The following is a 144,179-nucleotide window of genomic DNA, read 5'->3' as shown; positions in this document are numbered from 1 at the left end:
CCTCAATGAGGGATTTTTAAGCTCATCAAAAGGCTTTAATGGTTTCCTCATTAGGTTTAAGGCACAATCTGCTTCATTGTAAGGCAAACCTCTGAAGCGTTGAAGTTCTTGCCAGAGAGCCCATATCCTTTTAGAAATGAAATTGGAATGTTTCAAAAGATATTCTTGAAGTTCGTGTGAAGCTTTGTTTTTAAGACAAAAGGCATAATAAAAAAGCAAACTGCCACTTATTATCAAAATATTGGTCAATTTTTTCTTTAATATTATTTGGTTCCTATTTCTAAGTTAAATATTTTTAAAAATGCATGGATTTACTAAAAATATTCTCAGTTTGAGCACCGCTCCCTCTACTTCTTCACTGCCTATGACTGTCTAGAACATTTTTTCTGTGCAATGTCCCAATTCAACAATCCGTGTAAGAAAATAAATCTATGGTAAAGTTTTACTTCAAAAACTGATTGCGAATTGTGATTATCAGTCTTTTCTTGGGACACAAATTATGTTTTTTATATGTTTGTGCGTTATTTATACATTTTAAAGAATTCCAACAGATTGGTGTCCTAATATTGCTTTAGGGAACATACTATACTTTATCAAGTAGTCCTATGTTCAGTTATCATCCAAATATGTATATACCTACGGTTGAATATGACATGATTTAAATGTTAAGATAATGTAGGACTTCTATACATGAGTATACATAGATCGAAGTGTCTGTAACAGTCTGATTTACTTCAGCTGTTATGCTTAAGCCTATGCAAATCTAAAGGAAAATGAAAACAAAAATAACTACTCACTTGTTAAACCTTAAAGAAAAAAAGTTACCTGTCTGTGTTTGAGTGGTGCAAAAAGAAAACTGGGTCAAAAGCAGAGTAGTCTAAAGAAGACAATGACAACTGAGCCCGCCCACCCAGGCGGCTATGAAGAGCATTGTGCACTATCTCAAGCTGAATTTCAAAGTCACAAAAGTTTTCCTGTTCTAAAGCTAAAAGAACTTGATCATAAAGGTCCTCATTATTAAAAAGGTCTGGCTGTGGATCTCTATTGAAATAAACAAATAAAATTATTAAACATTAGCTCTTGTATTTAATATTAGTAGTGCAAAAACTGAAATAGGATCTGTTATTACCTGGCTGTGATAGCACTACTATCTGGAATGCTACCACTAAAAAAAGGGTTACGATCAAATCTCTGCTGACGTGAGTTGAAGAAAGTAGCCTCATTAATTAGATCTGGTAGTTCCTTTATAGGTTTAGTCCAGTCCCAGTATGGTACTGCTATAGATGACCCTTTACTCAAGAGAGACTCCTCTACCTACAAATTACATTTTCAATATTTACTTCGCTTTTCTTTTGACATCTTTTTAGTTAAAGTGTACATTAAAATAGTATTTAATACAATTTAATTGAAGAAAACTGTAAAAAGTTTGAATATGAAATTGTTTAAGAGATTTGTACCTGATGGACATAATATCTGTGCCACGCCAGAAAAGTTGGCATACCATGAACACAACAACCAACTTTACGTCCATCGTACTCACAAAGGCCAGGTTTTCCATGGGAAGAAGCAATTTTTTCATACACTCCATCCTGCTGCATTGATAGGAAAGCTGATCTTAAACTTTCTATTTCAGCTTTATCAAGTTTTAAAAGATCTTTGCGGACATGTGATGTTAATGCAGCTTGATTTTGATACTCTTTGCCATACATTTTACCTGTTAACAAAATCATTATATAAAACCTAAGAAACATAAAGAAAAACAAAAACATAGGCACCTTTTACAGCAAGTTTGAAAAAAAAAACATACAATTTTGTATTTTGCACTTTCAAGAAAAATTAAGAAATATTTTTATTAAAAAATCTGCATACCGGTTCCTATATCACGAATGACAACTGGATTTTGAAAGACATCAGTACTGTAAACAGCACCCGAAAGATCAAGAACTTCATATCTTATGTAATATTTGTCATCATAATGTAGGTTTAACCATTTCAAATGCCTGGTGATTTCATACTTGTATAATCGATCATAAGCCCATTCCATTTCATTTTTATCACCCAAGATGTAAAATTCTCCTCCATGATTACAGTCCATTGCATTTCTAGATGTAAAAAATGTATGTTAATTAAACATGGAACTTCTAAGAGTTTTCAATTCAAGATAAATACTCTATAGTTGAAATACTTTAAATCCGTGAAAAAGACCATCATGAACTATCAAGGTACTAGTCTGACTAATCAAGCTATCGACTTGACAAAATGTACAGGCCTGCATATCAAAGGGTCAGCCTGACTTTTACAGTCAAATTTAGCTGATCACATTTGTAAAGGCCTACTGACTAAATGGCAAGTTAAATAAAAGGAATACTTTAAATTAAGATGAATATGTCATCTTTTACAGTCTTAAAAATAATTATTTCAAATAACCACAGAAAATTCCCTTACAATTACATAATAAAAGTAAATAGTCATAAAAAAAATTATTTGTAAAAAAAGTGAGTAAAAAAATTGAGTCAAAAATGGTCAGATTCAATTAGAAATTAAAAAAAAATGTATCCTTGCATGAAATTCTTATTCCACAAATATTTCACACATCTCATGGTTTTTAAAATGCAAAGAAAAAACTGCAAAGAAAAAAACGTTAAGAAATATAATTTAAGTTTTAAAAAAAAAAACAAATTTACCTGCAGATGTAAAATTTAACAAGAGCAGGCTGTCCTATACCATGTAACATAAAGCCGACAAAAATACGTTCTTTTGATTTAATTACGTCTAATTGCTTAACAAGCTGAGGTATTGAAAGCCCATTGAACTCCAGATTGTCATATTCATAATTTAAATTCTTTCTGTAATCAAATACCTGCAAAGAAATTTATATTAGTTTTCAATACAATTACAACTGTCAGACAAGCAAGGGTATATTAACTTCATCACACAGCTAAAGTTTACCTGTGGCAAAAATAAATGAGTAATAATACTATAAATAGCTAATAATATATAACACTTTTTTAAAAAGTTTATTTTTGTTTATTAAATGAAAATGTTAATACAATTACCTTAAAAGGAACAGAATTTTCTCGTGTAACAGCATCTGGATTTATATCTGAACTTAAACTAAAGGGTGACAAAGGATTGCGCATTTGTCCAATAGCACAGTTAGCTGTCAAGTGAGGCTTGCCACGGTATTTTTGAAGTGCCTAAATAAAGAAACATGTATAAGTCTCAATTAAAATAAGAGAACCACCCTGAATTGAGTTAATCCTTAACAAGGCTTACATTAGGTGGACTTAGCGACATGAGAAAAATCCCATGAAGGAATAATTGTGTTTGAAAAGTCAAGTCCTTTGAAGTTGACAGTTTGATACTAAAACAAAAATAAGCAGTTGTGTAACAAAGTACCGGACATTCTCAGATTACCAAAATAATTGAATTTTTTTTTATCATATCATTCAAGAGTATTTGACTTTCAATGTTGTCAGTGAAGATAACTGCTAAAGTAAAACTTAGCTTTTTCTAGTGAAGTATAAGTGTGTTGTTATTGTTTTGCACAAAAAGTTTAGGGAAACTTGTAATGTTTGCAAAAAGGGTCTTTGGATAATATCATTTGACATGGTAGAATTAGTCAATTTCTGTCTGCAAGTGCTCAGGTGAATGTCACTGCTTCTAAATCCAGTTCAAGTAATGTCCTTTCAGACTATTTATTACTCTAGTAATTCAAACTGTGCTAAACAATTATTCATAAAGACAAATTTTTAAAATTTTACTTCAAGTTAAATATCAAATTGATATACTCTTGCACAGCTAAAGAGGGTTAATACTGACTTTTAAAAAGATCGATCTCATTTTTAGAAATGTCCATTCCAAAACTAAAAACATTACAGATCTATATTTATTTTAATTAAAATGAGCCAAACACATCATGTACTGTTTTTACAAGCTTTTATTTAGTTTGCAATATCTGTTTGATAGTGGGTTTGTGGCAAATCTTGTAACTCAATGTTGACCCACTGCTAATGCAGTGATTTTGTTCAAACTTTCCAGATACGTTCCACTTCGATGACAATACAAGTCTAGTTACTTTTAAAATTTAATTAGATGTTTAATTAGTCATTAAAAATTAATCAAACAGTTTTGATACTTAGGGGAGATACAAAAAATTAAAACACTGATAGGTTACTATATTCAATAACAGAAGGGTAGATAAGTTATACTCGCTAGACCCCATCACCCTAACAGTCTGGTGAGCTGTGGTTCATGAGAATGTTTACAATGGTAGAGCTGGTTGATCTAGTGAAGTTTATCAGGGGCAGATAGTAAAGTTTTAAAATGATTTAAAACTAAGGGGAGGTAACAAAATTTAGAGCTTGCTGTCATCTGTCGGGGCAGACAATCATCTTTTAGATATCGTGAGCTACGGATGGTGTTTTAAAGCAAATATTTTTTGTTGTGTAGATGTCTTAGATTGGGAATCACTAAAATGTAGAAAACAAAGCAAATACAAAAAACTTTTATAGCAACAAGCTGTTAAATGCACTGAAAAGAGGAAAATAAAACTTGTCTGCTTTCTTTAATAAAAGCTTCAGTTGACCATGAGATCATTTTAGCAGCCAAAGCTTTTATGAAAGAAGGCAGATTAGTTTTATTTTCCTATTAACAGTGCATTTAAAAGCTAGTTGCTATAAAAAAAATTATATTTGTTTTATTTAGTGACCACGTTGGGTAAATTCATGTTCGTTAGGTCAGATGGATTAAAAAAAATTACTTACTTATAAATAATGGAATTCACATATTTGTAAATTCAGTAACTGTTTTTATACTATTATTTTAGTAGTGCTCTTTAGTAGACTCATATAGGATAGGTGAAGTAAGTTTGACTAGTAGGCTATAACTAGCTTTTGCATCATCAAAGTGAAATTATGTACATGACAAAACAGGTATCTAATAAGTAATGCTGGTATAGATAAAAATGTAACATAAGACCCTTGCACTTATTCACATTATAAAGAAAAAACGTTAGGGTTTACCTGCCAGATAGCCCATATTCTATCAGTGTTAGAATGGTGGAGGTAGAAAAGTGGATCAAATGCAGTGTACTTTAATGAAGCCATGGAATAATGTTCCTTCCCTCCTACTAAAGCATGGATGTAGTTGTGGGCTATTTCTAACTGAACTTCAAAAGAGCAAAAGTCCTCCTGTTCCAGAGCTAAAAGCACCTGTGAGAAGATTTTTTAAAGTAATAAAGTAATTATGGAGTATTGATCATCTGTTAAAGAAATTTAATATTAAGAACATTATTAATGACACATTAATGTATATTAAATTTTCCATGATAAATATTAGAACAAAACAATACCTGTTCAGCAATATCAGTGTATGATCCTACTAATGCAGGCTGGTAGAGGTCAACTCGCACAGATCTTACAGTATCTTTGTTAGCATCATCAATATGAGCACTGTAAAATTCTACTGTTAATGTCATGCAAGTTTAGAAACAAGATATTTTTACTGAAATTATTTTTTAAAACAGGAGGTAATTAATAAGATTTGTGTTAACTTTTTTAGTCTATAGGTATACATATTTAAGTTGGAGCTATACAATCATTAAAGGTGAGGTTATATGCAGTTGAAAGGTTGTACCTGAAAAAGGGGTTCTTTGTTTCTTGACCATTGTTTGGATCAACATAAGTTGAGCTATTGACAAGAGCTGGTAATGATGTCAAGGGCATGGTCCAATCCCAGTAAGGTAGACCCCCTTTGAAACCATGGCGACGTAAAGCATTTTCAGCTTGGACTGCAAGTAATCTGCAATTTTTGTTTTAAATTAGGAAAAAGAATAATGATAAATCTCATATAAAGGTGCTCTTTGTGTAGGCTAACACTTTGTTGATGACACAGTGTTCACCAACAAAGAAAACAAGTGGTCTGGTAAACATTTAAAAGTAAACTCATTAAAATTAAAAAGAAAACACATGTACCTGTGCCAGTGTGGAAAAGTGGGCATACCATGAAGGCAGCAGGCAACTTTTTTCTCTGCCTCAGGGCTAGGACACCATTTTGGAGTACCATGGAAGCGACCCAAATCCTGGAAACCTCCATGAGACTTGTCATCTTGTAAATTTGATAAAGCTTGACGAAGTTCATACACCTCATGTTCAGTTAAATGATTAACATTTTTACGTACATGAACATCAATTTTTCTCGGAATAACTGGTACTGTGGAAAATTTTAAAGCATTTTTATAAAATAGTTAACATAAAATAACAATCCAATTGTTTTAAATCAAATTCAGACTCATAATCTACCTTCAGGTGGCTTGTAGATCAATTGAATTCTTGGCAAATAACTGGTGTCTATTTTAGTTCCATCCAATTCAGCCATCTCTAAAACAATATCGTAAGGTTGGGCCCAAAATATGCCAAGGTCTTCTAAAGCAGTGGTTATTTCATGTCTGTTTGAATAAGCATTATTATTTTAACAATGATATCAATAAATTCTTTATATGAGTACATATTTTATTAAAAGCATTATAAAATGTTTTATAAAAATTCGCTTTTAATATTGTATTTTGGTACCTGTATAATCTATCAAAATTCCATGGCATTTCAGAAGGCCCACCAAGAATAGCAAACCTGCCTGCTTGATATTTCTCACCATTCATCAATTTAATATAAATTTTCACAAGAGCTACACCGCAGAAAAAGTAGAGAAAAACAATATAGACCTGTGATTAAAAACATTTTTGTGGTAGTTGTGTAATAAAAAGTAATATGTAATATTCGGGATACACATAATATATTTAAAAAGATAGATTAATGTAAAAAACAATTTAATTTTCTAAAGTAGGCCTACTATGATTAAATAAGAAATCAAAGAGACAAATAATCACCTGATTTCTTTATCCCAGAGAGAAGAATACCAACAAAAACTCTGGACTTTCCTTTCACATTAAAATTAATATAGTTATCTAATTCAAGAATGCTCATGCCACCAAAATCTAGATTATCATATTTATATTCAAGCTCATTCTCATAGTCATAGATGTTGGTTGGAACAGAATGCAAATATGTTTTCTTGTTGTTGTTGTAAGGGGAGGAGAATGAAAATGGCTTCAAAGCTTGATACACATATGACTGAGCACAATGAGCCTTGTATGGTTTCCCCCTGAAATAAATCAGTAGATTGGTACAAAGTTGATATTATACTTAAATCTGAAATTTGGTCAACCTAGATGTAATGGTACTCAAGTGATCACAGACATTCAGACAAAATTGTAAAGTCCAGTTTTTCTGACTCGATGATCCATAATAAAATCTAGATTTAGAAAATTTGCCAGATTAAGGATAGACAGTACTGATAAAAATTTTTATTTTATTTAGGTTGTTAACCTATTGACAAAAATAATATATAACCGCCAATAGCAGTACTGGTTGCCATGGAAACCACAAACAGGTGAACTTTGTTCCCATAAGAGATTTTTAAAAGTTTATGAAAGATGTAGATTTCTCAAACCAAAATATAGATTTCTACGTTTATTCATTGCGATAGCTCGTACTCAATTTTTAATACAAAATTTTATGTACATTTATGTGCAAAAATTAGGGGTTGGTGCTACATAAATATCAATATTTCCTAGAGTACTGTCGTAAACCTAATGTAAACGTAGTTTTGTAGATGGTATAATGCTGAATGCTAGTGGAATATTTCAGTCTTGTATGATAAAAGGATTTAAAAACCTTAGCGATTTGAATGTTGAATTTTGAGTAAAAAAAGGCAAGTTGAGAAAACATGAAAAGAAGGGCGTGTGCGTTTCCTCTTATAGAAAACAGAAAAAACAGTCTTGTTATGTGTGGAAGCACGCATTGACTCATGTTGTAAGTTTTAGACAGATTGTTCTATGTAAGCAGAAAATATGTTTACAACAGGTTATGAATTAATGAGTATTAAGTATTACACATCCTATCAATCGAGCGGTATTCTCAGAACAGCTATCATCAAACCAGACTAAGTTTTGTTTGTTAGGCGGTCTTCTCACTTCATTACAATGTCTATCCATACTTAAATTGTAGCTTACACAAGTTTATTGCCTTTTGATAATAGCCTACAACACAATCCTGGGTACAGCGCTTGTGGCTAGACATGCCCCCATCCCACACCTCCCCACCGCTGGATCCAATGAGACATAGATTACTGATGTTTGTTGAACTGTGAATAACACATCCGTGTAGATAGGGTCAAGCACTATGTTTCCGTAAAATGAATGCTTATCAGCTATCCCATCTAGTATTTACATTAGTCGATAGCAAACCCTATACGGAGTGAAGGGCATATGTCGTATACAGTCCGGTGTAAAGCCTGATGAACGCGTTCAAGCCTAACACAGCATGCCATAACAAGATTATAAACCGGCGGTTGGTTGAATGGCGAGAAGGGGACGAGGGGGGTAAAGGGGATGGACAGTACATTCTTCAAACTGATAGACATGTCCATGACGCATTGTTTCAGCTTAGTATAAAGTGTACTAAACAGTGTTTAATAGTGTTCCAATGACAATTAACAGTACACTTCTTTGCAAAGTTTCAATTATTAACCTAAATGTATAATTTTAAAACAACAAATAGAAGAGTATAAGGTAAACAAATGAAGACAGGCAATTGTTTTGTTTATCTAGAAACAAGAAGCTGCCTAGCACACGTGGTTAGTTGCAACCTATTGAGAATTATTTTGATTTACTGTACTATAATATGATTGGTCAAATGTATTAATGAATCTCTTCCCATTCATTATTTTTACGCGGATGCCCGTATATGGAGTTTGACATCAAATTTTATTTAGAAGAAAACCACGTTTTTCCCACTTATATTTAGAACAAAAGAAAAGGTAACTACACCAGTGTGTACACAAGTGCTTGGCCGATAGATTGCAGTAGAGTTTATGGTGCCTCGCGGGTAATAAATGATGTAACACCCGCTTAGACATTGAAATAAAATAACAGTCCACCCAGCTCTGACTCATGTTAGGGAAAGTAAAGTTGGCTTGGTAAACAGGTGAACTCTACTACACCTGTCCTATTGACTATCAGGTCTAAAAGGATATATTTACTTTCTTACTATACTTATAATAAAGGCATGGTATGGTTGTGTGGTATAGTGCTCAAATGCTTATTCAGAAGTCTTGTGTTTGGACCTTGGTCAGTACTTGAGTCTGCAGGACATTTATGAGTCCACAAACCTTGGTGGGTACCTGACTCACATTAGGGAAAGTAAAGGCACGGCCATCTCTTCATATGCCGATGACAAGTAACTTATGAACTCTACTTCATATGCCCTACAGATCATTAGATCTGAAAGGGGAGCTTTACTTACTTTTTATATCTATAATTTAAATCACCTTCTGGATGCAGAAACTATACATGCACATATAATCTCAGAAAAAAAGCAGAGATTTTCAATCTCAGCCAATGAAAGGATAGTGCCCTAAGTTCTATGCCCAGCTGCATTTACTTTTCAAGACTAGAGTCAGGTAGCCATCCATCAGAGCTAAACCAAACTCATGACTTTTGTGTAAGTAGTTTTGCACTTTACAGCGCTATTGCATGGTTTTAGTTGACCCTGCAGTTTATTCAAAGCTGTTCAAAATATATCAAAACAAAAGGTGCCAAGTGCATGTAGACCTTAATTTTTACCTAAGCTGTTGAAGTGCTGTCCAAATAGCCCATATTCTATCAACATTGCTATGATGAAGATAAAAAATTGGATCAAAAGCACTGTAGGACAAAGATGAAAGGCCATAGGTAGAGTTTCCTCCAACAAGAGCATGGATCAAATTGTGGGCCACTTCAAACTGCACCTGATACAATGTTGCAAATATAAATAGATTACACTTTTATGTGTTCTATTATTATACAAATAGAAGCATAAGTATGTAGTAATGTCTTAGTTTTCTGAGCCTGTTAATCAATCTTATATAGGTTAAATATAGGTCTAATTTGTAGAAAATATATGTGAAAAAAAGAATTTTAGATCTATATTCTCAGACAACTTTTCAGAAAAATTATAAAAAATAAACTACCTCAAAATCACAAAAATTATCTTGCTCCAGTGCTAGAAGAAAAGCATCAAATAACTCAGTGTGATCTCCCCACTCTGGGGTTTGAGTTAGATCATCAAGGACATTACGCTGTGTGTAAGTATTATTTCCTAAGAAAGCTATTTCTGCTTTGTAAAAGGGATTATTTACGTTAGAATAGCTGAAAAAAAAAAGAAAAACTTAGTATTTGAAGTCAAACTGTTTTTAGAGAAAATAGCAAGTAATAAAAGTCTTAAAAACATTTCACTTCAAAGCAAGTTTAACTTAAAATGCATGCTTTGATTCATTGCATCATTAAAGGTTATTCTCTATCATTGTAATATTTATTCCTTACTCTAATTTTTATGTTGTGTACAAAATACAAGGAACTATTAATGATAATAATTAGAGTCTGACAGTAAAATGCTTTTAAAAAAGTGTTTTTTGTTAGACTGTTCTTCGAAAAAAAAAAGGTTGAATCTTGTCAAATTCTTACTTAACACACTTACGTAACTGGATGTTGAAAAGTCATTTCATTTGCTAGATCCGGAACTTTAGTATTTGGTTTAATCCAATCCCAGTATGGCATTCCTATAACTGAGCCTCTTTTACGAAGAGCATCTTCGACCTGTAAGATAATTTTAGCAAAATAAAACTTGAAAAAGTAGGTATACTCTTGCGTTTTCTTACTCTTCTAAATATTCAATTATCAGTGATGTACTGCCACCTAAAAAAGAAATTTTTCCAGGTTTTTAAAACATTTCGCAGTTGTTTTTTTAACAATAACGAAAATTAAAAAACAATCTGATCCTGATACATTGCTTTAATCAAATTACAATTAAAGCCAACTGTCTTATCCTTTTTAAAAATCTTATAGTGCATTAATCAATCATCTCTTTCACTTTTGTCACATAAAATTTTAAATTTATAAAATTTTTGACAAAACAGAAAAAAGAGATTGGATTGGCATCAAAATTTTCCAGCTTTTTTTCATAAAATGTAATCGGCAGTGAAATATCAAGAGATTTTTTCTCAAATAAAAAAGCTTCCATAAAAAAGCAGGTAAGTTAAATCTCTGAATTATACAAAGGTTTTAACTATAAACAAAACAGTTCAATTTGCTGCGATTCATTATTCCACCCTATTTAATGAATGTTCTTAGTGATTCTAGATCAATTTAGAATTCCAGGATTTTTGTTTTATCTTTATTATTTTTATGAATATATTAGCCATCAGCTCAGAACAAAATCTGAATGTACAAGGTGCTGCACCTTGCAACTTTTAGGGCAGTAAAGGTTAATCTGTAGTAATAACTTAAGTAGCTTTTCTGAGTTGTAAATTAATACTTTCCAGTAGCTTGGGAAGGGTAACCCTTGAACCTATAAAAACAAATTGGCATGTTAATTTACAGCCATGGGAGATAATGCTCTTGTGTTGCTTCATATCTTTCATATCTACAGTTTCTTAAAATTTTCATTTAATTTCTACCTGCACAACAAGCAGCCTATGCCAATGAGGGAAGGTTGGCATTCCATGTATACAACAAGCCATTCGATTCTTGGCAATTGGGAAAGGGCATTTTCCCGGGTCTCCGTGGAATTCTGCAATAGCTTGGTATCCATCAACACTTTGATCTTTCTAATGAAAAAAGAGAAGTTTTTGAAAAATTGAATTGTTATTTTTCAAGAATTAAATGCTATTTATAAAATCAATATGATTGTAGTGAAAAACATTTGAAACAATGCCAGCAAAATGGTCGACAATTCCTGTTTTTTATTTAAATAAATATTCAATAAAAGCAGCAGTATCTTACAAATTCTAATCTAATAATAATAATGACTATTAATTTATTTATTAATTTTCATACTTATTCATAATAGTAATACTTAGTCTAGAGTCTAGACTAGGTCTTTTATTCTCTAGCTACTTAGCTACTCTAGCTAGATCCTAGTGGCTGGCCTAACTAACTTACTAAAAGTATTAGAACTAATTTACTAAGCTAACTTAGTAACTTTAGCTAGATCTAGTAATCTAGTCACTAGCTAGGTAAAAGATTACTCTTTCTAATCCAATAAAAAAATCCATAGTTAAGTTAGTAGTCCAGAGGATATATTCTGGGATTCTACATCTAGAGTCTAGAATAGTCTAGATTTAACTTATAAATGAAAAATATATTGGTAATCTATCGTTTTAGGTACGTAAAATGAAAAACAGGTGACTCATTTTTAATAATTATTTCACATTTTGTTTCCTTGTTTCATTTATGTACCTGTTTTTAAACAATTAAATGGTAATCTATCGTTTTAGGTACTTAAAATTGCCCGCGGCTAGTAATGTACAAAAAAGTTACCTCATTGTCAAGGCTTTAATAGAAGTATAGTGTGGTATATTTGTGTCAAATATGACAGATGAATGATAAACCTATAATAATACTAGACGCTGGCGATTTTACGTACCTAAAACGATAGATTACCTCCAATATATTTTACTAGGCCCATATTTAAAATTATAATACTTTTTACTAATATTATTTAAATAATCATCTGGACTCCTAGGACCTAGATCATGGGTTCCCAAACTGGGGGGTCGCCAACTGGTATCCTAAATCATAGCAATGAAAAAAAAAATTTTTTTAGAAGAATCTCTGAAATTCGGTTTTATTAACATCAATGGAAATTAAATAGAGAAGAAACAATTATGACAGTGCAACGTTGTTCTCAGTCATGAATCTATCTAACTTACAAAACTAAAATGTCATTTTGAGACGAGTCATTCAAAAAAACACCAAAAAAGATTTGAAGTTCATTCTTCCGCACAAAGCTAGATGCAAATGTCTGATACTTGATCGGAGAGGAAGTATTCACCAAGGAAACAAAGCATTTGTGCAAGCAATATATGAAGTTGCATCAGAAATTGCCTAGCAAAAACACCTCACACAATAGAAGAAAATCTCATCAAACCCTGCATGTTGAAGCTGGTGATACTTTTGATTAGGAATTCCAGTACAGTAAAGATGCAACAAATATCTAAGTCTAATCAGCGACCACTTTTAGACATGGCCGTAAATGTTAACGAACAAATTTTGAGTGAAATCAAACTTTCACCATTGTTTGTGAATCGTGTTTTTGAATAGAAAGATGAAATCAAGCTGTTCTTGGAAGTGCAAAGGAAACAAGACCTTTTAATATACTTCAAGGACAAATAGTGGTAGGACAGAGTATCACACCTAGCAGATATATTTGAACAACATAAGCTTAACCTGAAGCTTCAGGGAAAGTGAACAAATATTATCCCTTTTTGTGATAATCTCAGGGCATTTTTATCAAAACTGAAAAATTGGCAAGAAAAATAAATCTTGGACATAATGCCATGATTGAGAAACTCTGCTTTATGGTAGACTAGGCATACTGCCTAGCTTCGCTTAGGTTTTTAAAAAACATTTGAGAATTTGAATACTTAATTATTTAGCGATGGATTGGGTGTGGAGGGCTTTAATAAGTTGAATTTAAACAGTAATGCTAACTTTAGAAAAAACATGTTTTTGTTCGTAATTTAAATACAGTTCAAAGAGAATTTTTGGAAAGTACGCAATGTATAACTAAAATGGAATTAGAACTACACAGGTTTCATGAACATTATATCTCATAGTTTATATTACATTGCCTTTTGAAATTAATTCATTAATTTATTTAGGATACTTAACTAAATTAACAACTTAATTTTGTACTAAAACAAATGCTATACTTCGTCATTTTCTGTTTCTGTTTAAAATAGTATACAATTATTTGAAAAATAATAATTTTAAAAACGTTACCTCCCTTGAAAACTGAACGTATGACGTATGTCATTGTTTACTTATATTGTTTGCTTATATAAGAAATTATGTTATATGAACATATTTAACGACTATAATGGCTGTTTCCGACGGGAATAAAGTTTTTTTTGTTACCCTCCAGGGTCGGTCTACGACGTCACATAATATGAAGGGGATCGTTCGTCAATTTATTTATATATATATATATCTCATATAATGAGAATTTCACTCAAGACCATCTTTTAGCCCTCGTCGAGGGCTTTGAGTCTGACCAACAGCTTTTCCATACGGCCTAGTCATCTATAGTAGTGTATGCAAAAACTTAGCATGATGTACAGACATTAAGTAACCTAAAAATTGTGTTAAAATTTCCCTGTTTTTCCCATAAAATACAAAGATTATATAGGGAAATACAACTGGTCAGTTTTGACCGCTTTACGAAGTTTTCCCAGATATGCCGTGTTTTTTATGACACCCCTAGGTGTTCTTCTACCACCTCACAAAATATCAAGGGGGGTCGTCGGAGGAAATTATTTTTCCTAATAGAGCTCATATAAAGAGAATTTCACTCGCGGTCACTTTTTAGCCCTCGTCGAGGGCTTTGAGTGTAACCGACAGTTTTCCTTAAAGGTCAAGCCATTAACCCAGGAGCATGCAAAAAATTAGCCAGATATACTGAGCTTAAGTACCCTAAAGTCTGCGTTGAAATGACCCTCTGTTTTTCCCATAAAATACAAAGATTATATAGGGAAATACAACTGGTCAGTTTTGACCGCTTTACGAAGTTTTCCCAGATATGCCGAGTTTTTTGTGACACCCCTAGGTGTTCTTCTACCACCTCACAAAATATCAAGGGGGGTCGTCGGAGGAAATTTTTTTTCGTAATAGAGCTCATATAAAGAGAATTTCACTCGCGGTCACTTTTTAGCCCTCGTCGAGGGCTTTGAGTGTAACCGACAGTTTTCCCTAAAGGTCAAGCCATTGACCTATGAGCATGCAAAAAATTAGCCAGATATACTGAGCTTAAGTACCCTAAAGTCTGCGTTGAAATGACCCTCTGTTTTTCCCATAAAATACAAAGATTATATAGGGAAATACAACTGGTCAGTTTTGACCGCTTTACGAAGTTTTCCCAGATATGCCGAGTTTTTTGTGACACCCCTAGGTGTTCTTCTACCACCTCACAAAATATCAAGGGGGGTCGTCGGAGGAAATTTTTTTTCGTAATAGAGCTCATATAAAGAGAATTTCACTCGCGGTCACTTTTTAGCCCTCGTCGAGGGCTTTGAGTGTAACCGACAGTTTTCCCTAAAGGTCAAGCCATTGACCTATGAGCATGCGAAAAAATTAGCCAGATATACTGAGCTTAAGTACCCTAAAGTCTGCGTTGAAATGACCCTCTGTTTTTCCCATAAAATACAAAGATTATATAGGGAAATACAACTGGTCAGTTTTGACCGCTTTACGAAGTTTTCCCAGATATGCCGAGTTTTTTGTGACACCCCTAGGTGTTCTTCTACCACCTCACAAAATATCAAGGGGGGTCGTCGGAGGAAATTTTTTTTCTTAATAGAGCTCATATAAAGAGAATTTCACTCGCGGTCACGTTTTAGCCCTCGTCGAGGGCTTTGAGTGTAACCGACAGTTTTCCCTAAAGGCCAAGCCATTGACCTAGGAGCATGCAAAAAATTAGCCAGATATACTGAGCTTAAGTACCCTAAAGTCTGCGTTGAAATGACCCTCTTTTTTTCCCATAAAATACAAAGATTATATAGGGAAATACAACTGGTCAGTTTTGACCACTTTACGAAGTTTTCCCAGATATGCCGAGTTTTTTGTGACACCCCTAGGTGTTCTTCTACCACCTCACAAAATATCAAGGGGGGTCGTCGGAGGAAATTTTTTTTCGTAATAGAGCTCATATAAAGAGAATTTCACTCGCGGTCACTTTTTAGCCCTCGTCGAGTGCTTTGAGTGTAACCGACAGTTTTCCCTAAAGGTCAAGCCATTGATCTAGGAGCATGCAAAAAATTAGCCAGATATACTGAGCTTAAGTACCCTAAAGTCTGCGTTGAAATGACCCTCTGTTTTTCCCATAAAATACAAAGATTATATAGGGAAATACAACTGGTCAGTTTTGACCGCTTTACGAAGTTTTCCCAGATATGCCGAGTTTTTTGTGACACCCTTAGGTGTTCTTCTACCACCTCACAAAATATCAAGGGGGGTCGTCGGAGGAAATTATTTTTCCTAATAGAGCTCATATAAAGAGAATTTCACTCGCGGTCACTTTTTAGCCCTCGTCGAGGGCTTTGAGTGTGACCGACAGTTTTCCCTAAAGGCCAAGCCATTGACCTAGGAGCATGCAAAAAATTAGCCAGATATACTGAGCTTAAGTACCCTAAAGTCTGCGTTGAAATGACCCTCTTTTTTTCCCAGAAAATACAAAGATTATATAGGGAAATACAACTGGTCAGTTTTGACCGCTTTACGAAGTTTTCCCAGATATGCCGAGTTTTTTGTGACACCCCTAGGTGTTCTTCTACCACCTCACAAAATATCAAGGGGGGTCGTCGGAGGAAATTTTTTTTCGTAATAGAGCTCATATAAAGAGAATTTCACTCGCGGTCACTTTTTAGCCCTCGTCGAGGGCTTTGAGTGTAACCGACAGTTTTCCCTAAAGGTCAAGCCATTGTTCTAGGAGCATGCAAAAAATTAGCCAGATATACTGAGCTTAAGTACCCTATAGTCTGCGTTGAAATGACCCTCTTTTTTTCCCATAAAATACAAAGATTATATAGGGAAATACAACTGGTCAGTTTTGACCACTTTACGAAGTTTTCCCAGATATGCCGAGTTTTTTGTGACACCCCTAGGTGTTCTTCTACCACCTCACAAAATATCAAGGGGGGTCGTCGGAGGAAATTTTTTTTCGTAATAGAGCTCATATAAAGAGAATTTCACTCGCGGTCACTTTTTAGCCCTCGTCGAGTGCTTTGAGTGTAACCGACAGTTTTCCCTAAAGGTCAAGCCATTTACCTATAAGCATGCCAAAACTGAGCCACATGTAAAGAGAGTAAGTGCCATAAAATCCGTTTTGAAATGACCCTCTGTTTTCCCCATAAAATACAAAGATTATATAGGGAAATACGACTGGTCAGTTTTGACCCATTTCCCGATTTTTCCCGGACATGGCGAGTTTTTTGTGACACCCCAAGGCGTTCTCCTACCACCTCACAAAATATCAAGGGGGGTCGTCGGAGGAAATTTTTTTTCGTAATAGAGCTCATATAAAGAGAATTTCACTCGCGGTCACTTTTTAGCCCTCGTCGAAGGCTTTGAGTAAGACCGACAGGTCTGCCCTACGGTCAAGCCATTTACCTATAAACATGCCAAAAATTAGCCAGATGTAAACAGGGTAAGTGCCCTAAAATCCGTTTTGAAATGACCCTCTGTTTTTCCCATAAAATACAAAGATTATATAGGGAAATACGACTGGTCAGTTTTGACCCATTTCCCGATTTTTCCCGGACATGGCGAGTTTTTTGTGACACCCCAAGGTGTTCTCCTACCACCTCACAAAATTTCAAGGGGGGTCGTCGGAGGAAATTTTTTTTCGTAATATAGCCCATATAAGGCGCCGGTCAGTCGAGGTCAGTTTTGACCCCTTCTCCGTAGACTTTTCGGCCAACCGTCACCGGCCTTCGTGTTCTATTGCCCGAAGGCACCATCGTGCCAAATTTGACGCGCCTGCGGCGCCGGGAAGTGCCCTATCGGGCACTTGACCACTTTGCTTTATATATATAGACTAGGCATACTGCCTAGCTTCGCTTAGGTTTTCAAAAAAGTTGAGAAATTGAATGATTAATTAATAGGCGATTGGCTGTTATATTAAATGTCTAAATTTATACAGTGGGGTACTTTTTTAGTACCCATAAATTGATGGAATATTCGCAACTTATTACTCGCAAGGTTATTAGAACTGAAAGGGCTTTCATAAAAATTATCAATCAAATATTATATTAAATTACTTTTGCAATTAATTTTACAATTACAATACAATACAAAACTTAATTTATAACACAATATCCATTTAAAACAATGCTATACTTTATGATTTTTGTTTTTTCTTAAAAAGAGTATACAAAATATTAAAAAATTGTTACATTAAAAAGTTACCTCCCCTGCTCAAAGACCAATTGACCAAATTTCGTATAATGAGAATTTCACTCGCAGTCATTTTTAGCCCTCTTCGAGGGCTTTAATGCTGACCAACAGGTTTTCCATACGGCCCATCTATCTATAGAGGTGTATGCAAAACATTAGCCAGTTATACAAAGAGTAAGTACCCTAAAATTTGCGTAGAAATTACCCAGTTTTCCCCATAAAATACAAAGATTATATAGGGAAATACAACTGGTCAGTTTTGACCCCTTTACGAAGTTTTCCCAGATATGCCGAGTTTTTTGTGACACCCCTAGGTGTTCTTCTACCACCTCACAAAATATCAAGGGGGGTCGTCGGAGGAAAATTTTTTTCGTAATAGAGCTCATATAAAGAGAATTTCACTCGCGGTCACTTTTTAGCCCTCGTCGAGGGCTTTGAGTGTAACCGACAGTTTTCCCTAAAGGTCAATCCATTGACCTAGGAGCATGCAAAAAATTAGCCAGATATACTGAGCTTAAGTACCCTAAAGTCTGCGTTGAAATGACCCTCTGTTTTTCCCATAAAATACAAAGATTATATAGGGAAATACAACTGGTCAGTTTTGACCCCTTTACGAAGTTTTCCCAGATATGCCGAGTTTTTTGTGACACCCCTAGGTGTTCTTCTACCACCTCACAAAATATCAAGGGGGGTCGTCGGAGGAAATTTTTTTTCGTAATAGAGCTCATATAAAGAGAATTTCACTCGCGGTCACTTTTTAGCCCTCGTCGAGGGCTTTGAGTGTAACCGACAGTTTTCCCTAAAGGTCAATCCATTGACCTAGGAGCATGCAAAAAATTAGCCATATGTACCTAGCTTAAGTACCCTAAAGTCTGCGTTGAAATGACCCTCTGTTTTTCCCATAAAATACAAAGATTATATAGGGAAATACAACTGGTCAGTTTTGACCGCTTTACGAAAATTTCCCAGATATGCCGAGTTTTTTGTGACACCCCTAGGTGTTCTTCTATCACCTCACAAAATATCAAGGGGGGTCGTCGGAGGAAATTTTTTTTCGTAATAGAGCTCATATAAAGAGAATTTCACTCGCGGTCACTTTTTAGCCCTCGTCGAGGGCTTTGAGTGTAACCGACAGTTTTCCCTAAAGATCAATCCATTGACCTAGGAGCATGCAAAAAATTAGCCATATGTACCTAGCTTAAGTACCCTAAAGTCTGCGTTGAAATGACCCTCTGTTTTTCCCATAAAATACAAAGATTATATAGGGAAATACAACTGGTCAGTTTTGACCGCTTTACGAAGTTTTCCCAGATATGCCGAGTTTTTTGTGACACCCCTAGGTGTTCTTCTACCACCTCACAAAATATCAAGGGGGGTCGTCGGAGGAAATTTTTTTTCGTAATAGAGCTCATATAAAGAGAATTTCACTCGCGGTCACTTTTTAGCCCTCGTCGAGGGCTTTGAGTGTAACCGACAGTTTTCCCTAAAGGTCAATCCATTGACCTAGGAGCATGCAAAAAATTAGCCATATGTACCTAGCTTAAGTACCCTAAAGTCTGCGTTGAAATGACCCTATGTTTTTCCCATAAAATACAAAGATTATATAGGGAAATACAACTGGTCAGTTTTGACCGCTTTACGAAGTTTTCCCAGATATGCCGAGTTTTTTGTGACACCCCTAGGTGTTCTTCTACCACCTCACAAAATATCAAGGGGGGTCGTCGGAGGAAATTTTTTTTCGTAATAGAGCTCATATAAAGAGAATTTCACTCGCGGTCACTTTTTAGCCCTCGTCGAGGGCTTTGAGTGTAACCGACAGTTTTCCCTAAAGGTCAATCCATTGACCTAGGAGCATGCAAAAAATTAGCCAGATATACTGAGCTTAAGTACCCTAAAGTCTGCGTTGAAATGACCCTCTGTTTTTCCCATAAAATACAAAGATTATATAGGGAAATACAACTGGTCAGTTTTGACCGCTTTACGAAGTTTTCCCAGATATGCCGAGTTTTTTGTGACACCCCTAGGTGTTCTTCTACCACCTCACAAAAAATCAAGGGGGGTCGTCGGAGGAAATTTTTTTTCGTAATAGAGCTCATATAAAGAGAATTTCACTCGCGGTCACATTTTAGCCCTCGTCGAGGGCTTTGAGTCAAACCGACAGTTTTCCCTAAAGGTCAACCCATTTACCTAAATGTATGCCAAAAATTAGCCAGATATACTGAGTTTAAGTACCCTAAAGTCTGCGTTGAAATGACCCTCTGTTTTTCCCATAAAATACAAAGATTATATAGGGAAATACGACTGGTCAGTTTTGACCCCTTTACGAAGTTTTCCCAGATATGCCGAGTTTTTTGTGACACCCCAAGGCGTTCTCCTACCACCTCACAAAATATCAAGGGGGGTCGTCGGAGGAAATTTTTTTTCGTAATAGAGCTCATATAAAGAGAATTTCACTCGCGGTCACATTTTAGCCCTCGTCGAGGGCTTTGAGTCAAACCGACAGTTTTCCCTTAAGGTCAAGCCATTTACCTAAATGTATGCAAAAAATTAGCCAGATATACTGAGTTTAATTACCCTAAAATCCGCGTTGAAATGACCCTATGTTTTTCCCATAAAATACAAAGATTATATAGGGAAATACGACTGGTCAGTTTTGACCCCTTTACGAAGTTTTCCCAGATATGCCGAGTTTTTTGTGACACCCCAAGGTGTTCTCCTACCACCTCACAAAATTTCAAGGGGGGTCGTCGGAGGAAATTTTTTTTCGTAATAGAGCTCATATAAAGAGAATTTCACTCGCGGTCACTTTTTAGCCCTCGTCGAGGGCTTTGAGTGAGACCGACAGGTCTGCCCTACGGCCAACCCATTTACCTATAAACATGCCAAAAATTAGCCAGATGTAAAGAGGGTAAGTGCCCTAAAATCCGTTTTGAAATGACCCTCTGTTTTTCCCGTAAAATACAAAGATTATATAGGGAAATACGACTGGTCAGTTTTGACCCATTTCCCGATTTTTCCCGGACATGGCGAGTTTTTTGTGACACCCCAAGACGTTCTCCTACCACCTCACAAAATATCAAGGGGGGTCGTCGGAGGAATTTTTTTTTCGTAATATAGCCCATATAAAGAGAATTTCACTCGCGGTCACTTTTTAGCCCTCGTCGAGGGCTTTGAGTGAAACCGACAGTTTTCCCTAAAGGTTAAGCCATTTACCTTAGAGCATGCAAAAAATTAGCCAGATGTAAAGACGGAAAGTGCCCTAAAATCCGTTTTGAAATCACCCTCTGTTTTTCCCATAAAATACAAAGATTATATAGGGAAATACGACTGGTCAGTTTTGACCCATTTAACGAATTTTCCCGGACATGGCGAGTTTTTTGGGACACCCCAAGGCGTTCTCCTACAACCACACAAATTTTCAAGGGGGGTCGTCGGAGGAAATTTTTTTTCGTAATATAGCCCATATAAGGCGCCGGTCAGTCGAGGTCAGTTTTGACCCCCTCTCCGTAGACTTTTCGGCCAACCGTCACCGGCCCTCGTGTTCTATCGCCCGAAGGCACCATCGTGCCAAATTTGACGCGCCTGCGGCGCCGGGAAGTGCCCTATCGGGCACTTGACCACTTTGCTTTATATATATAGATGAATCTGATTGTGATATAAATAAAAATTTGAAAGAGGATTCTAGGCACCTTGAATCTCTTAAAAATGAGCTGCAGCGTTATTTACTTGAGCCGAAAGAAGAAGAATCTTCATTAACAATTTAACACATTAACCTTTCTCTGCTTCCCTCTATTTTGCAAGCATTACCAATTAGATTCTAATTACAAGATAAATTCCTAAATTTGCCTTTCAAGTCTAAGTTCCTTTTTACAAGCTTTTATTTAACTCACTTCCTCTGTCTGTCGTAAGTCGTCAGTCGTCAGTCTAGACGGAAACGCAGGAGTGAAAATTCGGACAGTTCTACTTGACCGATACGATTCACAGTTGGCACGTGGGTCAAGACATGAAGACAATGCAATCTGAATCTAAATTTGACTTAATTGGATGCCTAATTGATTTTTTATGAATTAATTAAAATTTGGACCGAATTAGTAGGCATGTCTAGCCAACCACACCACACGCGTCATCAATAGCTGCGCCATCACGACCACGTAATGGCTGCGTTCAAAAACCATTGCGCGCCTACTGAACGTGATATTCAGTAGGCGCGCAATGGTTTTTAGTCATGTAACTCTATTGAAGATAAAACATGTAAAGTACTGAAAAAAAAATTCATAAAAAACGTTTTAATAACAAGCTTTTATGTAATGATGCACTAAAAAGTAGAAAATAAATTATAGACTACTATTTAAATAACTATAAAGAAAAGCGTGGGTGTCTTCCTTAACATTAGTAAAGGTATCCAATAGATACTAAAGTGACCCACGCTTTTCTTTATAGTTATTTAAATAGTAGTCTATAATTTATTTTCTACTTTTTAGTGCATCATTACATAAAAGCTTGTTATTAAAACGTTTTTTATGAATTTTTTTTTTTCTATAGATCTATATCTTTGAGAGAATATAATTTCAACACTTCTCCAATTGAAAACAAAACAAAAAATAATTTATGCTGAGAATGACATGAATGAGGGTGGCATTAACAAAAACTCAACCACGACTGTTGAGGCTTGTTAAAACAGTTTAGAATAGTTTTATTAAATTAGATCTAGAGAATCTATTTTCTAGATCTAGTCTAGATTTTAGATCTAATCGAGATCTAGATTTTTCTAGTAGATCTAGATTCTAGATCCAGTCAAGATCTAGAGTCTAGATCTAGATCTAGAATCTAGATCTAGATCTAATCTAGATATCTGGAATGTTAATAAAATTAGAATCGAAAATCTATTCTAACTTTTTCGCTCTTCAACTTTCTTGCAATGCCAGATTTTATTGACATTGTGTGCTTAGCCTAATGTTTGGTTAAAATTATACGTCTGCTTTAAAAATATTTAGCACATCTTTTAAAAACAAATTTCTATTCTAACGTATGCCTGGACTGATTGTAGGAAAAAAAAAAGTCACATGAAAAAAAAAAAAGTCACAAATGTGCATTCGCAAGGGATTTGTTAATATTTAAGTTTTAAATATTCAGAAAGTGCAAATTAATTTATCATAAATTAAATGCAAAGTAATGTGCTTATATGACACTTACACGTATTGAGTATGAAGTATGAAGGTTTTAATTCCGTTATTCAAATAAAATTTAATATATTGTTCCAACCTTCTCGGTTTTTATCGTGTTATTTAAATACTAACTTTAAATTTGCGTGAGATATCATAAACTTGCAGTTAACGTGACTTGCTGTCCTCAACTCATCACAACAATAGTTCAAACGCCCGTACTGCCCACATTTATCATTAATTTGTTTTTAAGCGTATTTAACTAAATACATAACACAAGTTGAGGTTGCTGTGTAAATTATGATCTTAAAGTAGTTCTTTTTTTTTTTACTAATTATTGTTATAAAACATAATGCTTTTAAATTTTATAAATGTGCTACAAAAAAAAAAAAAAAAAAAAAAAAAAAAAAAAACAATACCCACTTCAAGAAACACCCAAAATTTTACAATTTTCAACAATTCAATCAAAATATTTTATAAAAGATTTCTGTGACTTTTTTTTGTGTGACTTTTTTCCTAGCAAAACCTGATTTTTTTTGCTTTTTTTTTCTAGTGACTTTTTTCCACTCACCGCCTGGACTATCGAGATTTATTTAATTACAATTATCGCACCCTATAAAAATAATCTTACTGTTCCTCTGGGTCAAAAGAAAAAAGAGCAACGGAGAAAACGCAGAAAAAGAAAGATGGACACAAAAAATGCAAGCACAGAAACTTACACGCAGAAAATTATGCATACGAAAACTGTGCAAGTAGATCTAGATCTGCACCGAAATATATTATTATGTATATTTACATTTAAAATTGCAAACTTAATTAATTACTAGATTATTATGTTGTTATTTGTAAGATGATGTGAGAGTGCAATCTTTCTGCTTGTCTACAGGAGATAAGTTTCACTATTTTTATTTAATGACGAGTTCCACCTACCTGAAATTTGTCCATTGCATCTCGAATTGATGCTATTTCTTCTCTAGTAAGACGATCTATATCCTTTCTTATTGCTTTCTCGTACTTGCTTTTTCCACTATTGTCAATTATGGCTGGATAGTATTTAAATAAAAACTTTAAAATTGTGCCTATTTTAACCTTAAATGTAATAATATTTGAGTATTTAACATCTAATATTATCAAAGCTAGATTAATTTAATATAGACCTTACATTTATCCAGCGGGAGAATTTTTTTGCAGATATATAGGCCTTGCATTTAACAGTTTAAGCTAATAAAAATATCACCTAATTAACTTCTCCAAAACCCCACTTCTCTAACTGGCACCTGGTATGAGTCGACTCACCACATGTCTTTTAGGACCTTTAGATTGTCTAAATGGTTGTCATACTTTGCTAAGCAATTCAGTATTTTTTCAAAGAAACACGCGTTAGGTTTCAAAATAAATAAAAAAATAACTAATAATGATTTCTATGAACACATATCGATTTTAATATAATCCCTCTCTCTCATTCTCATTCTCTCCCTCTCTCTCTCTCACTCTCTCTCTCTATATATACTATATATATATACATATATATATATATATATATATATATATATATATATATATATATATATATATATATATATATACAGGGGCGTATTGAGGGGGGGCGGGGGGTGCGGACCGCACCGGGTGACACCATTTAGGGGGGGGGGGGGTAACACCAGGCAAAAAATAGCAAAATATATAGAGAAAAACTTGAGGGGGGGGTACAAAGCCTCTTGAATGCCGCACCGGGTGACACCCGACCTGGCTACGCCACTGTATATAGGGATCTATAGTATATGTATGTGTGTCTGTATGTCTTTTATGCATCACTACACCTTTCATCCGATCGTCATGAAACATTGGAAGCTGTTGAGTATGCTCCTGGTGAGGTAACTGCACGAAAAAATAAATTAAATTCGCGGGAGTGGCGCCCCGACAGGGCGCGATTTGATTCTTATCTATATACGGTATATAAAAATAAAGTCGATTACGGTTTGACACCATTCATTTGATCGCCATGAAACTTTGAGAACTTGATTAGAACACTCTAGGGGAGGTTTTTGCAAAAAAATTGTTTTAATTTGGCAAGGGCGGCGCCCCGGGAAGGTGCGATTTTTCTCTATATACGGTTTATATAAAAAAAAACTGGATGCGGTTCGATACTATTCAACCTAGTGACATAAAACTTTGGGTAGTTGATGATAATACTCCCGAGCAGGTTTCTGCAGGAAAAACATTCAATTTTGCATGGGCGATAGACTATGGATAAAATGGGGCATTATAGTGGTTCAATGAATTCAATGGAGCGAGTCCGTCGGCGCCCCGGCAGTGTTTTGATTTGGCGCCCTGGGCTATTTCGTGAGAGCTATGGTGCCTACATTCGTTTTAAAAAGTGCGATTGACTATGGATAAAATGCGGTGTTATAGTCGTTCACTAAACTGAATCAAGGGCGTTCGCCGGCGCCCCGACAGGGTGCCAATTTGTGCCCTGTAAGCACTATGGCGCCTACGTTAGTTTTAAGGAGCCTAGGTTCGTACTCTGCACCCCTGCGGTAGTGTAATCGGGGGCTTCCGATAATGCCCCTCTACGTCCATGACAATTGGGTGGTGACCAAAGTGTGTTCTACCTCACTGTTACAGTTAGTGATTAGCATACACTCAAGGTTTTCATGCGGTAGGTAAGGTAAACACGTGCCCCGATAAATATGATCCACGCGCTGGCATTGTTTACATTTAAATAACTTAGTTTTAGGAAACCAGGTCACAGTCTAAGAAAATAGAATTGGTAACACATTGATGAAACCCTTCTTGTATATTTCGTCAGACAATTTTTTGTATCATTGCGGCAACGTGCTGGGACGGGCACGCTATTTTTAAATATAAACAACATTTAAACCCCTATTACCAATACTATTATATATATATATATATATATATATATATATATATATATATATATATATATATATATATATATATATATATATATACATATATATATATATATACATGTATATATATATATATATGTATATATATATATATATGTATATATGTATATATATATGTATATATATATATATATATATATATACATACCATCGATAAGCTAACGATTTGCAGTAGGCTACCGGTGTTTTTGTAAAACAATGACTTGTGACTTACGATCTGCTTTTCCTTTGGCCGGCCTGTATGTTACTGAAGGAGTTGGTATGAGATTAGATGGGAGCTGAGTTCCGTTTACACTGTAGAGTTCAACCTTAGCAAAATAGTTTCCGTCAAGAGCCACACCAAGCTTGTTGACAGTTTTTGTGATTTCAAAAAGATAAGGCCAGGTGAAAGCCCATGGCATCTCTAGTGGGCCACCTAATATGAAGAAATCTCCGGCGAATTCGCAATTCTCATTTGATTGGCGTTTAGCACCAGGGATGCATACCTATATATATATATATATATATATATATATATATATATATATATATATATATATATATATATATATATATATGTGTGTGTGTGTGTGTGTGTGTGTGTGTGTGTGTTTTCGTCAAGTTATTTTAATCTGTAAATAAAAATCATAGGTTTAGATTTTGTATTAGTAAACGCCAGCTCTCCACAATTTATAAGACCCTTTAGAATATTATAAATATATACGTTTCATGAATGACATTATAATATCATAGTACAGATCCAATTGGCCCTAATACTTTTCAAAATATGTGTTGTGTTATGTTATACGACTGTAAAAAATATTACAATGAATATGCTGTTTCAATTGATAGACTCTGTATATGTTATCTTCTTCAGATTAATATTTTGTTTTCTTTGACATTCAACATTTAAAGCGTGCCCAATACAAAATACCCACATCTTACACACAACATACATGTCCCATATGTAAAATATACATCAGCTCTTATACTAAATACATGTACAGTAACATACAACATGAGTGCAAATTACATACACAATATATGCAATGTTATTTTCTCCGGGAAAGGGGGCACTTAAAACTTTAGGGTTGGGGACAAACACTGGATGAAGTCTTAATTTTGTAAATACATTATATATTATTTTCTATTTCCTCCTGGGGGCGGGGGTTGGGCGTGCTCCGATGGAACACCTTACAAGCATCATACCTGGCCCCTACAACATACTTGGCCCCTACATACAACATACCTGCCACCTACATACAACATACCTGCCCCCTACATACAACATACCTGGCCCCTACAACATACCTGGCTCCTACATACAACATACCTGGTCCCCTACATACAACATACCTGGCCCCTACATACAACATACCTGGCCCCTACATACAACATACCTGGTCCCTACATACAACATACCAGGCCCCTACATACAACATACCTGGCCCCTACATACAACATAGCTGGCCCCTACATACAACATACCTGGACTCTACATACAACATACCTGGCCCTACATACACCATAACTGCCCCCTACATACAACATACCTGGCCCCTACATACAACATACCTGGCCCCTACATACAACATACCTGGCCCTACATACACTATAACTGCCCCCTACATACAACATACCTGGCCCCTACAACATACCTGGTCCCTACATACAACATACCTGGCCCCTAAATACAACATACCTGGCCCCTACATACAACATACCAGGCCCCTACATACAACATTCCAGGCCCCTACATACAACATACCTGGCCCCTACATACAACATACCTGGTCCCTACATACAACATACCTGGTCCCCTACATACAACATACCTGCCCCCTACATACAACATACCTGGCCCCTAAATACAATATACCTGGCCCCTACATACAACATACCTGCCCCTACATACAACATACCTGGCCCCTACATACAACATACCTGCACCCTGACATTAGCAGACGTCTGAATGCCTTTTAAACTAAAACTTGCAAACACTCTGTCCACGGTCTGCCGATTCTGAAGAAGTTGGTGAATCTGCTCCACACTGTACCCGTTCAGCTTTAGATCATCGTACCTGAGAATAATGTGGTCATTGTTTTGTAACACACTCTAAGAAACGGATGCATTTTTTGCATTGCTTAGTAATCACACAGAAATAGCTTTAATAAATAAATTGCTTCAGTGCTATTTTACATGTAACCATATTGGGCCATTTCCGTAGCTTGGTAGCTGGACGAATACAGTCTGGTTAAATGAATCGGGTTGGTGCGTCGATTAAAAGGCTCCAGGGGTTTTTGAATTCCTCTGATGTCGCACGTTTCACACTCCCCTTTACAGCCAGGCCCTGCATGACATGAAATAACATGTAAATAGCCCATACAATTATGACAAGTTTGAGCAACAAACAGGCCCTGCATGACATGAAATAACATGTAAATAGCCCATGGAATTATGACAAGTTTGAGCAACAACCAGGCCCTGCATGACATGAAATAACATGTAAATAGCCCATGGAATTATGACAAGTTTGAGCAACAACCAGGCCCTGCATGACATGAAATAACATGTAAATAGCCCATACAATTATGACAAGTTTGAGCAATGAACACCCAGTACATTAGACAAAACACCAGCATGTAGAATCTAAGCTAGATTTGCGTTTCAGTGAAAAACTGACCAACCTGGAGTGTAGCCCCTCAGACGCTGAAGGTTTTCATATACAGCGTATATTCTATCTACGTTAGAGTGGTGTAGGAAAAATATGGGATCATATGCGGTGTATTCAAGGTGGGACATGGAGTATTTGTTACGGCCTCCCACTAGGTAGTGAATGGTGTTGTGAGCCACCTCAAACTGGACCTCAAACTGGCAGTAGTTGTGGTATTCAAGGGCATTTAAAACTTGTTCAAACAGATAAGTGTTCTCTCCTGGCTCTACCTGCAAGCGTCAAAACATTTTCAATTAATATATGACTGTTGTTTTCTATTTTTAGATGTAAGCGTAGATTTGCAAGTAAATTATTAAAATGGAAATCATGCTCAACATTTGACCACATAAATCACTAATGTTCAGTTCTTGTCAAGCTATTATTTGCTTTAATTTCGTTCTGAAGTTTAAAGGTTACTTTACACAGTGTGACAACAACATCCCCAATACTTTCTTACACTACCATTTTGGTATTGAAACATTTAGCTGTTTGAAGTTTACCTGCCTTTCAAGTTTTACTTTTGAAGTAGCAAAGTACATTTAGATAAAAAAAAAACGACATTAAAATAATTGCATAAAAAGAAAATTTTAAGAAGTTGATGGGGGACTTTTCTAGTAAAGATTTTGCAGGGAGCAGCCAAAAGATTTGCTAGTTAAAATACCAATTTTTGCAGGGAGCAGCTAAAAGATTATCTAGTTAAGATACCCACTTTTTGCAGAGATCAGCTAAAAGGTTATCTAGTTAAAAAAAACACTTTTTGCAGAGAGAAGCTAAAAGATTATCTAGTTAAAAAACCAACTTTTTGAAAAAGTCGGCTGTCCACAGCGCGTGCAGTGTGTACCACAGTGCCGTCTATGTTTATACTGCCCTGGTGCCAGGCATTGGCGCGTGCTAACCCGCCCTGGTCGTCGATAAATATCTGGCCTTTGACAAGCTCAGGTAGGTCGTCTAAAGGTTTGGTCCAGTCCCAGAAAGGAACTCCAACACCCAGACCTGCGTACAGAGGTTAATGAATGGTGGTTTACATAGGCTAACTGTGGTTATGTGAGCCTTAATGAATGGTGGTTTACATAGGCTAACTGTGGTTAAGTGAGCCTTAATGAATGGTGGTTTACATAGGCTAACTGTGGTTAAGTGAGCCTTAATGAATGGTGGTTTACATAAGCTAATTGATGGTTTTAATAAGATAAACTGTGGCCAAATAAAGGTTAATGAGTGATGGTTTTAATAATATAAACTGTGGCCAAATAAAGGTTAATGAGTGATTGTTTTAATAAGATAAACTGTGGCCAATTAAAGGTTAATGATTGATGGTTTCATAAGACAACTGCGGTCAGTCGATACTGAAGAAAACGAACAATATGCTCTAAGTTTTAATTTTTTAAAATTAAACATTTAATTTTGTTATAATTGCACAAAATAGAATAACATTGAAAAAGCGACATCAAATACATTTTCTAGACGATGGATAGGCTTGACCCCACCCACCAACCGTCACAGGATCGTGCCCATATTTTATGATACAAAAGGCATAGGTGATGGTTTATCATTCCAATCTATTGGATGGCTTGTTGATATGGAGCAATGTAATATACTACTTCCTTTAAAATTGTCTTTATTTTCTTTTTTGCGAGAACTTAACCCTTGGGTAAATAGATTCACACAGAATTAAACTCTACAACTGGTAGCCTTAAATATGACGATATTATCACAATATAGTTTTCATATAAAATTGGGTTGTAGGTTGTGTATGTGTGTGTTGAGTGAGGATAGGGTAAGGTGTAGAGAAATGTTAGGATATTTGTGAGAAGTCGGTTTATATGTGTTCTATGAGGTGGGGAGTTAAAATTTTGGAAGTGGTGTCCTATTAAATGTTTACACTTTCATTTGGTTGGGGGGCTTTAAAGTGCACGATTTTAGTGTTATACATGATGTCACGATCCTTTGTTTTATTTCATAATCAATGATTTTTTAAGCAAACTAAAACCGAATCGACTAGTTTTGTTTATTTAAGAGCTCAGGTTTATCGTATTCTACTATGTACATCTTACATAAGAAATAGATTGCAGGCATATTGCTGCCACAATGTATTGAGTTTTGAACTAATAAAATAATTGAAATCTATGAATGATTGAGTATGTTTAACGGCACTAAAACTCCGTGTTGACTATTGGTTTAAGCCGTGAAAGTTTTGTTTACCTTTCTCCTTGAGTGCCTGTTCAAACTGTACGACATAGAGACGGTGCCACTGCGGAAACACAGACATTCCATGGATACAGCATGCCACAGGGCGATCGTTATGTTTGCACTGGCCCGGGTAGCCGTGGTATGAAGCTATACTCGCATAACCTCTGGCTGTCGTGTCGTCAGCAACATTGCGTAAAGCCTTCTGCAGGTTCAAGATTTCCTCGTGGTTCAAACTCTCGACACTTTTTCTCAACAGCACGCTGTGTCCAAAGTTGAACTAAGGGCAAACAGAAATGATCTTGTCACTGGGCGTATGTGCCAGTTTTGTAAAGAGCAAACATAATTATTCTTGTCATTGGGCATATGTGCCAGTTTAGTTAGGGGCAAACAGAATTGATCTTTTTAGGGGAAAAAAGTTAATGTTACGCCTCTTCCCGCTGGGCATATATATATATATATATATATATATATATATATATATATATATATATATATATATATATATATATATATATATATATATATATTATATATTATATATGTATATATTATACATATATATATATATATATATATATATATATATATATATATATATATATATATATATATATATATCAGATTCAGGGCTCTATTTTGTAAGACATCTGTGTATTCACCAAACTCTGATGAATACCTAACTTGCATAAGGAAACTAAGACGCCTATGCCTAGTGCTGACCATACTATCCCTTGCATGCCAATGTGATTGGAACCGATGAACTCTGCTTCATCTGCCCCATGTGTCTTGGGCAGGAAAAGGAAAAGATTTAATATAGGCCCATATATATATATATATATATATATATATATATATATATATATATATATATATACTATTTAGTACTCAGCTTTGTTCCATACTGCAAATATTTGTATCAACTTAGATCTATAAAACACTTTTGTTTGATATATTTAAAAATAGTGTCTACTTACAGTCTGAGCTAATATTAACAAACACCATACAATAGCCATTTTTTGACCATTGAAAGTCAAAAATATGGACTAGTCAATTTTCTTATTGATACATTGTATTTATACTGTAACCGAGAAAAGTCTCAAGTTAGGAAAAATATCAAGACAACCAACAATGATAGTGTTTGCTCGGTTCAAGATCAAATTACCAATAGTCTAAGAATGACTAATGTAATTCTTCTAAAAGTATGCCAATTGAAAGTTAAATCTTTATACCAAAATATCATGTAAAATCCACTATCTTGTTATGTACAATCACTAGTGATATTACCAATAATTAAATATCCGAATACTGGAAACTAAAAATAGCAAAACATACGAAATAGGTTGACACAATCAACCAATAGTATTTGGAGCAGTCGTTTACTAGTGCTACAACTTTTTTTTATACAGCCCCCGCCCCCGACCCCCCTCTCCTAATTCCCCATGACACGGAAGCTGGTGGGATATAAGAGCTGATCAAATGGGCACACAGCACTATGTCGACAAGAATCTGATTTACATCGTTCAACAAAATATTACTGCGTCCGTTTTAAATGAACGAAATTGTACAGTCTGATACGCACACTCATGGGGTAGCAACGATGTGAGCAAACATTCTGCTAATGATGTTTGTTTTGCTCTTAAATTTAATAGCTACGTAAGTCCAGTTTTCCACATCGATTTAAAAACAATTATATTACATTTGGCAGTTTACATTACAATATCATCAGGGCTAGTAATTAAATTACGTTACATATCGTTACACATTGTCTGATACAAAAGTGTCATACATTTTCTTCTTTTTAATTTTTAAACAACTACTTCCTTCTTTTATAGTAATTGAGCTGAGCTCAAGACTACAAACTTAATTATTTTTCATTTTTAAAAGTCTAGGTAAGGTGCTAAATGAATGCTAAAATTCAGCTTAAAAATTGCTTTGAAATGTATGTATGTGTTGCGTCACACTTTCTTAACACTCCAACTCGACACTTAACCAAGTCTTATCCTCACCCACTCCCCCCCCCCCCACACACAGCCCGAGTGTGACGCCATTTCGTTTACGGACAGCTCCTATTATGTAAATTTAGATTAGCTTTTAATTATAGAATCAGTCAAAACATTATGATATTTTATATATATATATATATATATATATATATATATATATATATATATATATATATATATGTATATATTATATTTATAGGCCCTATATATATATATATATATATATATATATATATATATATATATATATATATATGTATATATATATATGTGTGTGTGTGTGTGTATATATGTATATATATATATATATATATATATATATATATATATATATATATATATATATATATATATATATATTTATATGCCAAGTGATTAACAAAAAATAAATAAGTTATAAAACGAAATAGCAAAGATTTCTCTCAAGTTTCTCTAACACTATCCAACAATAGCCCCCACCACATATAAAGAATGTTTTGAACTGATTGATGTATTTTTTGTTTTGCCGAGATAACGCTTGTTACATCACCTCGACTATCTAACTAGTGCGTGTTACATTACTCGTGGATACTGACTTCACAAGATATCAATGGTTTCACTTTCTCTCACTGACTACAAAAGTAGGCCGACTATATGTTAGTTACATAGTCTTGTGATTAGACAGGCAATAATTGGACATACAATAGACTATATGTTAGTAACATAGGCTTGTTAATTAGACAGACAATAGTGCGAATAACATAGTCTTGTTAATTGGACAGACAATAGACTATATGTTAAAATAGCGTCGCTAATTGGACAGACAACAGACTAAATGTTAACATAGCAACGATAATTGGACAGACAACAGACCCAAGTTGACACAGATTAGCGATCAACTCTACTGTCAACGTAATGTTTGCCAGCTTAACATTGCCACAAGAATTATTGAATGTCATTTAGAACTAGCTGTAACTTCCAGACGTGGTTCACAATAGAAGAAACACATGTTAGTAGTAGTGCGTAAGTTCAGTTTTACTTGAGTGTTGTCCAGTAGTGTCTAGTGAATTTAAACAGTCATGAATGCTTAACGTCAGAAGTTGAGTTAAAAAATGCGTTAAAGGATCTAGGTACAGAGAAATGGGTGTCATAAGAACATACCAGTTTGTGTCCAACATACAAGATATAGCAATATCAAGAGCAGACAGCTGTACTCACTGTCGGTATCGATATTTTTTTTTCAGATATGGTCATCGATTTCATATCGCACTGAAGGTGTTGGCCAATCGTTCATGATGGATCAAACAACATGCATAAAAATGTAGGCCTAAATACTGGGCTTTTATAGAATACAATGAATTTCGTAATATAGTCTAAAAGCATTAATTTAAATAAATTAAGAATTAGGATACGATTTTTAGTATTCATATATTCAGTATTATTCATGGACCACAAGTAGCTCTAGTAAGATTACATTTCATAACAGATGTACTTGAAATGGTTTATACTAGCTACATCTTCTAAATTATACAATTAGTATTTATAATTGGTCACACAAGTTACCGTTATCCATTGTCACAAACTGACAATATTTTGGCTACACAGGCCTTAGACATTAAAAAAAAATTAACTGTTTGTTAAGCAAGTAAACAACACTCATTCATCGCTCATAAATAGCTTATCGTGATTTGTTTTTTTGGTGAATGAATATACAATTCTTATTTATGCTTTTTGGTGAATGAATATACGATGCTTACTTATGTTTTTTGGTGAATGAATATACAATTCTTAGTTATGTTTTTTGGTGAATGAATATACAATGTTTACTTATGTTTTTTGGTGAATGAATATACAATGCTTACTTATGTTTTTTGGTGAATGAATATACAATGCTTACTTATGTTTTTGGTGAATGAATATACGATGCTTACTTATGTTTTTCGGTAACAAAACAAACACTCGCGAAAATCTATCATTTTGTGTTTCGAAGTCGGTATAATATTATCAGCAACTCCTATTTAAAATATTAAATGTTGAATTTCCCCCTTTGTTGTATAGCCTACTGATATAATGTCTACAAGGTGGTATTTTAAAATGTCATAATTCAATGGTTGGTTCTTCCTATTCGGTTAAAAATTAATATCTTTGATTCTACAGAATGTTTACAGCCGTTGACCTACTTGGTAACTAAAAACAAAAGCCTGGCATATACTGGTGTTTAGGGTATCACATTATACAAGTGACCCACTTAAAGACCTAGTGCATTTGAACCTTGTCTCGAGGTCTCGATGTTTCTCGCTGTCACTCTGCTTACAAAACATTTTAGTCTCGAAGTCTCGCTGTTTCTCGCTGTCACTCGGCTTACAAAACATTTTAGTCACGATGTCTCGCTGTTTCTCACTGTTAGTAGGCTTAGGAACCAACACATTTTAAAAATAAAACAACAATACATAACAGTTTGTTATGTATCGACCACTTGTGTGGCAAATCTAAAAAATAACTCAAAGTTGAAAGAAAAAGGAATACAAGTTCTATTGTATCATTACTATTTTCTTTTAATATGTATAAAGATGCCCATCCCTAACATTACAATATCTATGGTAAAAATAAAGCAATCATAAAGATATCCGCTATCGCGTTGGGTAATTTTAGGGTTACTTTGGGAAATGAATGATGCTTTTTTGTTTATAATACCAGTTATTTTAATGCATAGGCTTAGTTATAGTAAAATAAACATTGGTTAAAAATAAATGACAAATACGAATATAAAATAGATTTTATTGTGTTATAAGACAAACACAAATCAAGGAGCACAATTTCAAAGGACAAAAGCGATTGTCAAAACACGCAAGAGATTTAAAAATCAATGGAACTATTGGCCAACCTGTTTAATCTGGTAAGCAAATATTATTTCTGACCGGCTGACGTGAATGGGCCGATCCACCAGCTATAAATTCACTGCAGATCTGCTACCAAAACCCTTTTGAGTGTCTACTTTATTCTTCTATTTATGATACATGGCTACACAGTGTTTAATGGATTATATTTATACATGGCTAATTTAGCATTCTATACCGTGTTTAAAGGACAATATGTGGTGAAAGTAGATGATTCGCTACATGGTTTAAATTGTTTAGTAAAAAAAAAAAACGTTTACATTTTTATGATAAAGCGCCCCTTTGATTGTCGATTTCCTTCCTAGTTTATAGCCTAAACTTCGTAATATTAATAACAATAAACTTTAATAGTTAATAGGTCTACTACAAATGGCAGAGGTATTTTAAAGTTTTTTTATAAGTAAGATTTTCACGCTGATAATTTTGTTTACATTCTAAATAGTTTCACAAATTTGATGCTAATGATTGTACGATAGTGCTAATTGATAGACGGTTTATCAATATGGTAGCTGTCCGTCAGAAAAATTCCCCACCCCTCTCCATACGTCACCCACACCTTCACTGCTTCCATTTCTCGAACCCACGTGACTATCCATTGACGTCACCCATGCCCTATCTACCCGACTAAATTATACGCGAATCACCCGTGACAGTTTGATAGATAGTTGTCACAAACACATCTTTCGTGGACAAGAACAAAGATTTTATAAATGGCGTTATTCGAGGATATTTTTATGCAAATACTCGAAGGCGAAGCCTATTAGAAAAGCGAAATAAACGAACTATACCAATGAATCATGATTTCAATTGATGGAAAAGGATTATTGTTTAAACCGTTCTGCACTGAATATCTAAGAAATTCCATTTCAATACAGACAACTGCCCACGAGAATACGCGTGAAGGTTTATGTTGAGAGTACAAGTTGAGGAAGTCTTGGCTACTGGTGCTCATTGATTCCGCCAAACAAAAACATGCTAAAGATTGTACATGTAGAGGGTACCTATGATGAGATGCGATAGCTCCAGTTGAAAGCTGTGTCGCATTTGTTTATATTGTAATGCCATTGTCCTCCGTAATATAGTGTATCTTCATTGTCATAAATGAGATATTGTGTCGATATTGTCATACATAAGATATTGTGTCGATATTGTCCTACGTAAGAAATTGTATCGACATTGCCCTACGATATTGTTTTAGGTATAATAATGTTACTTGTATTGATACTATCCTACGAAAGATGTATCGACATTATTTTACGAAGATTATTTTTTATTTGTACTTTTCTAATTTAAAAAATCCGTTTTTAAGAAGCTTTGGTAGATCATTATCAAATCATCTATTGAATTCCCATTATCTAAAATAGACTAAATGAAACTTGCTTGCATTGTTAACCTATCCACTGACACCACTGATGTCAAGTGTTTAAATGGAATCGGCTCATATTTGAGCTTTTAAAATCTGATTGCTTGATACTATGATAAAGTACATTCTTCTATCGATGCTGACTAGAACATTGAATATTGAACCAAATGATTGGATAACGAATATTGTTATTGAAAGATGGGCGCTGATCATAATGCATTCTTTTTATTAAATATATGATGTATTTAATGTAAATCAATTTGTAGACATGTAAATATTTGGAAATAATAGTAAGAACAAAATGTTTCCTTGTCTTCTTAGCCTGCAGCTATGTTCCACCAGTGTCTGCTTGTACAGTCAACTTTGATCATTTTACTGGCACAAGGTTGGTTCCCTACAACATTTACATTTTACTGGCACAAGGTTGGTTCCCTACAACATTTACATTTTACTGGCACAAGGTGGGTTCCCTACAACATTTACATTTTACTGGCACAAGGTGGGTTCCCTACAACATTTACATTTTACTGGCACAAGGTTGGTTCCCTACAACATTTACATTTTACTGGCACAAGGTTGGTTCCCTACAACATTTACATTTTACTGGCACAAGGTTGGTTCCCTACAACATTTACATTTTACTGGCACAAGTTTGGTTCCCTTCAACATTTACATTTTACTGGCACAAGGTGGGTTCCCTACAACATTTACATTTTACTGGCACAAGGTTGGTTACTTACAACATTTACATTTTACTGGCACAAGTTTGGTTCCCTTCAACATTTACATTTTACTGGCACAAGGTTGGTTCCCTTCAACATTTACATTTTACTGGCACAAGGTTGGTTACTTACAACATTTACATTTTACTGGCACAAGTTTGGTTCCCTTCAACATTTACATTTTACTGGCACAAGGTTGGTTCCCTACAACATTTACATTTTACTGGCACAAGTTTGGTTCCCTTCAACATTTACATTTTACTGGCACAAGGTTGGTTCCCTTCAACATTTACATTTTACTGGCACAAGGTTAGTTCCCTACAACATTTACATTTTACCGGCACAAGGTGGGTTCCCTACAACATTTACATTTTACTGGCACAAGGTTAGTTCCCTACAACATTTACATTTTACTGGCACAAGGTTGGTTACTTACAACATTTACATTTTACTGGCACAAGGTTAGTTCCCTACAACATCTATTCTGTAATAAAGCTATGTTAGCTGCCTATATTTTATTAACCTTTACAGAGCATCATTGACGCCAAGGAATTACTCTATTTTATATTTAGTCCACATTCAAGTTATTGTTTACTCATTAATTTTAAACACAGTTTTTAAAATAATTTTTTTAAAAATTTAATTCATGTTTCTAAATCTATCGCATAAACACACACACACACACACACATCGATAAATAAACTTTCTCTTTCTCACTCTCTCTCTCTCTCTCTCACACGCATGAGTTTAAGAATCACTTATCCTTTACTCATCCTCTAAATTTTACATTTAAAGAAAAAAAAATATCACCTTTGGCCTAAAAAAATTTTTGTTACAATATTCAAGAATATAATGTAAGTATATTTTGGAAAGTCAGAAACGTTTGATTTATCATGCATTAGTTAAATTCATGTGTGTAGCAGTTTAATTTCGAAATCCTTTTTTTTTCCTTTCGCAGGTTCATTTTGCATCAAAGGGAAAGAATTCATTTTTGCATTTCCCAAACATAATTCAGTGGAGTCTCTCCCCTATATCAAAATCACACGAATCGAAGATGTTACAGTGAACGTCACAGGTAATTTTATTTTTACATTTAAAGACGGCAGTAAAACGCAAATGTGGTCGAATACAACACTCGTATTGGAGCAGATACTGGAGGAAATAATCAGAAGTGAACATTTGACAAAATGGTGTAAAAAATGTTTGTCTTTGCCAGACTTAGATCAATTGTAATAACTCGTTTTCATAAGTTTCTGTAGAGAAGGACTCGACTTTTAAGTGGTGATGTCGTGATTTTATTTTTTATTAGAAACCGGAGAATTTTTATTTACAGCAACAGCATTCTTGTCAACATCTAATATGAGAGTTTTTTAAAATGTTTACAGTAACAACAATTTCGTCAACATCCAATGTGACAAACATTACCCAACTGTCCGACACAAATGGCGGAGAGCTATTGCTCAAGTAAGTTTTTAGAAACCATAGTCTCATAAGCCCCTTACAGACACAAGTCACATCATTGATATCTCAGACACACTGAAACCCTACAAGAAACCAAATAGACACATGAAACCCTACAAGAAACCAAATAGACACATGCATAACTAGAAGAAACAAAATAGACACATGAAACCCTACAAGAAACAAAATAGACACATGCATAACTAGAAGAAACAAAATAGACACATGCATAACTAGAAGAAACAAAATAGACACATGAAACCCTACAAGAAACCAAATAGACACATGCATAACTAGAAGAAACAAAATAGACACATGAAACTACAAGAAACCAAATAGACACATGAAACCCTACAAGAAACCAAATAGACACATGAAACCCTACAAGAAACCAAATAGACACATGAAACTACAAGAAACCAAATAGACACATGAAACCCTACAAGAAACCAAATAGACACATGCATAACTAGAAGAAACAAAATAGACACATGAAACCCTACAAGAAACCAAATAGACACATGCATAACTAGAAGAAACAAAATAGACACATGCATAACTAGAAGAAACAAAATAGACACATGAAACCCTACAAGAAACCAAATAGACACATGCATAACTAGAAGAAACAAAATAGACACATGAAACCCTACAAGAAACCAAATAGACACATGCATAACTAGAAGAAACAAAATAGACACATGAAACTCTACAAGAAACCAAATAGACACATGAAACCCTACAAGAAACCAAACAGACACATGCATAACTAGAAGAAACCAAATAGACACATGAAACTCTACAAGAAACCAAATAGACACATGAAACCCTACAAGAAACAAAATAGACACATGAAACTACAAGAAACAAAATAGACACATGAAACCCTACACGAAACCAAATAGACACATGAAACCCTACAAGAAACCAAATAGACACATGAAACCCTACAAGAAACCAAATAGACACATGCATAACTAGAAGAAACAAAATAGACACATGAAACCCTACAAGAAACCAAATAGACACACGAAACCCTACAAGAAACCAAACAGACACATGAAACTCTACAAGAAACCAAATAGACACATGCATAACTAGAAGAAACAAAATAGACACATGAAACCCTACAAGAAACCAAATAGACACATGAAACCCTACAAGAAACCAAATAGACACATGAAACTCTACAAGAAACCAAATAGACACATGCCACCCTAGAAGAAACCAAATAGACACATGAAACTCTACAAGAAACCAAATAGACACATGAAACTCTACAAGAAACCAAATAGACACATGCCACCCTAGAAGAAACCAAATAGACACATGAAACTCTACAAGAAACCAAATATACACACTGAAACCCTACAAGAAACCAAATAGACACATGAAACTCTACAAGAAACCAAATAGACACATGAAACTCTACAAGAAACCAAATAGACACATGAAACCCTACAAGAAACCAAATAGACTCATGAAACTCTACAAGAAACCAATCTTTTCAGCAACCACTCAGTCACATGAACCCCTCACAGAAAACACACACTCTAGAACCCCACACAAAACCCTCACAGAAAATAAAATGAAGCATTATAGATAACTTTTCTTATGTGGCGTGGCAGTGCTTTGATAATAAATGTGTAAAAATGTAACTTGATGTTTGAGCTGTGTGTTGATGACTTGCAGTAAAGTTCAGCTAGACATGGTTTGTTTGTGCTATCTATGTGTTGATGACTTGCAGTAAAGTTCAGCTAGACATGGTTTGTTTGGGCTATCTATGTGTTGATGACTTGCAGTAAAGTCCAGCTAGACATGGTTTATTTGGGCTATCTGTGTGTTGATGACTTGAAGTAAAGTCCAGCTAGACATGGTTTGTTTGGGCTATCTGTGTGTTGATGACTTGAAGTAAAGTCCAGCTAGACATGGTTTGTTTGGGCTATCTGTGTGTTGATGACTTGAAGTAAAGTCCAGCTAGACATGATTTGTTTGAAAATCTTCAGACTGTCCACAGAAGTGCTGCTGACAACATCGGATGTCACATCTAAATCTATATGTGTTGTCTCAGACAGTGACGTCATCATTCTGGCAGTCTCCATTCTACAGACGTAAGTTTATTTCTGTCGTCAGCTGTAACAAGACCATTCAGCCCTTAAGTTCTGCTTGTTTAGTTGCCAGTTATAAACATCGGATTCTACTTTAGTTGCCAGTTATAAACATCAACTTCTACTTTAGTTGCCAGTTATAAACATCAGGATCTGCTTTAGTTGCCAGTTACATACATCAGGTTCTACTTTAGTTGCCAGTTATAAACATCGGATTCTACTTTAGTTGCCAGTTATAAACATCAGGTTCTACTTTAGTTGCCAGTTATAAACATCAGGTTCTGCTTTAGTTGCCAGTTATAAACATCGGATTCTACTTTAGTTGCCAGTTATAAACATCAGGTTCTGCTTTAGTTGCCAGTTATAAACATTAGGTTCTACTTTAGTTGCCAGTTACAAAGATATGATTCTGCTTTAGTTGCCAGTAACAAACAACTGATTCTGCTTGTTTAGTTTCTGCTTGTTAAAAACATTAGGGTTTTATTTGTTTAGTCACTTTTAAAACAGGATTTTCCATCTTTAGTTTATAGTAAGGTTTATGACCTAGTACCCTTTCAACTTACGCCGGCAAAATGAAGAGCAGAAAGAAACTAAAACATTACATTTACATTACAATAAAATAACATTGCTTTTCAATATTGGATATTGATCTAAGTTTTATCAATTTGCCATGCCCATTTATCAAATATTTATGATGTATCGATTCTATTAATTGTTTTATTTTAAAAAAAAGTATTTTGCTTATAAAATTCTAACAATTTTTAAAACTGTCAGTGTCTCTATTCATAATAAAATGTGATGAGATTCTCTTATATCTCTTAAGTAATAGTCGAGCTTTGTGAAAGTGGTATAGTGGTATTTCGAATTTTGCAAGATTAGAATACTCCTCACTATACAAAAAAAAAATGAAAGCTACCCTACTGTTTTGTTATATATGTGATTAGTTAAGACTTGACTGTTTTCCTTACGGCTCTCTCCACTGATATCTGGGTGTCCGTGTCATCATCAGAGCGACCCTAAATTCAGCCGGGACATTTCAAGTGTTTCCTGTCTCCGACTTGAGCTCTCGCTACGTGGCGGTCACTACCTGTAAGATCTACGAGTGTTTTCTCCTGGTCGTCAGTGCCTGGAAAAAGGTCACGGTTAAAGTCTCCTTGACCTTATCAAGTAACACATCAGCAACGCCGTCCTTAACCTTCAAAGCAACCACCTACTTTAATGGTGACGTCATTCAGCAGACGCTGGAAGGTTGGTTTCTTCTTTAAAAACATTTCGAGAAAAAATAGGTGTGTGGCAGGAGGGTATATTCTAAATCATTAAATAATAGTTAGAATATGCGTCTTTTTCTTTTTTTTTCAACAAGGTCATCAATAGGTGGCATCGCATTTTTTTTTACTAATTATACCCGTCTACCATCCCACGCCCCTCCCCACACACATACCCATTGTAGCAATTTGTCGCTGTCACAGCCCTAACACATTATAAGTAAAACGTCTTGTACATTTTTGTATCAATACGCCATTCAAAACAAGTCTAAAGCAATATCATTGATCTACCATGAATCGTCGGTATTTTAACCCACAAACTAATGGTATCGATTAACTTTCTACGATGTGACATTGAGTGGCTACCTAATATTTGGTTACTTGGCATGTATTCGTGTACTTGAGGCTAATGTTGTTACACGTGATTGCAGGCATCGCCTTTCTTTGATTTTAACATTCTGTGTGTGTAGCTGTAATTGTTTACATGTGTGTAGCTGTAATTGTTTACATGTGTGTAGCTGTAATTGTTTACATGTGTGTAGCTGTAATTGTTTACATGTGTGTAGCTGTAATTGTTTACATGTGTGTAGCTGTAATTGTTTACATGTGTGTAGCTGTAATTGTTTACATGTGTGTAGCTGTAATTGTTTACATGTGTGTAGCTGTAATTGTTTACATGTGTGTAGCTGTAATTGTTTACAGCTATAGAAAAAACTCAATACCAAACCTCTGTCGTGTTACAATCTCATTAGTTTTAGTAAGAAGACGGTGTCTTTTGTGAGGAATAGTAAAAGGGTAAATATATTTTTGTTGCCTCGTAGATAAAGATGGTTGACAAATAAAGTAACACACAAAGTGAGATTTGTATTACGTTTTGAACTGATTAAATGCGAATTGAACGATTGCTTCTTTGCCGGTACAACATAAAAACATGCCTCAATGAATGACTCGTGTCGTTGATTCTTGACATTTGATTCGAAGGTTGATGGGAGTATTATTAATTGATTCAACTCATTATATAAACTTTTCGTACTTAATTACGAAAAAATACAAATACAATTATATTTCACAATTTATCAGGACATGATACGAGCTTTATATTAGTTGAATTCAAATGAGGTATTTCTGGTCATACGGCGGTATCTGTAGGGGATGATACATTGATGTTTTACACCATCAGACTTGCATCAAAGCTTTAAACTAATGTTAACATTCGCATTCTTTTCCAGCGTTTACGGCGTTACAAATTCTCTCCATGACCTTTGACCTATCGGGAACTTCAGTCCAGAGCTCTGATGTAGTGGCTGTCATCAGTGGAGGCTGCTTCACCACTATGGGGGACAGCGGCTATCACGTAATTCTGGGGGAGGGAGGGGGAGAGAGGGGATAGCGGCTATCACGTAATTCTGAGGGAGGGGGGAGGGGGGGGGACAGGGTCTATCACGTAATTCTGAGGGAGGGGAGGCAGAGGCTATCACGTAATTCTGGGGGAGGGGGGGTGGGGGGGGGACAGCGGCTATCACGTAATTCTGGGGGGGGGGAGGGGGGGACAGGGTCTATCACGTAATTCTGAGGGAGGGGAGGCAGAGGCTATCACGTAATTCTGGGGGAGGGGGGGGGGTGGGGGGACAGCGGCTATCACGTAATTCTGGGGGAGGGAGGGGGAGAAGGGAGGGGGACAGCGGCTATCACGTAATTCTGGGGGAGGGGGGGGACAGCGGCTATCACGTAATTCTGGGGGAGGGGGGGACAGCGGCTATCACGTAATTCTGGGGGAGGGAGGGGGGGGGGGACAGCGGCTATCACGTAATTCTGGGGGAGGGAGGGGGGGGGGGGAGGGGGGACAGCGGCTATCACGTAATTCTGGGGGAGGGGGGGGGGCAAAGTCAATCACGTAATTCTGGGGTGGGAAGGGGGGGACAGCGGTTATCACGTAATTCTGGGGGAGGGGAGGCAGAGACAATCACGTAATTCGGGGGGAGGGGGGGGGAGGACAGCGGATATCTCGTAATTCTGGGGATATTTTCACTTCTGTAATTATGCTAACCGTATTGATTAGGTAATCATTCAAAATCCAATCCTTATTTAGTAGATTTATTCATTTAATTTGTTTTATTTTAGCACCAAGAGGCAGTTTGGTTTTTGGGTAAAAATGTGTGGATGCTAAGGAAGGGGTTGTGTATGAAACATTTCTTAATAAAATGGGGTTGTTCCTCTAATTATGCTGATAGTAAGACTTGGTACGGGTAAATATTTCACTCGTTATACTATCATTTGCTGATGTTCTCTTAGGATCACATGGTAGAGATGGTACCGCCCATGTGGATGTTGGACAATGTGTACTTTATAATTGGCTACACGGTGCTGACCACAGTGACCTACGTCAAGGTGGTCTACACGGAGCCCAACACAACCCTCAGCTACAACAAGACTCTCTTCAGCCTATACCGTGATTACGTCCCTTGGCGAGAGCTGATTCTTAAGTCTCACTCAGCGGTTATTTCAGCCAGCAGGCCAGTGCTGGTCAGTCTGTCTGCCACACGGGGTAAGTGCTGGTCAGTCTGTCACACGGGGTAAGTGCTGGTCAGTCTGTCTGTCACACGGGGTAAGTGCTGGTCAGTCTGTCTGTCACACGGGGTAAGTGCTGGTCAGTCTGTCTGTCACACGGGGTAAGTGCTGGTCAGTCTGTCTGTCACACGGGGTAAGTGCTGGTCAGTCTGTCTGTCACACGGGGTAAGTGCTGGTCAGTCTGTCTGTCACACGGGGTAAGTGCTGGTCAGTCTGTCTGTCACACGGGGTAAGTGCTGGTCAGTCTGTCTGTCACACGGGGTAAGTGCTGGTCAGTCTGTCTGTCACACGGTGTAAGTGCTGGTCAGTCTGTCTGTCACACGGGGTAAGTGCTGGTCAGTCTGTCACACGGTGTAAGTGCTGGTCTGTCTGTCACACGGTGTAAGTGCTGGTCAGTCTGTCTGTCACACGGTGTAAGTGCTGGTCAGTCTGTCTGTCACACGGGGTAAGTGCTGGTTAGTCTGTCTGTCACACGGGGTAAGTGCTGGTCAGTCTGTCACACGGGGTAAGTGCTGGTCAGTCTGTCTGTCACACGGGGTAAGTGCTGGTCAGTCTGTCTGTCACACGGGGTAAGTGCTGGTCAGTCTGTCTGTCACACGGGGTAAGTGCTGGTCAGTCTGTCTGTCACACGGGGTAAGTGCTGGTCAGTCTGTCTGTCACACGGTGTAAGTGCTGGTCAGTCTGTCTGTCACACGGTGTAAGTGCTGGTCAGTCTGTCTGTCACACGGTGTAAGTGATGGTCAGTCTGTCTGTCGCACGGGGTAAATGCTGGTCAGTTTGTCTGTCACACGGTGTAAGTGCTGGTCAGTCTGTCACACGGGGTAAGTGCTGGCCAGTCTGTCTGTCACACGGGGTAAGTGCTGGCCAGTCTGTCAGTCACACGGTGTAAGTGCTGGTCAGTTTGTCTGTCACACGGTGTAAGTGCTGGTCAGTCTGTCTGTCACACGGGGTAAGTGCTGGTCAGTCTGTCTGTCACACGGGGTAAGTGCTGGTCAGTCTGTCTGTCACACGGGGTAAGTGCTGGTCAGTCTGTCTGTCACACGGTGTAAGTGCTGGTCAGTCTGTCTGTCACACGGGGTAAGTGCTGGTCAGTCTGTCACACGGTGTAAGTGCTGGTCTGTCTGTCACACGGTGTAAGTGCTGGTCAGTCTGTCTGTCACACGGGGTAAGTGCTGGCCAGTCTGTCACACGGGGTAAGTGCTGGTCAGTCTGTCTGTCACACGGGGTAAGTGCTGGTCAGTTTATCACACGGGGTAAGTGCTGGTCTGTCTGTCACACGGGGTAAGTGCTGGTCAGTCTGTCTGTCACACGGGGTAAGTGCTGGCCAGTCTGTCAGTCACACGGTGTAAGTGCTGGTCAGTCTGTCTGTCACACGGTGTAAGTGCTGGTCAGTCTGTCACACGGGGTAAGTGCTGGTCAGTCTGTCACACGGGGTAAGTGCTGGTCAGTCTGTCTGTCACACGGTGTAAGTGCTGGTCAGTCTGTCTGTCACACGGTGTAAGTGCTGGTCAGTTTGTCTGTCACACGGTGTAAGTGCTGGTCAGTCTGTCTGTCACACGGGGTAAGTGCTGGTCAGTCTGTCTGTCACACGGGGTAAGTGCTGGTCAGTCTGTCACACGGGGTAAGTGCTGGTCAGTCTGTCTGTCACACGGTGTAAGTGCTGGTCAGTCTGTCTGTCACACGGTGTAAGTGCTGGTCAGTCTGTCTGTCACACGGTGTAAGTGCTGGTCAGTCTGTCACACGGTGTAAGTGCTGGTCAGTCTGTCACACGGGGTAAGTGCTGGTCAGTCTGTCACACGGGGTAAGTGCTGGTCAGTCTGTCTGTCACACGGTGTAAGTGCTGGTCAGTCTGTCTGTCACACGGTGTAAGTGCTGGTCAGTCTGTCTGTCACACGGTGTAAGTGCTGGTCAGTCTGTCTGTCACACGGGGTAAGTGCTGGCCAGTCTGTCACACGGGGTAAGTGCTGGTCAGTCTGTCTGTCACACGGGGTAAGTGCTGGTCAGTCTGTCACACGGGGTAAGTGCTGGTCAGTCTGTCTGTCACACGGTGTAAGTGCTGGTCAGTCTGTCTGTTACACGGGGTAAGTGCTGGTCAGTTTGTCTGTCACACGGTGTAAGTGCTGGTCAGTCTGTCTGTCACACGGTGTAAGTGCTGGTCAGTCTGTCTGTCACACGGGGTAAATGCTGGTCAGTTTGTCTGTCACACGGGGTAAGTGCTGGTCAGTCTGTCTGTCACACGGTGTAAGTGCTGGTCAGTCTGTCTGTCACACGGGGTAAATGCTGGTCAGTCTGTCTGTCACACGGTGTAAGTGCTGGTCAGTTTGTCACACGGGGTAAGTGCTGGTCAGTCTGTCACACGGGGTAAGTGCTGGTCAGTCTGTCTGTCACACGGTGTAAGTGCTGGTCAGTCTGTCTGTCACACGGGGTAAGTGCTGGTCAGTCTGTCTGTCACACGGGGTAAGTGCTGGTCAGTCTGTCACACGGGGTAAGTGCTGGTCAGTCTGTCTGTCACACGGGGTAAGTGCTGGTCAGTCTGTCACACGGGGTAAATGCTGGTCAGTCTGTCTGTCACACGGGGTAAATGCTGGTCAGTCTGTCTGTCACACGGGGTAAGTGCTGGTCAGTCTGTCACACGGGGTAAATGCTGGTCAGTCTGTCTGTCACACGGGGTAAATGCTGGTCAGTCTGTCACACGGGGTAAGTGCTGGTCAGTCTGTCACACGGGGTAAGTGCTGGTCAGTCTGTCTGTCACACGGTGTAAGTGCTGGTCAGTCTGTCTGTCACACGGGGTAAGTGCTGGTCAGTCTGTCACACGGGGTAAATGCTGGTCAGTCTGTCTGTCACACGGGGTAAATGCTGGTCAGTCTGTCTGTCACACGGTGTAAGTGCTGGTCAGTCTGTCACACGGGGTAAGTGCTGGTCAGTTTGTCTGTCACACGGGGTAAGTGCTGGTCAGTCTGTCACACGGGGTAAGTGCTGGTCAGTCTGTCACACGGGGTAAGTGCTGGTCAGTTTGTCACACGGGGTAAGTGCTGGTCAATATGTTTTTCACACGAGTTATGTGTCGGTCAGTGTCGGCACACAAAAAAGACGTACGTCAATTTACATTTGACCTATACCCTATACCGACGCATTCCCAAATTTCCTCTTTTCCATGATCCACCAACCTCTCCCCGTCACTTTATTGCTCGTGTGTGTTGATCTGTTTGTGTCACATGACGTGATCTACTGACTTATTCAATGAATTACTGAACATTTTGTTAATCACATGTCGCGATCTACTGACTTATTCAGTGAATTGCTTAATATTTTGTTAATCACATTTCATCATCTACTAACTTATTCAATGAATTACTGAACATTTTGTTAATCACATGTCATGATCTACTGACTTATTCAAAGAATTGCTGAACATTTTGTTAATCACATGTCATGATCTACTAACTTATTCAATGAATTACTGAACATTTTGTTAATCACATGACGTGATCTACTGACTTCATTGAATGAATTACTGAACATTTTGTCAAAATTAAACTACAGCTTCAGCATCAATGGGCGTGACCTTCGCTGGTTCCTTATATGGAATAATTAAATATCCCTGACAAAAGTTACATTAACACGTTATAGTTTAATGAATTTGTGTACCATAGTTCACATATTTGCATTAAAAATCTTCCACTATTTCCTGACCATTGCCATATCTATCAGTTTCAGGTAACTTTGATCCAGCGGCTGTGATAATATTACCTGTCAAAATGTGGATCAATCAATACAGTCTATCGAATTTTAATGACACGTTTGATGTCAGTCTTGTCATAGCTACATTTGCAGCCTGTAATTCCTCATTTCACGTAAGTCTAGCACTTTCATATGTAAGTCTAGCAGGGTTTTATATTCAAGTCTAGCACGTTTAATACAAGTCTAGCAGGGTTTTATATTCAAGTCTAGCACCTTTAATATAAGTCTAGCAGGGTTTTATATTCAAGTCTAGCACCTTTAATATAAGTCTAGCAGGGTTTCATATTCAAGTCTAGCACCTTTAATATAAGTCTAGCAGGGTTTTATATTCAAGTCTAGCATGTTTAGTATAAGTCTAGCAGGGTTTTATATTCAAGTCTAGCACGTTTAATATAAGTCTAGCAGGGTTTTATATTCAAGTCTAGCATGTTTAGTATAAGTCTAGCAGGGTTTTATATGTAAGTCTAGCACGTTTAATATAAGTCTAGCATGTTTTTACGTGTTTTATTAAATGGCTAATTATGTCTTTAGGGTTCATAGATTTTGTCTGAGTATGTTTCTCAATCTAACCCTGTCAATTGATGTCCGACATTTATTACTTTATCCATGTAACGGTGACAATATCTATTTCTCTATCCATCTTCAGATATCTGGAGTCAATAACTCTACCTTCACGTGGGAGCTTGATTCATCGCTAGAGTACAAGTTCTGTTACCTTAGCAACATGACGTCTAAAAAAATCAGCCTAGAAAATCTTGATTGTGTTTTTGGTGGGTATGTAGTGGGCACTGCTTTTAACATAGGATACGCCTTTTCCTTCGGCATTAATTCGTCGGTGAGTTCATGCATGTTGTTGTTGTACATATATTTTTTTAATATACAGAATACAATATTGTCATGAAGCATATGCTTTGATATATTAAGTTAAATGGTATTTCATGTAAAAGTGATTACTGGTTGGAAAAGATCTCCACAAAGAATGTGGCCTACATTTTTTCAACTTCGATTTTATTTTTAATTTGATGCTATGTCTCGCACAAAACGAATTGCCAATAGCACGATAGGCCTACTCTAGAAAACCTATTTTAACATCCTACAGAAAGCGGAGAAAGCTCCTCCAAAGTCAATGACAGATCTAGCGTCCAGCGAGACATCTCTGTCTACATTGCTGCCCAACTTCATGTCCAGTGAGTTGACCATAGCGGACACTACTGTCTTTGACTGGAGTCCTGTTTCAAGCACACCGGCGTCATTGCAGCCTAGTTCTACTCTCTACCTACCCAGCTCTACTCTCTACCTACCCAGCGTTACCATAACAATGACACACACGCATACCTACACACCAGCTGTGACTGTATCAGCTGACCCTGACCCCACCGACAGCCAATCACCATCAAGCTTGACCCCACCTCCAGAGTCCAGCTGTAGCACAGTGCCAGCCACACAGCGCATGGGTCCGGCTCTGACTAGCCAGTGTCCTTGTGTGTGTAAGGCCAAGCTGGACAACTTCAACCAACACTCGGCTCTGGTCAGCTGGAGGAAGAGGCTGGAGGAGGAGCTATTGGTGGACAAGAGCGAGTTGTACTCGACCTGGCTGAAAAAAAACTCGGTTGAAAATGTGACAAAATCAGCCAAATACATGGGCAGTACTTTATGCTGCATCTTTTTATGTCTTATATTTGGTGTTATTCTGGCTCTAGATTTAACAAAAGTTATTTTATATTTATGCACGCTATCAAAATCCAGAAGGAAAGATTCTAAATCCTACTAAATATAGATGCTGTAATTTTTTTACTTCATTAAAAAGATTCCATTTATCTCCACTCATTTAATGGATTTGTTGCGTTGATATGCTTTTAGTTAATTGGTTGTGTTGATACAATATTTATTTTTGAGCGTGTCTGTATTCATACAGTCGATCCAGACCAACTTACCTATTTTAAATAATCAATAATGGAAAAGTTCACTTATTAGTGTATCGATACACTAATGTATTCAGTTAGAAATATTCATTGCTTTTAAGTTCTATACTAAAAGCAGTTAAAATAATAAATATTTTCTTTTTAAAAATATAGCTCATGTGCTACAATTGTTGCTAAAATCAAATTAATCAATAATGGAAAGTGATTGAATAAAATCTTAAAATAACTTAAGCTCGAGGCTATTTGATCTCATTGATCTTCCAAATCTAAGAAACTCATCATACAATAGTGTTTGCAAATGTATATATATATATATATATATATATATATATATATATATATATATATATATATATATATATATATATATATATATATATATATATATATATATATATATATATATATATAAGGGGTCATCCATTTATGACGTCCACAAAAATTTGGGATTTTAAACCCCCCTCCCCCTTGTCCACACGCGTCCACTTCCGACGACCACACCCCCTCTATTGTGGACGTCCACAAAAATTTAGTAGACCTCTCAATACATGCTGCAAAATTACTAATACATTAACTAATAATGTAATATACGGATTCTATATTTTTGGTAACATCTATTATTAGGCGTAAATAATAATAGGGAGTTAAACTTTTCCAAGATGTCCTAAGTCTACGGTGTGTTAACTGATCGTGTGAATGTGCTAAGACTATCTAAAATTGTTCTTTATTGAAAGAATGATCGCGCACGGACGCTGTGTACCTTGCCTCTAGATTTTAAAGGTTTTTTTACCTACTATTTCTTATAAATATTAGGAGATTGCAGGCAGTCATGCATCTTTCTTTTTTAATTAAAGATACTGTGGACCGAACTCATTTGTGGCAGTCTAACTATCAACGACTTTATGGGTTGGGTTAATTCGACTAATCAAAGTGACGTCATTATATTACTTTTACTCAACTTTACGCTGCAGGTGTTTCCATAACAGACCGCCTCTCCCCCATTTTTGTGGTCGCGCTGACCGTTAGCCCTACACACCTGACTCGCTTGTAAAAAAAATATCGCTTTTTTTCTTAGGCAGGTAGTAAACAGTTACATTACTGCACTGACGTAGCGAGGTCGGGTGTAACCCGGTGCGGCACTTAATGGTGTCATCCCCCAGAGGCGTAGCGACCCTTCCCGGGGACAAACTTTCAAGTTTTCGATTTGCCCCTCCCCCCTCAAACTTTCAATTTCCAACCCCCCCCCTCAAGTTTTTCTCTATATATTTTGCTATTTTTTGCCTTGGTGCCACCCCCCTAAATGGTGTCACCCGGTGCGGTCCGCACCCCCGCCCCCCCCCCCCCCCTCGCTACGCCCCTGCATTACTGATACATTTACCAAGAGAACTGCCGATTTAATGTATAATCTACATTTTATATGCATTTTTAAAATTTAATTTTAAAATGATCAAATGTAAGTATTTTGTGGTTTAATTCCGCATGTGGACGTCCACATTGACCTGCACGAACCCGAAAAAAAAATCCTAAATACTGTAGATATTCTGTTGTGAGATCATTTGTCCTGAGATATTTTGTCCTGAGATCAACTGTCCTATGTGTCCCCATTAATTAGAGTTGTCTTAAAACAAAATTAGAAAATACAAAACAACAGGATCTTTACAAATATCTAGAATAAAGTCTAAATCTACAGATACTAAGCTGTACATAACAGCATCGGCGTGTCGCTAACTTAAGCTCTGGTTTAGAGTTTTTGAAGTTTAATTAGGAAGCTGGTGGTAAACTTGTAGTTAACGATTTTTGTTGCATACTAAGAACGAATATCAGTTTTGCAATTTAATTTTTAAAACACACAGATTAATTATAATTAGAGTATTATTAGACCAGAAGGAAAAGAAGACCAAATAACAGAAGGAACAGAAGACTTAAGTTTTAGATGCCGTAGTTTGTGTGTCTTACACATGTTCTTGGCCAACATCAAAATCAAAGTGTCATATATATAGCTTTTAAACACTGTCAGTTTGCATACCTAAAAATGTCCACATAAAAATATATTGTACGACAATGTTTGCGACGTTCTCTGGACGTGAACCTGCGGCTGTGTGCAGTGTACCGAGAAGTACCTTAGACAATGTTGTACGGACGACGACAAAAGGCACTCATCTCCGGCAAATACACACATCTGTTTTAATATGATCTTCAACACTGGACCGTGGCATCCAATCAATCGACTGGGATTATCCTTGGGGTCTTGTTTCACCATTTCACCGGTCAGCGTCGGGGAGAACGAATCAAATATTAATTCTAAAATGGCATAACAAGATGCTATTGGTTTCTCAGTGAGCACAATTCTCAAAGCTTACTCCTGCATAATTGAAGAAAAGCACGTGCAAATATTTGTACATTTTAAATACAAGATTAAAAATCTTTTCTTACTTAAAAATTCCACAGAAGCTGTAAAGTAAAAAAAAAAGTTTTTCCCTATATCTCTTTGCTTCTTAAATCAATAGTTTTCTCTTACAATAGGATTATATTCTTGCTGGCGTAGTTATGGAAAGTTTCATCTAAACGAATATGCTGAAGCAATTCTTCTTTGCAATCAATATGCGATTGCTGCTAGTTTGTTTGACTGGGCAGTGTCGAGTTTACTGAACTGGTAAAATTCTTCCGCTTACATTTGAACTATACCTGCTGCATTTAGCAGCTTGATTCAAAACCTAGTGAGCAGTTTTTCTTCAGTAGTCACCTGACAGCATTCTAGCTGGACGTTGAGGTTTTGGATTATAACCTCCGATTAAACGTGATCGTAACGAAATGTAAAGAGTACGCTACATTGATTAAAGCAAATTGGGCGCTAATCCGTGAAAAGATTTGGATAAGAAGCATACGAAATTTCCACATATATTATCTTAACCGTGAGGATATAAATAAACTTTCTTTTTTAAAAATTTTTGTTTACTATTTCAACTTGATAATTATCGGAGTGATATAAAAGTATCATTTTAAAACTTTTGTATACTATTTAAACCTAATACTTATTGGAGTGATATAAAAGTAGGCCCCTATCATTTTAAAAGTTTTGTTTACTATTTCAACTTGATACTTATAGGAGTGATATAAAAGTATCATTTTAAAAGTTTTGTTTACAAGTTCAACTTGATACTTATTGGAGTGATATAAAAGTATCATTTTAAAAGTTTTGTTTACAATTTCAACTTGATACTTATTGGAGTGATATAAAAGTATCATTTTAAAAGTTTTGTTTACAATTTCAACTTGATACTTATTGGAGTGATATCAAAGTATCATTTTAAAAGTTGTGTTTACTATTTCAACTTGATACTTATTGGAGTGATATAAAAGTATCATTTTAAAAGTTTTGTTTACTATTTCAACTTATATGATACTTATAAGAGTGATATAAAAGTATCATTTTAAAAGTTTTGTTTACTATTTCAACTTGATACTTATTGGAGTGATATAAAAGTATCATTTTTAAAGTTTTGATTACAATTTCAACTTGATACTTATAGGAGTGATATAAAAGTATCATTTTAAAATTTTTGTATACTATTTAAACCTAATACTTATTGGAGTGATATAAAAGTAGGGCCTTATCATTTTAAAAGTTTTGTTTACTATTTCAACTTGATACTTATAGGAGTGATATAAAAGTATCATTTTAAACGTTTTGTTTACTATTTCAACTTGATACTTATTGGAGTGATATAAAAGTATCATTTTAAAAGTTTTGTTTACTATTTCAACTTGATACTTATAGGAGTGATATAAAAGTATAATTTTAAAAGGTTTGTTTACTATTTCAACTTGATACTTATTGGAGTGATATAAAAGTATCATTTTAAAAGTTTAGTTTACTATTTCAACTTGATACTTATCGGAGTGATATAAAAGTATCATTTTAAAATTTTTGTATATTATTTAAACCTAATACTTATTGGAGTGATATAAAAGTAGGCCCTTATCATTTTAAAAGTTTTGTTTACTATTTCAACTTGATACTTATCGGAGTGATATAAAAGTATCATTTTAAAATTTGTGTATACTATTTAAACCTAATACTTATTGGAGTAATATAAAAGTAGGCCCTTATCATTTTAAAAGTTTTGTTTACTATTTCAACTTGATACTTATTGGAGTGATATAAAAGTATCATTTTAAAAGTTTTGTTTACTATTTCAACTTGATACTTATAGGAGTGATATAAAAGTATCATTTTAAAAGTTTTGTTTACTATTTCAACTTGATACTTATTGGAGTGATATAATAGTATTATTTTAAAAGTTTTGTTTACTATTTCAACTTATATGATACTTATAAGAGTGATATAAAAGTATCATTTTAAAAGTTTTGTTTACTATTTCAACTTGATACTTATTGGAGTGATATAAAAGTATCATTTTAAAAGTTGTGTTTACTATTTCAACTTGATACTTATTGGAGTGATATAAAAGTATCATTTTAAATGTTTAGTTTACTATTTCAACTTGATACTTATCGGAGTGATATAAAAGTATCATTTTAAAATTTGTGTATACTATTTAAACCTAATACTTATTGGAGTGATATAAAAGTAGGCCCTTATCATTTTAAAAGTTTTGTTTACTATTTCAACTTGATACTTATCGGAGTGATATAAAAGTATCATTTTAAAATTTGTGTATACTATTTAAACCTAATACTTATTGGAGTAATATAAAAGTAGGCCCTTATCATTTTAAAAGTTTTGTTTACTATTTCAACTTGATACTTATTGGAGTGATATAAAAGTATCATTTTAAAAGTTTTGTTTACTATTTCAACTTGATACTTATAGGAGTGATATAAAAGTATCATTTTAAAAGTTTTGTTTACTATTTCAACTTGATACTTATTGGAGTGATATAATAGTATTATTTTAAAAGTTTTGTTTACTATTTCAACTTATATGATACTTATAAGAGTGATATAAAGTATCATTTTAAAAGTTTTGTTTACTATTTCAACTTGATACTTATTGGAGTGATATAAAAGTATCATTTTAAAAGTTGTGTTTACTATTTCAACTTGATACTTATTGGAGTGATATAAAAGTATCATTTTAAATGTTTAGTTTACTATTTCAACTTGATACTTATCGGAGTGATATAAAAGTATCATTTTAAAATTTTTGTATACTATTTAAACCTAATACTTATTGGAGTGATATAAAAGTAGGCCCTTATCATTTTAAAAGTTTTGTTTACTATTTCAACTTGATACTTATCGGAGTGATATAAAAGTATCATTTTAAAATGTGTGTATACTATTTAAACCTAATACTTATTGGAGTAATATAAAAGTAGGCCCTTATCATTTAAAAAGTTTTGTTTACTATTTCAACTTGATACTTATCGGAGTGATATAAAAGTATCATTTTAAAATGTGTGTATACTATTTAAACCTAATACTTATTGGAGTAATATAAAAGTAGGCCCTTATCATTTAAAAAGTTTTGTTTACTATTTCAACTTGATACTTATTGGAGTGATATAAAAGTATCATTTTAAAAGTTTTGTTTACTATTTCAACTTGATACTTATAGGAGTGATATAAAAGTATCATTTTAAAAGTTTTGTTTACAATTTCAACTTGATACTTATAGGAGTGATATAAAAGTATCATTTTAAAATTTGTGTATACTATTTAAACCTAATACTTATTGGAGTGATATAAAAGTAGGCCCTTATCATTTTAAAAGTTTTGTTTACTATTTCAACTTGATACTTATAGGAGTGATATAAAAGTATCATTTTAAAAGTTTTATTTACTATTTCAACTTGATACTTATTGGAGTGATATAAAAGTATCATTTTAAAAGTTTTGTTTACTATTTCAACTTGATACTTATAGGAGTGATATAAAAGTATCATTTTAAAAGTTTTGTTTACTATTTCAACTTGATACTTATTGGAGTGATATAAAAGTATCATTTTAAAAGTTTTGTTTACTATTTCAACTTGATACTTATAGGAGTGATATAAACGTATCATTTTAAAAGTTTTGACTATTTCAACTTGATACTTATTGGAGTGATATAAACGTAAAATTTCTTGAGATCCATACAGCATGATACCAAGAAAGAAGAATATAATGGACGAGAGCTAATACCACATCATGAAAGTTTTTACTACATTCAGTAAAAGGTATGTCACAATTGCTTAATATTTTACTATGTGCATTTGAGTTAACTTTATTAGTTTAATATTTTACTATATGCTGTAAAGTTAACTTTATTAGTTCAATATTTTACTATAATTATGTTGTAAAGTTAACTTTATTAGTTCAATATTTTACTATATGCTGTAAAGTTAAATTTATTAGTTCAATATTTTACTATAATTATGTTGTAAAGTTAAATTTATTAGTTCAATATTTTACTATATGCTGTAAAGTTAAGTTATTAGTTCTGTAAGAGGAATGTGTTAACAGTAAACACTTGATATCCATGAAAATTAACTTCATAAGACTTAGTTTTTAAGCGATTACTTGATGATGCAATTGCATTTTTAATAAAATTAGAAATTAAATGGTATTATAGAGAAATGGTTAGAGAATAACACTTTTGAATTGGTTACATGCTGTTAATTTACAAAGTTCTGTTAAAACGCATAATTTGAAAGTGGAAGTTTCTATTATTATTCAAACCTATAGAAGATTAACATAACAAAAATCACACTTTTAAAACAAATTAATATTTTTATTTCAGAAATCCGTTAACCTTATGCTTACCACTTGTGTTTCTACTCCTGTTTGACTCAGGTACTTTGAACTTTATTCTTATGTGGAAACTTGTTCGTTTATTTTTACAGCTTTCAAAACTTTTTTTCTGTTTCAAACATCGCAGCTAAACAAATCTACGGTAATGTTCATGGAAAATAGTAAACTTTCGGTGATTTAGCCTTACTTTAATAAAATTTCTTTTTTTATACCTTGAAAACAGATTTATTTTTTACCATTTTCAAGACTTTGAATCCCCCCCCATTGAATTTGTGTTTTAGAATGCTATATTTTGTTTTTTAATGCTATATTTTGTGTTTTTGAATATTACATTTTGTGTTTTAGAATGTCATATTTTGTGTTTTAGAAGAATGATACATATTGTGTTTCTGAATGTTAAAAATTGTGTTTTAGAATGTTATATTTTGTAGTTTAGAATGCTATATTTTGTGTTTTAGAATGTTATATTTTGTAGTTTAGAATGTTATATTTTGTAGTTTGGAATGCTATATTTTGTGTTTTAGAATGTTATATTTTGTGTTTGAGAATGTTATGTTTGTGTCTTAGAATGTTATATTTTGTAGTTTGGAATGCTATATTTTGTTTTAGAATGTTATAACAACGAAGGAATGGAGTTTATCCTGGCATTTTCTGACCACTTTGCTAAAGATGCGACACCGACACTAACACTTGTTTGTGTTAATGTGGGTAATGTCAACGTCACAGGTAATCATGCAATTAGCTGCGCTACTACATACCCAATTTGATACAATAATATAAGAAGATAAAACAAAGTGGAATATGTCTACATGATACAAAATGATGGCCAGATAAATATTTTCACAATGTATGTTACCTCCTGCAGTATCAGCCCCGAAGGCTGGCGATATGTGGAACACAACGTCCTACAGTGTTGCTGACAAGAAGGTCGTTGTGTGAGTTTTATGTGTGGGACGTTGTGTGAGTTTTATTTGTGTGTCGTTGTGTGAGTTTTATGTGTGGGTCGTTGTGTGAGTTTTATTTGTGTGTCGTTGTGTGAGTTTTATTTGTGGGTCGTTGTGTGAGTTTTATTTGTGTGTCGTTGTGTGAGTTTTATTTGTGGGTCGTTGTGTGAGTTTTATGTGTGTGTCGTTGTGTGAGTTTTATGTGTGGGTCGTTGTGTGAATTTTATTTCTGGGTCTTTGTGTGAGTGCTATTTGTGGGTCGTTGTGTGAGTTTTATTTGTGTGTCGTTGTGTGAGTGTTATTTGTGGGTCGTTGTGTGAGTTTTATTTGTGTGTCGTTGTGTGAGTTTTATTTATGGGACGTTGTGTGAGTTTTATTTGTGCGTCGTTATGTGAGTTTGTATACCTTTCATGGTTTTGTTTTGGGGGTTTTCATCAGTGTTCCATGTTTGAGTTTTAATTATTTAGTTTGGTCGTTGCGTAAATTGTAATTGTGGGTCGTTATGTTAGTTTTCTTTGTTTTAGACCAGGGGTTCTCAATCTTTTTTTACTCTAGAGCACATTCTAAAATATCGGTAGGGTGGCGGGCACCACCTATTTTAAATCAACAAACTCCTCCCAGAGGCGTAGCGACCCTTACCGTCACCCGGGGACAAAACTTTCGTTTTGCACCCCCCCTATCAAACTTTCGATTTGCAACCCCCCCCCTCCTCAAACTTTCGATTTGTACACCTCCCCCCCCAAACTTTCGATTTCCATCCCCTTCAACCTTTCAATAATGTTTATGAAAAAAATTCTGTCTCTGTCGAATAGTGAGAGGCGGGCACATACGAATCGTTCGGCGGGCGCCATGGCGCCCGCGGGCACAGGGTTGGGAACCCCTGTTTTAGACGATTGTGTCAGTTAAGATTGTGGGTGGTTGTTTGAGTTTTCACTGGGGGTCGTTGTGTGACATTTTAGTAATAGGTCCGTTGTGTGAGTTTTTACATTTATTTGTTCCGTTGTTGAGTAAGTTATCTGTCAACTTTAGGGTATTGTGTGTATTTGTGAATATTGTTTATTTCATCATTTTTATTTAATTTTAATGTTAGATATTTTTAATATTACTTTAACTGATCCAAAAAACGGGATAAAAATATTTTTAAAACCTAAAGTTGACAGAATAACTCCTTTTCTACTTCAAAATTGTAGTTCTTTACTCTACTGACAAAAATTGTTCTTAACATTAATTAAAAAGTAATTAGAGACGAAAAAATAACCAAGACCCAGTTCGAGAGATTGTTATTTCAATCGTTGTTGAAGGTTTCCATCGCAATTTATAATGCCGAATACCAGTAGCGTGTCCAACTTGACGATATACGTGAACTCGACTGACAAGATTGTAGTCTCCGCATCAAGTGCCCTGTCAAAGTAAGTTATAATTCTGTAGATAAAATATATAGCTAGAGACAGTAAATGGCTGTAGATGAAATATTTCGTCAGCTAGAGAAGTACATGGCTTAGTTACTGTTTCGTCGTTAATCCCTCCCTTCAAGTAAAAGCTTCCTTCATTTTTGGCTTATCTTTAGTTCAACTTCAGTATGTATTTGTCCCTGTTAAATACAACTTCGTCAGTTATTTTCAAAGATAACACCATCAGTTATTTTCCATGTTGGGTAAAGGTCACATCAGTAATTGCACTTGTTTGTTATTGACATTTGTTTGCCTACAAGTTTTATCTTGATTGTTGTTGACATTACCAATTGTTTGCCAGCATGTTTTATCTTAATTGTTGTTGACATTACCAATTGTTTGCCTACATGTTTTATCTCGATTGTTGTTGACATTACCAATTGTTTGCCTACATGTTTTATCTCGATTGTTGTTGACATTACAAACTGTTTGCCTACATGTGTTTTTGGACTGAAATATGCACTGACTTTTTATTTTTGACGAACATTTTTTAAAGATCTGGCTTGGTTTATTTTTACGAAGTAGTCGAGCTGTAGAACGCATGGATGCAAACTAAGTTCGGATTGTATATTTGGGACCGCTGGACATCTTTTAGTCCACCATTCTCTGATTGGTATCTGAGAGGTATCTGGTAAAGTAGAGGCAGTTGAACGTATGGCGAGGCACTAGACAGAGATGAGATTTACTTCATCTGCCCTATTGACCAGCAAGTCAGAGTTCCTAATGTGTGTGTGTGTGTGTCGTCTTACATAGGTCTATAATTTAAATATATGCCACATACGAGTACATGTATGTGTATAAACTTTAATCACTGTAGACGTAATAGTGACGATGTTTATCTATAGTCTGTTAATAATACAGTTGGATGTAGCATTGTTTTACGTCATGGTGTCACTCCCACCCTCTTGTAATATTTGCCGATTTGTATTTAAAAGACTATTTAACTTTAATTAATCACTAATGGTTCTGGCAAAAAAAGCATTTTTCTTCTGTACATTTTGCAATTTATTGCTATGGTGTCACCCCCCCCCCTAAATGGTGTCACCCGGTGCGGTCCGCACCCCCGCCCTCGCTACGCCTCTGCATATGGCCAATGTATTATCAGAAGTTACCGAATCTGTGAAGTACATCTTAATTTGCAATGCAAAACCTGAGTAACACCTCCGCATGTTATAAATTATGTTTATTTAATCTGGTAACACCTGCATATGTTGTGAGTTATGTTTGTATTATCTTGTAACACCTGCATATGTTATGAGTTATTGTATTATCTTGTAACACCTCCATATGTTATGAGTTATTGTATTATCTTGTAACACCTCCATATGTTATGAGTTATTGTATTATCTTGTAGCACCTTGTATCTGTTATAAGTTATTGTATTATCTTGTAACACCTTGTATATGTTATAAGTTATTGTATTATCTTGTAACACCTTGTATATGTTATGAGTTATTGTATTATCTTGTAACACCTTGTATCTGTTATGAGTTATTGTATGATCTTGTAACACCTTGTATATGTTATAAGTTATTGTATTATCTTGTAACACCTTGTATATGTTATGAGTTATTGTATTATCTTGTAGAACCTCCATATGTTATGAGTTATTGTATTATCTTGTAGCACCTCCATATGTTATGAGTTATGGTATTATCTTGTAACACCTCCATATGTTATGAGTTATTGTATTATCTTGCAACACCTTGTATATGTTATGAGTTATTGTATTATCTTGTAACACCTTGTATATGTTATGAGTTATTGTATTATCTTGTAACCCCTCCATATGTTATGAGTTATTGTATGATCTTGTAGCACCTGCATATGTTATGAGTTATTGTATGATCTTGTAACACCTTGTATATGTTATGAGTTATTGTATTATCTTGTAACACCTTGTATATGTTATGAGTTATTGTATTATCTTGTAACCCCTCCATATGTTATGAGTTATTGTATGATCTTGTAGCACCTGCATATGTTATGAGTTATTGTATGATCTTGTAGCACCTGCATATGTTATGAGTTATTGTATTATCTTGTAACACCTCCATATGTTTTGAGTTATTGTATTATCTTGTAACACCTTGTATATGTTATGAGTTATGGTATTATCTTGTAACACCTCCATATGTTAAGAGTTATTGTATTATCTTGTAACACCTTGTATATGTTATGAGTTATGGTATTATCTTGTAACACCTCCATATGTTAAGAGTTATTGTATTATCTTGTAACACCTGCATATGTTATGAGTTATTGTATTATCTTATAACACCTCCATATGTTGTGTTATATGAGTTATTGTATTATCTTGTAGCACCTTCTACGCGTCACTCGGCTACTTTCTGGTTCTGCCCTTGATGCAGCTGTCAACACGGTATCACGTGACCACCTACTGCCCAGACAACAACTGTTTTATCGTCATTGTCAGCGCTCATCAAGCTGTCAACGTCAGTGTCAGTCTGTGTATGGTCAGCTACACCTCATATACGGCACAACTCACCTTCAGCAGCAAGCAATACAAGCACGGTGACGTCATCACACGATCGATTACAGGTGAGACTCGCTTTCTGAAAATTAAACGGATCTACAAATCAATAGCCCAATGTGGCTGAATCATATTTTGTATGGCAACTAAATCTCTTAAATGCATATACAAATATGTTTCAGTGTGACAGACCTATTCAAAACATAACTACGGAAACAATCGTACACCAAAGACAAATACAAACACACGAAAAAATACGACAACGGTTGTGGCTCTAGAACTGAGGATGTAACAATGGTGCAGAACGTTGTCAGTAATACTGCACATTTATTGTGAGGATGTAACAATGGTGCAGAACGTTGTCAGTAATACTGCACATTTATTGTGAGGATGTAACAATGGTGCAGAACGTTGTCAGTAATACTGCACATTTATTGTTAGGATATAACAATGGTGCAGAACGTTGTCAGTAATACTGCACATTTATTGTGAGGATATAACAATGGTGCAGAACGTTGTCAGTAATACTGCATATTTATTGTGAGGATGTAACAATGGTGCAGAACGTTGTCAGTAATACTGCACATTTATTGTGAGGATATAACAATGGTGCAGAACGTTGTCAGTAATACTGCACATTTGTTGTGAGGATATAACAATGGTGCAGAACGTTGTCAGTAATACTGCACATTTATTGTGAGGATATAACAATGGTGCAGAACGTTGTCAGTAATACTGCACATTTATTGTGAGGATATAACAATGGTGCAGAACGGTGTCAGTAATACTGCACATTTATTGTGAGGATATAACAATGGTGCAGAACGTTGTCAGTAATACTGCACATTTATTGTGAGGATATAACAATGGTGCAGAACGTTGTCAGTAATACTGCACATTTATTGTGAGGATGTAACAATGTTGCAGAACGTTGTCAGTAATACTGCACATTTGTGTGATCTATATTGTCTATTTTACTTAAAACATGTTTCCTTGCTACTTTTAGAATTCAGCAGCATGCAGATAATAGGTACAACAGTCGATTTGTCAGGCAGTGTTGTAGAGTCTGATGGTGTTGTTGCCGTTATAGCTGGTGGATCCTTCACTTCAGTCAACAGTTCCAACAAGGTAAGTTACCTCCCTGCAGCTCTTCTACGTGTGTTCAAGAAGATTCTGTTCCTGATATATGCTCATATTTGAAACCCATAAGAGATTTTTAAGTTATCAAAAGCCTTAATGGGACTATTAATTAATCCGACATGGCACATTATATCGTGAGTTTTAATTAGACTAACATGGCACATTAACTGAAGTCAATTATCAGCTCGCTAAAAAAACAGTATTGCCATTAGGTACTATCCTATAGACGTAACATAGATACCCGAACGTTGTTTAGTTAACTAAAAGTCTTGTTGGGTACCCGTCATCGCAGGGAAGACCGCACGACGTCCTACTGAATCTTTCTTTGCGAGTTCTATTTATATTTATCTGACTAGTTAGATCTCTCCGTACCATACTGGCAACATACATACGTCAATAGATTAATTCGATAGAAGGACGCGAGTTCTTTGGCTTTACAATTGTAAAAACCCGTAGTACGGATTGAAGAGTTCTGTCTTTGACTAATTGAGTGGTTCAAACAAGCTGCACCAAATGCTAGACATAAATGACGACGATCGATTGTAATACATTAGGTCAATTATTTTGTTGGAGCAAACTTTGGTAGCACCCGCCCTAATCCCAACAATTATTTCGTTCGTGCAAACTTTTTACGGTTCAATTATTACTATAATTTAACTATAAATTGAAAGTGACCACGAAAAGCAACAGTATAAGCTTACATTTTTGTCGCCACAAATCAATTAGGTATAAACAGACGCATGCTATTGATCACAATGATATAATTACCTAAGGGAGGTGAGACATTAGTCAGTTTTGTTTTTTTAGGTGAACACAGTGACTGTTTTAAACCTTTTACTGAGTTCACAATGTTCTTTTATTCGTTTGTTTGTTTGCGTATGCGTTTGAGTTTAAATCATATAACTAAAATGTCTTTCTACTTAATACAGCGATTTCTTTTAAACTTTAAAGACATGTTCATTAATATTATAGCTCAAAAATATTATTTTTTACTAAATTATATATTATGTTAGTCATTAAATGTTAATTTCAACATGACTATTCATCAACATCATGTGTCTACCTGATATTGTGACCAAACAATTACAATATTTTTCTACCTGATGCATTAATACTGATTAGAAGTGAACAGAGATTTGGTTCAATAACTCAAAGGATCAATACACGTCTATAGCTGATCACATATTCAAATCCTTGATGTGTTTTTTTTAAATGACTGAATGGAAGTGAACAAAGCCATTAAATGTCCCGCGGGTGTATAAATGGAAGGCTGTAATTGAATGCAGCGGTTCAAGTCTGCTAACGGAAGTTCTTTGAGCGAGGCTTTCCTTCAGATACATTTTTTTCAGCAGGACATACGTAGAACATACGTATCGAAGAAAAATTGTTTCAACAGGATCATACTGTACAACATACATATTGACATATTTCAACAGGACCATGTTGTACAACATACATATTGACATATTTCTTTCAACAGACCATGCTGTACAACATACATATTGACATATTTCTGTTAACTGGATCATACTGTACAACATATATATTGACGTATATTTTTCAACAGGACCATGCTGTAGAACAGATGACCCCATCAGAGTCCTATGGTACCAGCTTTGTTGTGGTGAGCTTTCTGTTTTCAGCGGAGCTCTCCCTGGTGAAAGTTGTTTTCTCTCATCAAAACACGAGCCTGGCCTTCAATAGCGCCGTTATGAAGCTGCTCAAACAAAACGCCGGCTCCGCTGAGTACACACTTGCTGTGGGCAAGTCTTCTACAGTCACTTCCAGCTGGCCAGTTCTTATAACGCTTGTAGCTTACGGTAGCTTCTCAGGTACTCACATGCTAGTGATCGTCAAATAAATCTTTAATCTAACTCACCTTAGGGGGCTGATAAGTTAAACGTTAGGGGACTCAGATTAACAGGTTTAATGTCAGGGGGATTGATGCTTACGTTTACATGTTGGTTGTGTAGATATTTAGGGTGCATATGGATTAGATTGATGAAAACATTTGAAGTAATGAGATGGGATGGAGGCGAACATGTTGGATGTAAGACTGATTAAGGCTAACATGTTGGATGTAAGACTGAGTAAGGCTAACATGTTGGATGTAAGACTGATTAAGGCTAACATGTTGGATGTAAGACTAATTAAGGCTAACATGTTGGATGTAAGACTGATTAAGGCTAACATGTTTGCTGTGATGTTTGAGTTAGATGTCGTGGTGTGACTAAGAGTAACACGTTTGATTGAGTGGGATTTAGGATAACGTGATGATCTTTATTGATTGAGTTAGATATAGGCTAACGTGATGATCTTTATTGATTGAGTTAGATATAGGCTAACGTGATGATCTTTATTGATTGAGTGGGATATAGGCTAACGTGATGATTTTATTGAGTGAGTTGGATATAGGCTAACGTGATGAGTTTATTGATTGAGTGGGATATAGGCTAACGTGATGATCTTTATTGATTGAGTGGGATATAGGCTAACGTGATGATCTTTATTGAATGAGCGGGATCTAGGCTAACGTGATGATCTTTATTGAGTGAGTGGGATCTAGGCTAACGTGATGATCTTTATTGAGTGAGTTGGATATAGGCTAACGTGATGATCTTTATTGATTGAGTGGGATATAGGCTAACGTGATGATCTTTATTGAATGAGTGGGATATAGGCTAACGTGATGATCTTTATTGAGTGAGTGGGATATAGGCTAACGTGATGATCTTTATTGATTGAGTGGGATATAGGCTAACGTGATGATCTTTATTGAGTGAGTTGGATATAGGCTAACGTGATGATCTTTATTGAATGAGCGGGATCTAGGCTAACGTGATGATCTTTATTGAGTGAGTGGGATCTAGGCTAACGTGATGATCTTTATTGAGTGAGTTGGATATAGGCTAACGTGATGATCTTTATTGATTGAGTGGGATATAGGCTAACGTGATGAATTTATTGATTGAGTGGGATATAGGCTAACGTGATGATCTTTATTGAATGAGCGGGATCTAGGCTAACGTGATGATCTTTATTGAGTGAGTGGGATCTAGGCTAACGTGATGATCTTTATTGAGTGAGTTGGATATAGGCTAGCGTGATGATCTTTATTGATTGAGTGGGATATAGACTAACGTGATGATCTTTATTGATTGAGTGGGATATAGGCTAACGTGATGATCTCTATTGATTGAGTGGGATCTAGGCTAACGTGATGATCTTTATTGAATGAGCGGGATTTAGGCTAACGTGATGATCTTTATTGAATGAGCGGGATCTAGGCTAACGTGATGATCTTTATTGAGTGAGTTGGATATAGGCTAACGTGATGATCTTTATTGAATGAGCGGGAACTAGGCTAACGCGATGATCTTTATTGAGTGAGTGGTATCTAGGCTAACGTGATGATCTTTATTGAGTGAGTGGGATATAGGCTAACGTGATGATCTTTATTGATTGAGTGGGATATAGGCTAACGTGATGATCTTTATTGAGTGAGTTGGATCTAGGCTAACGTGATGATCTTTATTGAGTGAGTTGGATATAGGCTAACGTGATGATCTTTATTGAATGAGCGGGATCTAGGCTAACGTGATGATCTTTATTGAGTGAGTTGGATCTAGGCTAACGTGATGATCTTTATTGAGTGAGTTGGATATAGGCTAACGTGATGATCTTTATTGAATGAGCGGGATTTAGGCTAACGTGATGATCTTTATAGAATGAGCGGGATCTAGACTAACGTGATGATCTTTATTGAGTGAGCTGGATCTAGGCTAACGTGATGATCTTTATTGAGTGAGTGGGATATAGGCTAACGTGATGATCTTTATTGAGTGAGTGGGATATAGGCTAACGTGACGATCTTTATTGAATGAGCGGGATCTAGGCTAACGTGATGATCTTTATTGAATGAGTGGGATATAGGCTAACGTGATGATCTTTATGTTTCCGTACAGGTCCGACGGTCTTTGATTCGGCCTTGGTTTTGATACACCCACTGAAGTCGTGGTCAAGCAAGTACATTGTGGCCGGTGTGACGACCAAAGATGAAAATTATATGCTGACCGTCGTCACGTCTTATAACTGTAGCTCAAGTTTCTTGGTTAGGTTTTCACCGCTTGTTGCTCAATTGCTATTTTAATAGATGTCACAATTAGCTTTTTATTCTTACTTTATAAGATTAAACATTTGTCATTTAAGTCAATACTACGGCTAGCTGCTTCACTTGACGCGACAGTTTTCGGTAGATTTGAGTAGATACTGCAGACGACAGAGGTGGAAGAGGCAGGGTTGCGGTCACCTTGTATGTCCGGTCAAAAGAAAACCTGGACATAACCCCCCCCCCGACACATCCCCCAGGACATATACCCCCCCGCGACATTAACCCCTGGACTAAAAACCCAACGACATAAGCTCCCTGGACAAAAAAAACCCAATCGTGGTTTATATAAGGAAAAACCAAAGATGATGAGAACCAAAATTAATAATTTAAAAAAAAACGAACATAAGAAAAAAAACGCGATGCCTCACAAATTCTTAATTACGGTGGGCTCATTAAAACTTTTAATAACAGTTGAAATTTGAGCGCTGCTATCAATGTAGGCTATATATATATGTTTTTTTTTCTTTGTTGGTAAACTGTCCTGAATTTATCTGTTTACAATAAACCTCGTGGGACAATTGTTCCTTTTTAATAAAGTCAATTTCCAAAACTTTGGGTGTTGACATCAAAACTTCTGTGCCATCCTTCAACTAAGTTGTTTGTTTTTGGCATATGGTCTTCTACACGTGTGTGCATGTTCCACATATCAAGTGGAAACAGCTTGTCTCAGACCCCGACGTTGTGGTCTGCCAAAGTAGTAGTCCTTTAAACAGCCAAGGTCACTCTTTGACTTTCGAATATCATTCTTTAATGTAGAAAGTATTTTGTTAGTCGTTTAAATTTAATCAGGGGGTCACACCGCATCGAAAATTGTAGAATTTTCAGTCAATAGCATGTTTCTTATTGTCAATTTAAAATAATATAGTGGAAGTAAAGGAGTGCCACCAAACGGAAAATGCTACTTTATTGGACGGGGGTGGGGTGGTGTGTTACCCTCTATGACCGGTTGACGCCCTAACTTATAACGCTTCTACTAGGTGATGCTTTACGTTCAATTAGCACAATACATTTTGAAGTAGCGATAAAATATATGTCATTCGTTTGTTTGATATGTGATTTAGGTAAATGGCATAGTGTCAGGTGCAGCGACATGGAGCTATGAAAGTAATCTAATGTATAAGTCACAGAACTTTTCAATCTCGTCCTCTGTTCGCAACACCATTGAAAATAAAGGATGTTTGTTTGGCGGCTTTCTCTCAGGCCATGCAACTAAAAAAGGTTGCGCGATGCCATTGGGATTTATGTATACGGTAAGACAAAAACATTTGAAATTATTTAATTTTACTACTAAAAGCAAAAACAAATTACGTTATTTTATTTTTTATTTTTTTTGTTCCATTACGTGAGAGCATCTGCACTATGTGAAGAACAACAAAATACATATTTATGTAGAGAATAATGTTCCCCCCCCCCCAAATGTTATTCAAAAATTTATTTTAAGACGATAATTAATTACTTGATATATTCATTGGTAGAAACACCCTTTTTATTAAAAAAATTCAGAACAAGTACTTTGTTTTTAGTAACGTCACTTGATTTATTTACCTATTTTCGCAACAAACATGGCGGCTTCCATCAAGACCTTGTTGCCTATTCAAAGGTTTAACGCATTATAAAGCAACATTTTATTTCAGTTATAGCTTTAACAATAACATCTGTTTGCTATTTTTATTAGGCTCCAACACTATTTTAATAGGATACCTTTGGCATTCTTCTAATATGAGTATACAATAAATTTATCTAGATCTACTGATAGGCCATACCAAAATTAATTATTTAGAAATAAAAAAAACAAGGATAAAAAACAATAAATATTTGAGTTTCTATATTAAACTATTTTAATCCTTGAATATATTTCATTGATATAGAGAATGCAAGGAATTTACCAAGAGCTCCGGATAAACTAGACTTTAGCCATTTTTCCGTAGCCGTAGATTGTTGATCTAGCTCGAGATAGAGCTAGATCTAAAACCTAGGCTAAAATGAGTTTCTATACAAAACTACTTCAGACCTTAATTATTTCATTTAAATCTTTGTTTGTTTAACAGTGGAATATGCAAAATTACGATATAATTTAGTTTAAAATAATATTCGCGTAATTAAGCTCTATTATACTCTGGCTCTAAGTAAAATACAACCCAATAAAATTTTCTCCCAATCGTATTTGCCCATATGGCAGAGATGATAGTGTAATGCGGATGGTACGGGTTCGAGACACACAAAGTCAATGTTAAATTTTGTTTCGTTTTAATTGTTTTTTAAAAAAATCGCGTGCCTTGACTAGACTGCATGTTAAATACAGACAAAATTTGAATTATACTTTAGTTTCGTCCATTGCGAATTGCGTAAAAAAAGTTGTATACTATATTCGTTGGATTCATTAATTCTGTTGTGATTGTGATATAAGTGTGCCGAAATTGGTACGTTATTTTTGTTTTTTGTGTAAACTTATCCCTTTGATTTCCCTATATATGGACCAATATATCGGCAACAAATAATTGGTTACATCGTGTGTTGTATTTTATCCTATTGTATGTACCTAAGAATATTTATTAGAAACTTAAAAAGGCGTATATAATTACATATTTTAATTGTTAAACATGCCTATAATTGTAGTTTGTTATTTATAAAACATGTCGGCCTTTTGTCTTGTCGGCCTTTTGGATGTCGGCCTTTTGGCTGTCAGCCTTTTGTCCATGTCGGCCTTTTGTCCGTGTCGGCCTTGTGTCCATGTTGGCCTTTTGTCTGGATCCCGTGGGAAATAGCAATACACGCGATTGGTTCTATCTTATTCATTATTATTAGTTTAAAGTTAGTTTTAATAATTTATTCATTTATTATTCAAATGAGGTTCGAGCTCAGAAAATATTGTTGCAAGAAATCGATGTTTTAAAAAGATAAACATGCAAGTTGAGGTTTCACTTCTTTTTAGATGTGAATTATAAAGTTTCTTATCGGGACTTAACGGGACACGGGGCAGGAGAAGTAGAGTTCAGCATACGAAGAGATAGTGGGGTCAGACCCAGGTTCAGCCTAAATCGATATTTTAAAAGGCAAAAGCATGTTGTCTGAGGTGTTACGTCTTTTTAAATGTGGAGTCTGGCTTTTTGTGAGGATGTGTGACAGTTGGAAGGAGAGGGGAGAGAATAAAATATCGTCAAACAAAAGTGATGTTATTTATGGATGACCCCTGAAACCCTCAGTTATCAAACTTATGATATGGTTAATTTCAATCGTAAAATTTATTTCCATCTCCAGGTTGAAAATGTTTCAACATCATTTATTTCATCAACCGATATCATCTTATCAACAACAGTTACGTCTGATATGTCAAGCTACTTTTCCGTTGGAAGCACCTTAACGTTTACATATGCAGTGGACGAACCCACATTAATTCTGGACAGCACAGTTCGAAGTCAGTTGGACTACACTGATGAAGCCTCTATTATTAGCACCCACGCTACGTATTTAAGTCCACTTATGGAGTCATCCGGGAATTTATTACAGCCATCCACCACAACACCTGCCATTCAGGACCTGTCAACATCAACACCTGCCATTCAGGACCTGTCAACATCAACACCTGCCATTCAGGACCTGCCAACATCAACACCTGCCATTCAGGACCTGTCAACATCAACACCTGCCATTCAGGACCTGTCAACATCAACACCTGCCATTCAGGACCTGTCAACATCAACACCTGCCATTCAGGACCTGTCAACATCAACACCTGCCATTCAGGACCTGCCAACATCAACACCTGCCATTCAGGACCTGCCAACATCAACACCTGCCATTCAGGACCTGTCAACATCAACACCTGCCATTCAGGACCTGTCAACATCAACACCTGCCATTCAGGACCTGCCAACATCAACACCTGCCATTCAGGACCTGCCAACATCAACACCTGCCATTCAGGACCTGTCAACATCAACACCTGCCATTCAGGACCTGTCAACATCAACACCTGCCATTCAGGACCTGTCAACATCGACACCTGCCATTGAGCAGCTGTCAACTGACAACAGTCAAGCCCTGCTAACGCCTACACCTGCCAGTCAAGACCTGTCTCTATCTGTGAGTCAGACAACGTCAAATACAGCAATGAGTGTAACTCCCAGCCCAACAGAGTACCGCGTCGTCTCACCAACACTTGAACACACTCTCATACTGACTTACCAGGGGTTTGATGAAACTACACAACCCTCAACTATTTTTAAAACATCGGATGGATCTAATGCATCGAGCCCCACAACATCATATACTATTCAGACAACAGCACCAGAATCATCCTCGTCAACCGTGCTAACAACAACATTAACAACATCAACAGCACCAACTACGCAATTTGCGTCAACGTCATCACCATCGATACCAACATCAACACAATCAACATTACCAACACAAACATATACAGCATTAACAACACATATTGCACAGACATTATCATCATTATCATTAACATCAACATCAACAACAACATCAACATCAACATCAACATCATCATCATCTTCATCAACAACATCAACATCATCATCATCAACAGAACTTACATCAACAACCGTGTCAACAGTACCAACATCACCAGTAACACCGATACCAAATTCAACTACTCCATCTGATACATCAAAACCACAATGCCTATGTTCCTGCAATTCCAGACGGATAATCAATTCTATATCTTTAACTGAAAAACTAAACGAAAATATAACTCAAGACATAATCGAGGAACTAACAGTTTTGAAAGCTAATCTGTCTGCGAGAATACAGAAAAAAATTTCGCTTGAAAATGTGACAACCGCATCACGCAATATAGGGCGTGTCATAACTATTTCATGTCTGTGTTTTGTTTGCGGCATCCTAGTTTTATCTGATCTATGGAGCTGTTTTTCATGTCTGAAAGACCAACACACAATATCCATAAAAATATCAAATTAAAATATAAAATGCACAAACTCTTAACTATATATATATATATATATATATATATATATATATATATATATATATATATATATATATATATATATATATTTATTTATATAATATTTATTTATTTATTTATATATCCGTGGAGTTTCGCATGTTAGTCAATTGTTCACCATTCTCTTGTTTGAATGTATTTTACTTTCTCGTATACAGAGTATAAAGTATTGTAATCGTGCACAAAAATCACACAGTACTTCATCATATAGGCTACGGAGTAAAGAGGTCTTATTTTAATTGGGCAAAAATTCTAAATCCAAATTTATCGAAATTTCGGCGTTTGTGTGTGTGTGTGTGTGTGTGAGTATGTGTGTCTGTAAACAAGATAACTTGAGTGCCGTTACAGCTAGGTTGATGAAATTACATATTTAAGTAAATATAAAATTTGTAGTTCTGTATTAAATTTCCAGCGAATTCCGTAAACCGGAAATGGGACTTATTCTACTTTTAGTTTTTCAAAAGCCTATAACTTTAGTACTGTTTCAAATAGATAAACGAAATATCACGTATATGTAAAAGATCTAATTCTCTACCTTCTTCAAAATTTTGAGTAATTTCCGTTGATCAGAAGTAGTAATTTTCGCTATTTCCGATTTCTCAAAAAACGCATATGAATTTATTAAGTACTAATAATAGTCCGCACTATTACACACATATTGTTCATCATTCACTTGGTTCACAATTCTTTTTTTCCTACGAAATTCTATTCTATTTTTAAAAGTTTAAGTAATCAATAAACCGGGAGTGATCTTCCTAAACTTTCTCGAATATTCTTATATAACACTACGGGGGATTTTTAATCCATCTTTAATTAATTAAACTTAAACTGAAACTAATGATAAATGACTTAAGAAACGCTATACCAGTTAAGCGATTTGTTGTTATTGAACATTATGTAATAATCACTTGCCATAATACAGTTATCATCTACTATCGTCTCATTGTTATTTGACAAAATGTTTTTATCACGGATAATGTAAGCTAATGACATTAACGATTAACACACGACTTAGTTTCTAAATTACGTTTATAAAGTAGAAAATGATACATAGTAATGTTTTTTTTAATCATTGTCTGATAGTTTCTATCGATATATTAGCCTATGTTGACATTGACTAAAAGTTACTGACTTTTATTAAAGTTGTTGTTGACTTGCTAAAGTTTTTCTTGATCTATGTGTCTATGTTCAGTCATTATCTTTTATGACCTATAATATTTTTAATTAAGAATTTATTTCGATCAATTCGCATTTGAACTATATCAATTCAGATTCTTACAGTTTTGTTAAAAAGAGGCATCATCTCAGCTTAATGGAACTGAACAGAGACGTTAGAGAATTATCATTTCTACCAAAGAAATCAACGGGCAGGGGAAGTAGACTTTATGCATACGCACACACATATAAATATTTGCACATTTGTATATATACACATACATACATTTATATATATATATATATATATATATATATATATATATATATATATATATATATATATATATATATATATATATATATATATATATATATATATATATATATATATATATATATATCACGTCTTCTTATTTGGAGCTGGACGATAAACAAATGACAAGTTGAAGTGAAACAACGTGCTGACCCTGAGCTCGTGACTGTAATGTGAGCCGCACGAGATAAGAAAGAGGTGAATGGACAATAGTCGCTGACCTCGGTGTGGGTTACCAACGTGATGGGGCAAGACATGAACCGGCTGATAACACAAGTTATCAATGTACTATTTTAGCTGCACCATTCACTGAGTTTTAGCCTGTAACACGAAGCGCCATTGTCTTGTTTTGACCTTAAAAATTGGCAGCTAAGCAAAAGCGAGAATAATAATATTGTTGTAAACAAGCTGACAAACAATCAGGCATACAATCAGACAATTAGACAAAGAAACAGGCAAAGTATCCACCTCTTTGGCTGTATTTTAGTTGCAAAATAAAGCAATGATCTTCTACAGACTTCGTTGATATTTTTTGTTCATCATTTAATAAAGAATAGTTACACCAGCTGAAACTATCCAAAGCCCTGTATATTCCTCTTAAAGGAGCACTGATTTCCCTCGGTGGGGATTGAATGCTAGATGTATATTGTAAAAGACATACTTATCGATCATTGTGTGTAACATCTGTAACATGCCCTTCATATTTGTTCCCCCAATTACAGTAGGTTTAAAAATAAATGTTAAAATAAATAATTGAATAATAATAAAAGCTGGTTCCAAATGGTTTCAAATAGCTGCTGCCAGAAAGCATATTTTTCAACCAAAATTGAAATTTGATAACATTTGAGAATTAAGTACAAATGACTTACGGTTTAATTAAGGCTAGAAATATTCAAACAAATAATTAATAATAATATAAAAGTAATTTAGCGAACACTTTTATTTTTAATTTAGATTAGTGGAGTAAGGATGTTGTTGTGATAGAGGATGTTACATCATATAACTTCAAGTTGACTTCAAGTAGAAGTTGAGGGTGGTTTTTTAAAATATTCGAATTTATAAAAAAATTTCTAAACTGCCTTTCAGCGGCTTATATTCAATACAAAAATATGAAAGTGTATAATCGATGGCTCCCAGTTTTAATTTTTTTAAATGAGACGAAAGGGTCATCCATAAATGACGTCACCCTTTTTTTGACGATTTTTACCTCTCCCCCCCTCCGTCACACGTCGTCACAAAAAGCCAGACCCCCTTAAAATGACGTCACACCTCAGCCTACAACCCCCTCCCCCCCCCCCCTCAAAACTGCTGTTGAATATTTCTAAAAAAAATCGATATTTTTCCAAAATCTTGTCAGAACTCTGTCCAAACAGAGTATTTTGATGAATTCCTATTACAGTTTATTAAAACCGTTTTCTAAAATGCGAAATAACAGCTAAAACTCGTTTTCTAACATTGCTTTTTCATAATGCAAAAAAGTGACGTCACACAATCTGAACCCCCCCTCCCCCTCATCACACACCGTCACAAAATGTGAGTGATCTTCTCATATAATCTGACACTGCTGATCAAAGAGAGATGTGATCTTTTTACATTATTTTAAAACTTCTAATAAAGAAATATGTGATCTAATATGATTTGACACTGATAATAAAGAAATATGTGATCTTTGATGATTTGAGAGCTATTATAATTTTTTTATAGTTTTTGCAATAAAATGGAAACTATTAAAAAGTACTTTCAATTTTTTTTTTCAAATGACTTCAAGTATTTCGAGTAGAAAATTAACTGTTACATAGCTGCACTTGTAACGTTTGAGATTCAGTAGAACCATGTAATAGAATAACAAAGAAAACAAGATATTTTGAAGGTTCTAGAAGACATGACCTAAATGTTCTAATCTTTAGTGGGTGTCTAGAATGTCACGAAAAATGCAACCTTGACAAAAACGATGTTAAAAAGACCATTATAAGACAGGGGTGGCAGGTGTGTTATCAAATATTTCTTGTTAATAAAAGATTTTAAATTATCAAAATAAATACAAAAATCACTTTTCTTTTAAAATTGCTACAAGCACCAATTGAGACCAACTGCTTATTCAAATGAAAATGCAATTGTAAAATTCATAGCTAGACAACCTGACTACCCCAAGAACTGAGTGTTTTGGGATGATCCATTTCAGTCATAGCATCCCAACTAGTATAAAAGGCAGGAGAATCGCTGGTACATTACGCCACTTGTTGGACTGTTGTAATACACAGACCACACCCATGGCTCGCCTCTTGCCTTTACTGGCTCTCGCACTTTACGTGGTGAGTACTGCTATGTGCTGCTTCATGTTTTATGTACAAGCTTTGTGCTACTTCATGTTGTATGTACAAACTTTGTGCTGATTTATGTTGTATGTACAAACTTTGTGCTGCTTCATGTTGTATGTACAATCTTTGTGCTGATTTATGTTGTATGTACAAGCTTCGTGCTGCTTTATGTTGTATGTACAATCTTTGTGCTGCTTCATGTTGTATGTACAAACTTTGTGCTGATTTATGTTGTATGTAAAACCTATGTGCTACTTCATGTTGTATGTACAAACTATGTGATACTTCATGTTGTATGTACGAACTTTGTGCTGATTTATGTTGTATGTACAAACTTTGTGCTACTTCATGTCTTATTTACAAACTATGTGCTACTTCATGTTGTATGTAAATAATATTAGCTATTCCATGTTGTATGTACAACCTTTGTGCTGCTTCATGTTGTATGTACAATCTTTGTGCTGATTTATGTTGTATGTACAAACTATGTGCTACTTCATGTTGTATGTACAACCTTTGTGCTGCTTCATGTTGTATGTACAATCTTTGTGCTGATTTATGTTGTATGTATAAACTATGTGCTACTTCATGTTGTATGTACAAACTTTGTGCTACTTCATGTTGTATGTACAAACTTTGTGCTGATTTATGTTGTATGTACAAACTATGTGCTACTTCATGTTGTATGTACAAACTATGTGATACTTCATGTTGTATGTACGAACTTTGTGCTGATTTATGTTGTATGTACAAACTTTGTGCTACTTCATGTCTTATGTACAAACTATGTACTACTTCATGTTGTATGTACAATCTTTGTGCTGCTTTATGTTGTATGTACAAACTTTGTGCTACTTCATGTTGTATGTACAAACTTTGTGCTGATTTATGTTGTATGTACAAACTTTGTGCTGCTTCATGTTGTATGTACAATCTTTGTGCTGATTTATGTTGTATGTACAAGCTTCGTGCTGCTTTATGTTGTATGTACAATCTTTGTGCTGCTTCATGTTGTATGTACAAACTTTGTGCTGATTTATGTTGTATGTAAAACCTATGTGCTACTTCATGTTGTATGTACAAACTATGTGATACTTCATGTTGTATGTACAAACTTTGTGCTGATTTATGTTGTATGTACAAACTTTGTGCTACTTCATGTCTTATTTACAAACTATGTGCTACTTCATGTTGTATGTAAATAATATTAGCTATTCCATGTTGGATGTACAAACTTTGTGCTGCTTCATGTTGTATGTACAATCTTTGTGCTGATTTATGTTGTATGTATAAACTATGTGCTACTTCATGTTGTATGTACAAACTTTGTGCTACTTCATGTTGTATGTACAAACTTTGTGCTGATTTATGTTGTATGTACAAACTATGTGCTACTTCATGTTGTATGTACAAACTATGTGATACTTCATGTTGTATGTACGAACTTTGTGCTGATTTATGTTGTATGTACAAACTTTGTGCTACTTCATGCCTTATGTACAAACTATGTACTACTTCATGTTGTATGTACAATCTTTGTGCTGCTTTATGTTGTATGTACAAACTTTGTGCTACTTCATGTCTTATTTACAAACTATGTGCTACTTCATGTTGTATGTAAATAATATTAGCTATTTCATGTTGTATGTACAACCTTTGTGCTGTTTCATGTTGTATGTAAAAGCTATGTGCTGTTTCATGTTGTATGTACAACCTTTGTGCTGTTTCATGTTGTATGTACAACCTTTGTGCTGTTTCATGTTGTATGTAAAAGCTATGTGCTATTTCATGTTGTATGTTCAAGCTTTGTGATACTACATGTTGTATGCACAAACTATGTGCTACTTCATGTTGTATGAGAGCTATGTGCTACTTCATGTTGTATGTACAAGCTATGTGCTACTTCATGTTGTATGTACAAATGTTGTGTTACTTCATGTTGTATGAGAGCTATGTGCTATTTCATGTTGTATGTACAAGCTATTTGCTACTTCATGTTGTATGTACACATTTTGTGTTACTTCATGTTGTATGTACACATTTTTAGTTACTTCATGTTGTATGTACCTAGTAGTAGAGCGCTAGACTGCTACTCCAATATTCTTGAGTTCGACGTACTGAGTCCTACGATTTTTCGTTAGGGAAAGTGAAGGCGGCAGTGTATAGTGTACACACACTAGCCCTCATATGGCGAGCTAGCAAAAATAGTTGAACTCTACTTCACTTACTCCATGGAACGAGTGAAATCGTTTAATATTTTAATAATATTTTCAGCTGAGCTTTAGAGAAGCCGTCCTTGTGCTGCTAACAATAGATGAAAAGTTTTGAAGATATATTTTAGTGTTTTCAATATTTTCAGCTGAGCTTTAGTGAACCCATCCTTGTGCTGCTAACAATAGATGAAAAGTTTTGAAGATATATTTTAGTGTTTTCAATATTTTCAGCTGAGCTTTAGTGAAGCCGTCCTTGTGAGAAAAAATGTTGACAGTCTGAGCAGTGAAGACATCCTAAACCTCCAGAAATCTCTGAGAGCAGTTGCTGACGACACTTCTGATAAAGGCTATGCTGCGATAGCTGCATATCACGGTTACCCAACTCAGTGTAAACACGGCGACAAAGATGTGGCTTGCTGCATCCACGGTATGGCTGTGTTCCCACAATGGCACAGACTCTACGTGGTGCAGATGGAGCAAGCGCTCAAAGAGAAAGGTAACCTGACTTTCTCAGAACTCATTCATAATTCAGTCCCTTTACAACCACACAGAGATACAGTTTTATTAGCTAAGTATTAGAGTTTTTTGTAAGTTATACATTAGAAAAAATATTCGCTGGTTTGTAATTTTTTAAATTTGTAAGCTGTAACAGATTTGAGCTTATATCTTGCAGAAATAAAAAGTAGGCCTACTTAAATTCAAGTTAGAAAAAAATTGAATATATCTTAATAAGATACATTTACAATGTAAAAAAATTATTTCCGCAAAATGAAATAGATTTTCAAATGTTAAATATAATGTAAGTAAAGAAATTCCAATTTCAATCCACCAGGTCTCAGTATTGGTATTCCATATTGGGACTGGACTAAACCATTGAGCGCTCTCCCTGACCTCGTCAGTCAGCAAGTGTTCATTGACAGTGATGGCGGCAAAGCCAAGAAGAATGTCTGGTACCAAGGAGATATCACAGTTGATGGCGTTGTTAAACACACCGCCAGAGCTGTTGATGACAGACTTTTTCAGAAGGTCGCTGTTTTACTTTAATTATATCAAGGCTTAAAATAATATTGTTTATCGTTCAAAGCGTCTTTTATAGAATTAATTAGTTACAGACATACATGAAACTGTTTATTCACAGGTTGATGCTGGTGAGCACACCGATCTCTTTGAGCACGTGATAGACGCCCTCCAATACCCCAACTACTGCCAGTTTGAGGTCCAGTTTGAGGTGGCTCACAACACCATTCACTACCTAGTGGGAGGCCGTAACAAATACTCCATGTCCCACCTCGAGTACACTTCATATGATCCCATCTTTTTCCTACACCACTCTAACGTAGATAAAATCTACGCCATCTACGAGGCATTGCAAAAAGAGAGGGGTTATACTCCAGGTAAAAAAATTCAAGTTTTTTTTTTCTTTTAGAAATCCTATAATATAAAAGCCCATGTGCGCACTTCTCTCTCTCTTTCTCTCTTTCTCTCTCTCTCTCTCTCTCTCTCTCTCTTTTTGTCCGCAACATTTTTGGGGCTGTGCGATCAGTAAGTTCGGCGATATATGGAGAACATAAAGATACACACTTTTGTTGAAAATAATATGATGGATGTTTTAAATGTATAAACAAAGTTTTATTTAAAGAAGGAAAATAAAAATAAAGGCGTGTTCGAATGTAGAAATTTTTTTTAATTATCCAAGCGGAAAAGTGAAAAGAACGCAAAAAAAAACAACAACAACAAAAAAACGATATGACGTCAAATGCAAGATGTTCAAACTACGGAGAGTAACAAAACTAATGACGTCACCCAACAATTTTAAAATATGAAGAATTTAACAATTTCATTCGACTTTGATTTAGATCAATAAATCTACTTATAAAGACATGAAATGTCTAAAATTTTCTTGTCCAAAAGTAAATACCATTGAACAGTCGGATTTTTAACGGAACCATTAAGTCTCTTAAATAGTGTGTGCATTTAATATGATGGTGTGTTGACTAATAATGTATATAAATTGATTTTTCTAATAGTTATTGGGAGTTTATGTTATTTCAAATATGTCGGCTTTTCGTCTATTTAGCGTTGTTCATTGAATTGTCATTCAAGCACATTTCGTTTTGACCGATAACGATTTTATAAAATATTTTTCTCTAACAAGTATAACATTAAAATATATGGGCCTATAATTCAAGTGTAATGAGTACCAATGGTTAGTATCCAATAAATGACTAGTACATTATTTTGAAAAAAATATGTTTTAGTGTAATTAATATAACTTCATCAAGAAATAAGCAGGTCACACATTTGTTATTCAGCACCAATAATGTTTCTCAGAATCATAAATAAAGAGTTTAAATGTATATGCCTATTTCTTTCTTATTGATCATTTTGATTTGTATATTTTTGGACGAACTTACAATTTTAAAATAAAACACTAACTCGAAAGATTCTCCGAAGACTGTTAAAGTTTTTACCTTTTTTAAAAATAAATAACATAAAAAGTAAATGTCCATGGTATAGAGACATTATAAATCTGAAAAATATATAAATGGCAATAGCCTAATAAATGGCGTGGCCTATGTACTGAATCGAATGTACAAAATTCATTTTATGGATTATTTCGGATAGTTTTAATTATAACAACGTAAACAAAAAAAACAAGATTGAGAAACTTAAAATGTGTATGAGATCACAAAAACTAAAACAATATGTTAAAATGCCTCATTCGGAGATAACAATTTAACAAGATGAAATTTTAAAGGAGTAAGTTTAATTTCAGATTCTCTTTTAAAAATGTCATTATCCAACACAAAAATGTATTAGTATGTTTATTTTGTGAACAAATGAAAGCATGATTAAGTATGTTTATTTTGTGAACAAATGAAAGCATGATTAAGTATGTTTATTTTGTGAACAAATGAAAGCATGATTAAGTATGTTTATGTTGTGAACAAATGATAGCGATTAAGAACTAATTATGTTTGCCACAGGCCCAGGCTGCACAGGAAAATGCGAACTTTGCGACATCAAACTGTTTGAAGAGCCAATGGAGCCATTCAGCAGGGACTCAAATCCTTTCGCCATTACCAAACAAAACTCTAAACCTAGAGAGGCCACAGACTTCTCCACTTTCAGCTACAAGTTAGTGCCTTTTCGTATTTATAGCTAGTACTGTTTCAAATTTAGATACAAGGTTGTCCGTTCTAATATTCCAAATGGTTTCAAGTGTTCAATATAGTTTAAACACGGTTAAAAAAAAACAACTAAGTATTGTTAATGACAAATCAAACTCAACTGAAATAATATTCTACTAACGTACATACGTCATTGTGTTTCAGATACGATAATCTGACTCTTAACGGCTATGACCTAGCTGGCATCAAGAAGCTGATTAAAGAGAAGTGGTCACATGATCACGCCTACGCTACATTCCGTCTTCATGGTATTGAAACATCCGCTAATGTCCGTGTTGAGGTGAGTTTAAAAAAAAATAAAAGCACATTTCATTAGCTCGTATATTTTATTAATTAAAATAGTCTTTCATTTAACTCTATCCTCAAAAGTTCTGTCCACATTTCATTCGCGTCTCTTGCGTATTTGCCAACATAAGGTCACTAAATGTATAGACCTTACTTAGTAACAAAGACATGAGACTAGATGGGTTGTGTTTCTCCGCCAGGTTTGTGTCCCCGCTAAAGACGCCGTCTCTGAGCCCCACTGCGAGTTTGCCGGTGACTTCTTCGTACTAGGAGGACCAACTGAGATGCCCTGGGCTTTCTCTAGACCTTACTACTTTGATGTGACCAAGACCGTGGAGAAACTCGGTGTCCCACTTGACAGCAACTACCGCATCAAGGCCCAGCTCTTTAGCGTTAACGGAACCCAATTGTCTTCCAGTCTCCTCCCTCACCCCTATGTGTCTTACAGACCAGCTAAGGGACGCACTGATCGTAAGTTGCATAGCACTCTGCGTAAAATTCTACCAATACTAATTTAATTAAGACAGGAACAGTGGCACAAATATGTGCTAGTGTAAGAGAAAGACATTGTATTATTAAATACAACCGAGGCATAAAACAATTAACGTATTAGAACAGTTGATTAGTGAGTGTTAAACCATGTATGTAAACACTATTCCAATCTCCTTCAAAAGCTGCCATCGCCCACAACGAGGTGAACCACGAACACGAGTACCACGACGATGTTGCAGTACGTAAAGACGTCGACCGTCTGACAAGGGAAGAAGTTTATGAACTCAGACAAGCACTTGCTAGATTCCAGGTAACTAGTCAGACATTGCACAAGGCGCGTTTGAAAACTTATTGTTCAAAACAAAACTATTATTATCTAACAAGGAAAAAACATTAGAATTTATAGCTTTTGTGTTGATTAAATTGTGTATATAAATAGATGGCAATATAAATAGTTGAAATACATTTTCTCTATGTTATTCGGTAAACTAGTATGAGAAAACAGATTTTAACATTCGATATTTGTAAAACTGTTTATTATAAACCACATCAAATAAGATCAAACTAAAACAACGTTTATTTTATAACTCCCTGCGATAATGCAATAATTTACAGTAGGTTAATTAGACTAAGCCGAAATATTTAAGTTTATATAAATGAATGAAGAACATTTGATAGCTTGTAACTCGTTGTGTTTTAGAACGACTCCAGTGTTGACGGCTATCAAGCTATCGCCGAGTTCCATGGTGACCCAGGCAAATGCCCCACACCAACCTCTAAAGTCAGACAGGCCTGCTGTATTCATGGTATGCCAACATTCCCACACTGGCACAGACTTCTAGTCGTTCAGGTTTGTATTTATCCACGCACTTTACATTTCAATTAGTGATGATTTGAACTCAATTAGAGAGCGAGTGTAGTTGAACACAAGGAATCTAATGGCAGTGTAGAGACAAAATCAGTAATTGTTCTTTGTATTAGGTTGAAGACGCTCTTCGCCGTAGAGGTTCTCACATTGGTATTCCATACTGGGACTGGACAAAACCCGGAACTTCAATTCCAGCATTGGCTGCTGATCATGATTACCTTGATCCTAAGTAAGATATTTAAAATTAAACATATGTGTACTAAAGCATTATAATAATGTATTTAGTACCTATTTGTCTAATTACGAGAGATTATGTTTTAATGCATTAACAAAACCTCATGTAACTCCTACAGGGGCGTGTCCCATCACAACCCCTTCCATCACGCCCCCATTGCTTTCCTCGGAGCTGATGCCAAGACTGGCCGTGACGTGGACAACTCACTCAGTCAGCAACCCAAACTAGGAGACCACACTGAGCTCTTTGACGCCTTCCTTTTGGCTCTAGAGCAGGACAACTTCTGTGACTTTGAGGTAAGTAATACATTTGTTTTTATAAAGAGAGCAGTGCAGTATTCTTATAGCAAATTTGTTTTGTTACATATACCAACTGTTCTACAATACTCCATGAATTACGTTGAACAGATTCAGTTTGAAGTTGCCCACAACTTGATCCACGCCCTTGTTGGTGGCAAAAACCCCCACAGCTTGGCCACACTTTCATACAGCGCATTTGATCCAATTTTCTACCTGCATCACAGCAATGTGGACAGAATCTGGGCCATCTGGACAGCTCTTCAGGAGCTGAGGTAAGCAGAAACAATCGTTTTGGTTTTGGAAAGTAATGTGTTTTATTCTAATAATAAGCGAAAATATAGAAAAAAGTCAATAGACAATCGATATAATACAGCCTCAACAGTCTTATTAGTCGAAATTAATTGTTGCATCCTGACAATTTTAAAACTATTTTTATCCCAGAGGCAAACCTTACAAAGCTCACTGTGCTCAGTCCTACACATACGAGCCATTGAAACCATTCGCCTTCGCCTCTCCATACAACAACAACGAGAAAACATCTAGCCACGCTGTCCCTCGCAATGTGTACGACTACGAGACTGAGCTTAAATACGCATACGACCAACTTGAGTTTGGTGGCATGAGCATTCGTCAGCTTAATGATTACATAATCAATAACCAGAAAGCTAAATCAAGAACTTTCGCTGGCATTCTTCTTCATGGATTTAAAAAATCAGGTAACTTCGACTAGAACAAAAATTCTGTACATTAGAGATAAATACATTAATGATTGCACGGTAAATGTATACAACTTTGAAATCTTTCTCCTCGCAGCAATGGCCCGCATCTACGTGACTGCACCAGGCAAAGACAAATACTTAGCCGGTCGTTTTGCTGTATTGGGTGGACCTTCAGAGATGCCATGGAGATTCGACCGTCTTTACAGGTAACTTAAATACTGGTTTAGTTGTGTGAATGACATGTGGTAAGTAAAACGTGTTAACAATGGTAATTGTATGAACTACTTTGTATGATATTTGCAGACATGAAATTACTGATGCTCTTGAAGATCTCAACCTGCATTGGGCTCAGCCTTTTGATGTAACTGTTGAATTCGAAACTTTTGATGGCTCTGCCCTAGAAGGAGTTGAGTTCCCACGCATCCAACTCATCTACAAAGCCAAAGAACGTAAGTAAATAGAATCGTTACAAACAGAAAATATACATAGAAACATAAGCATTGTTGCCAACAAATACGATAACAAATTGACATACCTAATAATATATGATATTTAAACTATTTTACATTTTGTTATTCACAGAGGCTAAAGAAGAAACCCCCGATACTCTCAGGATTCGTAAAAACGTGGACACATTGACAGCCTCTGAAGTCTCTGAACTACGTCATGCCATGGCCAACCTACAGGGAGACAACAGTGCAGGCGGTTACCAGGTAATAAATGGGATATTGTGAGCTCAAACATACGTTAGTCCACGGGGGGGGGGGGGGTTACCAGGTAATTGGTGAGGCCTGTTAACCCCAAACAAATGTTAGTGCAGTGGGTAATATACAACAAGTTTTGACCTTAAACTTTTCAGCTATAGACTATTACAGGAGTTTACCAGATAGTAAATGAGGATTTCCATCTTAGCTGATACAGCTGATAAAGCTGTGTACTTTAGATAGGATGTATCAGAAAATGCTCGACTTAAGTTGTAAATTAAGAAAGAATATTTTTCACAATTTAAAACAGGATCTTGGAAGATTCCACGGAACACCCAAATGGTGCCCATCTCCAGACGCTGAGGTTAAGAAATCATGTTGTCTTCACGGAATGCCAACCTTCCCACACTGGCATAGGTTTGTTACTTTTGCTTATTGGTCTTGTATAGGCTTACGGTGATTAAATGACGTTAAGTGCTATTTGTTAAAATGTTTGAATATTTAGGAACCTAATGATTTTTGTATAAATATACAATTTATTATAATACCTACAGGCTCTGGACTGTGCAAGCAGAAAATGCACTTCGTCGTCATGGTTACCATGGTGCTATTCCTTATTGGGACTGGACACAGCCCATCTCAGAGCTTCCCGATCTCGTTAGCAGTGCTGAATATGCTGATAACGATGGAGCAAACGTCAAGAACCCTTTCTTCAGGTACACATTTTGATTTGTTTTAATAGAAATCCTTCTAACAATGATACGACATATTTAAATTGTTACAAAAGCCAGATTAACACTAATTAGAAACGTAGAACTAATTATTTTTTTAAGTAAGAAAGTTTTTAACATACAATTAAAGGGAAAAATGTGTTTTAAATACAGCAAGTGTTAATTTTCATTTCAATTTGAGTAATTTGAGATAACGAATCTTTACAGTGCTCATATTGACGATGCAAACCATGATACAACCAGAGCAGTAAGAAAAGACCTTTTCCAGCAACCCGCTTTTGGCGAATACACTGATATTGCTAAACAGGTGAGAGTGTAGGAACATTTCATTCATTTAACCATTACACAGGTGTTGATAAAAATAACAAGTTGCCATTTTTTAAATAAATATATAGTAAGCATAAACATGATGGTTGTTTGTTGGCTTTCAGGTTCTCCTAGCTCTAGAGCAAGAAGATTTCTGTACTTTTGAAGTTCAGTTTGAGATCGCCCACAACTTTATTCACGCTCTTGTTGGAGGTCAAGAACCTTACTCTCTGGCTTCCCTGATGTACACCGCATTTGATCCACTCTTTTATCTGCATCATTCCAACACTGACAGAATCTGGGCTATCTGGCAGGTAAAAAACTCATTTTGTTTTAAGACCAGTAATGGAATTATTCTCGAGGAGCTTGGCTTTATTTAACTTTACTTACATAATATTCGAAAAGCGTGGCATTCATTGATCGATCAATCTGCTAATATGTTGTTGAATTGAAAACAGGCACTCCAAAAATACCGCGGCAAACCATACAACACCGCTAACTGTGCTATTGGACAGCTGAGAAAACCCTTGTCTCCATTTAGTTTGACCTCTGACATCAACCCTGATGCCGACACCCGTGAACATGCCGTTCCTTTCCAGGTAAATTTGACTACACTCGTTTCAAGTTAAAAGAGGAGGTTAATGTATTTTATAGAAATAGTTTTCGTGATGATATTTTTTAACTCAAAATATAAAGTCGTGCAATAATATTAAAAAATACAAAATGAAAGATCAAAACCTGTCAATCCTAGGTATTCGACTATCGTAACAACTTCCATTACGAGTACGACAATCTTGAATTTAACGGTCTGAGCATTCCCCAACTTGCCAAACAACTTGAAGAGATCAAAGGCAAAGATCGCGTCTTCGCCGGCTTTATGCTTCATGGACTTAAACAATCAGCTCTGGTTACATTCTCCATCTGCAAGTAAGAAAAAACGTTTCCTTTTGCACGAAGCTATGTTGACCTACAGGGTGTAAAGCATTGTGAAGTCTAATCTGTTTTATCACCATGCAAAAACAATTTACATTTCAGAGCTGCAGACGATTGCAAGGAAGCTGGTGAGTTCTACATTCTCGGAGATATAAATGAAATGGAATGGAATTACGATCGTCTCTACAAGTATGAGATCACACATCAACTTGAGGAGCAAAACATTCACTACAACGATCGTTATGACATTACTGTTAAAGTTCAGGCCCTAGATGGCAGCGACATTACAGAAGCAGCAAATATCCCACCACCAACTGTCCTGTTTGAACTTGGAACTAGTGAGTACACAGTTCTAATTCGAAAGTTTAGATTCTAGTAATTTGTTTTGATTCATCTAAGTTCTAATGTGTATTATCCTTCTACAGGCAACCTCTACGGCAAAGAATACCGTCCATCTGTTACAACTATCTCCAATATCCGTCGTAATCTTAACGACCTCAGTGAGGGAGAAGTTGAGAGTCTGAGGTCAGCTTTCCTGTCCATCCAACAAGATGGAACTTATGGAGACATTGCAGCTTTCCATGGCAAACCTGGACTGTGTGAACATGATGGCCATAAAATTGCATGCTGCGTCCATGGTATGCCAACCTTCCCAGCCTGGCACAGATTGTATGTTGAACAGGTAAACTGAGGATGTCGAAGAACAAGCAATTAAGCATTGTATCTTAATTTATAATTTAGCTTTAATATATATGTAAACCTTAACAAGACTAGTATAATTGCTTATAAATCTTACATAATTGATGTCATGTGTTTGTAGGTCGAGGAAGCTTTGTTAAGCCGTGGGTCATCTGTTGCTGTTCCATACTGGGACTGGACTTCACCATTCCAAAAACTACCTTCACTTATAAGCAAGGCGACTTACTACAATTCTCGTCAGCAAAGATTTGATCCCAATCCATTCTTCAGCGGAAAAATCAAAGGAGAAGACGCAGTGACCACTAGGTGAGATATCCCATTTTGTTTCTCCCTCGAGCTATTCTCAATCACGATTTCAATGCTTCACGTAATAATTTGAATATTATCTGCAGAGATCCACAACCAGAGCTGTTTGACAACAGTGAACTTTATGAAGAAGTTCTATTTGCCTTAGAGCAAGACAATTTCTGTGACTTTGAAATCCAATTTGAACTTGTCCACAACGCTCTCCACTCTCTACTCGGTGGCCGTGCACAGTACTCACTCTCTTCACTGGACTACTCAGCTTTTGACCCGGTCTTCTTCCTGCACCACGCCAACACTGACAGGTACGTTGTTTTGATTGTTTAGCGCATATAACCAAACATTCAATTGCAGTAAGCTCACTAGTTGTAAAATCGTTTAAAAATATTTTCCCTGTAGAATCTGGGCCATCTGGCAAGAGCTCCAACGCTACAGAGGTTTGTTGTACAACGAGGCTGACTGTGCCATCAACCTCATGAGGAAACCACTGCAACCCTTCAATGATGGTGGACTAAACCACGGAGACTACACTCATAGATACAGGTTTACTTTTTTAAGTGTATATTTATACATACATATACCTTAAAGTTTTAAATTATTATCTGCACACTATTTGAAAATAAACTAAAGTCTGGGAGCTTTAAAGTAGCTCTAACCGTCATAATTGAAATTTCATTTTACTATCAACAGTCGCCCTGCCGATACATTTGACTACCGCAACCACTTCCACTACGAGTACGACAACTTGGAGTTCAACCACATGACCATTCCACAACTGGAGGCTTTGTTGAAGAAACGTAAACAAAATGGCCGCGTATTTGCTGGCTTCTTGCTTCATAACATCGGTCTGTCTGCTGAAGTTGATATCTATGTTTGTGTTCCTGCTGGACCCAGAGGAAAGAAGAGCTGCGACCACAAGGTAAACATTTGCTTTTTATTTGACAAGTTTTTAAAGTTATGTTTTTTGAGACAATGCCGATAAAGCTTGTGATTTCACTTGTCACGTAATTAAAATCTAAATTCTTACAACTATAATGGGCACATTATTTAATTAATGAATTTTTATAAAACATTTCTAACAGGCCGGATCATTCTACATCCTTGGTGGTGAATTAGAGATGCCTTTTGTCTTTGACCGCCTGTACAAACATGACATAACTCATACAATCAGAGATTTAGGTCTTAAGTTGGACAGTGCTGCAAACTTTGAACTCAAGATTGACATTAAGGCAGTTAATGGCAGTCTGTTAAGTGCCGACATTCTACCTACACCCACCATTCAATTTGTTCCTGGAACAAGTAAGTGAATTTCGTCTCACTTTAAGAGTTTTGTTTTAAATTATTTAATCTTCAATTCGTGAATTCAACATTTCTTTCAACAGCCGAAGTTCAGAAACCATCTGGTGAGGTCTCCAGCTATTTAGTAAGAAAGGAAATCAACTCCCTCAGCCCTCGTGAAACATTTTCTCTGTACAAGGCTATGGAGTCTCTTCAGGCTGATAGCTCTGCTGACGGCTGGCAATCAATTGCAGCATTCCACGCTATCCCACCTCTTTGTCCACATCCAAGTGCAAGCAAGAGGTCAGATAGTCTTTCTGTAATTCAGCTTTAGCCTTATAGGACATTAGTATTTAAGATAGTATTTCAATATTTCATTTATAGTCTTTGTGATAAATTCAGTTATTTAACTCGTTTTTCGTTGTTTAGTGACTAATGATAATTCTCGGGAGGAGTACAAAATATATAAACTATTATGAAATTAAAAGAAATCTACATCATGGCACATGCACTCAAAGTAAAAGTCAGTTTAAATGATAGAGTAAGGGTGAATAAAAATATGTAAACCTATAAGAAAAAAAAATCTACACCATGACAAGTACTCACAAACAAAATGTCTGTTAAAAAAATAACTTAATGGAGAATACATTATTTTCAGATACGCTTGCTGTCTTCATGGTATGGCCACATTCCCACAATGGCATCGTCTCTACACTTTCCAAGTTGAGGACGCTCTACGTCGTCATGGTTCTCTTGTTGGTATTCCATACTGGGACTGGTCTCGTCTATCCTCATCCCTGCCACATCTTATTGATGACGAAAGCTACATAGATCCCAATTCCGGTGAAACTGTCGCCAACCCATGGAAGAAAGCCAAGATTGCTTTTGAGAACTCTGAAACTGAAAGAGACGTTGTTGTAAGAATATCTTTATTGATCTCCAAAAATTATAAACAATAGTACTTGATTCGTTAGTCTTCGGTCCTATTTAAAATATTCACGCGATGTATTCAAATTAATTCAATTTTTACAGAGTGACAAACTCTTCAAACGTGGACCTCACGGATGGGACACATGGCTCTTTAACCAAGCCCTCTTTGCCCTTGAACAAGAAGATTACTGCAACTTTGAGATTCAGTTTGAGATTACCCACAACGCCATCCACTCTTGGCTCGGAGGATCCAAAGAACATTCTCTTGGCCATCTTCACTATGCTTCATACGACCCTGCTTTCTTTGTACATCACTCAAACACTGACAGACTATGGGCTGTTTGGCAAGCTCTACAAAAATACAGAGGTCACGATCCTAATGAAGCCAACTGTGCCCTTGAGCAGATGAAAGTAATTATTTATTTCGAAATTTTAAAATACTAACTCTGTATGCATGTAAGAAATCCGTAGTAATTAAAATTACTTTTAGCAATTAGGGTAGTCATTGTATAAATACATATAAGCCTGTATGTGTGTTTATCTATAATAACTTCTTTTCTTACCAGGAGCCACTGAAGCCCTTTAGCTTTGGAGCACCATACAATCTGAACCCCAAGACAAAGGAATATTCACGCCCTGAAGATACATTCCAATACGAAGATCATTTCCACTACAAATACGACAACTTGGAGTTTGTTGGTCTCAACATTCCACAGCTGGATGCCTACATCAAGGAAAGACACGAACACGATAGAGTTTTTGCTGGTGTGTTGGACAAACTTTATTTATTTTAATAATATTTCTATTTTCAAGTTTTCATTTTAGTTCAGTTTATTAGCAAATTGAAAACACATCAACGAAGATTAATGCTGAAACATATTTTTCTTTGCAGGATTCTTATTGAAAGGATTTGGTTCATCTGCATTTGTCGAATTCAACATTTGCCCTAAGGATGGAAACTGTTTCGAAGGAGGCTACTTTACAGTTCTTGGTGGATCAGCAGAGATGCCTTGGCAGTTTGACAGACTCTTCAAATATGAAATCACTGACCAGGTCTGTTTACTGAGATGCATTTAAAAAATGTATAACATTGTTCTGTAATATATAATTGAATTAATTGTCAAATGGCCTTATTGACAGAATAATTAATGATCGCTTTTTGAAACAGCTACAAGAACACTCAATTCGCTTTGATGATGAATACAGTTTTGAGGTCCACATCAAGTCTCCAAATGGCACAGAACTAAGCAGTAGTCTATTGGCAACACCAAGTGTCATCTTCGATCCCGCTAACCGTATGTACTCCTATAGCACGGTTACTAAAATCTCGGCTTTACTATTCTTTACACCTTCTAGACCGTATATAGGGACATGTTTTACGAATAATATTTTTCTCCAGATGTTTAGACCTTATGTAAGGCTTTATTTTACCGTTTAAAACATTATTTCTACAGATGATCTTGACTTGGAAAAAGTGACACACAACTTCGTCCGCCGTGACCTGAACAGTTTAACCGAGCGTGATGTCCAAAGCTTGAAGGCTGCCCTTCGTGACTTACAGCTGGACACAACCAACGATGGCTGGGCCAGTCTTGCCTCAATGCACGGTGCCCCAGCTCGCTGTAAAGATGATGCCGGCAAAGACGTTGCTTGCTGTATTCACGGCATGCCAACCTTCCCCCACTGGCACAGACTTTTCACATTGCAGGTCATTCAAACATTAATCAAAAATTGTACACAAATCTTATTCCTGGACTTAGAATTACCAAATACCTTATTTCTTTCCTGTATAAAATAACGTCAAACCTTCATGACCACCATATAGGTTGAGCAAGCTCTACAGAGACACGGAAGTGCCATTGCTATTCCATATTGGGACTGGACTAAACCAATCAAGGCTTTACCAGAAATTTTCACTGATGAAGATTACTACGATATTTGGAGAGATGAGGTAAGACTGTGATTTAATCTTTCTAAAATGTATGTTGTCTATTTATTACGTATTGATTTGAAAAGATAAAATTCTATGTTAGGTGATAGGGAAAGAAATGAAAGTGACATATTTTCCCTTTATAGGTCGTCCCTAACCCATTTGCTCGCGGCTATGTACCATCTGAGGAAGTTTACACCGTTCGTGACGTCAGACAAGAACTGTTCAAGACATCCAAGGATGGATCTCATTCTGATCTCTTTGATCTTGTTCTCTCAGCACTAGAGCAGACCAACTTCTGTGACTTTGAGGTAAAAAATAAAAACACCTAAATAAATTTAAATGAAATATACAGAGATAATAATAGCAGTTTAAATGTTTACAATCACTGCGTTATTTTAAATTCTTTTCGATGTACAAATGTAGGTCCAATTTGAAGTAATGCACAACGCCATCCACTACCTAGTCGGAGGTCATCAGACATATTCTCTGTCATCACTTGAGTATTCAGCCTACGATCCTATCTTCTTCATCCATCACGCCTTTGTTGATAAAATCTGGGTCGTATGGCAAGAACTACAGCAGAGAAGACATCTGCCCAGCAACCGTGCTGATTGTGCACTGAACTACATGAACGAGCCAATGAAACCATTTAACATCGAGGGCTTCAATATAAACTCATTCACAAAGTAAGACTAATATAATGCATAAGAAATCTATTTTTCTAAAAAATGCAGAATACAATATTAACATTGAAACTTTTAACTTTTTTTTTCACTCAGGAAACACGCTGTCCCCAACACCGTCTTTAACCACGAACATCTTGGCTATCAATACGACAATCTTGAAATTGGTGGCTACAACATTGAACAACTTGAGGCCCTTATTGCTCAACGTCAAAGCCGTCCAAGAGTATTTGCAGGTTTCCTTCTGAAGGGAGTGAAGACTTCAGGATCAGTGGTCCTACAGATCTGCAATGTAACTAACATGTTTTGCTTTAAAAATAAGATTGTATATGTTAGTGAATTAATAACAATTGGGAGATAAGCATAATAAATGATCAAAATCAATATGCTCGTTAATAACACAATAGATGGTGACAAACACATATTTTTTACAGTCTAGAAAACAGTGCTCATATGCTGGACGCTTTAACCTCCTTGGTGGACCAACTGAGATGGAATGGGCATTCGATCGTCTGTACAAGAAAGATATTACATGGGCTCTTGAAGAGGCTGGCATTTCACCTGAATCTGTTTTTGATGCTGAGAATGCTTTCACTCTGGATGTTAAAGTCTACAATGTCGATGGAGAATCAATTAACGTTAAGAGCGTGTTCCCAACCCCAAGCCTCATCTTCGATCCTGCACATGGTAAGATGACAAACAATATTTATTTCTTTTCAATGTATCGCATTTTCTTCAAAGTTATATAATCAATCAATATGCTTTTTAAGGTGCCGCTGAAGATGTTGTATCCACATCAATTGCTGGAGTTGGTGTTCGTAAAGACGTCTCAACCCTTTCAGTGTCTGAAACAGAAAACCTGAGAAACGCTTTGAGAAAGGTTCAAGCTGACAATGGTCCCAACGGGTTCCAGGTAAATTTTATTACGATAATTATAAACGGTTAGGTGTAATTAAACTGATAACAACATTCTAGTTCTAATCTTAAAAACAATTAAATTATGTTTTATAGATGTGTGACGTTCACAGTTCTTCAGGTTTTACTAAATTTATATTGGAGTAGACAGGAATATTTGCAGCGTAAAAAAATATTTAATCCCATTACATTACTTTTGAAATCTTTTCTTAGAATATTGCCAGCTTCCACGGAAGCCCAGCCAGGTGCGAACATAATGGACATTCTATTGCTTGCTGTCTCCATGGTATGGCCAACTTCCCTCAATGGCACAGACTCTACGTTAAGCAATGGGAAGATGCTCTAACTGCTCAGGTGAGATTACCAAATATATTTTGTTTATTTAAAAACAGATAACAATCAATAATTGTTCATATTAATGTACATGTAATTTGCATATAAAAATATTTTAGGGAGCCATGATTGGTATTCCATACTGGGACTGGACCACTGCCTTTACTGCTCTTCCAACCCTTGTGACAGAAGAAGAAAATAATCCTTTCCATCATGGTAAAATCTACAATGGAGAAATTACAACAAGAGCACCCAGAGAACAACTTTTCAATGACCCTGAATTTGGATCTGAATCTTTCTTCTATAGACAAACACTTCTAGCCTTTGAGCAAACTGATTATTGCGATTTTGAGGTATTTGAACATCGATATAGATTAGCTTGGGTAATTGATTTTTCTACACAAACTGTAACCTAATATACACTATAACGTTGTTTAAAGGTCCAATTTGAGATCAACCATAACGCCATTCACTCCTGGACTGGAGGTGTCTCCCCTTACGGCATGTCTACACTTGAGTACACTGCCTATGATCCTCTCTTCCTGCTCCATCACTCAAACGTTGACAGGCAATTCGCTATCTGGCAAGCTCTCCAGAAGTTCAGAGGACTTCCTTACAACAGCGCCAACTGTGCCATCCAACACTTGCGTCAGCCAATGAAACCATTCAGTGAGGAATCAAATATTAACCCAACTACCCGTGCCAACTCTCGCGGTATTGATGCGTTTGATTACGATAGGTAAGTTTTTTTATATAGAATTAGATAAAATTTAGACAAATAATAACGTAGGAATACTATTCTTACAAAGAATAATGAAAATAATAAAAGAAAATTTGTTTGCATATTGGTACCAATGCTTTCAATTAGGATAGTTAAGTGCTGTATGTGATATTCAAGTATAATTAACACGTATATCGAGCACCGTTATTGATTAAGAGATAATGTGATAAGATTACTTCTTAATTTAAGCTTTCTTTTAAATCTTGCTTAAAAAGTATAATTCAATTATTCTTTGTGAAACATAATTAAATTTGAATATCGTTATCTGAGTGAGTATTTTACTTAAATAGACTGAACTACCAATACGACAACCTGAACTTCCATGGACTGACCATCTCCGAGCTTAACGACGTTCTCGAGAGACGCAAGGAAGAAGATCGCATCTTTGCTGAGTTCCTTCTACGTGGATTTGCCTTGAGTGCTGATGTCACATTCAGACTGGTCGACGATAAGGGTCACAGTGAATTCGCTGGTAAATATTGGCAGTTTAGAACTCATTCTCTCTTTTTTATTGCTTAGAATCGAAATGAAGCACAAGATTCCCATTGCTACAAATTGATAGTTCCGTTAATTGTACGTTTTGTTTCACTTCTAACTAGGTACTTTTGCTGTTCTGGGTGGGCCACTTGAAATGCCATGGGCTTTTGACAGACTTTTTAAATATGACGTCACCAATGTGTTCAACAAACTGAACCTCAGACCAGATTCAAACTACCACTTTGAGGTTGAGATTAAAGCAATTAACGGCACCATCTTAGACTCCAATCTAATTAGGTCCCCAAGTGTGCAGTTTGTTCCCGGCACAAAGAGTAAGTTTAATTTATAAAATAAACGTTTGCTAGGTGTACATAAAGTTAAGAATGACAAAGATTGAGTGCATTTACCAACGTAATTTTTAAATTCCAGAATTCTACGAAAAGATTGCCGAGAAAACCGCCAAGCGCGACGACAAGCTGGTCAGAAAGAACATTAACCAACTAACACTTGATGAAGCCGCTAACCTGAGAAACGCCTTGAACAAATTCCAACAAGACCAGAGCGATGAAGGCTACGAAGCCACTGCCGGATTCCATGGTGCTCCATTCAAATGTCCAGCCGATGGTGACGACAAATTCGCTTGCTGCGTGCACGGTATGTCAGCTGAAATACACCAATCTTTAATTGATTACACGGAACCAATCACAACAAGAAACTGGTATATTCTCATGTTCTTCTTCCCTAGGTATGCCTGTCTTCCCACACTGGCACAGGTTGTTCACTGTTCAAGTGGAACAGAGTCTGAAGAAAAATGGCGCCCTTGTTGGTGTTCCATACTGGGACTGGACTGCTCCAGTACAATCTCTTCCATCTCTCTTTGGAGACAGCTCTGACTTTAACCCATTCTATTCCTTCCAAATCGCCTCTGCTAATCACGTAAGTCAAAATGCTTGCTAAAGTGTATTCTAAAAATAGTAAATACATAATACGTATCAGTTATTTCCTTAATCCTCTAATATTGATATACTTCTAATAACTTGTGAACTTCTAAAATTTAGAAGACTACCCGTGACGTCCAGCAAGACCTCTACTCTAACCGTAAAGTCAATGGCTACCATTACCTATTCTACCTGGCACTAAACACCCTCGAGGAAGACAACTACTGCGACTTTGAAGTCCAATTTGAAGTTCTTCACAACGAGATCCACGCTACCATTGGTGGTAGTGGTCAGTACTCAATGGCCACATTGGACTACTCAGCCTTTGATCCATTCTTCATGATCCACCACTCTAGCATTGACAGAATCTGGGTTATCTGGCAGGTAATACGACTTTTCTGTATATTACCTTTGGTTGTATTTATTATTTTCTACTATAATAAAGAAACATATTGGCCCGAGCCAACAATTACATAGTGTTTTGTCTTGTTGAACTCAGGAACTCCAAAAACTCCGTCGCAAACCATTTAACTCTGCCCGCTGTGCTGGACACATCATGGAGAGACCTCTACAGCCTTTCAGCTACCCAGAGGTCAACCACAACGAGTTTACTCGCCTCAACTCTGTACCTAATCTTGTTTTTGATTCAGAGAGATTCGGATACCAGGTACGCCTGATATCTTTGATTTCGTACCTGAATAGTCACGGACGTGTATGCCAAACGTTCTGTTCATTGTCTTTGCATTTCACCCATTTGATTGATTTGATATTTTAAGCCTTAAAGAAGCCTTTAATACATGTATTAAAAATAGATTGTTAGGATTAAATTAACTTTGAAATCATTATGTTTATTTTAACTTTTGTTTTATTTGACAGTATGACAACCTTGAACTGAACGGCCACAGTGTTGAAGAAATTAACAATATCATCAATGATCTGCACCACCAAAACAGATACTTTATTGGTGTTGTCATCTATGGTCAACAGAAAAGTCTGACTTTGGACGTAAGACTAAATACCATATTTTAAAACTTTTAATCAATTGACTTAGTTAACACTGTTACAAACATGTCCGTTTGAAGTATACAATTTAAATGGACCTTTTATCTAAAGATTTCCCTGGTGGGCGCGTCTGATGAAGCTACTTTTGCCGGTCAACTGCACGTGCTTGGAGGTGAGAAAGAAATGCCATGGGCCTACGAGAGACTCATGAAATTGGATGTTACCGATGCCTTCAAGAAATCAGGAATCGACCCAGACCATGCCGTTAAGGTAGTGTGTTGTTGTACTCCTCGACTTTGATAAAGGTTGGCAATATTCACATTAAAATATTAATGGGGTATTTTAAACAGCGCTTTGCATGCATATAAACAGACTCAGTAATAAGTCGTGTTCTTTGTTCTAAAGGCTAAAGTGGTATCTACTGAATACTCTGGTGCATCACTTGGTGAAACTACCGACTACGTGTTTATTGTTGAAAGATTGGCCAACACTGACTACGATGTTGTAGAGATCCCAGTTGGTAAAGACCACAGCCTACCACCAAAGGTGTGTTTTTAAAAGCTTACACCCGTTTCATTTAATCGTCATTTCTTGTGATACAGTTGTATTGAGATGTTACAAAAGATTCAAGTATAATTAAATAATATAGATGTGCTCTAAACATACAGCACCTTTCAAGTCACATTAAAGTGTATTCAGCGTTTAAAATCTTATTTTACTTTTCACAAAATCATGTTGCTATTCTAGAAGCAAGTTTATTTTATGTGTCTCCATAAATTGTTTCACGTCGAATAAAATGCAATAAACCTTTGGCCTGCAGATTGTATTGAAGAAGGGCACCCGTGTTAAGTTTGTCCCCATCTCTGCTGACTACGTGACGCCCATGGAAGACCTCGGCAGCTACACCAGCTACTACAGGTGCACCGTGCCACCATTCTCCTACCAAAGCTACGCTTTAGACAAGATCCACACTCTGCAGCCTGGCGACCATTTCTTCGTGCCTGCAGACAAGTCTCTCTGTGGTGAAGGCAAGAGGATCCAAGTCACCGTTGAAGATGAATAGGTCACTCGTGTAAGTGTTAAGCCTCATTTTTATATACATGCATATAATGTGGGACGGAGTGGTCTAACGGTAGGGAGCTGGACTGCTAACCGTAAGTGCTGACCACACTATCCCTTCATATGCCGAGGTCACAGAAATAAATAAACTCTACTTCACTTGCCCTATAGACCGTCAGGTTTGAAAAGGGAACTTTACTTTTACGTTACATATAAAGGCTAAAATTAGAAAAACATTAACGTAACAACAAGCAATAATGTTATCTTATTTTCCTCCACAGATTTGGACCTAATACCGATGGCACTATAAAAAGTATTATTGTTTTAATTGTGTTTGTCATGTCTGTTTTCCTATGGATCATATACAATGTAACTATTTTCTCTATTGCTCAATTTTGTTTTCAAATAGCAAAAATTCAATATTCATTTTAAAGCAAACTCAATGAAAATTTGTCAATGATCCCCAGTTAAGATACATAAACACTGTTGTTTTTTTTTTGGTGCAATTATTGTGCATTACAAAAAATGTCACTTTTTTGGAGTGGTTGTGTCATAGTTTTGAGATTGAAGGGTACGAATCTCTCTGCGTGTGTTACCTCATATCTCTATTGACCTCATGTTCTTAGTGCCTAGAATTGAATAAAATGTTTTAAAGTTCAAACTTTTACTTGTTTATTACAGTTGTGTTACAGTGCCAGAAACGTGAATGAAAATTGTAACATGCATATAAACGTACAAAACAATTCTTACCATTTAAATTACAAAAATTAATCATACAAAATAGAAAATTTTATCGGAAAATGATATAAAGTTAAAAATGCTAGGAAAGCAATGTTGAATATCACATGCGTTTTTGCTTTTTAGCGCAATTTCCATTCTGGAGAATTGCGTTTATTAACCCGTCATTTCTGGATGGATGGATGGATGGATGGATGAATGTGTGTCCGCAGCTTTAAGTCGTATCTCCTCCTCAACGAAGCAATATCGATGACTAGTTCCAAAAGCAATTATGTTAAGCAAGTTACAAGGATGAACATAGGCCATAAAAATTCCGGGTTTCTTTCATGGATTTCCCAGAAAAGCCAAAAAATCTCGAAAAAAATCAGTTTTTGGCCCATATCTCGGCAACCAGACCACTTAGCGACTTGAAACATGTACCAATCGATTCCTGTCATAATTTAGAACAATATTGCCGAAGAAAGTTTTCAAAAATATCCTTTCGTTCGGTCACAAATTTTAAAATTACATAAACACCTACAAACCGATTGTTCTTCTAGCTTGAACGCACCCCAACATTATACGTCAGAGCTATTTTTAGATAACATAAGGAAATTGCGCACAAATGTCACTAGACTTTTTTAATTAACTTGTTTAAGACTAATGCCAGCTGTATACACTCATTTATTTTATGAATGTAATCAATCATACACCAAGGACACTAATATTAACTGGCATATGTACAGCTCTTTGTTCACCAAAGAAAAAATGAGCTTACTTCACAAGTTTTAAGAATTTACATCTCTTCAATACAAAAAGAGTCAGCAACAGTGTTAAAGAAAAGATTCCTGATCATATTGCAAATTAAAATTTCAGTGTGCATACGAAAGTTATTTCAAGACCAACCTAATCGACTTTCTCGTATAGAGCAACAAATTGAAATAAAGATAATCGTTTACAACAACGAGAGAAATACTTTCTAACATACAATGACTATAGCAATACCTAGATGATCTACTTTCTCACATACAATAACGATAGCAATACCAAGATAATCTACTTTCTCACAGATAATAACAATAGTAAGATCAAGATAATCTACTTTCTTATATTCAATAACGATATTATGATCTAGATACAATGATTCTCACATACAATAACCTTTGCAAGACCTAGGTGATTAATACTCAACATTCAGCGATTAATGTTGTTTAAATACAAAAAAAAACAACATACATAATTGCTTTCTATGATGGTATTCAAAAAAGCTGTAGGCCTTCAAAGGAACCAACCATTTAAAAAGTTTTAAAAACAAACAAACAATTATTCAATTATAAATGTATATATTTTTCTTGCATTTACAACATAGAAAAAATGTTTTCTTTTAAAAATAAACTGTCTTTGCGTATTCCTGTAAGCGAATGGAAGTTCATAGGGTCGCTACTACACTTCTACAACAGAATTTATTTTAATTGAGTTGGGCCTATGTCAGCCATAGACGTAAGGAGTGGAACAATTATGAGGCCGTATCTCGCAATGTAGGGAGCTCGAACCAACTGGGGGCCCAAAAGTCGCAAAAATCAATCGTCAAATGTATTACCTTTTCTTTTGTAAAACATAATGTTTGCAATTTTAATAGACTATTATCCTGTATTTCATAAATACAAATAATATGGTACCTTTCATTTCGATTTAATGTTCTTGTATTCGCGTTTACAACCGAGTTCGCCGCCACCCTAAAAGTCGGCATTATTAATACATACATATTATGGTTTGTTGTCCCCTTCCTATTAGTTCCCCACCCTACCCTTAGCCTCACAAGTGGCAAATAGATGAATGAGCCGTTTATGAACGAGACTACCAAATCAAACATTCACCACTTCCGCTAATCATTGTCAGACACTAGTCAGCAAATATTACTTACGGGCAGGGGCGGAACTACAGTGCCGCCAAACCCCACAATGCGGGGGGGGGGGGGGGGGCGGGCCGTTTAGGGGCCCACAGCCGACCACAATCAATTTTTTTATAGTTAAAAAAAATAATTTTCTTGTAAAAAAAACAGATCTACTACAGTAATGATGTTTTACAGTAGCTAACACACGCTGTTTCGTAAAGGAAAAATATACATAGGCAACATGAGTTGCAGTCAGTGCCGGAACTACAGTGTCGCCAGACCCCGCAGGGGGGTGGGGGCACGCCATTTAGGGACCCACAGCCGACCATATTAATTTTTTTTTACAGTTAAGAAAATAATTTTGATGCATTTTGACTTGATGGTTGTTTTGTTAAAAAAATTACCGTAGCTGCGGTTGGATTACCTTTATTTTATAGCCACCACCCCACGCTCTAGTATATTCTTTCCCCTTTGTTTTTAAACCACTGTGAAAGCCGAGTCCTCTTTCTCCTGCAATAAAACTTATCAAAGATAAGCAAACGTTCAAACCACTTCCATGACTTATTTCCCTTTTTAAATAGTCAAATAGGGGTGCTCATAAGCTCCTTTTAATAGATTTGTACTAAACAAATTAAAAACCAATTACTTTTCTTAATTATTTTTTCATAAAGTACTTACTAAAGTATAAAATTGTATAAAAAGGAAATGTATTTAAAATGAATAATATAAATAAAAAAAAACATAAAAATAAACATAACACGAGACACCATTACTTATACAAAGCTTTCAGTTTTTATATTGGTTTGACCGTTTAAAGGCTGAGAGGAATTATAGCAAAGATAAAACAAATTTCTACAAAACAGACTAATGCACTTACACTTACAGCAATATCACGAAAACTAAACATTTTTCAACATAATTTCGCCCATTCGACTACGCAAGAAAACCCTACGATACATCTTCATTCTCTCTACAATCAACAAAAATCAAAGCAGATACAGGGGCAGATACAGCAACAATCATCGTAACATCGTTTTTGTCGATTATAGCTAACTGGTGAATGATATTTTTTTCAAAATCCATTCCTTTATCTGACTGTATGTATTAATTTCACCTGAGTGACTTAATGTTTTTAGTTTTTACAAGCTTTTATTTAACTCACTTCCACACTCTGTCTAGATCGAAACGGTCGTGCTGAATTGCAGGCACTTCTAACTGACAGATACGGTTCGTTGTTGGTACGTGGGTCAAGACATGAAGACAATGCATCGTGACATTAAATTTGACTTAATTGGTCGCCTAATTAATTTTTTATGAATTAGTTAAAATTTGGACCGAATTAGTAGGCAGTTCTATTCACTCGCGTCATCACAGCCGTCTTGGGCGTGGAGCGAGGAGAGGCTCTACGACAAAAGCGCGTCATCACGTTCAATAGGCACGCAATAGTTTTTAGTCGGGTCAGCAGTCTAGTTCTTTACCACTAGACTACGCCATCCCATAATACTTTACTGAAACTTTAGCTATAAACTTGACCACAGACTGAACAGTTATAATATTATGTGTTCACCTAATTGTGGCAATTTTGGGATTGTAATTAAAACATCAGTAAATGTGACACGTATAGTAAAACTAATCATATTATTAAAGCTAAACTGTTTTTCAAATTGTGTATCATATATTTGTTGCTACTTTATATTGTCTTAACATGCGTATAACTTGTTAATACTAAAAAGTATAAAAATAATAAATACACAAAAACGTTTATAATTGCACTAAAAAGAAGAACATAATACAATTTTTATTAAATATAAATCCGCGGTTACTTTAAATATAAAAAAAAGACTTGTATTGTATTATTTTCTTCTTTTTAGTGTATTTATAAAAGCTTGTAATTATAAACGTTTTTATGTATTTATTATTAGCTTCTTAAGTGGGTAGGGTTATTCCGTCAGAATATTAAAAACGTGGAAAATGTCGTACTGCAAGTCTTGCCTCATATAACACTTGGTAATGGACGATATAATAATAAATATAAACAATAAACACTCCCTTTACTATTAGAATAATTAACTACTCCCTATTAAAGGTACTTCCTATTAAATGTTATTGTACTTGGATATCTAGATCTATAATATATTATAAATATTTCACTCGATTTTTTGCTTATTAGAATCTGTCGTTACTGTTTCGAGGTACTAAAATTGGTAAAACCTTAGTTTAGCGTCGTAAATTCGGCCAAATCTAGTAATGTGGGAGTAAGTGAATTAATTATTAATTAATAATTAATTATTCGGAAATCTATCGTTTTGGCTATGTAAAATCGCCCGCGGCTATTTTTACTAATATTTTTAATGTACGAAAACGTTACCTCATTGTCAAGGCTTTAATAGAAGTATATTGTGATATGTTTGTGTCAAATATTATAGATAAAGGATTAATATATCTAAATCAATGGCTGAATATATCAATATAGGCCAGAAATTAACTTTAAAGAGCAGTGTCTGTGACCAAGATTTGCTATAAAAACAGCAGCCATTTGTAAAATAGAGTGGCTTCCCCCTGAATCTCACGCTATAAGTTAATAAAAATAAAACTTAAACAAGATGACTGCTATAGTAAATGAGCATGGTTGCATCTGTTGGAAACATCGCTAGTCTTCATTTATTACTGAAAAGTTTTAATTCAATTGTTTAAAAACAGATACATAAATGAAACAAGGAAACATTTTTGAATTTTTTAAAACATAAATCCTCATCAACATGTGAAATAATTATTAAAATTTAAGGAGTCATCTGTTTTTCACATATAAGTCGCGGGCGATTTTACGTACCCAAAACGATAGATTACCAATTATTCAATTAATGTATATCATAAAAGTATCTGTATAGTATATGCCTTTAAATATGAGTTTATTTTCGTATATTTTAATAAAATATTATATATAATTGAATAATAGATCAATTTAAATACCCTGAAATTAATTTTTATCAACCCTGTTCCAGATAGTAAATTTGTTATTAAAGAACAGCAGCCATCTTAAGAAAAATTTATTGAGAGTAGCTTCCCTTCCATATCTATTAGTATGAAAATGTATTTAAATATGATTGTCTTGTTATATAATAGTCCGTCCTACAAAGCATTTTTTTTTAAAAATTCGGCCCTTTAAAAACCGAATTTCCTCACAAACAACGTTATTAATTCTAGAAGTATTGTGAGATGCAACTTGTATCCATGTATAAAATCACGTTTTTTTGTGCTAATGTTTATTTGATCATTACCATTACTATATAGTTTGAGTTTTTTCTTATTTTTTGAATGCTCAATATTTTCATTTCAGGTTTTACTTTTCATCAATTAGTGATTCTTTCGTAACTTATGACATTTTTTTTACTTCTCTTTACCTTAATTAAACCCCAACCTCAATCATATTTCTGTTGTTTATGTCATAACAGGTCATAATGTAATAAATTACGCTTTGCTCTGCCTTATCTAAGATCTTTAGCCATAATTTTGACAAAAATGAATGTTTGTCATCATTTATATATACAGAGAGACAAAATGTATTATCCACCAGTTTCCCTCGTAAAACATCATCTAAAACAATCACCCCTCAAGTGCGTGTTGTCATGATTCCAAGTCTCCACTTTTCAGATACATTTTGTTGTCAAAATGTCTATATCAAATGCCCAAAATGAGTGAGTGCTACGGGAGTAAGTGAAGATTTTGACGTCTACTCACGCGGCTCCACAAATTATGACGTGTCGGTCTCATAAAAGGAGGTGAACGTGGAAAAATACCTAGGTCATTGATGGAGAACCTCTATAATGCTATGGGGTCATCCATAAATGACTTCACGCTTTTTGGACGATTTTTACCCCTTCCCCTCTGTCACACGTCGTCACAAAAAGCCAGCCCCCCCCCCCCCCCCTAAAATGACGCCACAGCTCAGCCTACAACCCTCCTCAAAATAGAGTTTTTTGATCAATTCCTTTTACAGTTTATTAAAACCGTTTTCTAAAACGCGAAATAACGGCTAAAACTCGTTTCTAACATTGCTTTTTTTATATTGCAAAAAAGTGACGTCAAACCATCTGACCCCCCCCCCCCCCACTCCCTCATCACACACCGTCACAAAATTACGGACCCCCCCCCCCTCCCCCCTACGAGTGTGACGTAATTTATGGACGAACCCTATGTTCAATCAAAATAACGATAAATAAGCATTAGTATACCCATACCTTGCTCAAAACGAATCATCATAATTGTTGGCAAAACGGCCTCAACATATATCCCCGTCAAACAGGCTAGCCACCAAATGCCTGCCGACGAATAAGCCGCGTCTAATGCGGGGCGTTAGGAATACGGCCATTAGCATGGGCCATGTTAGAGCACCAGTAGGCTATCGCGCTTTGTAAGATGACGTAAATACTTCAATTCAATTTCGCGAAACTGCGCGAAAATTGAGTAATGTTCCATCGTTTGAGGAAAAAAAAATTCTTGGACTTAACATGAAATATCATGCTGACTGTCTGGCTCTTAATTTTCGAATATCACTTTTAATGTATCAAGATTCAGAACTATAATTTACTTTAACATAAGTGTCATCTTATCGTTTATTGTGCTTTTTAGAAAGCGCAGAGCAGCTTCAAAATCGGACGGCCATCCTGTTTTCACCAAGCTTATTTTGGAGCTTAATATGGGTAGTCTAGTTCTATTCGGTGGGCGCTTAATTCGTTCTTAAAGGGCCGAAAGTCTCAAGACAGCAAGCTTGCAGGAATAACCACGTATGTTTAAATGGACGAGTGATAGATGTGTGAGGGGCTATTTAATTGAACACCAACATAATTAAACATCGCTTAAGTGTCAAAACGGCAGTGCTTGTTTTTTTTTCTTTTCTATACCGTTACATGACGTCAAGCGCGAGCGTTAACTCGGTGACGATGTGCTAAGTGGGGGATGAAAAGGTGGGGTTCAAGAAATGCGACTCAGCATGCTTTTTACATTTCTTGATCCTTCTTAATAGTTCTATCGTCCCCACTGAGAAAATGGATCACCAATGAATGACGCGTCACACTTCTACAGCTGGTCTTTCTCCGACAACCATCCCGTTTTCAGAAAAAGAAACCTGACCCGTCTCAAAATCAGATCGCTGAGTTCTACTCATCCTCTCCCCACCATAAATCACAATTTCTACCTGAAACAATATGTTCATATGTTTGTTCTGTAATAATGCACGCTGTCATTACTATCTTAAGAGCGATGTCATTTATAGGCGATCAAATATTAATTTGATTACTACAAATATAGTGTTTAAAAGTTCGACCTCTCAACAATTGTTGTGGTCTTGGATGCACACTATTAGGTCTGAAAAGGTCTATTAGTCATTCATGTCAACTATATTAAAAAAAAGAAAAACTACTATACAGGCATATTATATTAAAACAATTCAAAACAACCATATTAAACCACAAAATCAACACAAGAGACATGCGAATAGACTATTTTACAAGGGGAACTACTCTATTATTGTTTTTGAAACATGGCCGTTGCTTGCACTTACTCATTGTTATCTCAAACGGGGTAGTTTAAAGTTTATACCAGGATATTTTTGACTGGTTTGGTCATGGATTGTGATTTGTTGTTCAATTATCTGTTATATTATGTAAAATATGTGATAAATATGGCCAATTGAAAGAAATATTCATTAGTTACCTCCATCGCACATTACTAGCTACGTTGGAATTTACGACGCTAAACTAAGGTTTTACCCTAAAATTTACTAAAACTAAACCAAGTAAAACCTAAACATTAGAATAATTTAGATTTTAGATAGCCAACTAACATTTTTGAAATACACAGAAAAGTTTGTAAAAATTTGGGAACCTGGTGGATGTGCTCTCTAAGTCAAAAGAACAAATATTATAATACAGCAGTCGCGTAGCGAGGTCGGGTGTCATCCGGTGCGGCATTTAATGGTGTCACCCCCAGAGGCGTAGCGATCCTTCCCGGGGACAAACTTTCAAATGTTTGATTTGCACCCCCCCTCAAGTTTTTGATTTGCACCACCCCCCTTCAAACTTTCGATTTGCACCCCCCCCCTCAGATTTTCGATTTGCACCCCCCTCAAACTTTCGATTTGCACACACCCCTCAAGTCTTTCTCTATGTATTTTGCTATTTTTTGCCTTGGTGTCGCCCTCCTAAATGGTGTCACCCGGTGCGGTCCGCACCCCCCACTAGCTACGCCTCTGTAATACAGTACTATACAATGATACGGATTCTACTAAAAAGGATACGACTGGTCAGTTTTGACCACTTAGCAGATTTTTCCCGGATATTGCGAGTTTTTTCTGACTCCATAGGTGTTTTTCTACCACCTAACAAAATATCAAAGAGGGTAGTTCTGAAAAAGTTTTTTTCGTAATATAGCTTATATTAAGAGAATTTAACTCGCGATCATTATATATGAATTCGACACGACTAAAAATATTTGCTTTAAATCACCATCATTACCTCGCGATAACTAAAAATATAATAATCTAAAAATTATTTACTTACATAAAACAAAGAAGGCGCTATATTTCTTGATCATTGATATTGGAGCATGGTTACTCCACACTACCGCCCAAAAATCTCAGGGCGTGCTGTATGAGAACATTTAGTGCATATTAATAAAAGTGATGTGCCAAGGGCTTCACTGGGAGCTCTCGGAACCATCGTGAAAATCAGCCGTACTTGACCATATTTTACAGACGACGGCATGTTTTGTTACCTCTCCTTAGTTTAAAAACCTTATTATATCCATCTAATAGCTTTTCACCGTCTCTAGTATTGTAATTATTCTCGTGGAATAAAGCTCACCAGACTGTTAGTGTGATCGCATCTCGCTAGTTATGTCTCCTTCTGTTATTGAATATAGTATTCTATCGATTAATTTAATTTTGTTGTCTCCCATTAATTTGAAACTGTTTAATTAATATTTAACGATTAACTAAACATCTAATTAAAATAAAAAAAATAAGAAAGATTAAACAAAATCGTTGCATAAGAAGTGGGTTAAAATTGACTTACAAGATTGCCACAAACCCACAACAAACTTCAAACAAACAAACAGACAAACAGACAAATAAGCAAACAAATAAATAGACGTTGCGAACTAAATAAAAACTTGTAAAATCAGAACAGGTACTTTGTTATTATTTTAAGACCAAGCGCCATAATAAAATAAAAACCATTAGCGTCATTCTATTTTTTTGTTACCTCCCTTGATATATTTTATACAACACATCATTTTCATCATACATTTTCTAATTAAAATTAAATAAGGGAAGTTTATCCTTATATCTACGGCTGAAATTAATTACATATTTTACACACACTTTTACACAGCCGACCATAATTATTTTTTTTAAATTTGGAATTTAATTTTCGTGCATTTTTGCCTTGATATTTGGTTTGTAAAGAAAATACTGTAGCTGCGGTATGATTATTTTTATTTTACAGTCAATATACCACGCTCTTCCGCGAACATTGAAGTCCGTTACACAAACTAGTTTAAAATATGGGCAAAACATCAAATTTTAATTACTTCTGTGACTTGTTGCTCACCGTTGCCAAATAGGGGCACGTAACTGTTCGACCGATCCTCCAAAGTGTACTTTGGCGGATGAGGCATGGGATGGGGATCAAACAGGGGGGTCGAACATTGTCATCAAATTATTTATATATTTAAAAAAAGTTATTTGTAATTGTATTTTTTTAACCATCGTCAAGGCCGTGTTCTATTTCCCCCACAATCAAACACAGGTAGTCGCCGGCAAAATTCTTTGGAAAAAAAAATCCATAGCTCAAAAGATGCTAGATATATAGTGGGCATGCATCATGTGGGGTACTTCTTTGCGGCATTGGTTATACAAACATACTTTCCTGTATATATATATATATATATATATATATATATATATATATATATATATATATATATATATATATATATATATATATATATACAGAGAGAGAGAGAGCGAGAGAGAGAGAGAAAGAGAGAAAGAAGGAGAGAGAGATTAGCGTATTAGCGTACCCGCCCCGGTTGTTCGGTTTGAGAGTCGAGGCTAAGACTATATTATAATAGATTTTCACCAATGTGTTACATTTGTATGTTTTGAAGCATGATCTCACTTTTCGATCTTCTAATTGAATACTGTAAAAACAAAGGCTCAGTGCGTCATTCCAGTTGTTTTAAAGAATTTGTTTTTAGAAATTGGATTTTATCTGACAAAACTCAACATGTTTCCAATCGAGTGACCTTGTTCTCTAAAAATGAGTTACGTACATAAACAAAGAAGGCACTATATTTCTTGATCATTGATATTGAAGCGTGTTTACTCCACACTACCGCCAAAACATCCCAGGGCGTGCTGTATGAGAACATTTAGTGCATATTAATCACCCTCCGTAAAAGTGATCTGCCAACATCTTCACTGGGAGCTCTCGGAACCACCGGTTATACAACCACAGGGGCGCCGGGTACAGCCCTTGGCTCCGTTTATTCATTGAATTTCGTGTACCTCCGTGTACTATTTCAGCGCATTTTTAAAACAAATGTAGGCGCCTTAGTGTTTACACGGGAGTCCAGGCTTCCAAATCACAAAACGGCTCGTCTGATTAGATTAGTTGAACTATTATATTAGCCCGTCGTATAAATGCTACATATTATGCTATATATATATATATATATATATATATATATATATATATATATATATATATATATATATATATATATATATATATATATATATATATATATAAATATATATATTTATATATATATATATATATATACATATATATATATATATATATATATATATATATATATATATATATATATATATATATATATATATATATGAAATTTCACATACCTAACTTAAACAGAACTCGCTGCTTCCACGAAAATGGAATAAAATATCCCTTCCGGTTACTGGAAATCGTTCAAAAGTTTACAGAAATTTTCGCATAGATAATAATATATACAGTTGAAATTACGCCCTCCTAACTTAAGATTTGAGAAACCGGAATACAGAAAAACAGAGGGAGAGACGGATTCACGGACGGACGGACAGACGGAAGTACGGACAGACAGACGGACGCACAAACAGACGAACGGACAGACAGTCAGGCGGACCGAAAAACGGACAGACAGATGAACGGACGGACTGACGGATGGAGGGACGGACAGACGGACGGACGGACGGACGGACAGACGGTAGGATGGAAGGATAGACGGTCGGATGAACGGACAGACGGACGGACAGACGGACGTACGGTATGGAGGAAAAGAAAGACGTACGGAAGGACGGATGAACTGAAAGACAGACTAACGGACAGACATATAGAATGGCAGACATTGTTAGAACATATTTCGGCATAGATTAATGAGGCAAAGTAAATCCAAGTCACACAGATGATCGTACACTAAAAAAGATACATGCATATTGTTATTTTTAACCTAAAATATACATAGTAGACTGCATTCTGTTAAAGAATTTAACGAATACAATTTGATCACATTTGAATAGTGTCTCATTGTACACGTGTCAATGCTACTACTTAGTGATCCCCTTAATGGATGTTTAAGAAGGTCATGCAGTTTTTGCTCAACTGACCTACATAAGGGTCAAATGTTTATCTACATCAATTAGTGTAGGGTGACAAAAACTGCAGACTTAACATTAACCAGTTTTGTATCTTTACTTTTTCATAGGGGTAACAGATTTTAAAAAATAAATGTTAAATATTTGATGTAATAATTATGCAATCAGTAAATTAATACAGTTCTAGTCATGCAAGTTTTTGCTATCAGAGTTAGATGAAAACGAAAATTTAACAATAATAATATATTTTCTCATATGATCATCAATTTTTTGCAATCCTAATCACCCCTCTCCAAAAAGATAAACTCTTCCTTAGGTTGACTCGTCTTATTACAAGGACAACAATCAGTATAAAATGAGCTGAAATCTCTCTCAACTTACGCCGCTTGTTGGACTGTTGTAACAAACAGACCACAGTCATGGCTCGTTGCTTGTCGTTTCTGGCTCTAGCACTTTACGTGGTGAGAATATTCTGTTTGAAAATGTGTCATGTATTGACTTCAAAGCTAACAAAGAGACACTTATTTTTGTAACTTAAAAATTTATAGAAGTTTTCGATAACACCTAAAATAATTTTTTTGTTCATGGAATTACGATGTTACCTTTTTTTTTTTACTTTTTTTTACAAACAGATGTATGTAAAAAAAAATACAATTAATAGACTACACAATCATTGGCTGTTAACCATAGATGAAAAGTTGTGTAGATATATTTTAGTGTTTTCAATATTTTCAGCTGAGCTTTAGCGAAGCCGTCCTTGTGCTGCTAACAATAGATGAAAAGTTTTGAAGATATATTTTAGTGTTTTCAATATTTTCAGCTGAGCTTTAGTGAAGCCGTCCTTGTGAGAAAAAGTGTTGACAGTCTGAGCAGTGAGGACATCCTAAACCTCCAGAAATCTCTGAGAGCAGTTGCTGACGACACTTCTGATAAAGGCTATGCTGCGATAGCTGCATATCACGGTTACCCAACTCAGTGTAAACACGGCGACAAAGATGTGGCTTGCTGCATCCACGGTATGGCTGTGTTCCCACAATGGCACAGACTCTACGTGGTGCAGATGGAGCAAGCGCTCAAAGAGAAAGGTAACCTGACTTTCTTATAACTCATTCATAATTCAGTCCCTTTACAATGAAACAAAAAATAGTTTAATTTGCTATTTACACATTTTATTTGGTTCGCAAAGTCCGTTTGTTTGTTGATTTCTGGCAAATATCATAACTTTTCCAGATATCTTTTTCTTCAAGGGCTATGGATAAATATTTATTTTTAAATCTAATTAGAAATTGAATTAATCATTAAAATATAATTAACCTGTTTCGAAACGAAGGGGAGATAACAAGATTAAATGATAACGATCACTCGATAAATTATTACATTCAGTTAAAATAGGGGAGATAACAAGCTTGACGCGATCAGACGATGAGCAGAATTGTGGTTCTCCCACGTACACTGGGCAAACTTTATTCTTATAGATTTCATAATCTCCATTTTGGTTTATAACTATATTCATAAATATAAAGGAATTAACAAGATTAAATGCTAGCAATCGCGCGATTAGCTCGACGTATAGGGTGAACTGTTGTGACTGTTGACTACGAAAAAGAGGCGCACAACTTTCTTTTAGTGATTGCAATATAGTAATCTGGTTTTAAAACAATTATTTTTGTCGAAGCCTATAATTGATGTAGTGTCTACTCCATTTTGAGCGAATTACTGAACAGTGGAAAATTAAAGAAATGTAAAAAAACTTTATAATAACAAGCTTTTAAATGCATTAGAAAAAAAAATAAACAAACACATACTATTTAATAAAAAGGTTTGGTCAAACATTTTTATCGACCAAAGGTTTTATAAAAGAATACGTGTTTGTTTATGTTTTTTTTTTAGTGCGTTTAATTATGATTTTTTTTTAAAATGGTTTTATTTAATGCCATCAATAAAAATGAACTAACAACTCTTTAAAAGTAATACGACTTTGTATTAAATATATAAAAAGTTTAAGATATTTTACTATACATCAGAGAACAATATTAAAAAATGTGTTCCCAAATGTAGACAGATTTAGAATTATAAGATTTCTACCGTGCTAAATTGAAAAATAACCATCTCCATCCACCAGGTCTCAGTATTGGTATTCCATATTGGGACTGGACTAAACCTTTGAGCGCTCTCCCTGACCTCGTCAGTCAGCAAGTGTTCATTGACAGTGATGGCGGCAAAGCCAAGAAGAATGTCTGGTACCAAGGAGATATCACAGTTGATGGCGTTGTTAAACACACCGCCAGAGCTGTTGATGACAGACTTTTCCAGAAGGTCGCTGTTTTACTTTAATTATATCAAGGCTTAAAATAATATTGTTTATCGTTCAAAGAGTCTTTTATAGAATTAATTAGTTACAGACATACATGAAACTGTTTATTCACAGGTTGATGCTGGTGAGCACACCGATCTCTTTGAGCACGTGATAGACGCCCTCCAGTTTTACAACTACTGCCAGTTTGAGGTCCAGTTTGAGGTGGCTCACAACACCATTCACTACCTAGTGGGAGGCCGTAACAAATACTCCATGTCCCACCTCGAGTACACTTCATATGACCCCATCTTTTTCCTACACCACTCAAACGTAGATAGAATTTACGCCATCTACGAAGCACTTCAACAGGAGAGGGGATTTACTCCTGGTAAATTTTTTAAAGATTCGTAATGACAATATTAAAAAAAGTTTTTTTTTTAAAATAGTAAAATAGCGTTATTTGTCATAATTACAAAAATTAAAATTTTAAGAATTTAAAAAAAATCAAAAAGAAATTTACAAGTAACATAAAAAGGAATGTGATTTAGTAATTTGTTAAAACATAAATGTTCAAATATAATAAAATATGAAATGTTAAACTACTGTTGAACATTTTGAACCTGTCCTACTTATTCCACGTCTGTGTGTTATATAATGGAGAATTTAACTTTCCATGTTTAAGTCGTTGTTGAAACGAGAATTAAATACAACATGATAAGTGTTAAATGGAGAACATAGCACTTGTGGCGAACGTTTTGATAAATAAATAAATAAATAAATAAATAAATATATATATATATATATAAATATATATATATATATATATATATATATATATATATATATATATATATATATAATATTGAAAACAGGTTTGATAATTTCAGAAAAATGCGTAACTGACCATGTTGAATAGTTTAACATACACAATGCTCTATTTTTCATCTTTTTATAAAGATTACTAATGACAATTTCTAGTTAAATTAGATATATTTGTATATAATTTTTTTTAGTTTGGAGGTAGTTGCAATATACACCTTACATTTGCTGTTATTGATTCGCCTTATACTGTTTTTTCTATTTTCTGTTTATTTATGTTATATCTTTGTTTGAACTTGTTTTTGTATTATTGTACAATGGTTTTGGCTGACTCTTTGATGTTTGACCTACCACAGGACCAGGATGTAAAGGGAAATGCGAACTATGTGACGTGAAATTATTCAAACAGCCAATGGAACCCTTCTCTAGAGACTCGAATCCATTCGCCATTACTAAAGATCACTCGGTGCCAAAAGAAACGATCGACTTCTCTATCTTCGGCTACAAGTCAGTCTTAAGTCACATTTCACTTTGTTGTCAGTCTAGTTAGATTTCACTTTGTAGTCAGTCAAGTCAAATTTCTGTGTGTTGTTAGTCAAGTCACATTTCTGTTTGTTGTCAGTAGCTGCGGTGTCTTAAGTCACACTTAAACGTGTTGTCTGCCCCTTACATAATTTAAATCATATGTAATAGAAAACATTTAGAAACGAATGAAGTGAAAATGTAATTTTGTACGTTTTATTTCCGCTTTACCTTTACACAAAGAAAAATGCGTATTAACAGATATGAAGATTTATCACTAAACGGCTATGACCTAGCTGGCATCAAGAGGCTGATTAAAGAGAAGTGGTCACATGATCACGTCTACGCTACATTCCGTCTTCATGGTATTGAAACATCAGCTAATGTCCGTGTTGAGGTGAGTACTAAACTTGTTCTTTGAAAATAATTGAATCAAGAGATTGGTACACATCTTAAAATTTGAATTTTTTAAATGTATATATGAGATCATCATTTATTGCTTCTGATCGACGTATAGAGAACATTTGTATGAAGAAATAAATTACAATCTCATGTATTAAAAATGTATAATAGAATAAAACATACAACAAGTAAATGGAAACTTGCTAGGTCGTCTGTTGTGTTGAATAAAATACTAATATTTTCTTAAGAATAATAATAAATATTTTAAAAGAGTATACAAAGCCAATACCAACATGTTATAAAATATATATATATATCAATAGCATTTGCTGAAAAAAGCTTATTTTAAACTTTATTATATAAAATACTAGGGTTTACTGAAAAGCAAGAGCTTATATAACCAAAACTAAATGGATAAGAAAGCTAATTTTGAAATTAGTTAAATAAATTACTAAAGTTTGCTTGAAAGTATTAACTATATTATCCAGGCTAAATAGTGAGAAAGACATTTTATTTGAGACAATATAATGACACTTCTACGTTTATATTTAATTTAATTTATGAATTCTATTTACCTTTTATAATTCTTTAGGTTTGTATTCCTGCTAAAGATGCAATATCTGAACCTAATTGCGAGTTTGCCGGTGACTTCTTCGTACTAGGAGGACCAACTGAGATGCCCTGGGCTTTCTCTAGACCTTACTACTTTGATGTGACCAAGACCGTGGAGAAACTCGGTGTCCCACTTGACAGCAACTACCGCATCAAGGCCCAGCTCTTTAGCGTTAACGGAACCCAATTGTCTTCCAGTCTCCTCCCTAACCCCTATGTGTCTTACAGGCCAGCTAAGGGACGCACTGATCGTAAGTTGCATAAATATCTGCTAGTTTTAAGATAATTTTAGAATAGAGAATTTTAGATTTTAAAAATATTTGCCAAAAGTTTTGAATAATTTGTTACAGCATTTCCAAAAAAATATGTTTATTGCTTTAGGTCTTGTTATAATAGATACCAAGTTTATTATTTATATTCTTGTGTGATTAACCTTTACTCAATATTTACTAAATGTTTAAATATACATTTAAAAGCCGCCATAGCCCACAACGAAGTGAGTAGCGATGACGTAGCTGTACGTAAAGATGTGGACCGTCTTACAAAGGAGGAGGTCTTTGAACTTAGACAAGCCCTCGCTAGATTCCAGGTATAACAAGCATGCTACACAGGTGCACTGAGCAATACATTTATAACAGGAAAAACATAAATGTACAAAGAAAAATGCATAACAAAAATACTTAATGTGTATTTACTTGCTTTTCTGGAGCCCATGAGGCGCACAGGACTGCAGCCATACCTCTTCACAGGGCCTGGTTTCGGGCAGTTTTTTTTAAATTTGAGCCCAAGCTTTCCCAACAGCCCTGCTTTTCCTTCCACTTTCCTTCTCCACGCTCGCTTTTCTCTGGTCACTTTTCAGTTTCGCTGGGGATTCCAGTCGAACACATGCCTGGCGATTTTGTTTTTACGGCATGCCTGATCCAACCCCAATTGCATGCCTAAATGCTAATCGGCTCTTGCTTTGTGTTTTGCCACAGATCTTTGTTTTGAAATTGTGTCTGGCTATCTCGTCTTAAGAATATTTCGTAAATATCTCTTTGTGAACTACTGTAGTCTGATTTAGTCATAGTAGCCCTCGAGATCCCCGAGCCATAAAGTAACACTACCTCAAATTTTGTGTTGAATATTCGTATCTTGCTCTGGTGTGACAAGACTGTCTAATGCCTTACTAGCGTCATGAGTTGAATGCCCATCTGGCCTTGTTTATAACTTCTTATATCCTCGTCTGCTCCCCCATTCCTTTTGATCTCGCTTCCCGAATACATGAATTTAGTTGTCATTCGTATGTCTTCTCGTTTAGCTGTATTGGCATGTCCTGGTTGTTATTCATTCTGTTGACCTCCTGTTTTATGTTTTTATTGATTTTTATTTCTATTATTTAGACTTATTCATATAGTTTATGTAGTTTGGATTGAACATGTTGTTGCCTGGTGGATAGTTGTTAGATGTTATCAGCAAAATCGAGAACCTCCAGCCTTTTTGTGGTTCCGCTTGCTTTCTGTGTCGTTCTCAGTGTTTCTTCCAGACGTTTTTCTCCGGGGGGGCACTTGAAATTTTCGGGGGGGGGGGGGGCGGTAGACTTTCTTCGGGGGGCGGACACTGTTAAAAGTATATATTTTCTATATAAATTATATAAATTTCATTTTGTTCGGGGGAACTCTGGTCGTTCTGCATGATCCAGTCAATTACCATTAAAGAATGTTTGTGGCGAAAGTTGTTTGTTAGTTTTTAATTTGTGGATTTCCTGACAAACAGTCTTTATTTAATTTCTGCATTATAGATATACAAGGTATATCACATGGGGTCATTAGCCTTAAAGATAACATTTTATACACGCTATCAAACGACTTATTTAAAGGCTACAAAAATGTAATGTATAGGGTAGACTGCAATTCAAGTATCGACTGTTGCACTGAGAGAGGTTGTAATATATTTGCGCATATGGCTGGATATTGTTTGAGTGATTCTTGCAGAATGCGGTCTGGACCAGATGATTTGTCATTTTTCTTACTTTTTATAGCACTTATTATTTCTACCTTTGTCAAGGGACAAATACTCACATTTTATATGTGATTCGCAGGTGGTATATCGGGAATAGTTTATGAAAGATGTTGGCTTAGAATCTCCTCAAACTGCTGTACACATCGGTCCACGTCACTTTTTAAGAACTTTTCTTCTTTATCCTTAATATTTTGTTAGGATTAATGTTCTTACCTGAGGGAAGTTTCTGGTTACTTTATAGTCTTTTCATATTTCCTGATCCTGCTGCAGTTTCTGCCCCCGCTGTGATCTCATGGAAGAACTTTCGTTTGTCTTCTTTTGCACTCTTCCTAACCATGATATTTACGTTCCAATATTGTGTTTTATTGTTCTCTTTTATTTTTGTCTTCCTTGCATTGGTTTATCTTCTGTTTTGTTTCCTGTTTTTCTTCTTGGCCTATGTCTCTGGTGTGACACATTCTTTTTGTTCTTCCCCAATGTTTTCAGTACATAGTGAATTCCATACTCCTAGATTCCTAGCCATTTGCTTTTACAAGACAGGAGAGAGCCTCAGACTTGTTTGTTTACTGCATAGTTAAATACCTCTTTTATTTTTGGACTCTTCAAGTATTTTGTGTAGTAATTGAAGTGTGGGTTACAAGCTTGATCCGTAAAGGCTTTAATTTTGTTTTTAATGATGCCACCACTAGTTGGTGATATGACGCTGCGATAGCAGGTCGTCACACATTAACATAAATTAAACTTTCTAAAAATGTAACGTGGTCTATTTATTTGGCTTAACATCGGGTACGTCTTGTGTAAGCTGATTAAGTTCAAAAATGAAATTGATTAAGTTCAAACAATTCATTTTATTGACAGAACGATTCCAGTGTTGACGGTTACCAGGCGACCGCGGAGTTCCATGGTGACCCAGGCAAATGCCCCACACCAACCTCTAAAGTCAGACAGGCCTGCTGTATTCATGGTATGCCAACATTCCCACACTGGCACAGACTCATGGTTGTACAGGTAAATGATGTATTGTGGTGTATTTATTTTGTATTTATTTTGTTATAAAATTATCGGACAATGTTTATTTGTTTTATAAGTGAATTGTGTTTAGTTTTTTAAGTGATATATTAATGCATTAACAATGTATAACAGTAAGTAGAGTTTTAATACAACAGTGGACATTATTTTGTTATTATTTATTGACATAACATTTTTTTCTTGAGGTTGAAGACGCACTCCGTCGCAGAGGTTCTCAAGTTGGAATACCTTACTGGGACTGGACCAAGCCAAAAACCTCTGTACCAGCACTGGCATCTGAAAGCACATACTTAAATTATAAAACGTAAGACATCTTTATTTCAGCTGAGACATACAAATCTATAATATATGTTTGTCTTTAGCTACTTCAAAAATGCAGAGCTATTTTTGCATCCGTGTCGTGTCTAAGATTTAATTTAATGTAAAATTAATTTAATTTAACGTATTAATGCGGATGTCGAGATTATAATGATTGCATGAGTTTGCCTTGTGGCGTAAAAAAGATTATCTTTATTATTGCATAAAACCTAAAAAAGGTTAATATAACAATAATTTAATCGGTGGCTTATGAGATCTTTTCCATAATTTAGCGACTACAGTTTTTAGTCTCTAAAGCTTGTGGTCTCTAAAAGACAGTTACCTGCCCTTACATAGCTCACCCTTGTCGGATCTTTGATTGAGCGTTAACTAATATTTAACTTAAGTCACTTTAAAATTAAATTGTATTGTCTAATTGTAAAATTAGATTAAGAATAATATAGTATGGCATTTAGATTGGAGAATATTTTTTTTGGAACGTTAGAATAGAATCAATGCATATGTTAATCATATGTTCATTACATTTCCAGCAATGAAAACCCACAGAACCCTTTCTATAATGCCGACATCTCTTTCCTTGGAGCTGGTGTCAAGACCGAGCGTGACGTGCAACAGTCATTAAGTGAGGACCCAGAACTAGGAGACCACACTGAGCTCTTTGACGCCTTCCTTTTGGCTCTAGAGCAGGACAACTTCTGTGACTTTGAGGTAAGTAATAAATTTGTTTTTACAAAGAGAGCAGTGCAGTATTCTTATAGCAAATTTGTTTGGTTACATATACCAACTGTTCTACAATACTCCATGAATTATGTTGAACAGATTCAGTTTGAAGTTGCCCACAACTTGATCCACGCCCTTGTTGGTGGCAAAAACCCCCACAGCTTGGCCACACTTTCATACAGCGCATTTGATCCAATTTTCTACCTGCATCACAGCAATGTGGACAGAATATGGGCCATCTGGACAGCTCTTCAGGAGCTGAGGTAAACATTAAAATAAACATGGTGTTTCTCTTTGGAAATGATATATTTGATGTAGTTTTCTTCTTTAAACGGCAACATTAAATGTGTTTTTCAAAGAAAATACGAAATAAAAACATTTAATGTAAATAGACTATCCGCAGATTTAGTTGTCTACAACAAATAAATCATAAGTCTTGCACGCTGACAACAGTGCTGTTATTTAAAACTATTTTTATCCCAGAGGCAAACCTTACAAAGCTCACTGTGCTCAGTCCTACACATACGAGCCATTGAAACCATTCGCCTTCGCCTCTCCATACAACAACAACGAGAAAACATCTAGCCACGCTGTCCCTCGCAATGTGTACGACTACGAGACTGAGCTTAAATACACATACGACCAACTTGAGTTTGGTGGCATGAGTGTACAACAACTTAACGATTACATCAACAACAACCAAAAGACCAAAGACAGAACATTCGCTGGGATACTTCTACATGGAATTAAAAAATCAGGTATTATTTTGAAAGATGCACAAATTATTTCGAGGTAGATATAAAGGATTTAATATCAAGAAAAACATCACTACTTATCATGATTAGCTTCTAATTTTTGCCATTTAACAGTATTTTCTAAATGTTAAATTATCTATTTGCAATGATAGATTTAGTAAGCAACAATTCGTATCATCATTTAACTTCCTAAAAAATAATGAGACAGCAAAATTTTACACATTTCACATAGGATAAGGTATTTTCTTTACCAATGTTAAAAACAGCATGACTTTCAACGTTTAGTATATTGAGAAATTATTTACATATATTCACACTTCCAGAAAAGGAACTATAGCCTACATATATCTTTTACCAATATTCCCACTTCCAGTAATGGCCTACATTTTTGATTTATCCCTTATTCCCACTTCCAACAATGGCCAACATTTACGTTTTACCAATATTCTCACTTTCAGCAATTGCCCACAATTATGTTTTACCATTATTCTCTCTTTCAGCAATGGCCCACATATACGTGACTGCACCAGGCAAAGACAAATATGAAGCTGGTCGCTTTGCTGTGTTGGGTGGACCTTCAGAGATGCCGTGGAGATTTGATCGTCTCTACAGGTAAACTAGGGTCTCGATAAAATTTGTACGTTGTTAAATAAATTTTATGATTAATTAATTAAATAAATCTGGTCTATTTAACAAATGCTTTCGTTTATTGTTGTAAAAATAAACCTAGATCTAGGAATGTCATTTTCTGTTTCCTAAATAACAGACATGCGCAGTTTAAACCTTAATTTAACTCTTCGTTTTATTACTTTAGACACGAAATTACAAACGCACTCAATGAGCTAAACCTCCAATGGAATGACGATTATACCGTGAGTGTTGAGTACGAAGCCATTGACAACACTCCAATTGCTGATAGCGAACTAACTCACATCCAGATCATATACAAAGCAAAAGAAGGTTTGTATTGAATATAACTATCTAGCCAATATATTTTCTCAACAGTGCAACGTGCGACTTTAATTGATTTCATTTTCAGTGCGAAGATTGAAAAAAAATTAATCCTTTGTTGTTTTGTTACTTCTAAATCTGTAGATGTTAAGGATGAAACTCCAGATTCACACAGAGTCCGTAAAAACGTGAATTCTTTAACCCGAGAGGAAGTGTCTGCTTTACGTGAGGCAATGTTGAATCTACAAGGGGATAATAGTGCTGGTGGATATCAGGTAATAAATAATTGTTTTACAATTTATTTCTCTTACTCTACACCACCTTCTCCTCCTCGCGTAGTATTAAAATTTACTAAATCAAATTAAGAGATAATTGAGAATATTACGATGGAAGAGGTCATATCAAATATCAATATATTTTTTAAGAAGAAGACAAAACAAACACAATTGTGTTTCTTAATGTATAGTGAATTGAAAATATAATCAACACCAGCACTACGTTTTTTTTTATCCCAGCTATTTTAAAACTGCATAAACAATAATTAATTAATTGGTGGCCAGTTTACAATAGTATGTTAGGAAAAATGTCACTCCAAGTAAACTGGGTGGTTTTTAAGACAAAAACTATTAGAATTTCTACTATTGTCTGAAAATTCGCTAAATTACATTAAAATATATAATATTTTACAAACTAGCTTTCTGTAGCTGAGCGTAATTGACTTGTGATATTTGCTTCTTCCAGGCAAGTAAAATCCAGAACTTGAACATTCACATATAATTTATTTAACCTTAATTGTAAATTGAATATATAATTATGTATATAGCAAGTACATAATATATAGTTAAATCCAGAGGGAATAATTGCATTTATCGTAATTGCATTTATCTTAAACTATGCTTGTAACAGCTATTCATAGACCTAACTAAAAGGAATAAACAAAATATTCTATGGAGCTCACTGACTCATGTTCTTGCAACTTTTATTCAACATATAAAATATGTGCAGTAAGCATTAGCTACTGACAATGTGGTGCACCTTTCATACCCTATGTATAGTTTAATCTCTTGTCGAAAAAGCAATTAAGATATATCAGTCACCAACGATTTCCTTTATTCAGACATTTTACAGTTATTTAAACTTCATTTAAAAACATGAAATACCATAATTTACTACAAGTTACACTTTTAAATGCAATAACAAACAAATAAAAGAATGATTTTCTTTTACAAGTATCATACTCAAAGGAAGGTTTCTAAATACGTAGTTTCGATACTTTTAAAATACTAACGATATCTTTTGTAAAACCCTCTTTTTAGTTTCCTTAAGTAGTCTACAGTTAAAAGTTAAATATTATACAGAATTTGATATTATTTTCAGGATCTTGGAAGATTCCATGGAACACCCAAATGGTGCCCATCTCCGGACGCAGAAGTTAAAAAATCATGTTGTCTTCACGGAATGCCAACCTTCCCACACTGGCATAGGTTGTTTTCTTTCATTTACTATTAAAATACAACGCTTAACATAATGGCATGAGAAAACCAAATATTTATTGGTTGCAAAGTTTATGAAAACAACTGTTTATTAAAAACTTTCAGACTGTGGACTGTTCAGGCAGAAAATGCACTACGTCGCCATGGCTTGAAAGGTGCTATACCATATTGGGATTGGACTCAGCCTATTGCAGCTCTGCCAGAACTTGTCCAAAGTGAGACATATGAAGACGGCAACGGTAAAAGTGTAAAGAATCCATTCTATAGGTGTGTGTAGCTTCAAGTGCTATTGAATTTAAAAATTTAGGCGACACTTAGTTATTTTTTTTTAACACATATAATCTAGTTTATTGTGTAATGGCTTATCTAGCTGCCAGATGAGACTGTCAATTTGAAATGAGGACTCACATCTTTTAAGTTTTAAAGAACGTTTAATATTTTTGCCAAGATTATAAAATTAAGCCACTAAATGCTGGTAGAGTGTTAAGTGGCATATTACTTCAAAAGAAGTTTTAATGAAGACCGAAGAAAATTATAAATTAAAACATTGGACTTTCGTGTAAAATATACATTTTTGTTGATTGTCGATATATATATATATATATATATATATATATATATTTATATATATATATATATATATATATATATATATATATATATATATATATATACTTTTAAAAAAAATGCAATTAGTAAAGTATAAAAGTAAAAAGGTATTCGTATGTTGTTTTGCAGTGCCCACATAACAGATGTTGATAAAGATACAACCAGATCAGTCAGAGACGATCTCTTCCAGAAACCAGCTTTTGGAGAATACACTGATGTTGCTAAACAGGTCCGACATTAGAGAAAATAAAAGCTTCGTTAGCTCTTATGTAGAATATGGGTGTACATTTTAAAGACTATTGATAGAATAATATTTATAAACTCGATGACTGTTTTTTGGCTTTCAGGTTCTTTTGGCTCTAGAGCAAGAAGATTTCTGTACTTTTGAAGTTCAGTTTGAGATCGCCCACAACTTTATTCACGCTCTTGTGGGAGGTCAAGAACCTTACTCTCTGGCTTCCCTGATGTACACCGCATTTGATCCACTCTTTTATCTGCATCATTCCAACACTGACAGAATCTGGGCTATCTGGCAGGTAAAAAACTCATTTTGTTTTAAGACCAGTAATGGAATTATTCTCGAGGAGCTTGGCTTTATTTAACTTTACTTACATAATATTCGAAAAGCGTGGCATTCATTGATCGATCAATCTGCTAATATGTTGTTGAATTGAAAACAGGCACTCCAAAAATACCGCGGCAAACCATACAACACCGCTAACTGTGCTATTGGACAGCTGAGAAAACCCTTGTCTCCATTTAGTTTGACCTCTGACATCAACCCTGATGCCGACACCCGTGAACATGCCGTTCCTTTCCAGGTAAATTTGACTACACTCGTTTCAAGTTAAAATTGCAGGTTTCTGTATTTTCTAGAAATAGTTTTTCGGCTGATATTTCCAAACTTTAAATATAAAGTCGTGCAAAAATATGAATAAACACAAAATGAAATCTCAAAACCTGTCAATCTTAGGTATTTGACTATCGTAACAACTTCCATTACGAGTACGACAATCTTGAATTTAACGGTCTGAGCATTCCCCAACTTGCCAAACAACTTGAAGAGATCAAAGGCAAAGATCGCGTCTTCGCCGGCTTTATGCTTCATGGACTTAAACAATCAGCTCTGGTTACATTCTCCATCTGCAAGTAAGAAAAAACATATCCTGTGTTGTAAAGCACGTACAAGAATAAAAATGTCCTCGTAGTTAAAGCTGATATATTACCATTGAAAAACTCCAATTGGATGTTTTGTTTTACTTACATGTTATGCAATATTTCAGATCTGAAAATAGCTGCAAGAAAGCTGGTGAGTTTTACATTCTCGGAGATATAAATGAAATGGAATGGAATTACGATCGTCTCTACAAGTATGAGATCACACATCAACTTGAGGAGCAAAACATTCACCACAACGATCGTTATGACATTACTGTTAAAGTTCAGGCCCTAGATGGCAGCGACATTACAGAAACAGCAAATATCCCACCACCAACTGTCCTGTTTGAACTTGGAACGAGTGAGTACACAGTTCTAATTCGAAAGTTTAGATTCTAGTATTTTGTTTTGATTCAACTAAGTTCTAATGTGTATTATCCTTCTACAGGCAACCTGTACGGTAAAGAATACCGTCCATCTGTTACAACTATCTCCAACATCCGTCGTAATCTTAACGACCTCAGTGAGGGAGAAGTTGAGAGTCTGAGGTCAGCCTTCCTGTCCATCCAACAAGATGGAACGTATGGAGACATTGCAGCTTTCCATGGCAAACCTGGACTGTGTGAACATGATGGCCATAAAATTGCATGCTGCGTCCATGGTATGCCAACCTTCCCAGCCTGGCACAGATTGTATGTTGAACAGGTAAACTGTAGCTGTTAACTATTTATACACTGAATTCATTTAAATTTAAAAGTGATTGCATATTTTATCTAGAACTGTGATATTATACTTGCATCTTCATCAGCATCAACATCGTATTTATTTTCATCATTATCATCCTAATAATTCGTGTAGACTCCTAGTGGAGCGTAGGGTAGCAGCCATATTTCTCAATTGTACTCGGATTAGACCATGCCTCCAAGTTGGGACGTCGATATCACGGGTGCTAGTACTTCACTAACATCTGATGTTGTTCAAGTTTGTTTTTGAAGTACCCACTTTCTCTTGCTTGGGGATTTCAATCTAGTCTGATGATATTTCTACACTAGTTGGTTTATGGATTTCTTTGCCAACATATGTGTTGAATTCTAATCGTGTACCTTGCCTTTATGTCCTATTTTCTACCCCATCATTACTTACTACAAATCTCAGATAGGTTAAGCGATCCAAATCCAAGATGGTTTTTTTTGTATCTTAAGTTCGATCTCCTGGTGGTTGTTAAGCCTGCTTTAAGCGATTGTTCACAGTTTACTTAGCTTGAACTAGCTTGCTGCTGCGGATGTGAGAGGAGGCCGAAAAACCAAGGCCCTCTAGGTTTTTGGTTTTACCACATTTCGTTTTTTTCCACCAAAAAGCTTGCTATCCTGTTATAGTGGATAATCATAGAACTGTTGGATAATTTTGACATAAATCCCATAAATGTGCTGAACAGAATTATAATATATTGTTGTATAAATATACTTTAACAAAAAAATTACTTTAGGTAGAAGAAGCTCTTTTGGGTCGAGGATCATCTGTAGCTGTGCCCTACTGGGATTGGACTGCACCATTCAATAAACTGCCCTCTCTTATTAGTCAAGCAACTTATTACAACTCACGCCAACAACGATTCGATCCCAATCCATTCTTTAGTGGAAAAGTAAAGGGAGAAGACGCAGTGACAACAAGGTAGTCATTCAACTTAAGTACATACGCACGTTCTTGAATAAATTTATATATGTTATATCATGTACATTTAGTAAATGAGATAATCTACTAACCTATATCAACAGAGATCCTCAACCAGAGCTGTTTGACAACAGTGAACTTTATGAAGAAGTTCTATTTGCTTTAGAGCAAGATAATTTCTGTGACTTTGAAATCCAATTTGAACTTGTCCACAACGCTCTCCACTCTCTACTCGGTGGCCGTGCACAGTACTCTTTTTCTTCACTGGACTACTCAGCTTTTGACCCGGTCTTCTTCCTGCACCACGCCAACACTGACAGGTACGTTGTTTTGATTGTTTAGCGAATATAACCAAACATTCAATTGCGGTAAGCTCACTAGTTGTAAAATCGTTTAAAAATATTTTCCCTGTAGAATCTGGGCCATCTGGCAAGAGCTCCAACGCTACAGAGGTTTGTTGTACAACGAGGCTGACTGTGCCATCAACCTCATGAGGAAACCACTGCAACCGTTCAGCGATAACTTGTTGAACCACGGTGATTTTACATACAAATACAGGTAGACAAAGACGATTATTGATTATTTTTTGTTGTTGATATAAAAGCGTATTTTAAAATGATGTTTTATGAAAAATCATCAACAGTCGCCCCGCCGATACATTTGACTACCGCAACCACTTCCACTACGAGTACGACAACTTGGAGTTCAACCACATGACCATTCCACAACTGGAGGCTTTGTTGAAGAAACGTAAACAAAATGGCCGTGTATTTGCTGGCTTCTTGCTTCATAACATCGGTCTGTCTGCTGAAGTTGATATCTATGTTTGTGTTCCTGCTGGACCCAGAGGAAAGAAGAGCTGCGACCACAAGGTAAACATTTTAAAAAATGAGTTTGACAAGTATGAAAGTAATTTAATTTTTTTAGACTCTTTCTAGACAGTTATTAATTCGTTTGAAACGTTTGTGTTTTAACTGATGATTTCATTAGACATCAGTTTGAGCAGATTAGGTTAAAATTTCGAAAACCAGTAGTAACCTAAACATTTTATATATCAACTGCAAACTACAGGCCGGATCATTCTACATCCTTGGGGGTGAATTAGAGATGCCTTTTGTATTTGATCGCTTATACAAACACGATATAACCAGTACCATCAAAGCATTGGGCCTGAAGTTGGACAGTGCTGCAAACTTTGAACTCAAGATTGACATTAAGGCAGTTAATGGCAGTCTGTTAAGTGCCGACATTCTACCTACACCCACCATTCAATTTGTTCCTGGAACAAGTAAGTGAATTTCGTCTCACTTTAAGAGTGTTTTATTTAAATTATCCAATCTTCAATTCGTGACAGTTTTGCTAAATTCGTCATTGATCAATGGAAAAATAAATTTCTGTTGGTTTTAAAATTTAGAAACAAAATTCAACATTTTTTTCAACAGGCGAAGTTCAGAAACCATCTGGTGAGGTCTCCAGCTATTTAGTAAGAAAGGAAATCAACTCCCTCAGCCCTCGTGAAACATTTTCTCTGTACAAGGCTATGGAGTCTCTTCAGGCTGATAGCTCTGCTGACGGCTGGCAATCAATTGCAGCATTCCACGCTATCCCACCTCTTTGTCCACATCCAAGTGCAAGCAAGAGGTCAGATAGTCTTTCTGTAATTCAGCTTTAGCCTTATAGGACATTAGTATTTAAGATAGTATTTCAATATTTCATTAATAGTCTTTGTGATAAATTCAGTTATTTAACTCGTTTTACGTTGTTTAGTGACATATATATATATATATATATATATATATATATATATATATATATATATATATATATATATAATTCTCGGGAGGAGTACAAAATATATAAACTATTGTGAAATCAAAAGAAATCTACTTCATGGCACATGCACTCAAAGTAAAAGTCAGTTACAATGATAAAGTAAGGGTGAATAAAAATATGTAAACCTATAAGAAAAAAATCTATACCATGAAAAATACTCGCAAACAAAATGTCTGTTAAAATAATAACTTAATGGAGAATACATTATTTTCAGATACGCTTGCTGTCTTCATGGTATGGCCACATTCCCACAATGGCATCGTCTCTACACTTTCCAAGTTGAGGACGCTCTACGTCGTCATGGTTCTCTTGTTGGTATTCCATACTGGGACTGGTCTCGTCTATCCTCATCCCTGCCACATCTTATTGATGACGAAAGCTACATAGATCCCAATTCCGGTGAAACTGTCGCCAACCCATGGAAGAAAGCCAAGATTGCTTTTGAGAACTCTGAAACTGAAAGAGATGTTGTTGTAAGAATATATTTATCGATCTAGTAAACTATAAACAATAGTACTTGATTAGTTTGCCTTCGGTCGTATTTAAAATATTCACGCGATGTATTCAAATTAATTCAATTTTTACAGAGTGACAAACTCTTCAAACGTGGACCTCACGGATGGGACACATGGCTCTTTAACCAAGCCCTCTTTGCCCTTGAACAAGAAGATTACTGCAACTTTGAGATTCAGTTTGAGATTACCCACAACGCCATCCACTCTTGGCTCGGAGGATCCAAAGAACATTCTCTTGGCCATCTTCACTATGCTTCATACGACCCTGCTTTCTTTGTACATCACTCAAACACTGACAGACTATGGGCTGTTTGGCAAGCTCTACAAAAATACAGAGGTCACGATCCTAATGAAGCCAACTGTGCCCTTGAGCAGATGAAAGTATGATAAGATTTTCGCGTGCTCCACCTACAATACTATTTAAATACGTTGTGTGTAGAGTTAACAGTTTTTTTGTATACAGGTGGGACCACCTAGTAGCTCCTTCATGTTACAGTGTATTTCTAATACTGCATTTCTTCTTTCTTTTTTGTATAGGAGCCACTGAAACCTTTCAGCTTTGGAGCACCCTACAACCTAAATCCAAAGACAGAGGAGTATTCTCGCCCAGAGGATACTTTTAACTATGTTGATCATTTCCAGTATAAGTACGACAGTCTGGAATTTGTCGGCCTCAGTATTCCACAGCTAGATGCTTTTATTAAAGAAAAACAAGAGCACGATCGAGTTTTTGCAGGTATGATCTAAAGATAACAAATAAACGAAACTGCCTGTAAAATAAAAAAAAATTAACCAAATTCTATTAGGATTGTTTTATCAGTTATAAATGGAAAGTTTAATAAAAAAATAATTCATTCAAATTGATGATAATATAAATTTTCAACTGATTGAATTTTATTTTAAATTGCAGGCTTCCTTCTGAAGGGCTTTGGTGAGTCAGGAACTCTAAACTTCAACATCTGTCCAAAAGCTAAGGCATGCTTTGAGGGCGGTTATTTCACAATCCTAGGTGGCTCGGCAGAGATGCCATGGCAGTTTGATAGACTGTTTAAATATGAAATCACTGAACAGGTCAGCTAATTTTAATAGGAGAATTTGGGAAAGTTAAACCAGTTTTAACAAACATTTTAGCATGGCATTAAGTGGATAATTGTTCTTTAAAATAACAGACGCACTTTCTCTTTACAAACGATACATTGGATTTTTTTATCATTACAGCTCGAGGAGCATGGATTACGTTTTGATGACGAATACACATTTGAAATACACATCAAAGCTCCCAATGGTTCTGAGTTAGCCAGCAGTTTAATCAGTGCACCAAGTGTCATCCTGGACCCTGCTCACAGTACGTGTTGGACATTCTAAGATCAATAACGATTTGATTTATCATTTAACATTTGATAGCATTGTGTTTTTTATTTCCCAGCAATTATGTTAGATTTCTCTCTATTTAGAGGTTACCGACTTGGAAAAAGTGACACACAACTACATCCGCCGTGACCTGAACAGTTTAACCGAGCGTGATGTCCAAAGTTTGAAGGCTGCCCTTCGTGACTTACAGCTGGACACAACCAACGATGGCTGGGCCAGTCTTGCCTCAATGCACGGTGCCCCAGCTCGCTGTAAAGATGATGCCGGCAAAGACGTTGCTTGCTGTATTCACGGCATGCCAACCTTCCCCCACTGGCACAGACTTTTCACATTGCAGGTCATTCAAACATTAATCAAACACTGTACACAAATCTTATTTCTCTACTTAGAATTACCAAATATCTTATCTCTTTCCTGTGTAAAATAACGTCAAACCTTCATGACCACCATATAGGTTGAGCAAGCTCTACAGAGACACGGAAGTGCCATTGCTATTCCATATTGGGACTGGACTAAACCAATCAAGGCTTTACCAGAAATTTTCACTGATGAAGATTACTACGATATTTGGAGAGACGAGGTAAGACTGTGATTTAATCTTTCTAAAATGCATGTTGTCTATTTATTACGTATTGATTTGAAAAGATAAAATTCTATGTTAGGTGATAGGGAAAGAAATGAAAGTGACATATTTTCCCTTTATAGGTCGTCCCTAACCCATTTGCTCGCGGCTATGTACCATCTGAGGAAGTTTACACCGTTCGTGACGTCAGACAAGAACTGTTCAAGACATCCAAGGATGGATCTCATTCTGATCTCTTTGATCTTGTTCTCTCAGCACTAGAGCAGACCAACTTCTGTGACTTTGAGGTAAAAAAATAAAGCTAAATAATGTTGATTTTTATTTTTGAAGTTTCAAAAGCCTATACCTCAAGTGCGTTTTCAGTTAGGTAGAATAAATTTCACATATAGGTAGAATATTTAATTCTATGTTTCCGAAAAATGTTAAGTAATTTCAAGTGACCGGAAGTAGTATTTTACCCTATTTCCTATTTCTCAAAATACAAATATGAATTTATTTGTAACTTGATTCCTCTGTCATTCTTTATAAAGGTTTAATATTCCGCACTATTAAATACAGATTATTTGCTGTTTATTTGATGCGTAATTTCTTTTAAAATTTAAATATTTTAAAAATTGTTTTTTTTTAAATGTCTATATCCCGACTGCACTGGAGTTACCGTCCCATTAGTGTTATCTTAGAATATTCAAGAAAAGTTATGGGATATCACTACTCTTTTTTTAGGTTTAATTTCATAACTGTGTTGCTTTACTCAGGCAACGAGCGTCTTCGGCCCCGAGTTCCAAAGTCGGGACATGAGGGTTAAAAAAAATACACATGCTCTTCCCAACAAAACAAACGTTTACACTCACCAAATATGGATGCGTTTTACTTTTTCTATGCCAATGTATTATTCAGGTCCAATATGAAGTAATGCACAACGCCATCCACTACCTAGTCGGAGGTCATCAGAAATATTCCCTGTCATCACTTGAGTATTCAGCCTACGATCCTATCTTCTTCATCCATCACGCCTTTGTTGATAAAATCTGGGTCGTATGGCAAGAACTACAGCAGAGAAGACATCTGCCCAGCAACCGTGCTGATTGTGCACTGAACTACATGAATGAGCCAATGAAACCATTTAACATAGACGGTTTTAATATAAACTCATTCACAAAGTAAGATTAAAGTTATGTGCAAGTTAAATAATTAATTTATTTTTAATTGACTGTTGCTTGTGACAATTAATTTTATGTAATTTATGACACAAAACTATAGAAAACAGTGTTAATACATACAGGAATTTTACTTTCAGGAAACACGCTGTTCCCAATACCGTGTTTAATTACGAACATCTTGGCTATCAATACGACAATCTTGAAATTAGTGGCTACAACATTGAACAAATTGAGGCCCTTATTGCTCAACGTCAGAGCCGTCCAAGAGTATTTGCAGGTTTCCTTCTGAAGGGAGTGAAGACTTCAGGATCAGTGGTCCTACAGATCTGTACGGTAGGTTATTTTAAAACCAAAGTTATACTTTATTTAAATTTAATGAAGAAGTAACAAATTATTAGATCATTAGAAAATAAAGATATTTCTACAGCCAATTACAACACTGATCTAAAACGGGATTTTCTATCCACAGGCAGCACAACAGTGCTCATATGCTGGACGCTTTAACCTCCTAGGTGGACCAACTGAGATGGAGTGGGCATTCGACCGTCTGTACAAGAAAGATATTACATGGGCTCTTGAAGAGGCTGGAATAGCACCAGAATCTGTTTTGGATGCCACAAATGCTTTCACGCTGAAAGTTAAAGTTTATGATGTCGAAGGAGTTGCATTGAATGTAAAGAGCGTATTCCCAACGCCTAGCCTTATCTTTGATCCTGCTCATGGTTAGTCATTTTATAGAAATTCTAGTAGTTGCTGTTAAACAAATACGGTCGATTTAATTATTGTGAAACGCAAATGCTGTAGTATAAAATTTCCTAAGTAATACAGTACCTTTGTTTTCAATTATGCATTGATTTGTTCATTCTAAAGCGGCAGCAGCAAAGGAAGAGTCAGCATCAGTTGCTGGAGTTGGTGTACGTAAAGACGTCTCCACACTTTCAGTCACAGAAATTGAAAACCTTCGCAATGCTCTTAGAAAGGTTCAGGAAGACGATGGGCCGAATGGATTCCAAGTAACAAATTTATTTGTTTAAAAGTTTTAGATACGCTATAGATATTATTTACAGTTTAAGAAAAAAAGATATTTAGTTCCATTACATTACTTTTGAAATCATTTCTTAGAATATTGCCAGCTTCCACGGAAGCCCAGCCAAGTGCGAACATAATGGACATTCTATTGCTTGCTGTCTCCATGGAATGGCCAACTTCCCTCAATGGCACAGACTCTACGTTAAACAATGGGAAGATGCTCTAACTGCTCAGGTGAGATAACAAATAAACAAGCTGAAACAAAAAAAAATTAATACCTACTCCTTAAAATCCTTTATCAAATTTTCGTCACAAAACGATTTTGTATTTTTATATATTCAGGGAGCAAAGATTGGTATTCCATACTGGGACTGGACCACTGCCTTTACTGCTCTTCCAACCCTTGTGACAGAAGAAGAAAATAATCCTTTCCATCATGGTAAAATCTACAATGGAGAAATTACAACAAGAGCACCCAGAGAACAACTTTTCAATGACCCTGAATTTGGATCTGAATCTTTCTTCTATAGACAAACACTTCTAGCCTTTGAGCAAACTGATTATTGCGATTTTGAGGTATTTAAACATCGATATAGATTTGCTTTGGTAATTGATTTTTCTACACAAACTGTAACCTTATATACACTATAATGTTGCTTAAAGGTCCAATTTGAGATCAACCATAACGCCATTCACTCCTGGACTGGAGGTGTCTCCCCTTACGGCATGTCTACACTTGAGTACACTGCCTATGATCCTCTCTTCCTGCTCCATCACTCAAACGTTGACAGGCAATTCGCTATCTGGCAAGCTCTCCAGAAGTTCAGAGGACTTCCTTACAACAGCGCCAACTGTGCCATCCAACACTTGCGTCAGCCAATGAAACCATTCAGTGAGGAATCAAATATTAACCCAACTACTCGTGCCAACTCTCGCGGTATTGATGCGTTTGATTACGATAGGTAAGTTTTTTTATATAGAATTAGATAAAATTTAGACAAATAATAACGTAGGAATACTATTCTTACAAAGAATAATGAAAATAATAAAAGAAAATTTGTTTGCATATTGGTACCAATGCTTTCAATTAGGATAGTTAAGTGCTGTATGTGATATTCAAGTATAATTAACACGTATATCGAGCACCGTTATTGATTAAGAGATAATGTGATAAGATTACTTCTTAATTTAAGTTTTCTTTCAAAACTTGTTTAAAAAGTATAATTCAATTATTCTTTGTGAAACATAATTAAATTTGAATATCGTTATCTGAGTGAGTATTTTACTTAAATAGACTGAACTACCAATACGACAACCTGAACTTCCATGGACTGACCATCTCCGAGCTTAACGACGTTCTCGAGAGACGCAAGGAAGAAGATCGCATCTTTGCTGAGTTCCTTCTACGTGGATTTGCCTTGAGTGCTGATGTCACATTCAGACTGGTTGACGATAAGGGTCACAGTGAATTCGCTGGTAGTTATTGGCAGTTTAAAACCGATTCTCTCTTTTTTATTACTTAGAATTGAAATGAAGCACAATATTCCCATTATTACAAATTGATAGTTCCGTTAATTGTACGTTTTGTTACACTTCTAACTAGGTACTTTTGCTGTTCTGGGTGGGCCACTTGAAATGCCATGGGCTTTTGACAGACTTTTTAAATATGACGTCACCAATGTGTTCAACAATCTGAACCTCAGACCAGATTCAAACTACCACTTTGAGGTTGAGATTAAAGCAATTAACGGCACCATCTTAGACTCCAATCTAATTAGGTCCCCAAGTGTACAGTTTGTTCCCGGCACAAAGAGTAAGTTTAATTTATAAAATAAACGTTTGTTCTACTAGGTCTACATAAAGTTAAGGATGACAAAGATTGAGTGCATTTACCAACGTAATTTTTCAATTCCAGAATTCTACGAAAAGATTGCCGAGAAAACCGCCAAGCGCGACGACAAGCTGGTCAGAAAGAACATTAACCAACTAACACTTGATGAAGCCGCTAACCTGAGAAACGCCTTGAACAAATTCCAACAAGACCAGAGCGATGAAGGCTACGAAGCCACTGCCGGATTCCATGGTGCTCCATTCAAATGTCCAGCCGATGGTGACGACAAATTCGCTTGCTGTGTGCACGGTATGTCAGCTGAAATACACCAATCTTTACTTGATTACACGGAACCAATTACAAAAAAGAAACTGGTATATTTTCATGTTCTTCTTCCCTAGGTATGCCTGTCTTCCCCCACTGGCACAGGTTGTTCACTGTTCAAGTGGAACAGAGTCTGAAGAAAAATGGCGCCCTTGTTGGTGTTCCATACTGGGACTGGACTGCTCCAGTACAATCTCTTCCATCTCTCTTTGGAGACAGCTCTGACTTTAACCCATTCTATTCCTTCCAAATCGCCTCTGCTAATCACGTAAGTCAAAATGCTTGCTAAAGTGTTTCCTCAAAATAGTAAATACATAATACGTATCAGTTATCTCATTAATCCTCTAATATTGATATATTTCTAATCACTTGTGAACTTCTAAAATTTAGAAGACTACCCGTGACGTCCAGCAAGACCTCTACTCTAACCGTAAAGTCAATGGCTACCATTACCTATTCTACCTGGCACTAAACACCCTCGAGGAAGACAACTACTGCGACTTTGAAGTCCAATTTGAAGTTCTTCACAACGAGATCCACGCTACCATTGGTGGTAGTGGTCAGTACTCAATGGCCACATTGGACTACTCAGCCTTTGATCCATTCTTCATGATCCACCACTCTAGCATTGACAGAATCTGGGTTATCTGGCAGGTAATACGACTTTTCTGTATATTACCTTTGGTTGTATTTATTATTTTCTACTATAATAAAGAAACATATTGGCCCGAGCCAACAATTATAATTATAGTCTTTTGTCTTTTGAAACTCAGGAACTCCAAAAACTCCGTCGCAAGCCATTCAACTCTGCCCGCTGTGCTGGACACATCATGGAGAGACCTCTACAGCCTTTCAGCTACCCAGAGGTCAACCACAACGAGTTTACTCGCCTCAACTCTGTACCTAATCTTGTTTTTGATTCAGAGAGATTCGGGTACCAGGTACGAATATTAATTGTTTCCAAAAATTAAAATAATAAAATAATACACGCTAATAAAAGCAAGATTTACAGAAAAAATAAACATCGCTTTCCAGTACGACAACCTTGAACTTAACGGCAAGAACGTTCAAGAGATCCATGAGATCATCAACAAGCTAAACCAGCAGGATCGTGTGTTTATTGGTTTCGTTATTGGTGGCTTACAACAGAGTCTAACTCTTGACGTAAGTTACGTTGAATAATTCAGTATAATGTTACAATTTACAATATATACACACACACACCTTATATATATATATATATATATATATATATATATATATATATATATATATATATATAGTTATACATATACATGAATGTAGTTATTTTTGTGAGTGTGCTTGTGCGAGTCTGAATTCGCCAGGCTTAACATAAATATAATAAAAAATAAATACATTCGACACCACACCACAGTGAGAATTTATATTTAGGTACAGAATTTTTAAATAAGTAAGAAACTTTACATATAGTACACAAAAATACATATGACACCGTATTGAGAATTAATATTTAATTACAGAAATTCTGAATTAGTAAGAAAAAATAAATAAAAAATGAATCAGTCACTTTTTTTTTAATTTCATAAGTGTGCGGCAAAGATTGTCTACGATATTGTCTGCGATAAATTATGAATTTTTAATACTTATTTTGTTTTGAATTCGTTTACAGGGGAGTTAATTTTTTTAAAATTTTTAATAAGTTTTCAATTCGGAAATATTATTGTAGGCATTATAAAGCGAATAGATCTGTTCCACACGCACATAAAAGTATATACCGTAATGCATATATTACTCTGTCCGCTTGTTTATCTATATGGCAAAATATCAAGAGAATCTACTCAGTGGCGGAACTTGAAAAAAATGGCCACGCCGCAAAGAAAAATTCTGGGCCCCATATATATATATATATATATATATATATATATATATATATATATATATATATATATATATATATATATATATATATATATATATATATATATATATATATATATATATATATATATATATATATATACATATATATATATATACATATATATACATATATATATATATATATATATATATATATATATATATATATACATATATATATATATATATATATATATATATATAATGGATTGTGGGCCCCTAACCAACGCTATAAAGAAGCAAAAATTCTCTTAATATCTAGCGGCGTCTTTTCGGTAGAATTTTGCCGACAACAGCGTGTGTTTGATTGTAGAAGAAAGAGGACTTAGCTTTCACAATAAAACAAAGGGAAAAAGAATATGCAAGAGATGTGGGATGGTATCTATAGAATAAAGAAATCCAACCGCAGCTACGGTTTTTTTTTACAAAACATTCATCAAGTCAAAAATGCAAGAAAATTAATTTTATTTTACTATAAAAAATGTATTATAGTCGGCTGTGGGCCCTTAAATGGCGTGGGTCTGGCGGCACTGTAGTTCCGCCCCTGAATCTACTCCGTGTCGAATTTAGAAAGGTTTTAGTTTTTAAGGGGATATGCTATGTTTTTTTCTATTTTTTACAGTTTAAGATCTAAAGCCTTTTGAATACTTTTATCATATTTGGCATATAAAAGTAAGTATTAAACAGCAAAAAAAGGGGTCGAAAACAATTTTGGTTGTCATGGAAACCCAAAAAACCTCCGCCATTTTGAATTTTTAAAAATACTAAGGCTTTTTTATTTATGCACCTATAGCAATCAAATTTAAACTGCTTATATTTCAGTATATATTAAAACTTTTGTCACGACAACTTTTTGAAATAATTACTAGTAAGAATTTTACAAGGTCTAAAAAATCGTACCCTTTTTAGTATTCAAAAGTTTCAAAATGTGCATATTAATTACCAAATACTTTTTTTCTATGAAAGCAATCACAATTCCCTCGTGACAAAAGTTGTATTTTTGCATCAAGAACATTTACTGAAAATAAGGTTGGCATTGTTTAATAAATAAAAAAGTAGTAGGCTTTTTAGTGTTAAAAATCTGCGAACTGAGAAAAACAGCCAAAAGTAACGAAAACTAGGTCAGGAAAGTACCATATCTGTGTAAACTGCAGAGCCGATTGTAAGCTTTGGGTGTTTCGGAGATGCAGGAAATTAAGTTTATTAGATACAAGAGAAATCAAGCTTTCCAATGATGTCAAATACAATATAATGACGGATATAAAACTTTTCATAGAGAGCTTGTAAGATTGGGAAAAATTGATTAATTTTTAATTAATAGGGTCATAAAAATCGTAATTCAAACACATAAAATATTTTTTTCTCTTTAAAGTTATTTTTTTCTTTATTCGAAAATGGACAAAGTATCCAAAAGTGCAAGAAACCCATCATGACCAAAAACAAGAAATTTTGTGATTTTTTTCCGCGCATATCCCCTTAAATAGGTAATCCATTTTTTTTTACCTTTTAAACTAAATATTATTTTTTACATACCATTGAGTAAGTAGATTATTCCTAAACTGAATAGCATTTTTCAAGTACTATACTTATTGTAGATGTGCTGATCTCGAATAACAGATAAACATACCGCAACTATAAGTACTAGAAAATAAATATCAGCTTAGTAGTCAAGCAATAATAAAAAAAATGGTAAAAATCATTATTTATAAAAAAATATATACTATTTGTAGAGCATGTGGAGTCAACAGCATATTCGTTTCTTATGATTACATATTAAACTGTATTATTCTATGCTAGTAAAACTTTGAAGTTGATGAAGAAAATCAGATGGTCTTGAAAATATTCTTCTATAAAGAGAAGATGTACATATCTTTGTGCAGACTATGATGCGAATAAAGATAGGCACCATAGTCCTTAAGAATTTCCAAACGAAAAATATATTCTGGGAATGACATTATTATAACTACGTTTAAAAATTGTTTTCCTTTTATCTTTTATTGTTCTTAAGAAATCTTAATACTAAACAAGTATGTTGTTATAGAGCTTAAAACAAATTTATGTTAAAATAATATTAAAATTTATGCTTAAAAAATATTTAAACCCAACTTATTTATAAGGACATATTTTTATTATGTAATTAATTAACCTAAGGATTAGAATATTATATATATATATATATATATATATATATATATATATATATATATATATATATATATATATATATATACATATATATATATATATAACATTTCACATGTTTCTGTTAGATTTCCCTGCTCCTCAATGATAGCCACGTAGCTGCAGCTGGTGCAGTTCATGTGCTGGGTGGGGAGAAGGAAATGCCTTGGGCATATGAAAGATTGATGAAGATAGACATTACTGAAACTGTTAAAGCTTCAAGTATTGATGTTAGCCATGCCGTTAAAGTAAGTTTAACTATTGTATGATTATAATAATAATAACTACACTTCAGACATTTGACAAAGTTAATTAAATTAAATTTGTTTTCAGGCAAGATTTACATTTACTGACTACACGGGCAGTAAAATAAAAGAAGCTGAAGATTATGCCATTTTCGTTGAAAGACATGCCAACACAGATTATGATGTTGTGAACATTCCAATAGGCAGAGAACAACCACTGCCACCCAAGGTAAGCTGTAGAGAATGTTAACGCAAGTCAGAATAATCTTTAGACGTCAATGTAAACGTCAGTAGACCTATATTGTTGCCTTGGTTAAGATTATAGAGCATCGTCTAAAATTACCATGTCTAGAATGGAAGAACGTAACGGTAAAGTCGCATCTCTATTTGTGAATAATCAACTCTATTCCTTATTTAACATCTTATAAAGCAGTTTATCGTGGATAAAACTCATTCCTTCCATCTCCTTTATAGATTTCTTTAAAGAAAGGCACCCGTGTGAGGTTTATCCCAGTCTCTGATAGCTTTACCAAACCCATGGAAGACCTCGGCAGCTACACCAGCTACAACAGGTGCGCTGTGCCACCATTCTCCTACCAAAGCTACGCTCTCAACACAGTCCACAGCCTGGAACCAGGTGAACACTTCTTCGTCGCAGCTGACAAGGCTTTGTGTGCGGAGGGCAAGAGAGTTATCATTGCAGTTGAAGATGAATAAGGTGAGTCGTTATGTATATACTTTTCTTATATATACACTTAACGGATTTAGAATAGTATATAGTTAGTAAAGTATGATGCTGACGCTCATACACGGGATCAAACTGTATCAAGTTATTTAATGTGTGAATTTGAAGAAAAAACAATGCACTAATAGATTTTTGAAAAGTACTTTAAAATATTCATTTTTAAACATATTTCAGTTCAGTCAACAAGAAGAATTATCATTGCAGTTGAAGATGAATAAGGTGAGTCGTTATGTATATACTTTTCTTATATATACACTTAACGGATTTAGAATAGTATATAGTTAGTAAAGTATGATGCTGACGCTCATACACGGGATCAAACTGTATCAAGTTATTTAATGTGTGAATTTGAAGAAAAAACAATGCACTAATAGATTTTTGAAAAGTACTTTAAAATATTCATTTTTAAACATATTTCAGTTCAGTCAACAAGAAGAATGAATGGCACTTGAAAATTGTATTCATGGACGTATGTTTTATGTAAAATAAAATGTTATTTGTTAGTGACAAATTTGATACATTTTTACATTTGGCTCAGTACATCATATGATCTTAAGGTGAGATTAGATGAGAATCTCGAATTTATCTTTTTAACGTACAATTTCTGTTAAGTGCCCGCAATAAATCAATGCAATATTTCTATGCTGTATTTTGTTTTCTTTTTAAGAGATTAATAATATACATTAACACTGCGTTTTTTGTGTTTTGAAATGTAGAATCTGTTTGCCAAAAATATATAGCTTTTTGAATGAACTGTTGAAGATTTGCGTATGTACAGATAGAAACAGTTCCTAATAATAGTAGGCCTACCTTTGACCATTTATATTACCTCTTAAAGTAATAGACAATTTAATCAGGTGATACTAATGAATGTGATACTAATAAATGCGAATCGTTGAATACATACCTAGTCATTTCAATACCATTTTTTTCACGGAAAGATAATTGTGTTATATACAAGTTTACATTATTTCTTATATCAATTAAGGTTTCAATGTTTTGAATAAATTAGCAATAAAATAAGTAGGAAGTACTAAATTTATACACGTTGGAAAGTTGTATCAAATATTCTATGTCAAATTCATTATGTCTCAGACAGCTAGTAAATATTTGATAAATATATAGTAGAGCGAGAAAAAAAAATAACGATTTATTTTTAATTTTGACAAGCAGTTTTAAGGAAGTAGTTGACATTTACGTTGTTTTACTCATTGTGTTAAGGACCAGCAATGATTTGTGTTATCAAATTGATCATGTAACGCTTAAAATTCGCTGCATATTTTGCTATTTAAATAATGAGGTTGAATTAGAATAAAGGGGGAGTGATCTCCCCTAAACTTTCTCAAATATTCTTATATAACGCTACTCGGGATGGCAACTCGGGAGATAGACATGATTTTAATCCATTTTTAATTACTTAGACTTGATAGAAGAGAATCTGGTAGAAAAAAAGAATTACGCATCAAGTGAACGCCAAACAACATCTGTATAATAGTGCGGAATATTTGCTTTATGAATTCATATTCGTTTTTTGAGTCATCGGAAACAGCGTAAATTACTACTTCCGGTCAATAGAAATTACTCAAAAATTGGCATAAGGCAGAGAATTATATTTTTTTTTACTTATAGATGAAATTTCGTTCATATATCTTAAATCTTCTCAAGTTATAGGCTTTAGAAAAATTGAAAGTAGAACTACTTCCACTTCCGATTACCGGAAATCGCTGAAAAGCTGATACAGAACTACAAATTTAATATAATACTTATATATGAAATTTTATCGACCTAGCTGTAACGGAAATCAGACATGCACCCACACAGAGACGGACAGAATTGCAAAACCCCTTTTTTCCGACTCGATTACGCATAAAACACCAACAGTTTGATAAATACGGATTTATAATGTTTGCCCGATTAAAATAACTCCACTATTCTCCGTATATAATGAAGTACTGAGGTGTAAAGCGGTTAAAACTCAAAATTTATTGTGATTTTTGTACACGAATACAATATTTCCTCTATACTCTGTATACGAGAAAGTAAACATCGAGCTCTACAAAAGTAGGTACATGGACGTTAATTTAAGGCACTGCCTGCAGCACATTGATTTACTTACATTGAAAATTGTGTAGAGAGTTGTTTTAAGTTTCACGCCTGAAAATGACATGAAATTAACCGTGTCTAGCTACTGGCTAAACTGATGCCAGAACGCATCTTCGTAAATCTATATCGTGTTGTCATCTGCCTTACTATGTGGTCTCTCGAGACTAATGTTTACGACGGAAGAAAAAAAACAAGAAATGGTAAGCAGAACATGTGCAGGGTATGAAAGAATAAAAACATGAAAAACAACAATCACAACTAGAAACGGACCACATAAAAAGACACAACAAAAGGCAGAATTAGAAGAAACACATAAAATGAAGCAAAACTATGCCAACTTCGAGCAGAAACCCGTGAAAAAATCACCTCGATACAAAGCAGAGAAACAAATATAAACATAAGAAGAAATAGCTAGACTTAGAGGAGAAACAACACAACTGAAAGAAAAACTTGACCTAAAAAGAAAAGAGAAAAATATACACAAAGCAAAATTTGAATAAGTCCAAAGAGAACCAATAACACAAGAAAATCTGGCAATGCAAAGTTTAGATGCAGTATAGGCAAATATAGAGAAAATCATCACAGAAACTCTGCCAGCAGAAACAAAAAATGCAACTTATTATTGCACAATGTATAACTTAGATTAAGACTACCTCTGTATGTAAACAAACTGCACTACAAACAGAACTGCACCACAATCAGTTCAAGAACATAGTACAACCAAACACCTCAAGCAAGAACAATTTTACAATGTGAGGTTTTATTATAGCAACACTTCAGGTCACACACAGATGAATTGCACTCATATACACTATGGTAGACGCCATCAGAATACTCAACAGAATAGTTTTTTTAGTGAATCAAGCAACAGGTCAATTAGAGACATACAAAGTAGTACTTCACACATTTGTAAGACCACACCAATACACAGGGAGCACACACACGGCTTCAAGAGTTCACGGGACATGACGTAAGTTTGGCCAACAGCAATGATACAAAATCAGTACTTCAGATGCCACAAGAATTGTGGAAGCTTTAGCATTTTAGATATGGACCACATGATCTGATTTTATGAAACATTAGAGGTGTAAGACAGTTTAAAGTAGAAGTAAAAAGTCATCTAAACACAGAACAAAGAAACAACAATCAGACAGAAAAGTCTGTGATTTGCAAAGCAAAGTAGACTATTTGATCTAAAAGATGAACGCTATCAATGAAGGTTTTTCGAAAAACATTACAGAGATTGGCGCACATTTCTTTTATCTGAGATTTCAAAATGCACTCAGTAACAGAGCGTAGAGATCAGATTTTAAAAAAACAATAAAAATAAACCGGGGTGATCTCCCCTAAACTTTCTCGAATATTTTTATATAATTCGGAATATAGACATGATTTTAAATTACTTTAAAAAATAGAATAGAATCTCGCACAAAAAAGAATTGCGCACCAAGCGAACGCCAAAACAAAATGTGCATAATAGTTTCGCAATATTATTAGAACTTTATAAATTTACATGCGTTTTTTGAGAAATCGAAAATAGCGTAAATTAATACTTCCGGTCAACGGAAATTACTCAAAATTTGACAGAAGGCCGTGATTTAGATCTTTTACTTACATGTGAAATTTCATTTATCTATC

The 144,179-nt window shown here is 35.4% G+C and overlaps 6 protein-coding genes across 8 annotated transcripts in view; 5 read left to right on the top strand and 1 right to left on the bottom strand.

Moving 5' to 3' along the window:
• The window catches only part of LOC131940919 (hemocyanin 2), a 56,539-nt gene extending 24,431 nt beyond the window's left edge, over positions 1–32,108 (bottom strand). Inside the window, exons 1-26 of the mRNA XM_059299835.1 lie at positions 31,998–32,108; positions 31,036–31,300; positions 29,636–29,829; positions 28,811–29,066; positions 28,323–28,473; positions 28,068–28,203; positions 26,359–26,629; positions 24,139–24,251; positions 11,554–11,703; positions 10,575–10,693; positions 10,069–10,246; positions 9,683–9,846; positions 6,887–7,161; positions 6,573–6,684; positions 6,303–6,448; positions 5,976–6,213; positions 5,638–5,802; positions 5,354–5,453; positions 5,025–5,213; positions 3,057–3,197; positions 2,685–2,860; positions 1,870–2,102; positions 1,458–1,714; positions 1,130–1,314; positions 826–1,041; positions 2–127 (exon numbers count right to left, since the gene is read on the bottom strand). Of these exons, the coding sequence (XP_059155818.1) occupies positions 2–127; positions 826–1,041; positions 1,130–1,314; positions 1,458–1,714; positions 1,870–2,102; positions 2,685–2,860; positions 3,057–3,197; positions 5,025–5,213; positions 5,354–5,453; positions 5,638–5,802; positions 5,976–6,213; positions 6,303–6,448; positions 6,573–6,684; positions 6,887–7,161; positions 9,683–9,846; positions 10,069–10,246; positions 10,575–10,693; positions 11,554–11,703; positions 24,139–24,251; positions 26,359–26,629; positions 28,068–28,203; positions 28,323–28,473; positions 28,811–29,066; positions 29,636–29,829; positions 31,036–31,300; positions 31,998–32,036 (4,595 nt within the window). The 5' untranslated portion in view covers positions 32,037–32,108. The remainder of the gene's footprint in view (position 1; positions 128–825; positions 1,042–1,129; positions 1,315–1,457; positions 1,715–1,869; positions 2,103–2,684; positions 2,861–3,056; positions 3,198–5,024; positions 5,214–5,353; positions 5,454–5,637; positions 5,803–5,975; positions 6,214–6,302; positions 6,449–6,572; positions 6,685–6,886; positions 7,162–9,682; positions 9,847–10,068; positions 10,247–10,574; positions 10,694–11,553; positions 11,704–24,138; positions 24,252–26,358; positions 26,630–28,067; positions 28,204–28,322; positions 28,474–28,810; positions 29,067–29,635; positions 29,830–31,035; positions 31,301–31,997) is intronic.
• A 5,437-nt stretch (positions 32,109–37,545) lies between these two features.
• Positions 37,546–42,703, top strand: LOC131940904 (uncharacterized). Its single transcript, XM_059299810.1, has 6 exons — positions 37,546–37,650; positions 38,946–39,062; positions 39,373–39,451; positions 41,455–41,559; positions 42,566–42,660; positions 42,693–42,703. Exons 1-6 carry the CDS (start codon positions 37,596–37,598, stop codon positions 42,701–42,703), a joined length of 462 nt encoding a protein of 153 aa, XP_059155793.1. The 5' UTR covers positions 37,546–37,595.
• A 7,216-nt stretch (positions 42,704–49,919) lies between these two features.
• Positions 49,920–50,901, top strand: LOC131940903 (uncharacterized). Its single transcript, XM_059299809.1, has 2 exons — positions 49,920–49,965; positions 50,230–50,901. Exon 2 carries the CDS (start codon positions 50,257–50,259, stop codon positions 50,899–50,901), a length of 645 nt encoding a protein of 214 aa, XP_059155792.1. The 5' UTR covers positions 49,920–49,965; positions 50,230–50,256.
• Positions 50,902–65,878: 14,977 nt separating this feature from the next.
• LOC131940902 (mucin-2-like) lies at positions 65,879–72,636 on the top strand. The gene is made up of 3 exons (XM_059299808.1): positions 65,879–66,061; positions 71,267–72,357; positions 72,561–72,636. The coding sequence occupies exons 1-3, from the start codon at positions 65,879–65,881 to the stop codon at positions 72,634–72,636; spliced, it is 1,350 nt and encodes a 449-aa protein (XP_059155791.1).
• A 4,069-nt stretch (positions 72,637–76,705) lies between these two features.
• LOC131940914 (hemocyanin 2) lies at positions 76,706–99,755 on the top strand. Of its 2 annotated transcripts, XR_009386594.1 has the most exons (57): positions 76,706–76,781; positions 79,232–79,496; positions 79,833–80,026; positions 80,139–80,394; positions 81,988–82,138; positions 82,336–82,471; positions 82,677–82,947; positions 83,151–83,278; positions 83,669–83,818; positions 83,950–84,065; positions 84,190–84,367; positions 84,479–84,642; positions 84,812–85,086; positions 85,184–85,295; positions 85,393–85,538; positions 85,672–85,802; positions 86,104–86,210; positions 86,348–86,509; positions 86,732–86,831; positions 86,956–87,144; positions 87,289–87,429; positions 87,582–87,757; positions 87,866–88,101; positions 88,189–88,445; positions 88,584–88,768; positions 88,855–89,070; positions 89,165–89,308; positions 89,456–89,684; positions 89,848–90,064; positions 90,148–90,346; positions 90,702–90,960; positions 91,076–91,384; positions 91,540–91,738; positions 91,866–92,026; positions 92,142–92,268; positions 92,428–92,681; positions 92,799–92,924; positions 93,050–93,214; positions 93,330–93,592; positions 93,686–93,881; positions 94,024–94,276; positions 94,360–94,502; positions 94,718–94,858; positions 94,957–95,190; positions 95,278–95,576; positions 95,909–96,090; positions 96,218–96,427; positions 96,525–96,749; positions 96,841–97,031; positions 97,154–97,417; positions 97,533–97,700; positions 97,910–98,038; positions 98,147–98,305; positions 98,441–98,581; positions 98,856–99,107; positions 99,376–99,445; positions 99,476–99,755. XR_009386594.1 is itself a non-coding variant. In XM_059299823.1 (56 exons), the coding sequence occupies exons 1-55, from the start codon at positions 76,740–76,742 to the stop codon at positions 99,096–99,098; spliced, it is 10,314 nt and encodes a 3,437-aa protein (XP_059155806.1). In that variant the 5' UTR covers positions 76,706–76,739; the 3' UTR covers positions 99,099–99,107; positions 99,376–99,755. The 2 variants fall into 2 exon arrangements, 1 of the variants encoding a protein (XP_059155806.1); XM_059299823.1 differs by having other exon boundaries at positions 99,376–99,755.
• Positions 99,756–111,731: 11,976 nt separating this feature from the next.
• LOC131940915 (hemocyanin 2-like) lies at positions 111,732–141,078 on the top strand. 2 transcript variants are annotated; one of them, XM_059299825.1, is made up of 57 exons: positions 111,732–111,824; positions 112,184–112,448; positions 113,486–113,679; positions 113,792–114,047; positions 114,835–114,985; positions 115,262–115,397; positions 115,995–116,265; positions 116,491–116,603; positions 118,874–119,023; positions 119,230–119,348; positions 119,893–120,070; positions 120,182–120,345; positions 120,566–120,840; positions 121,338–121,449; positions 121,652–121,797; positions 121,933–122,063; positions 123,166–123,272; positions 123,387–123,548; positions 124,020–124,119; positions 124,238–124,426; positions 124,571–124,711; positions 124,864–125,039; positions 125,174–125,409; positions 125,497–125,753; positions 126,535–126,719; positions 126,824–127,039; positions 127,134–127,277; positions 127,363–127,591; positions 127,791–128,007; positions 128,162–128,360; positions 128,767–129,025; positions 129,140–129,448; positions 129,605–129,803; positions 129,978–130,138; positions 130,286–130,412; positions 130,522–130,775; positions 130,893–131,018; positions 131,144–131,308; positions 131,919–132,181; positions 132,319–132,514; positions 132,651–132,903; positions 133,052–133,194; positions 133,304–133,444; positions 133,553–133,786; positions 133,874–134,172; positions 134,505–134,686; positions 134,814–135,023; positions 135,126–135,350; positions 135,443–135,633; positions 135,756–136,019; positions 136,139–136,306; positions 136,401–136,529; positions 139,538–139,696; positions 139,782–139,922; positions 140,168–140,411; positions 140,613–140,657; positions 140,859–141,078. In XM_059299825.1, the coding sequence occupies exons 1-55, from the start codon at positions 111,783–111,785 to the stop codon at positions 140,408–140,410; spliced, it is 10,302 nt and encodes a 3,433-aa protein (XP_059155808.1). In that variant the 5' UTR covers positions 111,732–111,782; the 3' UTR covers position 140,411; positions 140,613–140,657; positions 140,859–141,078. The 2 variants fall into 2 exon arrangements, with proteins under 2 accessions (XP_059155808.1, XP_059155807.1); XM_059299824.1 differs by lacking the exon at positions 140,613–140,657.
• Positions 141,079–144,179: the final 3,101 nt, after the last annotated feature.

The sequence above is a fragment of the Physella acuta genome, unplaced genomic scaffold (genome assembly GCF_028476545.2).
Source record: "Physella acuta isolate Inbredline_101_S28 unplaced genomic scaffold, ASM2847654v3 ptg000335l, whole genome shotgun sequence".
In the NCBI taxonomy this organism is placed as follows: domain Eukaryota; kingdom Metazoa; phylum Mollusca; class Gastropoda; family Physidae; genus Physella; species Physella acuta.
Note: the sequence above shows the minus strand (reverse complement) of the source record. Positions and strands in the feature narration are given on the sequence as shown.

Bases quoted from the DNA above. Each gene is read 5' to 3' on its own strand.
- LOC131940902 (XM_059299808.1), top strand. From the start codon at position 65,879: ATGTTGGATGTAAGACTGATTAAGGCTAACATGTTGGATGTAAGACTG. The intron at 66,062-71,266 runs GTGTGACTAAGA...TTCCATCTCCAG, and splicing joins TGTTTGAGTTAGATGTCGTG to GTTGAAAATGTTTCAACATC. The intron at 72,358-72,560 runs GCAATTTGCGTC...CATCATCAACAG, and splicing joins ACATCAACAGCACCAACTAC to AACTTACATCAACAACCGTG.
- LOC131940903 (XM_059299809.1), top strand. From the start codon at position 50,257: ATGACAGATCTAGCGTCCAGCGAGACATCTCTGTCTACATTGCTGCCC.
- LOC131940904 (XM_059299810.1), top strand. From the start codon at position 37,596: ATGTTCCACCAGTGTCTGCTTGTACAGTCAACTTTGATCATTTTACTG. The intron at 39,063-39,372 runs GTAATTTTATTT...AAATGTTTACAG, and splicing joins TGTTACAGTGAACGTCACAG to TAACAACAATTTCGTCAACA. The intron at 39,452-41,454 runs GTAAGTTTTTAG...GAAAATCTTCAG, and splicing joins GGCGGAGAGCTATTGCTCAA to ACTGTCCACAGAAGTGCTGC.
- LOC131940915 (XM_059299824.1), top strand. From the start codon at position 111,783: ATGGCTCGTTGCTTGTCGTTTCTGGCTCTAGCACTTTACGTG. The intron at 113,680-113,791 runs GTCGCTGTTTTA...GTTTATTCACAG, and splicing joins ATGACAGACTTTTCCAGAAG to GTTGATGCTGGTGAGCACAC. The intron at 129,804-129,977 runs GTATGATCTAAA...TTTAAATTGCAG, and splicing joins GCACGATCGAGTTTTTGCAG to GCTTCCTTCTGAAGGGCTTT.
- LOC131940914 (XM_059299823.1), top strand. From the start codon at position 76,740: ATGGCTCGCCTCTTGCCTTTACTGGCTCTCGCACTTTACGTG. The intron at 88,102-88,188 runs GTGAGTACACAG...ATCCTTCTACAG, and splicing joins CCTGTTTGAACTTGGAACTA to GCAACCTCTACGGCAAAGAA. The intron at 97,701-97,909 runs GTACGCCTGATA...TTTATTTGACAG, and splicing joins CAGAGAGATTCGGATACCAG to TATGACAACCTTGAACTGAA.